Genomic DNA, 121,398 nt, shown 5'->3' with positions numbered 1-121,398 from the left:
CCCACCCACAAATCTGAATGTGACAAACGAATTAAAGACCCATTCCACAAAAGAAAGAAAAGAAGTGGACAAGCCTGTAGGGCCACACCCTAAACTTGATGAGCAAATAAGATACAGAAGTGTACCCTAATTTCATCCCTTTCTTCCCCTCATATGAGACTTGTATATGCAACTGTTCATTTGAAAGAGTCAATAGCCACAGGAGAAAGAAAGAGAGGACTAATTAATTAATTCTTTTTTTTTTCTTGTTTTAATTGTTGAGATGATGAAACTACAAATATTTGTTGAACATATACAAATTGGTAAGGTGGATATTAGATCACAAATTAAGCCCACTTGTGGTAGACTCTAACTGGTCCACCTCCCAGCTTTGTCTTGGTGCAACCTTGTCATGAAGTGGTGCATACTCCTGCAAATAATTACAATGAAAACAGCACCAAATCATTCCCTACCTTTTTCTGCAACTTTCTTTTGTCATCCAAGCCAATAATTCAACAACCTGCCCTACCATAGGTACATAGATGCGCTGCAATATATAGATTATATATAATAATACAATTTAAATTAAATATGTATTTTGTCTTTCTCACCTCCATTTTCTTGATCAGTTCTTCTGCTGTGTCTGCCGAGACTACAATATGTCTTGCAGAATCCTCTATGAAACCTTCTTCTACTCCTTTATCAAACAATGCAAGCAAGCAGTCATAATATCCATCAACATTCAATAACCCCACCTATTCCAGATTCAAAAAAAAAAAAAAAAGGCGAAGAATGAAATTAATGAAAACCCATTTTCCAAATTTAGTTAAGAAAAAGAGAAAGAATGGAAACAAAGAAGAAAAGAGATTGTTTGAACATCAACCATACTGGTTTTTCATGGATTCCTAGCTGAGACCATGTTATCATCTCCAGCAGTTCTTCCATGGTGCCATAACCACCTAAACAGGTTGGAATTGGATACTAGTATCAGGAGACATTAGTGCAAGAAAGAAAGACAAAATGGCTGTATTGGCATCTGAGCAAACCAGGAAGGGCAATGAAAGCGTCGGCATGTTTCGCCATTTCCGACTTCCTTTCGTGCATATCAGCCACAGTCTTTGCTTCTCCAACGGTTTCTCCTGATATCTGCAAGTGGGCTTTGAGTCATTTAGTTAGCTCATGAAGGCAAATTTTCATACATGAAAGATGTGCAGAAAGTGTAGATAAAGCATTACCTCATGTGGCAAGAGAACGGTTGGAATTACTCTACAAGAAAGAAAAAGAAAAAGTGTAATTGAACAGGCAAGTTGTTTACAGAAATCATAAACAAAGAAAAAGGCATAAGCAGGCAAAACGTTCACAGGAATCGTAAATTATATATACATCAGAAAAATGGACATGGGATCGATGTATAAGAGAATACCCAAGTACATGGCAACCACCATCAAAAACAGTCTGAGCGATCAAACCCATCAGACCTACACTTCCTCCACCATAAATCAAATTAATTTTTCTCTCAACCTGAGTAGAAGATCATCACAAGGTTATATAATTCAGAAGCGACTAGAAAGAAACTTCAAGTGTAATAGGAAAATAGAAGAGGGGGACACAGAAGTTTAATCATACTGAATAGCCAAAAATATGCAATTTTGTCATTACCAGTTGTTTACCAAGATCAAGAGCTGCATCACTGAATGTAGATTTGTATCCAGCTCTACTCCCACAGAAGACACAAATCCTCTTGAATCTCCTTTTCTTTTCACTCATTGCAGGCACCTGTTCATTTGCTTCCATTCTCCTGAGACAATTTAGAAAGAAGGTGAAGGAAGTGATACCCAGAACCAGAAAGAACAAAGAAGAAAGGATTCGAAGTAAAAAAGAAAAAAGAATTATATACAGAAAACTAGAGAGAGAGAAGGATTAGTAAAAGTGGAAGATACACAGGAAGATTTTGTGTCGAGAAGCATAACCCGACACCCTTTCTTTGAATATCCTCCCTTTTATCCCAAACACCTCTTTTTGTCTGCTTAAACCACAGTTGCTTGGTGTTGGAGAAGAGCCGAACAAATGTCCATCTCCATCCCCCCCACTCTCTCTCTCTCTCTCTGGCCTCTGCAGTAAATATATATGCGGAGGTCTGATTTCTTCAATTTATTCAGAGTAATCCTATACGCGTTGTCTCCTCCATTTTGGCCATCTAATCAATTCTTTGCAATTGCTTCTCTCATTTTCTTGTCTTTGTACCTTCTTTTTCTCCACTCTAAAGCCTAGTTCTTTTTTTTTGGTGGGGACGGTTTCGCTGGTCGAGTCACCCAGGAAAAGAAACCGAGAATCTTCCACGTGGCATCTAATTATAGGTCCAAACGGAAGCCTTATGTTAGCCGCGTGACTCGTAACCCAATCACCCTCTGCCATCTGGCGACAACGAACTCCTCTCTGGTTCGTCCTTATTTACTATTTCGAACTTTCAATGGTGTCAACGATTCAACGGGTAGAGTAACAACATAGACATAGTGGGACTATCTTTTATCTATTGGAAATTTTTTTTAGTGGCCTCTCGTCAAAGTCACGACCATGCCAAAATTTTAATCTATCTATTCCATCTCTCTCTCTCTCCATTTTTGTTCAACAAGTATTAAAGCTAATGAACAAAGGCCAATCTAGGGGCCCCTAATCTGATCCATGGTTCAATTTAGTTATATCATCCTCTCACGTGGCAAATGCGCTTTTGAATGGAAAATCTCAAACATGATGATATTGTACATTTTCCTTTTCCTGGGTCCCATCTAAATGACGAAGGGTCAGATTGATGACTCTGTGCGCAGCCAATGGTCCACGCCCATCAGGCCACACAATCCAGACCATTCAATTTTGATCACCTCCTAGATGGGGTAGGATCCAAAAAGTTACACAGAAAACATGGTGGAAAGAAGTTTCAGCAACCCTGGAAAGCTCAAAATTCATGTATGAATGAAATAGTTATACAATTAACCCTTCTCTTCATGCTGATTTTTAGGGCAACCATTTCCCGAGTTCACATCTGTGACCTTTGGAGAGCGCCCCACAAATGCTTCATAAGCACATCTCACTTAGCGTATGCATTGGTAACATCTCTCTTACTTTTTTTTCAATGGAAGATGTTCTCAATATATGATTGAGATATATTGTGAGATGCGCTATATGAGGTGCAGATACTCAAAAAAATAAGAGACATGTATGGTTTAGAGTCAGTCTCCCAACAGAACCTATAGCAGTATAGCTTTCTTGGTTCTTTTAGATATCCAAGCGAAAGGTGGCAATCTGTGGGCCGGCCAAATTAATTGAAAATGAACAACCGGCCGGCATCCCACCAGCCCACTCAAATTTTAAATTGGTCCGTAAACCCAGCTTACACAGAATTCAGAATTATTAGAAAAGGTCTGAAATGTGTAAATGGAATTACTCACTGTTTTCAAAATCGGATCGGACTGGAAAAAGTGGGAATCGGTTACCTGATTAGTTGTGTTTTCTTCTAAAATCGGTTTTTTTCCAAAACCATTGATTTTGTTCAGTAAACCGCTGAACTGGCAGTTAACCATTCGAATGGTTTTGACCTTTTTTCAAAATTTTCAAATTTTTTATTTTTTTTTGTCAGAATGAGCTGGCCATTCAGGTTGAACAATTGAACTGTTCAAACTCATAACCAAACCCCTGACCAGTTCAATCACTGGTTCGTTTTTAAAAACCATGGAATTACTTGCTCTCAACACTGCTAGTTTCCAGATTTCACTATTCGGGTAGCAGTCTGGAATTTCAAAACTGGTTATTTTAAGCTCAGTGTTCCTTTATGTCGGAATCCACTCTGGGAATTAAATTCTATTTCTGCCAATTATCCAATCACATAGAGCTGCCAGTATGAGCCTGTTTGGGAGAGCTTTTGAGGTGATTAGTGAGCTGTATTGTTAGAGCTACTTTTGAGCGATAATTTTCTCAGAAAGTCGATTTTTGGACTCATCTAACTCTATTTTTGGCTTTTCAGATTTTTATTAAACAGGACTTCATAACTTTCTGAATTTCTTGACTCATACAACATTATCCCTCCCAAACGGGCACTAGGTTTGGCTTAAAGGGCTCACCAATAGGTTCTTGAGGGTGAATGCAGACTCACCAAAACCAGAAGGCTATCTTCTTTAGCCATTCTGTATTTATATTTTCGTAGTGCTAACCAAAATGGCTTTGTTTAATTAGTTGTGACAAATGCATTTCCTCCACAAATTATTATTTTAATTACATAGATCATTCTAGAGATATGGATTATTCATATGAACACTAATATGCCTTCATCTGTTCACCCAATAACTAAAACAATAGAATAATATACATTCATTTCCCAACACAACTTAAGAAAATGACTCAATTTATTCATAAAAATAATATATTTGTTACTGATAAGTGAATTTAAAATAAGGGCCATTTATTTGGGCACACCTAGTAGATTACGTATCCTTTAGTTTGAGTATTATTAGAACACCCTCATTACTACTTTTCTTAGATGGAGTGTGAAATGGCACTTTGACCCTAACATAGTCAAATTAATCAAAATATAAAATAGAAAAAGCAAACGATTTTGTCAGGGTATTTTTGGAACAAAAAAACCCCAGGCCCGTGTACTTTTATTTATTTTTCATTAATTCATTTTAAAAGGTCTCGTGGCTATTTCCAAACAGAAATGCAAACGGTTCCTGACGGAATGAGGGGCGTTTTAATAATATCAAACTATGGGACGGGTTTTAATAACTATGTTATTCTATACGGTGTATGCCCAAATAAATGACCCTAATTAAAAATAATTGTGTTAGGAAGCACAAGTGCCCATAGTTAGACTATATCCCATTAATCCATTATTTGGTTTTTTAAGTTGGTCAAGAGTCTCCATTCATTGTAATAGCTACAATAATTACGCAGTTGAATTTCGCGATGATGATATGTACCAGAAAAAGAAAAAAAAAACGACACGATGATCACATTTTTCATGAATGGCCTTTTCTCCGAAAATGTTAATATTTTAATGTAAAAGGGGTGGAAAGGAAAAAAAATTACACCCTCCCGCGTGCCCCTTTTCATCAAAAACAACCGAAAGCCTTAACCATAACCCTATCTTTTTAATAACACATCATGACATATAATTATTCCTCTATGCAGGCATATATATATTATGTCAGATGCTCTCTTCCTTTTAACAATTTTCTTCCATGGCAACTGTTTCTGTTTTTCTTCTTCTTTTTCTTTTTGAAGTTTTCCTTCATGACTATAAGCTCCATCAATTGGGCTTTCCTTGGTGGTGGTTCTGGGTCAGCACTTTTCTTCTATAAATGGGTGTTTCTTCATGCCCATATGCAATGAAGAGGCCGGGGGCAGAATCTGCTCCTAGGGATGGTGTCTGCATATTCTAACCACTGATGGTAACTTTTTTTTATCTTGTATAATATTTATTGAAATGGTGGTTTATCACTTTGGATCTTTATATTATTCCACTGATGCATTGTTTGAAGCGTCACAGGAGATTTTATAGTGGCATTTTCAGAATGATATTGTTCCAAGACTATCAACCAAGGCCTGGGACAGTTCACAGAGTCGACTGGTTCACTATGTAAGAGCAGATGATTCTGTTTAGGTTAAGCCTGGTTGAAGTTGATCAACCCCAAATGTAAATGAAAGGGGGGAAGGGGGAGAAAATGTGATCAAGGCAACAGAGTCATTAGAGTCTCAATATAAATGCTTATTTCTGTTGATGAATGATGTAATATTTAAAGTCATGGCACTTCAGATCCAAATAGAACAGAAATGTATTTTGTGAACTTCTCAACCAAAGCAGTAGTTTCTTGATGCATTACTAATTGAAAAAAAAAAAAAAACAGCAGATAATAGGAACCAAGGAAATTGAGGGAATTTTTTCTCTATAGAGTATAGAACTTCATATTACATGAATTTTTATAGATGAATGATGGTGAGAATATATATGAGATGCTGAATAATTGAATTTTTAGTCAAATACATGATCATTATCACTTCACAACAATGAAAAAAAGGAGTACTAGAAATTCTTTTTCTTTTTTCTTTATTTTTTCCCCTTTATGATGGTTGTACACATTTAGGATTAAAGAGAACAATGACTTTTAATGCATTAAAGTACATCCACCTTGAAACTAGCTTACCCCATTTCATAGTGTATGGTAGGGTTTTGATGGAAACTTTAAGTGTGAGTTGATATTTGAAAAGTCCTCTTCAATCAAGAGGGCCCATATCTGTTAGTTAAAACATTTCTTTTATTGGCTGGCCAATCTTTTTGGCTTTCTTGTTTGCCAGTTCCTTTATTGGAATGTATCTTTGAATTCTCTCTGGGCATTCTATCAATATATTTCCACTTTCATGTATGTTTGATAAAGGGTAAGGCATCAACTCAGTCTAATCACACATACAGAACTCAGAAAGAAAGAATGCCTACTCAAGAAGTGATGATGATGATGAAATGGTACCTAACCACTCGTAGTTGGAGTAGGCAGATTTTTGCCTGTGAGAAAGTCAGAAAGCAGGCAAGTGCATATGAAAATGTGACACTGCAGGATGATTCCAAGCCATTAACTCAGTAATGCAGTCATTAATTCTTTACAAGTAATTTCCAAATAACTTGAGATTCATTCACTATTTCAGTGTATGCAGATATGTTTTACGCAAAACAATCTTAATTAGTCCTAGCATCAAGCATCTCTGAGACAGATCATATATGCTGTCAGTTAGATCTGGCAAAAAATTGACCCAATTTGCAAATTGATCTGACCCGAAAACAGGGTTAGGGTTACCTGAATGTGAGAATGGCCTGACCTGAAAAAAACTGGGTTGAGTTGGGTTGAGTCATGGGTCAACCCGCTGACCCGATTGTCAAGTCTAATTGGGACTATTTATGCATTATTAGAAGTTTTCACTCTTTAATTTTTTCTATTTAGTCTTTATTCTTTATTGTTTACTCTTTAAATTGTTAAATGTTCAAGTTTTTTATTTTATATTTAAAATTTTAAGATTAATTCTTTTAATTTTGACATTTTTTATATAGTTTTTCTTTATTGTTTTTTAATTTCAGTTATTTTTTGGAATGACCCGAATTGACCCATGAGTCAACCCTAACTCAAACATTTAAGATTAGGATTTAGCATTTGATAACCCAATCCGAAATTAAACCCGACCCAAAAACAACCCAAAATGTGTTGACGCAACCCGAACCCTACCCACCCAACTCAATTGCCAGGTCTATTGTCAGTTGCTCCATTAGATTGTCATCCGACCCATTTTCTGTGGAGTACTGCTGATCCATTTTAGCCCAGCTTTCTCATTTTGTAAACAATGCAAGTGTATCAGTCGTTGGCTCCAAAAACATATAGAAATTAAAGTCACTATTTCTTTTCACCTTTTTGGCTGTCTAAATTTTCAACTCAATGAATGACAACGCTCATTTGATCACTGCTCTTTTCTGTGGAAAGGAGTGACTCAGTGGATTTAGTCCTTTAGCAAAAGAGATTCAGTGGATATAGTCAAGGAAATGCTATTTTCTTGTCCTTGAAGGTCCTTTCAGGAAGATTTGTTTCACTCAGATTTCCGTAAAAAGCAAAAATGTTGATTGATTCTTTGAATGCAGCAGGTTGCATGTTTCTTTGTAACAAGGCTTATTTAATTTAATTGAGAGCGTAATCAAGGTTTGTTCTAGTTAGTATTTGCATGGAAAGGTGGCATATCTCTCTCATCCACCATGGACTATATTCATCTACCCAGCTAGGGTATGAATTATATTCCAGCCCAATCTAACCCAAACCAGCCAGCTTGAGTAATTTACTAATTTTAAATCTCTCTCTCTAAGTGACCAAAGACTAAAAATATTCTAGGGTGTGTATCGTAATCTATGCAGCTTCAGCTTGGAAGCTATAATAAGGAGCCTACAATCTTAAAAACTTATTCAGTAACAAAGATGGTTTTTTTTTTTTTTTTTTTTTAAGTTCAGCACCAAACGGCTCCTTAATTACCAACTTGATTTAAAGTTGATCCCATTGAATGATTTTTTTTTTTGTAAGTTTATAAAAAAGAAATAAAGAAGCGTGTTAAAGCCCCAAGAAACCCTTATCTGCTTAGGTTACTGCCATTTATGATATTCAAAACAAATGGCTTTTCTCAACTAGTCTCTTATGGTCTATTTGGACGTCATCGATCATGTTTTGGAACTATTCTTTTATGACCTTTTTGGACGTCACCGATCATGTGCAATAGAAACAGATGACGTACACCAATTAGAATGAGAGACGTGCAGCACAATTTTCCTCGCATATAGCTAGGCCCTATAAACTGTGGGCTAGGTTGAACCGGCTCTTTCAATTAGTTGAACCAGGGAATATGCCCACAACCACTAAGGCTTGGGTTGAAAGCTCTAAGAGACAAAGAAGAGGTCACAAAAAAGTTGATGAAAAGAGAAAAAAGGGAACCGAGGAGAGAATTGCATGAGAGATAAAGAGTGAAGGGACTTAAAAGATTTTAAAATTTTAATAGATCTAGATATGGCCTCAAATAGGATAAAGCTTGGGGATTAAGATTATCTACAACCAACTCCAACTAATTGGGATTATATTTGGATGGATAATGAGGATGATGATGACGATGATTAAGAAGATGATGAATGCCAGGACTCTTATCTTAACCAACTCATACATAAAAGATAACTCCTTTATAAATGTTAATTGCCAAACTTTTGTTTGAGCAGTAGGAGTTGTGTCCAAGTGTTGTGAATGGGTTTGTCAAACCCAAGTCCCAACCCTCATGCCCCAGCCCCCGGTTAATTACTTATTACAGACCCCAAATCTTAACCCATTTGGTTTATAAAGCGCCACCACCCTCCAATTGGTTATGGGTAATAATACATAAGGTCAGACCGGACAGGGTCTGGTTAGGAATTGGGTAATCCTCCTTGATATACATAGCTAATTAAATCACATTCCGGTCTGACCCGAGCTTCCAAGTTAGGCAGATATATTCATGGGCTGAATCATGACCCGACTCTCTATTCGCACTTCGGGGCTGAAAGTGCCATATGATGCTAGCTATATATTATTTAGAAATGGATCAGGTAGCTAGTGTTAGTGTACAGATCGACTTTGGAGGGCTTATGTACTCTTAATTAGCGCTTTCAGAGAAAAAGCCAAATATCATTTGGAATCTAGACTTCCCCAAGTTTAGGGATGCATAATTATGGTTGGGGTTACCAACAAATCTGGTTATTAAATAATTAATAATACCTACTCGGTTTGAAAATGATCGTTTAACAAATTAACCCATCTATTCACAATTGAGCATCAAGCAGATGAGATCGATGGAAAGAATATTTGTTTTCTCAAGTCTATCTCATATGATTGCGTAATTGAGACCATTGTACAGTGATTTTATTCACAGTAAATGTTTGTTAGTTGTATAGTGAGGAATTAAATATTGCCTTCAGGAGCAACTATGTCATGTTATTGCTATTGAGGATTAAGGCTCCCGGAAGGTGTGGTTAGTTGGGTATATTAGCTGGTCTGTTCTAGTGCTGACGTGGAATTGATTCCCACAACCATTAGTGGTAGGAGTGTTAATGGTATTCGAAAATTCGATTTTGAAATTGAGAATCGACATAATTAAATCGAATTCGGATAATTCGAATATCTAACTGATCAAATTCGGATATCCTATTTACACCGAATAGTTAATCAGATTCAAATTCGAATATGACTTGATTCGATTTGATAAATATCCGAATTCGATCAATTATTTGATTCTTATATATAATATATACAATTTTTAAATGTTTTATATAATTTATATATATATATATATAATAAATAATTTATATATTTATATACTATATAATAAAATATTTATTTTATATATTTATTAATTATCTAAAATAATTAATTAGTCGAATTCAAATCAAATCGAATTCAGATATTGCTTAATTGGATTCGAATTCGATCTGCCCCTAGTAATTAATTAGTTTTGTGTGGCACCAAATATTAAAAAAATAAAAGATGGCTGTAGCAGTGACATGGGATTGATTAAATGCTTTCACTCAGGTTAGAGGGATTATGGGTTTAATTGGCAGATGTACCCGCGTTGTGTAGGAGCCCCATGAAACTCAAAAATACAAGAACCAAGCACTCAAAAAAATTGCTTTTGGAGAGTAAAATTAAAGGAATATAAACTACCATCTTACTTTAAAAAAAAAACAGACAAATTTACCAAATCATCTATGATTCAAAACTCCCCTGAATTAAGCTACTTTTTGCTTTAATTCAAAACCCTTTACCACATGTTCAAATTTAGCCATTTTTTGGGTAAAAGCTTTTAAATTGAACTAAATATTGGGAAGGGTAAATTTGTCTGCTTCCAAAAGTCATGGATAGTAGTTTTTACTTACTCATATTTAGCCCCTTAAAGCAATTCTTTTAAATGCTTTAACCTTTAGAAGCAATATCGTGATAGTGTTGGCCCTAAAGGCAATAACTAATAAGCATCCACTTTTTTGATAATTTATCCTTTTATATTTTCGCAAACAAGGGTTCCGCGATCCCATCATTGTTGCTACTGTTGGTTAAAATCAATCTCTCACATGAAAAGAGAGTGGAAAATGAGCAACCTTCTCCCTTTATGGGTTTTAAGATTGGATGAAATCCAGGTCATATAATAGTTGTTTGGGCAAAAGGAGACAAGAACCTGATGAGGGATAGCCTTATGGCTTTGTCACAAAATATATCTAATCCTAGTGATAGTGAGAGTACTAGGGACAGAATCAGTCTATGAGCCAAACAATGACCCATGTTGGCGACTCAGGATCAATAGAGAGAGAGAGAGAAGGATTTTATTTTTTAGAGATGTCCACTTTTAGGCTTTGTTTGGTTTGAAAGAAAAGGTAGGGAAAAAAAGAGACCCTGTATAGGTTTTCCTACCTTTTCCCTTCCTTTCCCTATCATTTCTTTCAAACCAAACATAGCTTAAGAAAAAAAATAAATAAAAGTAGTAACTTACGTGTGTCCCTTATTTTAGCACATACCAATAGATTATAAATTAAAAGGGGGTTTGCACCGGAGGTACATAATTAAGTTTAGATTAATTGAAAAAATACTAATTAATGTTTTGGACTACAAAGAAAATGGACTATCAAAAACAGATTATTGGATCCCTAAGTTGATGCTTTCATCTTAAACTTTGGATTCTCAAGTTGATGTTTTCATATTGGCTAACCCTTCTCTTATTATTATGATAGGGTTATAGTTGGCCAACCAAAGAGCTACTCAAAGTTTTTATGAGATGGAGCCAAATTTCAAGTGTTAAAAAAATTATACTTAAATTGTTATAAAATTATATAGTATATGCTGCTTTACATTGACCAGTAAGTGCGACGATAGTAAAGTACATGGTAATTCTAGATGATATATAGTATATGCCACTTTACATTGTCATAAAATTATTTAGTAAAGTACATGGTACTTCTAGATGAAGATAATGATAATGATAGTGATATTGTATCCAAATTTTTTTATAAATTTTATGTAGTTTTTATTTTTTATTTATATATATATTTATTAATCGGATGGGGATTATAAATCCAAATCTAATTACTTAAGCACCTCATCCAAATATGTAATAGTCGGATCAAGTTGTAAAGTTTCAAGTATCATTGATAGCCTACTTGTTTGGTTATATTATTCTTTTTGTAATATATAATATTTTTTATGTATCTTTTTTTGTTCATTTATAAAAAAATGTAAATTTTAAATTAAGAGAATTGAATGGGGGGGGGGGGGAAATGGTAGTTTAATTTACAATTTAAACATTATAATTAAATAGAGTCTAAATTCAAAATTGAGTATTTTAGTCAAAAGAAAGTTTCACAATCTTATTCATATTTTTAATATTAGTATAATTATAGAATTATAGATGTGTTCACTTTTTTTTAACTCTTTTGTATTTTTGTGCGTAAAAATAATATTAATATGTTACACTTACTTTTCATTTTTTGTCTTTTTATATTTTATTAATTTTTATTGTTTGTTTATGACATTAAAGGTTAACATGTTTGACTCAAAATTTGAACTATTGATCTTTACCAAACAGTAAAATAATTTCATTTTTTGTCAATTCTAAATTATATATTTCATTTTCATTACCAATAAAAATAATTCTTGTTTATTACACTTATTTTTTTAATTTGATTAATAAAAACATCATAAGTATGCCTAATATTTCATACATTTTTTTGTAATTTTTTATATGTATTTCTATTTTAAAAATTTTATTACTTAACTATGACTTCATAGATTGATCATTTTGATTCTAATGGTTAAATTGCTTAGCCACCACTTGGATTAAAAATAATTTTGCTTTTGAGTCGGTTTTAAAATATATGAGTGTATATTGTTAAAAATATTGACATAGATCTAATTTAATAAGAGAAAATGAGAGTTGATAATTTAAGTATAAGACTTAATGAGAGGGGATTAAATGAGGCAGGGAGTAATAATTGAACTTACATTTTCAACCCTTACCATTAGAGATAGATTAAGTACACAATTATGGGCATTTTAGTAGCCATTAAAGCCAGCATCAAAGGTATAATAAAATGATTTTTATATCATTTTTCAAATAAAGAAGTAGAAGATAATTTTAGTCCAAAAAAAGCTTCACAATGTATTCACCTTGCATTGACACTAGTATATACTAACAACGAAAACACGTTCATTGTGTTTAAAAGGATATTTTTTGGGTTTTATGGCTGGATGAAAAAATGGTGGTTGCATTCAAATGAGGTCATTAATTTGCAAGTTTCAGCATTAGAATTCTGTGAGCTTAAATCTCTAGCTAGGGGTTACTGAATTGAGTTTGAGCATCATTTATCACTTCTCCTATTTAGCATTACCTAATTTATTTGAGGCATATACTCATTCAAAATATAATCTTGTTCTGACAAAGAACATGGTTTTGAGCCTGAGAACAGCCACCTTGTGCAAAAATTTACCCGTTCAACCTAAAAGCTTAAGGTGTTAGCTAGGTGAGGCTTTTGAATGAGTTTTTATTCTTTAACATGCCCTCTCACACAAAACCCATCAGACTTGAAGTGTGGACAAACACAAGACCATCCATACCTTTGCTGAAATTTAATGAAGGAGAGAATGATCAAGTACTAGACCACTTGATCATATAGGCTCTGATACCAAGATAGAACAGTAAATTAGAGAAAATGGGCTATAATATCATATTAAGGAACTATTCAACCTAAAACTTTAAAGCTGGTCCTAAAGAGCCTGGAGCAGAATAATGAGTTTCCTTTTCCTTGCTTTGTCTGGGGTTGATAGTTGTCTGTCTTACTGTGGCTAAACAAGTTTCAATACAAAGGGCTATTATGTTATGTTTTTCCACAGTCCCACCAATAGAATTTTCCAGAACTTTCTTGGAAATCATTTTCCAACAATATAAACATCAGAATATTTCTTTTAAGTATCATAACTAAGGTTTCATTCATGGTTCTCATGTGTGTCATTATTATGTTTTCCAGTATGATAGGGTTCCAACAATATAAGCTTCAGAAAATCTTAATCGAGCGCTTTTTCTTCTTTGTGTGTTATTATTATGTTTTTCTTGTGGATTTTACTATGATACCTAAAAGACATGGTACCGGAAAAATGTACAGCTGCTCAATTGATGGTATCAGAGGTAACCAATTAGGCGTTATTCATCAAATTCACAGGGGTTCTTTGATTGGTCAAATCTCTTTTCCGGTATAATATATAGATTTTCCCTTCTCTTGTATTTGGGTCAGATTGAGTTATTAAGAAAGAAAGAGTTTGTGATCTCGGGGGCAAGGTATGGTATGTTCTTCCCTATTATCATTTTCTTTTTGTTTGATAATTGTTAATTAAATTTTAAGGAGGCCCCTTGCATTCAAGGTCGTTGAGCTTGAAGCATGAACAAGCATATACTTTATGCTGAAATATAATTAATCGTGGGAACAATAACAGCTAGATCACTTGATTGTCCAACTCAAAAGCTTAAATTATTAGGTGATGTCCATAGGTGTCTATTTGGCAACTCTGGGCTGAAGATTCAGCAGCTGCTTTGAAGAGAGGCTACAGCAAACGGCCACCCTTCACTGACCAGTAGGCGCAGGGGCAGAGCCAGGGGATGGCAGAAGGGAGCCACGCCCCCCCCCCCCCCCCTATGCGTTCAAAACTCCCTTTAAATTTATTTAAGTTTTACTTGTATTTTAATCCCTTTATTCATGTTTTCTAACTCCCCCCCCCCCCTCCCCCTTTTCCATGTTTTCTAGGTTTTGACCCCTCTCAATAAAAAAACCTAGCTCTACCCCTGGGCAGGCGACAGCTGATTTGTGCTCTCCGAATTTTCACAGAACATAGCTTATAGGCTGTCCGTATGGAACCCACCTCATAAAGCCAAAAGCTGTGCAGAGACCTACTAAACGTGCAGTAGGTTTTTATTCTCTAACACCCATGATCAGAACCATGACCCGAATAACTAATGACCACCCTTCCATTATTAGCTAGAATGGCGTATCCCATATTTTGAAATTTGGGTTTCTAATCAAAGAGGTCGTCCATATGAATTCTTCCTTCTCTTTAGTGCATTTTTCCTAAGAATGCATTTGGCTGATGAAAAGTAGATAAATCATTCGACAACAACATCATAACCTCCTTGATTGTTGATACTTGATAACATTACAAACTAAATATCACACATCCAAACACACACGTTAATAGACAGCAAGCCACTCCTATGTGTATGTTACTTGCAAGTAAACAATCCTTACTACAATCAACACAAATCAACATATAACATATCAAGTAGTTTCTCCTGTTGCTCCTTATTGGCTCAGTAGTTTATCCTGTACAACATGTAAATTAACCAAAATTAGAGGAAATTTTCAAATATGCATGTTGTATTCTTTAAGAAACATGTCAAAATGTGTCTGTGAAAAGAAACACACATGAGACACAACTAAGGTTGGGGGCTCGAAAGCCCTTCTATATATGGGAACACTTCTTCATGGAAGAACTTAACAATCATGGTAAGTTATATATTTTTGTGAGAACATATTTAATTTATACTTCAATAAAGGTTTGAGGTATTAAAAGGACTAATTAATATTACATTCTCAGCAAGCCAGAAAGTAGAAACATAAATTTTATGGTTACAACTTTTGAAGCTCTAACATCCACAGGAGCACTTATGATCTGTAAATTCAATATCAAATACCACAGAATTACCGCCCAATGGAGTCTGGACTCTAGAAGGTCCTATGCCAATGACACTGATACTATCCATCTTTTCTCTCTCTAATTATTTTCTTCCTCTGAGTGAATGATGTTGGCCATGAGGGTGTGAACTCAGAAAATGATTTCTCCCCTCATGTCTTCTTCTGACAATCTCATTCTTGAGTGAACAGATGACCATATATAAGATGAGTTGGGCTTCTGTCCGTTTGAGCAGTCTTTACAGCCTTGCATTGGAAATATCTCCCTAATCATAAGATTTATTTCATGGGAAGATATTTGGATGCAAGGTTGCAAGAGGCTGTTGGGACGGTGTGAGTACGGACTTGCCCTGATTGAAGCAGATCTCATATAAGATAACCTTAAGAGCTAAAGCTATGTATCATATCATAATGTGTATAACGAGATCACATCTCCGCCCTACAAGGGGCCGCCCCATAACGCCCCACAGCACATCCCCGTCGTGTATTGAGAACATCTCTAGATGATGGCATCATCAGTTCTGGTATATCATTGGGAGATGTTCTTAATACATGGGGGGATGTGCTGTGGGGCGGCCCCTTGTGTATAACCTGCCAATTGCTAGCTTAACCTGATCAAAACGATACTAATTAATGTACCCCACCAAAAACAGTCTATGGATATGATCTTTTAGTGATTGACTCATTAACCATTAGGATCATCAAATATATATATATAAAACTAGTTTTATATATCTTTCATCTTTGGGCACTTACCTTGGGCGTCAAGTAATACTGGTATGAAGAAGTAGCTGGAGCCAAAAAGAAGAGGAACAAGGAGAAGCAAAGAACCCCATCACTAGCTATCATCTAATTTTCATCAATAATTAATGTATACATATATGGTCACACTGCACTAATATATATCACCCAGAGGCCAGTACATAACTTCTCTTCTTCAGTTGTCAAGAGCAAGAAGGGGACACCGTCCCTACTTTAGTCAATTTAACGTTGTTGCATAGAGCTTTAGCTGTTCCCCCTTCTCTCACTAGATTAATATCTTGCAGGAGAATCGCACTACATGGGTAGGTCTTGCTACAGTTAAAGTTTATAGCAATCGATGAAGCACTTGTTCCTTTGATGTTCTTGTACACCACATCTCTTACTTGCACCGCTGATTTCTGCCAAAACAGTCGAACCCAATCTGTCTTTGTTAGCCTATCATGCAGTAGGTATTGTTGGGCTTTATATATAGCTCTTTGCGTGCAGGATGGATCGATCTATCAGTAGTTAGAGTCATTACCTGTTCTTTACATGGCTCAGCTCTATCGCAGTAGTTCTGATCTATGATTATTGGATTGAAGACGTTGTTCATGGCAACGTTTTGGAACTTTATGTTGCTTGCACTTCCGGATCCTCCCTGCTCAGATTTGAATTAATGATACATGGTTAGAGAGGAAGTGCAAAGTAATTAATGACACTCAGTTCCGATCCGTTTCTAGTGTCTAGAAATAGTTGACTGTTCAAATTGAAAGTAGAGAAAGAAACATTTGTCACTTGTCACTCGGACAGGACCGGATGGTTGAACCAGTGGTCCAATGAGTTTTAGGTTTCCAGCTATTTGGGGGTTCTTATAGGCTGAATAATCTAACAGACCCATTAACCGGAACACCCTGATCCAGTGAGTTTTCCGGTTTCCTGTCCAGTCTGAGTCGCATTTGTTACAATTCTGGCTCATACCACCTCACTAAATAAAAACCTAACTGTATTTAAGTGTTTAGTCAACTTGACCTGGAAAATTTGAGAGAGAGAGAGAGAGAGAGAGAGATGGGTTTGACAAATAAAGATGAAGAGCGGAGAACGAGATGAGAGAGGGGGAGATATGGGTTTGACAAATAAAGATAAAGAGTGGAGAACGAGATGAGAGAGGGGGACACAAAAAAAGTAACACAATAAATCGCAAGGGTTTACGGTTGAAAAGGAATTAAAACATGTCAGACTTGACGAAAGGAGTGATCTTTATTTTATGAAACGTAATGGATATATTTGATAATTAATAATATTATAGGTCTTACCTGCCAAGTCTTGATTCTTACTCCATTTGTGGTTCCAGAGAGTTTTGCTCTATTTACTACTACATCCGAAACATGAGCTTCTGAATTGTCATCTCCCAAGCTTCCAATGCTGGACCCACCAAGAAAAATTAAGATAGATGAAGTATGATTTGGGAAACTATCTATTTAACGAACCTTGAAAGTAGGAATGTTTTAGTTGAAGCTGTATAATATAATGGTGATCTCCAGATTAAGCAAGTTAACAGGTTGGTGTCAAGTAAGAGACCTGATTCCATGTCCTGGTCCACAGGTTATGTCCGTGGCTTCAACAGTTCTAGACCCACTTTCAATTGACATACAATCATCGCCTGCAGCAGATTGTGATTTCAGGTTACATTTAGGAACTGATCAACCTTTTCATTTAATTTGCAAATCATGTAGGAAGCTTGGACGTTGCCATACCTGTTCCAATGACAGAGCTCTTTATTTGGATGTTTTGGGTGTTTGTGATATGAATTCCATCTGTGTTAGGACTTTTCTCTGGTGCAGTTATCATGAGATTGGAAGCTTGGACGTTGGAACATTTCTCAAAGGAAACATGTATCTGCTGTGCATCTTTGATCCTCATATTTTTCAACCCCAAGTTATTGCAATTATAGAAGGTTACAGCCTGTTCAGGACAATTAAGAGAATTGAAGAACCTTAAAAGAATTGTAGCAGAGGAAACGAATTAATGTTGGAGCACAAAAAGATTGATGAAAGTTTATTTTCAAAACTGAATTTCACCCATGCAGATCAGAAGCAGTTGAACATACCGTTGGTGCTTTCTTGCAAGGCTGCAAAAAATCCAGACAAGAAGTCAAGAAGAGTTAGTCCATTCACCAATATTAAGACAATTTGATTTAATAACTGAAATTGGAGAAGTTGTTTGATTAAGTGCTTACAAGAGTTTTGTTGATTTTGCAGGAAGACTGCCACCATGTCTTCCCATTTCCATTAATGGTTCCACCACCTTCAACCAGTAAATTTTTAATATTCTCAAAAATAAGCCAGTGCTTTCGGTCGTTTTTGTAGTCCAATTGATTGGCAGAAGCTTCAATTGTACCAGAAATCTGGTATACATGTATGTATAAATAAGTAAACAGATAGTCTTAAATAACTGTGTTTGTAGAAAACTTGGTTTCTGAAGAAAATTAAAGGGTTGGTTAGCTTTTCTTAATTATACCGTTACTGTAACATCTGATTTGCAAGGACCCCAGAAGGTGACAGGCTTTAGAAGATAACTTTTGTCTTGGGGCACTACAAGAGTAGATGCTGATGATGAAGAACAAGCTGCCTTCCAAGCCTTCTTGAATGCCTGAATGGATCGAGCAAATAAGGCAGATAAATTTCACACTAAAAAATAAAAATGAAGGAAAGCCTCAAACCGCATCCAATATATAGCTCATTAAAGAATAAAGATTAATATAATTAATGAGACTTCAAGTTTCAATTTCATCAACATTAATTTGTGATTGAATTATGACACCTACCTCTGAGTCATCTCCTCCATCAGCCTTGGCCCCATAATCATCGACGTTAAACACTTGAGCTGAAGTTGACGGACTACCCACTTTAGCCAAAATCTCGTAACTAAGATTTTCAGGGTCATACTCGTTAAATCTCGCAAACCTGTGCTCGAACTCTCCTTCTTGGTCATTGATGATGCCAAAGTATGTAGGATAGGCGCGGTGATCGTAACCAGAGGTTTCATAAATGAAACTAGAGAATGGGTCCTCTTGCAAACTTCTATAAAAGCAGGAAGAAAAGACCCACAGAATGAAAAGTGGGAGTAGGTGTCTCTGTAGAGCCATTATATCTCACTTTTTTAGCTTGTAAAAGATAGAAAAAACAAACTAGGAGATTTGGAAGATTGCTCGGATGTTAGAGGTATGGTGGTGATCCCATGTCATGATGAACTTATGTATTTATAGAAAAGTGAGCATGTTTGTACAGAAAAGTTGTGAGAGAGAGTGAGAGAGAGAGAGAGATTTTTTCTACACAAAATTTTCAGGCTTGGATCCTGTTATCCATGATTCAGAAGTGTGGATTGAGCTACAAGAGACTGAGACGGAAAGATTTCCACACCGGTGGTCACCAACTTTGTCCCACATTTTCTCCCTCTCTCTCTCTCTCCCCTCACAAAGGAAAAAAGAAGGGAAAAAAGAGTTAAAATAAATCAAACATGCATGCAAATTAACCAAATGACATGCATGGATAGATACTCTTTCATAGTTTATACTTTAACCCAATTATCAACATAGCCTGATGGCCATTCTTCATATATACATACTTGTACATGTACATGCATGTATACATACATATATCCATGCATGAAAACATTCATTATTTGTGTATATGAACATGGGTTTTCTAGACATTAACATATGTATGTCAAGAATACATGTTTCTCTATATCCACATGTGGGGTTTGAAAAGATATTATTTATTTTATCTTGTTTGGGATAAATTCTAGTCCATGTATAGGCTAATGGGTGACGTATTTATCTACACATACCCATGGCGTTACAAGGCACAAATGCTTATGGGCATGATGTCAACGGGTGTCTTTTGGTGGATTGAGTTAGGACTTAGGAATTCTCGCACTGTTTGGGTGATTATCTCATAGAGTAAGAAAGAAGAAGGTGAGTTTATGGTAAGATGGCATTTGCGTGTGCTTTTGGGATGAGAAAGTATTAGCATCACCAAACTTGCCGTGGTGTGTCTGGGAAATAGATGAAGAGAGATGGGTTTGGGACACATGGGACTGTCTGAGGGAATTGTGCCGTTGTTATCTCTGGTTTTCGAGGTTACACGTGGCATCTGCATGATCTGATTGTTCTTAATTATTTTTGTTGAATCTATGGGTGATCAAGGCGTATAGAACATATATTGATTAGATATTTGCCTTAGCTAGTGCTGAACTACCTGAATCAGATAACTAATAGTTGACTAAGAAAATCAATCTCAATTAGTGTTCTCAATTCCCTTTCATTGCTGTGATCTTCAGGTCAGAACAACGGATGAAGTAAGTGATGAGTGTGGCACACTAGTGTAAGGGCCCAGCCCCATCCATTAAGTCACGGGCTTCAATTTCTTCTCAGGTTTCTAAGGGCCCTATGGAGAACCAAGCTGGCCCAAATTGGATGGGCCTATAAAGCAAGGACAACCATTACTGTTGTTACAAAGATTTGTTCTCGAGTTGCCAAAAAAGGAAGCACATATATAGGGCTCTATGGACGACCAATATTGGCCCAAACTACATGGACCTAGGCAACCTCCACAACCCATTGCTTCAGCTTGGGTTTGAAGTGTTTTCTAACTCTTGGTCTCTATGTCGTTCCCCTGCACTATTTCAATTGTTCAGACAAGGTAATTATCAATGTTGCTTAGAGACATGGGATTCGAAAACATGCCATCACTTGCAAAACGCAGAGGAGATAACATCTTTTCATGGAAAAGTTTCTAAACTCCAATTAAGTGGAAATTTGACTAATCTTAATCACACTCTGAAGGGATTGAGTCTTCTATTGCCTTAGAAATGACATAGCCACACCAGAACCGTTTGATAGGTATCAGCTGTATCCATGGGTCCATGTCAGCACTAGGTAGAACTTCCTTGTTGAACACTTACTTTCAAGACTGCTTTGATTATTTATAACTGAATGGCCCAAGAAAATCTACCACCGAAACTAATCAAAAGATAAACCTAATATGGATATGGTTGTCTAATTAGAAGAGTCCAATTAACTGGTATTGTCTGTATCATGATAATTACAGAGGCAAAAGGTCACCCAGTTAATAATACATGGACCAGTTTCTGCTTCTGCCACCCTAGTTTTTCTTCAGTAAATGAGTTCGTTAGAAGGTCACTGGGGAAATCCCACTTTATCAAAAGCCATTAAGCATATTTGGTAAAAAGTTCGGGAAGCCAAAAAAAAGACTTACATGAGCTGAAAATTTGATTTTCCAGTAAAGATATCTTAGGTAACTTGTCTGAAGAGGCTCAATCAATGCAGAAGCACCGCCAAACACTCCCTTAGTTGGTTCATTAATGAAGTCTGAGGCTGTATTTCGTTTGGATCCCATATCAACTGCCAATTTTTTGGAACTTCTACTTTAGATGTTGTATCAATTGCCATTGTCAACCTTCCCCTCAACCCCCCTAAAACAATCAACACCAGCAATGTAACTTATGGTGATGATGACATGTGAAACTCAAATAAGAGCAGAGAGAGAGAGAGAGCGAGAGAAAGAGCATCTTGTTCACTGGTAATGGTAACAATGATGGATGGTTGAAATCAAGAAGATTACTTGTCAATTGTCACCAACTGGTTTCCATCAATAGTGAACGAGATGCTGATGGTTACTGATAACAAGACTGCCACTCGGCTCTCTCTCCTTTGAATTATAGAGAAGCTCAGCACCGAGGGGAATTTCTCATCTTTGTCATCTACAGCCACGTAAGGTCACAAGCAGTGTACATCTGATCAAGATAGATCCTTGTGGGGGAGGGGTGAAAGATCAAGTGGCCTTTGACCAGAGTAGGCTGTCGTTGGGCTTTGAGGCCCTGTTTGAAGAGATGGTCTGTTTAAGACCAAAAAGGTTAAGAAATCGCTTTTTTTTTTTACCTTATTTCAGCATCTTTCCATCAGTTTCACATACAAAGAAGGAGTCAAATTAAGGGTCATTTTGATAACTGAAATGGCTGAATTGAAAACCCATTGCTTTTAGTGAACTGAAGTTGGATTGATTATACAATACATTGGAAAATTATTTCCAAGAAGCCACTTGAGCCGTTATCAAACAAGTCTCCAAGGCACTGTTTGACTGCATGTACTAAGATAATGTATTAAGATGAAGGATTTCCTGAAATTAATTTGCTATTTTTCCAAGAAAAGCAAATTCAGCTTCCTGCAGAAAAGTGTGTATTAGCTTATTAGATGTAGGAAACCAAACAGAGGGTTGGTCGTGTTAATTCAAACATCACAACGCCCATAGATTTCCCAACCTTTTAGTATGTCGTTCAAGTTTAATCCAAGGCGTACCAGGAAAATAAGAAAAAGGGCAATTTTCTTATGTGTAATTAATTGGTAAACTGTATCCTTATGTCTTAAACCATGGCTATTGTTTTTTACAATAGACATCCTCAGTAAGCGTTAACAGAAAAATTAAAATATCAAATTTATCCTTCACTATTCTTCAAATTTTTAAAATAAAACTCTTCTTTCCATGTCTAAACCCGATAAGATGTTCACATGCATGTAAGGGGGTTAGGGGTGCTTTGCATTGATCCAGGATGGAGTGTGTGTACGTGTACGTTTACGTGTGTACGTATACACACCAGTGCACAGTCTTTTCTGTTTCTTCTCTAAACATCCATCTAAGCATCAATCTTTGTAGTTCACGGAGAAATGATAAGCGAGTGCATGCCTATCAGTGGCCTGTGGATTGTTTTATCTTGGCGATCGATTTGCAATCACCCGTTTCTACTATAAGACTAAATGGCACGATTCAACCATCCTCTCTGCAAATTCTCAGTTTCACAGTTCTGTAACGCTAAAGATTTATAAATTATCAGTTTGAAAAACGATTACTGATAAATTTTATTCTGCCTGCTTTACTATTTTTCAACAAGAGATATAGAGAGAAAAGAGACAGAGAGGGAAAAGATAAAAACAGAGGGAGGAGGTATTCGGTACCAACGCAGATATCACGAGGGTCCCTATTCATGACCAGCCCGAAGATACCACTGACGATTCTCAGCCCTATTCAATGTGATGAGTTATAGTCGAAGGTCAACATAGCCCTGTTCAATGGCACCAGCGCAAGTGTCTGGCACCAATGCCACCGCTAGCGTAGGAGAGTCGACAGAACGGCAAAAATCCCTCGCAACGGTCAAAATCCAAAACAACTTCTCTGTTCGGATAGAAAAAAGTCGACGCTGGAAGTCCCATATGCATCTTGTCCGTCGACGCCTGCAACGGTCAAAATCCCTTTATAGCTGCATTATATGTTGCTGTCTTTAATTTTATTTGGTTAAAGCATCGAAGGACATAGATGATTCATATTGGCTAGGATGGGTTCTTGGGAAGATGGAGAGAGAGAGAGGTCGGAGGAGGAAGGGGGTGTCATGTTCTCTATTGCCTTAAAATGAAGGGGATAGGGTCAGGGGGTAATATTGGATTTAAAAAAATTTGAGATAAATTGATTGCACTCCATCTCAAAATTTTAAATTCAACTGCACACACCTACAACAATTCAAAATTATAAACACCTCCACCTATAACATCCATACCCACCAATTGGCATCAATTCGAACTAGCACCTACTCCAACTGTAGAGTTGATGAGAATGAAAAATATCATATTTTTTCTCTCTTAATAATTAGTCTTTTATGTTTATTTTATGCCCAAATGCACTCATAATTCTTATATTTTGGTTTAAGGCACGAAAGGAAGCGTCATGTGAGAAACAAGGCTAATCGGGTCATTTTACACAGTTTCGGCATCATGTGGTAGATTGAGCATAACTCTGTCATCCGAAATCCGATTAAGATGATTCAAGATGCGTTGGAAAGATAAGGAAATTTTCTATAACTTTCATGTTTGGAGTTTGGATAGATTCGGACTGAATCGAGGTTAAAATCGGGCCCGAATTCTCTGCAACTGCATTAGTGACGTGTTGAAAACATTCCTTAGCCTTGAAGCTTTCATCCGCGATTTCACCACTCTCTCACTCAAACAAAAACTTTGTTTTATCTTATTTTTGAGTCTTTCCTAGATAAGTCAAACTTGTAGATTGACCTAGGGGAATTTTAGGAGATTTTGTAGGCTTCTCTTGGGGGAAGTAGATAAGAGGAGAAAACCCTAGAGGGAAGGCAAGCATATTGGGAGCAGCCGAACCTCTCTTCTCTTCTCTCCACCCCTCTCTTCTTGATTCTCTGATTTTCTTAGAGTTTTCACCATGACCATGCATGACTAAACTCTTGTACTTGGTCGAAGGAAGCAGAAGCCTCAGAATTCCACCAAATTGTGAGATCTAATTTGGTTTTTATTGTTTGATTCATGCTTTGGATGTCGAATATTCTTCTATGCTTATGTCTATGATTGTTTCGTTTGATTGTTAGGAAGGACTACTAGTTTATTATTCGTTACAATCTATTCCTAGATTAGATATCAAATCCGTAATTATTTGATCCCTCTAATCTACGAAGCAACTGGGGTTTAATGATTTGCTGCGTCAAAAATTGTTAGATCTTAGGAAGAACACTCGATTGAATTAAATGCAACCGCTTGTGCTTGTGTTGTTTAGCTTCATCGATCTCTAATGCTTAATGTTATTGTTGGATTAAATATTTAACACTTGTTTAGGGGTTGTTTAGTAGTAAGGGTTAAGATGATCACTTGTTTTCCGATTAACTGATATTAGGAAGATGCAAGAAAATAATTCCTATGATGAATATTCAAAGTCTTGATTGATTTATCTTTGCATCGATGAGCAGTAGTGAAATTCTGATGGTGGATGTTATCCTAGACCAAGATTCGTTCTTTTGGTTAATTACAACACTCTAAATTGTCTTGCTCCTCATTTAAATTTTGTTCTCTTTAATTCTGATTTTCTTTCTTTTAAATCTGGTTTTCGTTACATACCCCCCCTCCATCTTTGATTCACGTAGCACATAATTCAGGTTAGATACTCTCTGTGGGAACGATCCTTACTCGCACTACTACATATAACTTTTATGAGGTGAATTGACTAGTAAAAAACCCCAAAAACTTTTTAAAAGTCACGTGGTGTCATGTGTGTGAGTTTTGATGAAATTGATGAAAATGATTCAGGTGAATCCATATCCGACTCAATTATAAACAAATTGATTTCAGATCAAACTTGAATGGCGCGCTGGTACGTGCAAAATTCATTTAATGGGTGCATTGGTGAAACATGCAGAAAAAGGCATGGTATGATCATCTTTGTGTAAAACAACTTGAAAGAATTCTACTTTGACTATCTAAAATTTTAGCCACCTAGTATCATCAGGGGTGGACACGAGCCTAGTAGAGCCGAATAATTGAGTATTCGAGCTCAGTTCGGTGGAAAAATGCAAGGCTCAAGGCTCGAGCTTGATTCAAATTAGAAATAGAAGCTTAAGTTCGTCTCGATTATAAAATGGCTATGTTCGAGCTTGATTTGGGTCGAGCTCAATAATGAACCAAGCTTATTTGAACTCGAATTCGAGCTTTCTGAAACACATAGAATTCATGGTTTGCTCCAAATTCAAGAACATTGTGCTTTGTCTTATCTGAGCCAATTGATCAAGAACCTGATAGGTGAAGGGGCATTTGCACATCATCACATGTGTGCAAATGAAACGAAGATGACAAATTGACAATAAAAAGTCATTTAACTATAAAGACTAAAAAAAACCTCAAACCCAGAACAGAATGAGAAGAAGACGAAGAAGAAAAAGCAAACCTAGATCTGTCCCTCTTTCACGATTTGAATAAGTTCTTAGTTCTGATCCTCGTCTTTGTCTCGCCTCCGACATTCGTAGTGGCCGATTGACTATGAGTGTGCATTAGAAATTAGCACTCTGTGGCTATGTGAGGTTGTGGCCTGCGACCTATGGCTACGAGTTTGGACTGCGATCTGTGACTCTGCAATAGTGAGAAACTGAGAGCTGCAGTGAGAGGCTAACATTGAGAGATCGAGAGGACAGACTAACAAAGCCACAGAGGAGAGTTGGATTGCGAGAGTGAGAAACTGAGAGTTGTGGTGAGAAGCTTGAGAGGAGAGGACAGACGAGAGAGGACAAAGGAGACTAAGGTGAGGTCTGAGATGGAGTGGTCTAGGTAGGTTGAATAAGGTAAGGGTTTTTCATTTCTAAAATTGCCACCATGTATAAGGGACCACGATTATAAAATAGTATCACCAATAAAATTTATTAAAAAGGTATAAGCTTGTTAGGCTCGCGGAATTTCAGAATGCCCGGGCTCGACTCGATAATTAAACGAATATAATAAGAAGCTTGAATTTGGCTTAAAGCTCGATTTGAGCCGAGTTCAAATGGCTCGTGAAAAGATTGACTCGTGTCCACCCCTAATCATCACTCCAACAAGAAATTCAATGTCTAGAATGGTTGAGACCACTACGATATAGGGCTGCAAGTCGGGTCAGGTTAGGTTGGGCTGAGGCCAATCCTAAGTACTAACTCCCAACCCTAACCCTAACCCAACCCGATCTATCCAACCCTAAACCTAACTAAATTCCTTCAATCCTAACCCAACCCAATCCAATCCGAAGACAAAATTTGGGTTGGGCTGGACTCGAATTGGGTCCAACTCAACCTTCTTCACATCCCTTAAAATCTCATAGAATTTCTTAATCTCATATCTTAACTCAACTTTCATTACATATATTAATACTATGTTTTATTAGTATTTGCTTATTGGTGTTTTTATTGGTTCTTTAAGTACAAAATTCAGAAAACAAAAAAAAAGTATTCGAAATGACTATAATTTATTATGAGTTATGACTTATAATAGATCTATTATGGGCAACAATATATATATATATATATATATATATATATATATATATATATATATATATAAGTAAAGTTAGATTCATAAATTTGAACCCTAACCTTAACTCGAACATCAATCCAACCTTTGAACCAACCCTGCCCAAATTACAGCCTTACTGCGATACAACTTAAATGGGGATCGTCAAGAAGATGTTTTATGATCAAATGAATAAAGATCGTTTTTTGAGTTACTTCCACTTTCTGGGTTGTAAGTCTATGCGGAGGGTGACCTGCTTCTGTTTAACAGACAGCTCGAAACAGGTGTTCGTTTGGCTTTCACATAAGCAGCCGTTTGGCATTAAGCCAATAACCACGGTTGCTTATGATTCCTCCAATGGAGGTTTAAATTTTACTCGCCATCATCCATGCATGCACCCATTTTCACCCAGAAGTAGATCGTCGTCGAGGCTAAAGTGGGTCATAGAACTATACTGTGCAACCGCATACCTAACCATCCCCCCAACCGGCACCGCAAAAGCAAGACACGATAGTCGATGGTGAGGATCAGGATTCACCATTCAGGACCCAGATCCACCAGACATGGAATCCATCTAAGAGAGATTAACAGCATGGGGAAATGATTAGGAGTGCCAAATGGGTGGATTTGGTAAGGGTTGAATATCAATTCACCCTGACCCATTTGATCCATGCATATTGACCCCTTAACCTACACTCACCCATATTGATCCACCTACCCTTACTTATAAAAACAAAATTGGATCAGGATGGCCCGTATACCCGAAATAATAATTTTAAGAGGAACATCTCTCTCAAAGTTGTCACGTGGTAGGAACGGGTCAGGTTGACCCATATACTGAAAATAACAACTTTGTGAGAGGAACATCTCTCAATACTGTCATGTGGCAGAAATGGGTCGAGGCAACCCATATACTTGAAAATAACAATTTTTGAGAGAATAATCTCTCCCAAGGATTCCACGTGAAAGAATTGGGTCGAGTTGACACGTATACCCGAAAAAAATTGTTTTGGCAAATCATCTCTCTTAAGACCGCTACATGACAGAAATGGGTTGAGTTGACCCATATATCCGAAAAAACATTTTTGAGAGAATCATCTCTCTCAAGACTGTCACGTGACAAAAAATGGGTTAGGTCAACCCGTATACCTGAAAATGCAAAAATTTTAGATAAATGCAGAAAATACAAAAAATGCAAAAATACCAAAAAATTGTAGAAAATTTAGAAAATTACAAAAAATACCAGAATTTTACAAAAATTGCAAGAAATGCATGAAAAAACAAAAAAAATGCAGAGATTATGTAGAAAAGCACCAAAATTTGTAGAAAACGCAGAAAAATACCAGACATTTTCAAAAAAAAAAAGTAAAAAAATACCAAAGAATTGCAAAAAATACCAAAAATTACAGAAATTTAAAAAATGCATAACTTTTATAAAAATGCTTTCATAAAAGTACTTTTATACTTATAAAAGTACTTCCCTAAAGTACTTTCGTAAATGTGTTGTCGTAAAAGTACTTTTATGCTTTCATAAAAGTACTTTTACAAAAGTGCTTTTGTAAATGTACTTTTACAAAAGTGCTTTTGTAAAAGTACTTTCATAAAAGTACTTTTGTAAAAGTATTAAAAGTGTTTTTCATAAAATTACTTTATAAAATTACTTTTATAAAATTATTTTCATGTAAAATTGTATTTGAACATAAAAGTTAATAAAATCTATTTTCTTTCATTTATAATCACAAAATGAAAAGTGACATGATGGTTTCGATATATAATGAGATGTATGCGCTAAGAGACCTGAATTTGAGTCACTTCAAGTCAACTATTGTATTTTTGAAATTTGGTGAATATAAACCCAACCCATCTTGACTCCCACGACCAAACCCACCCTGACACCTCAACCCAACCCTATGACTAACCTTCTAATCAGGCATCATTTTTTCAAAGCTTGGCTCGCCTTGAATTATAACTTCCAGTCTTCTACCCACATGATAATAGGGATATGGAACATTTCAACAGGCGGACACCAATGGCGGCTCCAGAGATTCTGAACTAGGGGACACAAGCAAGCTCACGACGCCAAAATTTGAACTCAGTATTGCTTTTAAAACCCTTTCAAAGGCATTCGTATCAGGCATTTTCCTAGGCCATCTTAATTATCGATTTGAGCACCAAAAGATCAGAATCATCAGCTATAAAGAGATCTCTTGGGCAGATCAATTTGATAGATTATCGATCTTTCTACTTACGAAGATCACTGCCATTGCCTCTCCGGCCATCTAAAAATGATCAGAATGTTTTCCTTTTTTTTTTTTTTGCCCTTTTCCATATGGGAGTAGTGGTTGGGGTGGGTAAACTCCAAAAAAAATATATTAAGCTCCACTATCATCCCTCTGGCCATCACCACTGTCATTGTCTCTCCGTACATCAAAAAAGGATCACAATGGCTTTTATACTTTGGTGTATTTCACAAAAACAAGCTTTTGATTTTCAGAAAGTATGTTTTATTAAAAGAAATTCATTTTTGTGAAATTTCTTTCCAGATCTTGTGAGATAAGAGTTATTACTTGTCTACACAAATTATAAAGTAATGGAAGCGTAGCTTAGACTATTTATTTTCAACACAAAATGCAGTAAATTTTTTAGGTTGAAATTTATGAGCTATGTTTTCACCACTTTTACAATGAAAATAAGTTTTCGCTATAAAAGGGGTGGTAATAATAGCTGAAATATTCCAGTCTAAAGAATTTTATGTCCATTTCATGGAGGAACAAACAAAGCCTAATGAAAATAACACATGCAGGCGTGATTGCTAAGAATGAAGCTTAAGTTGATCATTATCACTTAAATATTACCATTTTTCTGTATCAGTTTTAAACTATTAATAACCCACAACAACAATATGCTTCCTGTTTTCCCCCACTGCACCACAATGTTTCCCATTCTTCATCATACCACTATGCACCAACTATGAACTACCTGTAACATCATAACCAGGAATAAGATAAGAAATCTTGTTAAGCAGCATAAAAGAAACATTCTGTAACAGAACCACAGAACCATTTCAAGTACAGCATCACATGACAAAGGAGATTCAGAAACAGAGATTTTTTTTTTATAAATAACATCAATTCCATTAAAATAATGAATAGATACAAGAAGATCCCCTTAGAGGCGCGAGGAGCAGCATCTCCAAACAGCAAATACACAAACTACAACAGAGAAAACATGAATGTTGAAATTAAAACAATAGTTACAATTGTGCCCAGAACAATGTTTCCCTATTTATCCCTTGTTTTGCCAAGACATCAGCAAAAGCATTAGCTGATCTCCCTACCCATTGTACTGTTATAGACATATTTCTTGTCAGCCATTTGAATTTCTTTAACTCATTTTTGTAGCCCCAAGTGACATCCTCCGGATTATTTAACCAGTCCACCACTGTCTTAGAGTCTCCTTCAATCAGAAGCTGCTCCACGCCCACTTCTTTTGCAAGAAGTATTCCTTGTATTGCAGATAGCAGTTCTGCCTGGATAGAGTTCCCAACTCCTAAAGGGCCAGAGTAGATTAAGACAACCTCTCCAGCCTCATTCCTCAGTACACCTCCCATCCCAGAGGGACCCGGGTTACCCTGGCTACTCCCATCAAAATTCAGCTTCAAAGAACCAAGAGGAGGGGGGACCCAGCTAGTCACTGCCCTTCCCTTGTAGGAGGAACAGCTTGCTACCAACTTCCAATCCTTCCAACAATCAGCAAAAGTAAAATGGTTAAATAATTCTAGAGTCTCTAACCAATGTAAAGATCTGAACAAAATGCAGTCCTTTAAGGTTTGACTGCTTCTTCCTTTTTCTTGGAAGATTCTGGCATTCTTTTCCTCTCATATTGTCCATAACAATGCTTCTTGTGAGCATCTCCACATTTTCCTTCCTCTTTTATGGGGCCAAGAGAAGAAAGAAGGGTTAAAGATTGTGCTTACTTCTGCTGGCATATCCCAACTAGACCCAAACAAAGATAGAAGTCAAGCCCAAAGCTCTACAGTGACACTACAAGATAAAAATAGATGATTTTTTTTATCAATAGATAAAAATAGATGATTACAATCCTCAACATGAGATCTGCAAAGAATGCACTGTTTGGTGAAATACAAAGGACGGGTCTTCTCTTTTGTAGGTTGTCCATCATGCTTACTTTACCATGCCACACTTCCCAACACAAAGCCATAACCTTGGGAGGACCAGCCTACACCAGACTTATTTGAAAGGGAAACTCTGATGAGAGGGAGATTGGCAGAGGAACTTGAAAAAGGAACCACAAGAAAAAGACCCTTTGGGGTGAATGGGCCCAAATCCTTTTATCAAGTTTCGAGGGATCCAACCAAACCTTATCAAGGAGACATAGAAGAGTAGACAAGCACTCAATTTCCTCATCCCTTAATCCTTTACGGAAACCAAAATCCCAAGACAAATTAGTAAGGATAAATTCAACGGAAGGAATTTTGAGATCACCTCATTTTTATACAAGGAAACAGAGTACAATGAAGGAAAAAGGTCTTTCAAAGGGAGAACTCCAACCCAAATGTCCTCCCAAAACCGAATAGAATTACCTGAACAAGCACCATACCTGACACAATTAAGGAACTGCGGAAGAACTTTGTGAATTGCTTTCCAAGGTGTGGCTAGGTTATCCCTCCTTGATGCACCAGCATCCCAACCACTCTCTGAACATCCATGAATACTCTTCACTACTTCGTGCTAGAGTCTATTCCGCTCTAAAGGCCATCTCCACAACCACTTCCCTAACAAAGCTGAGTTCTTTTTAAGCACATTCTCGAGCCCTAATCCTCCCTCCTCTTTGCTTCTACCCACAACCCCCCACTTAATTAAATGGTCTTTTTTACCTTCTCCCGGTTCCCACAGAAAATCTCTCATCAATTTTTCCAACTTCTTCACTTCCCTAGACGGTATCCTAAAGACAGAGAGATAATAGGTAGGTAGATTCATGAGGGTAGCTTTTATCAAAGTGATCCTCCCACCCAAAGAGAGATAATTTTTCTTCCAAACAGCTAGTCTCTTTTCTCACTTCTCCAAGACTGGGGTCCAGAACCTACTCTCCCTGGGGTTTGCTCCCAACAGAAGCCCTAAGTAAGACAAAGGCCAGGAGGAAATGGAGCACTCAAGACAGCCTGCAATCGCCTCAACCTCCTCAAAAACTAAATTTACTCCGGCTATGCAGCTTTTTCCTAGATTGATTTTCAAATTATAGATTCCTTCAAAAACTGTAATCAATTCTTTCAAATTTTCCACCTTCTCACCAAAACCTCCCTCATAGAAGATCATCAAGTCATCTGCAAACTGAAGGTGAGTGACTGGAATTCGGTTTGTGCCTACTCTCCAACCCCTTATCGCATTTTCCCTATGAGCCCTAGTGATAATTCGACTAAACACATCAGCTACCAAGGTAAAGAGGAAGGGTGAAAGTGGGTCCCCTTGTCTGGTTCCCCTACTAGCTGGAAAAAAAATCCCTCACCACCCCATTTACTAGGATGGAATAGTGACAAGAGCTAACACAACCAGCCATCCAACTACACCATCTTTCCCCAAACCCACACTTCCTCAAAACCTCTAGTAGGAACTGCCAGTCCACCAAATCATAGGCTTTCTCCAGATCAAGCTTACAAACAAAGCCTCTCTGCTTGGACCTCTTCATCTCTTCCACACATTCATTGGCAATCAGAATTTGATCAATTATCTGATGCCCTTGGATGAAAGCCCCTTGAGCCTGACTAAAAATGGAGGGGAGGATTTCTTTAATCCTTAAAGACAAGACCTTGGCTAGGATTTTATAAATACTAGTCACCAAACTAATTGGCCTAAAATCTTTAGGATGGAGAGCATCGGCTTTCTTTGGAACTAGGGCCAAGAATGTGGAATTAATGCCTCAACTGACTATATGCTTCTCTGCGAACTCATTAAAAACCTCACAAAGATCATCTTTTATCACCTCCCAACAATCCTGGTAAAAAGCCATTATAAAACCATATGGTCCTGGAGCTTTGGACCTGTCCATTCCATCAAAAACATCGCCTTCCTAATCTCTTCTTCCTCAAAGTTTCTTTCCAACCACCTAACCTAATCTTCCTCCAACCTTGACCAATCAATCCCTTCGATTTCCCTCCTCTCTTCCAAGGGTCTTTTGTAAATCGATTTGAAATATTCCACAAACTTCCTAGCAATATCATCCTGGTTAGTGAATTCCTCCCCCCTACCTCTAACTTAGACACAATTTTTTCTCCTCCTCCCATTTGCTACATCATGAAAAAACTTGGTATTCCCATCACCTTACTTAATCCATCTATGCCTCGATTTCTGCCTCCAGCTTATTTCTTCCCTCAGTAGGACCTCTTCTAGGTCCTTCTTCAACTGTCCCCTCAGAGCACTCTCCCGCTCCTCCATTCTAGATTGGGCCTCTCTTTCATCCAACTCTTCTATCCTAGAGATTAGATTCACTTTTTGCTCCTCAAGTCTTCCAAAATGTTCCTTATTCCAAACTTTTATTTTGGCTCTTATCCTCTGTAGTTTCTTGTGAAATCTTACCCCTTTCCATTTTGTCCCCCTCAATTCCTCATTCCACCAAAACTTTACTTTATTCACAAAATCCGGGTGGGTTAGCCACATGTTTTCAAACCTAAAGGGTCTAGGTCCACTGATAAAATCTTCCACACCTATTCTTATAGGACAATGATCTGAGGTCACCCTAGGCAAAGCTCTAGACACCAAGTTTCCCCAATAGTTCTCCCAGTCAACATTAAAGAAAAATCTTTCCAACTTCGACCACAAGGGCACTTCCTGTAAGTTAGACCAAGTAAATCGAGTTTGCACTAGTGGGATCTCCTTTAACTCACAATCAGCAATAAAGCTATTAAACTTTCTCATGCTAGTTGTGATGGTTTGTTGGGAGTTATTAGTTTCTTCAGAAAATCTTATCACATTAAAATTCCCTCCCAAACACCATGGACCTTCCCATAAACCTTGAATTGCATACAGTTCCTCCCACATGTCATTCCTTTCTCTATAATTATTGGGACCGTAGACATTAGTTAACAGCCAAGTGAAGTCATCCTCTACATTCTTAAATTTGATGGAAACTGAGAATCTCCCTATTAACTCCTCCACTACCTCTACTATATCATCTTTCTAAAGTGTGACAATTCCCCCTGAGGCTCCCCAAGATGGGGCTGAAATCCATCCTACTCCTCTAGACCTCCACACACTCCTCACCCATCTTCTATCCAGCTCTGACAACTTTGTTTCTTGCAACATAACAATATCAGGTCTTTCCCTTTTAAGTCCTTAACCACCCTCCTTTTCCTTGCACTCCCTAAACCCCTAACATTCCAACTAACTATCCTCATAGGCACAAACCAACAGAACACCCTCAACCTTAAACCACAACTCCTTACTTCAATCCCTTTCTCCTATCTCCTCTACCACTAAACTCTAAGTTCCCTTCTATGTCACAAATTAATCTTTCCACCTCTGACCTTTTTTTCTTTTCTTTTTTCTTTTTTTCCTCCCTCCTCTTATTGAATGTTTCCACTTGTTTACTCCTTTCAGCCTGATCCCCCTTACCAAAAACCTCCACTAATGAGGTTTGAAGTTTCTCCTCTAACAGGTCATCCCCTTCCTTTCCCCTACCCATGACCACTTCATTGAGTCCATCCATATATTCTTCATTTTGTTTGAGTAACTCAAACTCTGTGCAAATCAGTCTCCAAACCAGTCTCCAAGCTTCATCTAACTCTTTACTCTTTTCTTCAAGATTGCCTTCCCCAACTCTCCCTTCTTCCACCTTTAAGCATACTTTTGTCGTACATTCTGGATGGGATGCTGGTACATCTGTTTCAGGCATATCACACTGGTTAGTATCCACAAATAAACTGACAATCATACCTGATTGGTTAAGGAGAGCATTCGAGAAGCTAGGACTGGACTATTTGCCATAAACGACCGAGTCTGGTGTCATTTCCTTGCAAGGGAACTTTTGTAAAGTGTTCATGGTAAAGTTAACAACAACACCTAACTTACTCCCTTGAAGACCCGACTCTAGTACTCCCCTTTCTGGTTCATCCTTATCCAAGTTCAATAGAGAGGGTTGAGTTTTTCCATTTAAATCCCGAGAGCCCTGAGAGATTACGTTGACTTCCTCAGCTTGAGATAGAAGGAGCTGTCCAGTATTTGCAGCGTCTCCTGTACTTCTTTCTTCCTTGGAATAGTCTGCAACAGTCCCCTCTTCTTCTAAGAACAGAACCTATGTATTCAAGCTTCCTTTTTCTATCAAGTTTTGTCTTGTGCACGGATCAAGACTACCTAGACTCGAGGCTCCATCTAACTCAAAGTCCTCATCACTACTGCTTTCTTCTCCAGAACAAACACCAGATTCTAGCCTTTCTAACACAGACCGCTTGATGCTTCTTGGATTCCGCCTCTCAGGCGACAGCCGATTCAGGTTCTTTGCTGGGATCCATTGCAGGGAGCAACTTGAGTGTTGACGGTTAACATTGTCTATCAGAGGTTCCCTCCCACTGTTCACGTGCTGCATTAAGTGATCATGTGACCTCCCTGTCACATGTGGACTTAAGTAACTATATGTGACCTCCCTGTGGTCATGTGTGGACTTAAGTGACCATGTGACCTCCCTGTGGTCACGTGTAGACTTAAGTGGTCATGTGACCTTGGCTTCTTAGAAATGGGCTCAAAGCTGGGCCCAACTAAATAAGATTTTCTCTCCCTTGGCCCAGGAGAAATAAGAAAGTCCACAGGCTCAGCATTCTTGTCCGACTGAATATTAGGCCCACCATTTCGACCCACCCCCAGTTCACCCAGTTTCTTTGTTGGCCCAAAAGCTGGCTTCTTAAAACTTGCCTCTTCTTTATTCCCCTCCCCAACCTTGAAACTTTTTGTGGCATGTTCCCAACCACTTGTGAAAAGACCTGCTGCATGTCAGAGGGGTTACTTGTGTTTTAAGCCTTTGACTTTCCAAAAAAACCCTTGTTTTTATTGTTAGACAGTTTTGTATGCCCTTAGCTTCAATCCGATTTGATGTACTTTTGTTATTTAGTGTAAATAAATAAAGTGCATGTTTGATTCATGTTGTTTGGTATAATTCTGTGCAAGACCCTAAAATTGGACACTTATAGAGACTCGTGTTAGTTTTAAATGTTCACAGCCATTAAGGGAGAGGTCCTCTCTTGTCGGGCAGTGCTTGATCATTAAGGGCTGAGAGGTTAAGTGTAAAACCATTTAGGATATTACCTGATGGGCTAATCTTGCACCTGCCCATAGTCCCTGGGTTTTTATAAGATGGCTTGGCCAAGGGACCACTTAATGTAAGTGTTGGGCCTATAAGGTCCATGTGATGGGCTCAAGGGGGTCATTGAGTCTTTCAGTGAATTCGGCTGGGCTTTGTAATAAAGGCTGGGCCGAACCCGTGTGGCTGGTGTGTAGATCAATGCTTGGGTCCCACACCATACAAAGAAGCCCAACTGGGCAGCAGATTGGAAACTAGTTAAGCACTGAACACTTAATGGGCCAAAAGCCCATTTCGACCTGGGCTGATATAATCACCCATCAATGGGGCAGATCTGGGATTAAAGTTAGCAAAAGGATTGGGCCTCTAACCTTATCCACTCTGGGAGACCAAATTCAAATCAGATTTGAATCTGGTAACCTCCTGATAAGATCAGGAGTAAGCTAACTTAATCTGCAGATAGGATTAAGATCATCCCCTATCCAAATACTGATTTGGATTGGGATAACTCCTAATTAGGAGGTTTTCTTAATCAAGAAGAAAAGAGGAGAAACCCTAAGAGAGATAATCAAATTTCGAACCTAGGGTTGTGTGCAAGAAATCATCCTGCGAACTGAGATTGGATCTCATACAAACTCCAGAGAGAAGAGAAGCAATTCAACCATCTTCGTCCCAAGAGTTCTCCTCCAGCCGCCGCCATTCTTTCTGGCAAGATTCGATCTCTGAAGAAGAAAGAAATCAAGAAATCAATTCTTGACATCAGTCTTGCAAAAGGACTGAAAAAGATTTGGTGCTCAGAGTTTCCAAAGGATTCTTGAGAAGGATCCAGTGTGTAGGACGCACTCTGCTGGTTCCGTTCCACTACAGTTGTGTCATCTTCAGCAGGAGCGGATCTTGGTGTCCTCTTTGGGCATGAACACCAACTTTAGGAGATACTGCTTCTCTGGATCAGGTATAATTCCCCCCTTCCCCTTTTGGTTCATATCTGGTTCGATTATGGTTCAAGTAGGATCCTTGAATATTGTATTCTAAAATTAGGGAATACGATTCCCAGTTAGGAGAAGGTAGGAAAATTTGTGAAATTCGCCCACCTATTCCACAATATTTATGGCATCCATTAGATGGATCCTACCATTCTTTCATTTATGACTCCCCAAAAGCTGTTGGCACATTTTAGTGTAAAACCCAGATTTTTTTAAGACTTCCAATCTGCTTCCTCCACGTACAGCTGCTTCCTCCACCTGTTCTCCTCCCTCCATTCTTGCTTCCTTCCACAAGCTTGCTCCAATGGAGGAAGCCAACCAGACTGACACGGAAACTCCCTCCACTCTAATCTCCACCTTTCTTGGTATATCTTCAGGCCACACTCCATTGAGAAGGATAGCCGCAGAGTGGAGGTCCCCCCATTAAGCACCATCCAGTCTCCCTTCACAGATGGAATGGAAGCTCTATTATCCTTATCAGAACCCCATCTTCAATCGAGAAGTTCTTGGCATTAGAGAGGGGATTCCATTTGAATGCTGTGACAGTCCCCAGATCAGTCTGGAAGTTGATAGCCGAGAGGTCTACTCTGTTCTCCCCAAAATCAACTACAGCTTTACATTTATCAAAGGGAGTCACAATAAACTCGTACTTCGGTTTCAAGTTCAATATTAAATAATCTGCAACTCTCCTCCTCCATTCAACATTCTTTGTGTTCTCTCACTCTTCCTTCTTCGAGTAATCCAAAACCCTGCATTGACCATTGGCTTTTGCTAAGATTAAGTAGATGTTCAAGACTGCTATCAGTCTTGAACCCTAATAGATTTCAGGTTCAAAAAAGGAAAAAAAAGGTATAGAGGAGAGAGGAGAAAGAGTAGAGAGCGAGCAGTAGAACACAAGAATTGAAAGGAAGGACAGAATCTGAATGTTCTGCCGCCGCCACTTCTATTTAGTATTTATAGGTTATGCTAGTTACATGAAAGGACAAATCTGCCCTTGGTATTTACATAACACATAAAACAATATAAAACTGAAATATAAATAACTGGAATAACAGATTGACCATCAGCTAACCCTAGGATGACCAGGGCACATTCTACCCTACGGACAGAGTGGGACCACAGCTGTGGGGCCCACATCAGTGTTCTCTACAGATTACAGATCCCTGCTCCATGCTTCCAGTTAAGGTATCTCTCTCAACCACCCCATCTTCTTTTCCTGAACTCTCTTTTGTTCTTGTTATCCACGGAGCAAAAATTCCTGAAGCACCTTACGCACATCCCTCCACCCCTGGTTTTGTTTTCCTGCTGGGAAACAAACCAGCTGTTTCTTTCCTCCACCAAAGAACTCAGCCAGGCTATGTAGCACCCTTTCACATTCTTTATGCTTTCAACAGTATATTTCTTACCTTTATCAACTGCAAGCTCTTGACTGTTATTTTGCTTACCTTTCAAACTAGCCCCTTCCACAAACTTCTGCAACCATTCCACTACTTTTGTCCAAGACAACAGAACCATAGCCCTCCTTGCTTCCCTTATCTTCAGACTCAGCTTTCCTCTACCTTTCTCTTCCTCAAACAGGAAAACCTTAGCTTCAACCTTCAGATTTCTTCTCCATCTTCCTGCCTCCACGAACCTTTTCTCCATTCCCAAGTCAGGACTTTGTTTTTCCCCTTCTCCTTAGAAACAGAGAATATTAATAGGTCCCCACCTAAGAGATGGCAGGGCAAAATTTGTTTTCGAAGATGAATTCAACTGAGCTTTTTACATAAATAATTGGATGGTTGCGATAGGTTGGGGATGGGTACACATATCATGTTGCTTTCCATGTAGACACTCTCCTAGAGGGCGCATACACTACTAGATCCTGTTCCTCTAGATCTCTCACAAATTAGGTGCACTGAATAAAACCAAATAAACTGGTAAAGAATCTAACGATCTAACAACAGAGAAGAATTTCATTGACTAAATAGGAAATTAATTTTAGATTTCAACCAGTTGGACAAAAGTTGAGAAGATGTAGAAATCCCAATCTCTTTCAGTACAACAGATTTTTTGGGTAAGGACCTGCAGCAGATCTGATGAGGCTCTATATTTCAATCAGAAGCACCAGATGCACAATCTTACATGGTGAGTGATAAAAGAATAATAGACAGTAAAAATAAATAGGAAATAGTGAGTGATAAATAGGAAACCAGATGCACAATCTGATGAGGATCTATATTTTTCAGGAGTTGATGGGTAAATCTTTACAGAAGCAAGCATATGATGAGGTCAAAATTTTAATTAGATGGAACAACTCCCACTTGGAATAAACCGTTACCTTGCTGAAACAAAAACCAACTTACAGAACTTCCCTATATCTAGGAATAAACCGCAACCTTGCCTATCCAAGACAGTTTGATTCAGACAGCAAAACTTAAACAACACAGTAAAAAAGAAAAAATAATTCCAAAAACTATGATACCAGGTCTTAAGGCAGCTGGATTGAGGCAAGAAACCTGGGGAGCACCCAGAACTAATTAAAACACTTCAGACAATATGAAAACGGATAAGAATTACTAGGTCAAATGGCTAGATGGTTCATGTAATACCATAATCACAGTTACAATATCCACAACATCCCTCAGAATGCCTACTATCAATCTGGCTTGAAATCCCAGTTCCTCAACCTCTGCAACAAGGATGCAAAGGGAGCACAGTTCCTCAACTTCTGCAATAAGGTTGCAAAGGGAGCACCAATCTTTCAAGATTTCAAGCAAAGCTCAGATTACTAAATATTTCATCACTAAAATGTGGAGTTTTTTTTTTTTTTTTTGAAGAGTAAAATGTGTGGAAGTATGATAACATAGGGACTAAGGCAATCATAAACATATATGGCAGATTCAAACCATCTAATGTAGGGGACTCTCTGGATAGTCCACGTGTTTAATCCTCCAGTCTACATCAACCCTATACCCAAGCTCATGATTATGATTGCTCCAATTTTTCCCATAAAAGTCTTATTGTGTACAGATGGTAAGTGTTCTAGGCTGATATTTGCCCCATGAATAGAGGTTTGCCAGAGGAAATTGCATGTTGCTTTTGACCCCCCCCCCCAACTAATTGGCACATTGGGCATTCCTTAATGATTAGAATTCTTCATTAAATGATCTAACCATTTAGCGAGATTCCCTAAACAGCTCAGGAAAATAAAGTGTTTCCACCCAAAAGACCTTGTCATATCTGCAAAATAAGTCTTATTTTTATGGAGAACATTTTAATCTGGCACATACTCTAGACAACCTTTTATACATCCTCTTAATAGAAATAGAATTTTTCATGGATCTTAATAGAAAGAGATTTAAAAGCAAACATGCCCTCACAGACCTCACCTCATACCATTCCCTATAACATTAAAACCTATACAACTTAGTTACCAAAACAAAGCTTTAATACTAGATAGTTACTAAAACAACAGGGAACGAACTACCACTAATTAAAGTGGCACTTCGAAATCTGAAACATTGTGACTAATGTCTGAAACTAATCAGATTAGTAGCCATTCCCACATTCAGTACATTTAAATATACCCCTGAAAGGCTAACTTAAATCTAAGGTTTTGCTCTGATCAACAAGTGATTGTATCACCATGGCACCACCTATGACTTATTAGTGGTGCACGTATTTTTATAGTTGGGATAAGGCTTGATGATAAGTGTTTTTTATAGTAAAGAAAACTCATTAAAAGGAAAAACTCAAGAATAGATGATAAAAATCACCTAGGAAAGTAAAAGGAAAGGCACAGCCCCACCAAGGCACCAACAACTCCAACCCCAGAAGCAACACTCAACATAGTATAATACAACAATGACAAATTTTAGCGGACATTTCTGACATGTTTTGATTTTTGAAACCATGGAAAAAAACTCAGTGAATAACCCCATTTATTAAAGCATATGAAGTGGGCTTGGAAAAGACCCAATTGGCATGGCAAGTCAAGATCCACAGCACTAGTAGTTTACAGAAGAAAAGGTTGTATTTGGAGATAATTTATATCTTAAGATATCTAAAACTTGAAATGAGAAAGAAAACCACTATTATACATTCACCTTCGTTTAATATTCAGCATGCATTTGTATTTCGTCTTTACTAATTATTTATTAATCTTTAGAGGATGCACTAATATTGGAAATTTATACTAAGTTGTATTAAACCTTTGGTTTCTCAATTGCTAATTGCAAATTTATTTCCATTGGAATCTTACCGTAGCAGCATATTTACATTAAATCAGAAAGATTTTTTCCCTTGATTAGAAAAGGATGAGATTCAATCCCATACAAAATAGCTGTCAGTAATTAAACACAGCTTCTATTAAGAAGTGGCCAAGCCTTCTCACTTTCAATAAGTGGTAAAGTGGTCGCATCCTACCATGAGGCTTGGCTAATCCAATGACCTAGTAAACTGACTCAGGGAGATTCATAAGGTTTTCCTACCATGAATAATAAATACAACCAAAGTACCACCTTGGTAAAGTGGTTGCATCTTACCATGAAGCTTGGCCAATCCAATGACCTGGTAAACTGACTCAAGGAGATTCATGAGGTTTTCCCACCATGAATAAAACAACCAAAGTACCACCTTTAATAAGTGGTGAAGTGGTTGCATCTTACCATAAGACTTGGTCAATCCAATGACCCGGTATGCTGACTCAGGGAGATCCATAGATTCACAAGGTTTATTCTGTTTTCACTGTAATATCTAGGAATCCCTCTCCAAGGGATGCTTTTAACAGCTTATATTTCTCTGATTAATGAAATTATGATTCAATTATCAAAAAAAAAAAACAAGAGTTAATGAAAACAGATCATATAGCATAAGAAAATGATGACCAAGATAAAGAAAAATAATTGGAAAAGTAACATCACCAGAACACTTACCAAAAAAAAAGTAACATCAACAAAACAAGAAAGTTATGAGAAGGAAATTAAATCCAATAAGATAAGCTATGAATGAACTTCAAAAATAGAAGGAAATTGTTCACCACTTTGTCTTTTTATTGTTGTAGCCAACAGGGAAATAACTTTTAGCCACCAACTATAGAAAATAGTTCCAACAGCACAATAAAAAACATACATTATTAAGTTCTTAAAGAAGCTAAATGGACATACCCATTTAAGATGGTAAAAACTCCCATTTACATAAGCAGCACGCTATTTTCTGCCAAAATGTGCATGGAATAATTATATGAAGTATCAAAAATAAATTCCAACAACAAATTAACTAAGCAGTAATCTAAAAAACCATACTCACTTTGCTCTAACTTCTGTTCGTGTCTTTCTGACAGGATTTTCTGGCTGATGTACATACTGAGCGTTCACTTTCATTTCTTCCAAGGCATTCTTCTCCAAGATTTCAAGATTTTTCTCTTCAGTCAGGTTTTTGGTGCTTGGTGCTTCATTTGATGCTTCATCAGCCTTGTCTTCCACATTAATTTCTCCACTTACAACCTTTTCCCTGGCTTTGCCAGCAAGTACATCAACCTCCATATCTATAACTGTGGTTTTTGACTTCACATCATCATTGTTGTTTCCACCTGAAGATTTTGAGACACCGTCTTTTGCTTCCTTCACTGCCAGTTTTTTCTTTACATTAGCCAGCTTCTTCAATGGTTCAGTTCCACCCACCTTAAGCAGATCTGCTTTCACAATATTCCCACTTACCTTACCAACATTGGAATCTTTTTCATCAAAGTTGCTTTCTGGTTTGGATGCTTTCACTTCATCAGATATTCCGTGGGCTTTCTCAGATGGTACTTCTGAATTAAATACAACTTCATCAGGATTTTTCGGGCACTCGCCTTCCTCAGGTTTTTCCACATTCGTTTCACCATGCACTGATTTCTTCTCAACTTCTTGTGGTATATCCACATCCATACTGGTATCTGGTTTGTCCACGTCCTTCCCAGTATCTTTTGTAACCGTCGCTCTTGGATGTCTACTTTTTGCAGTTTTTGATGCAACTTTTCTCTTAGTGCCAGTGCACCTTTTCACTGGTTCAGCCCCATCATTATCTTTACTGTTACTAATACCCTTTTCTTTCTCTGGATTATTGATTTCACCAGGCAATCCAATGACCTGGTATCTGCTTTGTCCACTAATGCTTTTAGCATGTGCATCCAACTCCATATCTTTAATCGGGTCATCCATCTTCAAATCCTCAGTACCGTTTCCACTTGGCAACTTTGAACTCCTCTTTTCATATTTTGACTCCCATTTTTGCTTCTTCTGTGCATGCTTTATAGGTTCAGCAGTATCACTAACCTTAACCCCTCTTTTTTTTGTCTTTATTCTGACCCCATCACCATATGAACCCATTCCTTTCTTCTCATTGAGCTCAGTTTTGGACAATAGGGTGAAAGCCTCACTAGGTGAAACCTCAAGCTCAAACCTCTCTTTCTTCAAATCCAATTCCTCCTTATCACCATCATCATAGAAAATCTTGTGGAGCTTATTCTCATTATCAAACGATTTGATGCGCCCAACAAACCATCTTCTTGATCCAGACCAGAAAATCTTCACTCTCTTCCCAACTATCTTGTCAAAGTCACTCTCACACAACACAACTTTCCGAAAGGAAGGCACATCTTTTCTTGGCCGTAGCCTAGATGTGCCTTTCTCTAATGACAACAAGAATGATGATGCTATTTCAGCATCTGCACCTCGTTTACTTCTTCTTGTTGGAGTCTTTGCTACCTCCACGTTCTCCACCTTGGGAACATATTCCCTTACAGAACTTTCAGACTTACCAACCTTAGAATTATCAACTAAACTGCTTTTTCCTGTCATGGACTTATTTCTCTTGGCCTCTTTAACTACACCTTTACTTGTCATTTTGCCCCCATTATCTCCCCCTGGAGCATTTTTACCCTTCATATCATCACCTCCAACACCTGAATCATTCTCCTCCTTGGCATTTAAACTTGCATTTCTCCCCTTAGGCTTATCACTTTCACTATTAGCCTCTTTAACTACACCTTCACCTTTCATTTTGCACCCATTATCTCCCCCTGGAACATTTTTACCCTTCAAATTATCACCTCCAACACCTGAATCATTCTCTTCCTTGGTATTCACACTTGCATTGCTCCCCTTGGACCTATCACTTTCACTGTTGTTTCTATCTAAATCCTCAGCAACCTTGTCACCACTCATCTCATGCTCGATCAATATCTTTTCTTGTGCTTTAGCTTCTGCATCTTCTGTTGTGCTTTTACCACCAGCTCCCTTCTTAACTACCGATCTACCTTTTCTCTTCATCTCTAAAACTCTACACTAATCAAACTTCAAGCCTATCTATCAATAAGCTTCCATCTAACCCCAGCAAGGAAAACCAGATAAACCCCCAGTCCTGCAAAGCCCAAAAAAGAGGCAAAAGATACCGTAAGGTTACTCAACAAATTAACTTTTAGGAACATCAAAACCCCAATAGAATTCAAAAATATTCCAAATTCCAAACTCTAGAAAACCCTAAACCTTTAAAGTTTACAGGCCCTTCTTTTTGTTTTTTCTGGCCTGTTTGTACATTTCTTATGTACATCCCTCCCCTCTTTTTTTTGAATATAGGTTATCTTTCTCTTCAAAATAAATAAATAAAGTTTACAGAATTCACAAACTTATCGCTACAATAAAACCATGAAACTACAGGACTCAATTTTAAAACCATATGAAATAGCTTTCAGTGCTCTACCGAGCAAAGAAAAATGATATTGCCGAAAATCCCAAGTACAACAAAGTTTATAGTAATACTAACCGGGAAAAAAATGATCAGAAATATAGTTAAATACAACCCAAGAAATCCTAATAGAAGAACGCAATCCAAAACCAGAACAAAAACCAAGTTTCTGAATACAACAGACCCCAAACTGAAATGCACAAAAAATAAACCCTAACCTTCAGAAAAAGCTTTCATGCCCACTAGAAACCATTGATGCTACAATCCAAATCCAACTTTCCCTAACAAAAAGAAAATAATAAAAGACAAACAATACATTTGCAAGAAACCCTAGTTTCTAGCTAGTCTCAGCTTGATAAAACACAGAATGAACAAGAAACAAAACCAAAAAGAAAAAGATTTTTCTGAGTATACCTTCGGACAGCTGCAATTTCCTTTCAATACTTTGGGTTCTGGTATGCCAATCTGTTGTAAGGAACCCAAAGCAAACCATGTCAGCTACAAAAAGGAGCGGGAGCTCTCAGAATGACCGACACGTGGCTAGGGGGTGATTTGACTGTTATAGTAACGTTCTGGTCGTTTCCTTTTTTTGCCGAAATCTGGTAAAGGATGAGGATGAATTGATGAAGGCCTCAGCCAAAGCAGGAATGAATTTAATTTAGTGGAAGGAGTGTTGGCGGGCTTTCTAACCTTGGGACATCCTTGGTATTTCGAAATTTCCGTAGATTGGAACCCTTCTTTTTAAGGGAGTGAACTAGTGAATTCTGAACAAATAGATTAAAAGCTTCCTTTTAATCTAGTTTTCTATCCTGATCATTCACCAAAAATAGAAACTCGGCAATTAACATCAGGAAAATTGGAAAACGATATCAGAGCTTTTCAGAATGAAAGTCAAATAAAAAAAAAAAAAGGAATGGGAAAGTAGCAACAAACAACTAAGAATTATGGCCTTGGACACTTTCTGATTTTAATAGCTCTGAATATTAATGGTAAGATATGTTTTGTAGAAAGTAATAGTCGAATTAGTTAGTTCACATAACTGAAAGTAGATTAGTTGAAATAGTACTTCGCATGATAAAGAAATGGTAAAGTAAAACTTGTTTTTGATGAAAGGATTCAGGCTTTTTGAGGCAATGCATTAAAGGATTCAATGCTTGGTAACCTTTTACAATCTTCCTGTGATTAGAGTTGTGAATGATCTAACCCAATCCAATCAACGCAATACTATGAAACAAAGTTTGGGTCTACAATTTGAGCTCCAATTATCAATTGGTTGGTTTTCTGGATCCACATTTTGAGTTTAGATTTTGGTATAGTTGAGACAGGTTTAATCTATTCCAACCTGATTAAGAGGACTCCGGCTCCCCTACCCACGCCTACCCATAAAACACTACCTCCACATCTCCTGTGCATAATAAGCATATTAACATGTAAGAAAAAGATGCTCTCCACGTGGAGTCTATATTCAGTCTATCTGACGTAGGTCAAATCTGACGGTTGATAGTTTTATCAGAGTGCACAGCACATGTACATCTCAGCGTGCATTGGGAACATCTCCGTTGTCACATTCGAGAGAGATTTTCAATACATAGTTGGGATGTGCTATGGGGCTCTTGTGGGAGCACTCTGTGACAAACAGATGTGAATACAAAAGAAAATATATATGTCTAATTTACTTTTGAATGATCAACAGAATAATGACAAAATTAAATGACTCAATAGGAAGTTGTGGAAGTTGTAAAATTGAAAGAAATGCAGAAAGTAGATCAAAGAAGCATGGAAAAAGGTTGAATAATTATAATTTATAACATTGCTTGTTTATATGTTTAAACGAGAAAAGGAAACAATTATCCTCCAATACATAATTTTGTTTAAGTTGAATATGTCAGCCTGATGAAACACTTATTTACATGTTCTATTTCTAATAGCACCCATGCAGTGGTAAAAACTGTGCTTTGTACATAGTAGGCCAGAATGGTGCTTTGGATTTGGTACACAGATAAAGTAAGACAATTAAGGATTCTTTTCAAGTTAGCAGAAGTTTGTTCCCATGCAAGACTAAACATCTCCCCTCCTTTTATTGTGTATATGTTTGAACAAAATAATGACATTAATTTTCACACCCATACAAAACTAAAAGCAAATATATATATATATATATATATATATATATATGTATATACATAAACTGTGATAGTCATTCACATCCTCTTTTTTTCGCTTGAACATAAAAAATGCATGTTTTGCTTCAATTAGAAAATAAGAACTGTCTAGATTTTTTGTTTTATATGCTCTGTTTGGAATGACTACAAGTACAAATATGTACAGTACAAATACATATAAAATAATATAAAATACAAGGTTTTGCACTCTATAAATTTGTATATACAAAATTTGGAAAGAGTGCAAATACAAATATGTTTAATGCAAAAACATTGTGGATGGTATTTCCAAACCTTCTGTATTTGTACAACATTGATGTTTTTGTTTTCATTTGTTTTTGAAATTGCCACATCAGCCAGTAATGAAAAAAAGAAAAGAAAAGTACATGTTATTGAACCGTGTTTTTTTTTTTTTGTTGAAAAGCAAAAAAAAAAACATGTTGGTTTTTATTTCAAAAGACAATACTGATGTTTTTTTATAACCAAAAAAAATTGCAATATGCAAATTACATAATTTATGTAGCATTATATTAAGTAGCCAAATGAAAACATGTTCGTTGAACTAGAAATCTAATAACCTGTTTTAGGTCCCGATTTTGAAAATAAAAATAAAACATATATAACCAATTAAGAACATGCTTTTTGTGTTGTCGTTTTAAAAATTAATTTGTTTCCAGACCAGCTGATTTTGCTTTGTTTTTGCCTTTTTAGAACAACTTCTTAAGGAATAAATTTCTACCTACCCATTTATTTATAGTAACAAATTGAATAGTGCAAATATATCTCATACAAAATTTGAGCATTAAACTACAGTATATTCATTAATATTAATTAGATATTAAATATAAATCTCGACCAATCATATTAAAATCTACTTAATTTTCATTGGTTCACTTTTTACAAAGTGTACTTTCACCTTTAAGAATGAATGTTTATCAACCATTAAATCACAGTTTACATAATAAAGAACTTAAACTAAATATACGAAGCATAGATAAATTTTAGCATTAGAAGATGACGTCTATGTGCCCCCCACATAGATATAATAATCATTCGATTTAATATGATTATAGTATGTTAAATAACTTTCGGTAGGTGTGAAGGAAATATTTGAGTTTGGACTGAATAAATTTTGAACTCACAAAATTACTGAGACTTTCATGAAAGCTAATTACCCAACTAAACAGTCTCGCAGAATGATAAGTGGATTTGAGATTTGAAAATGGACATCCCTATATTTTAATAATGCCTTGTGATCTTCTCTTTATCAATGGCATTATTATTGAGAATTATGAGAATTTCAGTAGTTATATATTTCCATTTATGAAGGAGAAATTTTGATATTTAATATCTTACAACAGAAGCGAATTAAGATGATCAGTAGTCTTTGATGATGATGCACACATCTTGATTATCTATTTATTAAAAAATTATTGGGAAAAGGGGATGTGAAGTAGTGAATCTAACTCAAAATAAAACAGGGGACATTCACAAGTCGGCATCAGCAATTAATATACAACAATTAATTTTAAAGCCTCGTTAACTTTCTATACAAAGAAATTAAGCTTAGATTGCAGAAAGAGAGAAGAGAAGAATTGTAGAATTAATGAAAGGCTAATTAATAGATTGAAAACATGCATCACAACAACAAAAATACTGAGTGGGGCGAACCTGAAGATGATATTCTTAAATTTTATCATGCTCAAAAAGGCGAATACAGTGTTAAAGTATTTTCTTTTTCTTCTTTCTCTCCATTTGACACTGACAAGAAGCCTGAAGATGATATGAAAAAACAACACATCGTATATGGAATAAACAGATACAAATGACAAACTTAAGACTTAATATTTTGGTCAAGTTCAGTGGGCATATCAATGAACAATAAGTACAAACACCTGCGCGCATGTTGTTCTTCTCAAAAGCTAAAATTAGAGATTGTCGTACAAGGTACAACCTTATTGATCACTAGCATCAATTAAGTACTCATACTATGTCAAGATTATGATGATTTCAACAACACGGGTGTACTCCTCATACTCTGAATGAATTGGAGCAATTTGCATTCATGCTGATATGATGGTGGCATAGATTTGTGTATCTGAACATTAATTTCAAAGTCCTTTGCAGCATATACCACACAAATGCAGTTACTTTCCGACTGTTCATAAGGGCTGGGGAGGTGTGTTCATTTGCTGAAATCTTGAAACATTCTCAGAAAACCAGAATGGAATCATTTCGCCCCACATGATATCCAAATGCGCCAAATTGACAATAGTAGTAGTTCTCTAGTTATAAAAGTAAAAAAATGAAATATCAAAGATAACAAACACAACACCTTTTATTACAAAGAACCAAAGTAGTTCTCTAGTTATTCCATTCTCTCTCTCTCTCTCTCTCTCTCTCTCTCTCTATCTATCTATCTATCTATCTATCTATCTATCTATCTATCTATCTATCTATCTATCTATCTATCTATCTATCTATCTATCTATCTATCTCTACATACATATATAGTATCAATTAAACAAAAACAGATACATGCCATCATACATCCATTGCTGACTAACAGACCACCTACATGACCTCCACCTTTTTCTCTAACAGTGAACATTTTCCTTGATCATTATTTCCATATCTACTACTTAAACATGGATTCCTACAGGCCATCTATACATCTCTTTGTCTGGGACTGGAAGGTTAAATGTCAGTAGTCCGGTGTTGGAGTCATAATTGAACTCAGTCTCCTTATTTTCTACAATGCATTTCAGTGGACGCTGGGACGAGTAAGCACCAAATCTGCCGCATCCCCTGACTCTCAGAACTATTGTTGCAGTTGGTGACCGGCTTTCACTGAGGCAACTTGCAATCTCAGACTGAACTTCACCATCAAAGAGTTCTGGTTTCTTATCGTCAGTAGCCATCTGGACGTCGAATTGCTCCACAGCTCCACCGGTGTTGAACATATCAAGCAGGCCAATTGGTGCAAAGGAGATGTTGGATGTGATTTCCTACATTACAGAGCAAAGAATTAGCTTTTCCTGACACATACACCAAGTAAGATGAACGATAGAAGTCAGCTCAACCTAAGATGGGATTAGGGTGGGGCTCACCTTGAGGGGGCAGAAGTGGAAAAGTTCAAATTCCAGAACCTTGAGGGTCACTGGCAGTGAAGCACCTTTTGGTAGCCGAACCACCTCCCCTGCAATGCAGAAATGAAATAACTAATATTAATGATTTCTCAATATAGAAAATAAATGGTGGGAAAGCTACAGATAAACCTTGCTCACCTGATCTATGTGCATACGCGACAACATCACCATTCCAATTGGATCCTGCAACTTGAGAAAGAAGGTCAACATCTGTAGCACACAGAGACCCAGTGAGTGTACCAGGAGATGCATCGTGAATGCGTGTCTTCTTGGCGATCTTGCACCACCCAGCACCTTGGCAGTTGAAGACACCCACCACACCAGAACATTTGTTCATATTCCAAATTTTGAGCAAGCTGCACACACCTTTAGTTTGCTTTTGTTTTAACAAGTATTGGTTAACTGAAATGTTGAATAGCAGTGAATGGTGAAAATGGGATTATGAAAATGTAGAGCAGTAAACCTGGCTCCGTCTCTGGACGGATCAACAAAGAGGCAGTCGCAGGTAGGTCTTCCTGGAAGTCGAGCACGCAGCACTGATCCATCAGGAAGGACCAATTTCCTCAATAGCTCAAAGTTGTGGTTGCCAGGCTTGTCACTGTAAGGTAAATAGTCACAAGGCACCATAGACTTCAGGTTCAGTTGAAAAGTTGACAGACAATGAAGTTTTACGTTGCAGCCAAGTTTAGTCTCTTCTGTAGTGAATATACCTGACATAGATTGCGCATCCACCAATGGCTCGAGCTGCACCATGATACTCTGCAGCAGGGTGTAGACTCTGGCACAGTAAAGGGATTCACTTTGTCAGTACCATGGAGTTGAACCACCTCTAGAACTATTACTTATCAGTTGAGGACTACTAGGTTGACGTTAGTTTTGTTGATAATAGAAGAATTGGACTTATTTATACCTTTCAATTTGAAATTTGAAGCAAAAACAAATTAATGAACACTAATAGTAGTATACTTTCAGGACATGTTATGTGATCCATTAGAACTTACATGGAACATATCCCAGTCAGGCTGCATGAGTTCTCCCAGGAAAAGGGTGTTATACGCCACTGATGAGATATGGATGGTGTGAGAAGCAGGGTCCCTAGGGTAGAAGTCATCAGATGCTCTCACAACGGCAGTCTGCTTGGCACTGTATATACCATCGGTATTGTGGCACATGCAAGCAATGCATCCATTATCAGGGAAGTTGCGAGAGATGGAGGCTTCAAGGGCCTGATGATAGCTGCGAGTAAGACTGACACGGCCACCATGACCAGCACCAAGGGTCTCAATGATGTTCTGTACATCAACCTTAACACCATCTACCCCGCATGAAGCCAGGTAGGCATGAAGCTCATAGTAGAAGTTGAAGACCTTCTTTGGGTGTACGAGTCCAAGCCCATGCACAGCGAGGCTATCCATGACAATGTCTGGTTGGTTTCCCAATACTCCTGGTGACTGCACTGGGTATGCCAATGCACTGTCGTAGTGCTCCATGCCTGCAGCAGCTGGCTTCACACCACCCCAGTAACCAGCTAGAGCATGCCAAACATAAACAAATCTGCACAACAGCTCAAGCTCGTTAAGAAGAATATAAAAAATTAAACAAAGTTTTTATACATATATTTACATTATAAGTATGTAATGGCATATCTCCAAAGCCCAGCCGAGGCCCATATAAGCCTTCCCCCAGGTTATATATTTTATGTCTGGATATGGGCTGGACCAGGCCCAGGCCCAGGCTATAGCCCTTATTATAGGTGCTAAACCCGACCCCTACGATCTCACATTCTTGGTCCTTTCTTCCAATTCCAAACAGTGTAATGCTAGCAACCTTTGTCGGGCAATCTATATCAAATAATGGTATATCTTTTTTCTTAATAAGTAAGCTTTAAATTTATATTGAAGACTATCAAACACTAGTATATCTTTTTTTTTTTTTTTATAAGTAAACTTTTAAAGACGATAATCAAAAGATAAGTTCAACCAAGCGGGAGCATTCTCCCAAACACTAGTATTTCTCTATAACGCCCAAAGCGCAATTACACTATCCCATTTGTTTTTCATTTGGGCCCTTGTCTTTTACTTTTTCCAATTCAAATGGGCAACTATACCAGTAAGCCGTGAACCACCAAACCACCGGTTGCAGATGGGAAAATTTCTTTTTTTCTTTCTGGAATCGGGACAACTAGGAGATAACGTAATAATGCAAAACCCAAAGTCAAAGATAGCTATACGAGGACTCATTAGACATACTAGTGGCCAAACACCCCCTCTACGCACTCGGCCGGTCAGCCTGTGGACTAAAAAATGTGTAGCCAAACAGAAGAAAACAAAAGAAAAAAAAAAAATCATGGGGAACTTACTTCACGTTGTGATGTTCCTTAGCTTCCTCCACAACATGCTTTAGGCCGGAGACTTGCTCGCCATTCTTGTCATTCTTTTGGAATTTTGCATTCTCTTTTATTCCTGTTAATCTGCTAGCGAATCTGGCAAGAATCAATTTAGCAGTGAATCTCATATTCTCATAAAAAATTCACATTATTAGCTAGGAAACAAATTAATTAGTACGAGAATAAAAACAAGAGCCGTGATGTCTTGAATTTATTTCCATGGCTGGCATGACTATGTTGCATTTGGGGGTCGCAAGAGAGAAGAAAAAGCTTACTGTGCTCCTTCTTGGACGACGCAATTAACATCATTCTTTACTTCGCTGCCAATTTGTTGCCAACCATCGTCGATGATAAGAAAACGTGGAGGGGTCCCTCCTTCGGACAGGCTGCAATAATTAGGAATCAAGTTGGTCAACAATATCTTTGACACCTATTGTGTTATTTTCCCGCTATTAATTATTTTTCTGATTATACCTTGTGAGGCCTTCATCGACTCCCTCAGCTGTAACGTCTGTATAGAAAGCATCCCACGTGCACCAACCGAACCACTCAAGGAAAGATGGCAACTGAATTGCAATAAGGATATCAATTAGAAGCTCTCTAACCTTGCTCTGTTCCGAAGTAAGAGCCTTGACGGAGTGATCAAAGAAATAGAGAAAAGGAGCTCATACCTTTTTCTTTTCTCGGTGAAGGAAAGTTTGCATGTGTTTTTCCACGGCCCTGTGACATCAAAAGAAAGCTTCGTTAAGAATGAGTACCATATATACAAGGCTTATAACATTATAACAATTACAAAGGCATACACAACAAAACTCAGAAGAGACCATTCTTTATACTGATGGATCCTAGCTACATGCCTAGTCCACATAGATCAGTGTCTTAATAAAACGTTCATGCAAAGTAATAGCAGCACAGAGCTCAAGAACCTCATCCCAAACTCCTACTGAAGCAGAATGGCTGGCTTTTATCTGGGGAATAAAAGCAGCAAAAGAAATGCATATCAAGTGCCTCCAAATTCGACTTTTAAATCATCCCTCTAAGCATTGCTTGGAGAGATAAGCGGTACAGGGATGAATTTCTGAACTTGATATGCTATGTCATACATGTAAATAGAAATCAGAATGATCTAACTCACACACTAGCTTATAAAGTCTGCAAGGAGGGAATCAATCTGCAATATCAACTACCGCCTCAAGGATGTAAATATATTCAGAAATATCCTTCAATGAAGTTTTATTTGTTGTATTTGCCGACAAAAAAAAAACATTATAACAATTGCATTTGAAAGGGCAAAAAAAAAAATAATGAAATTCCCCTTCTAAGTGAAAAAGCTAGTGATTTGGAAGAACAATGAAACGGACTTACTTTACAGCTTGGTTGATGACTTCGAAGGGGTTGGTCCCAGCATGCATGTAAACAAGGTGAAGGCCTTGATTGGTCAGAACAGCATTGTCTCCTGCAAAACAATCACAGCTCAGACACAGAAAATACAGTCGTTTCGGTTCATTAAAACGTCACTCTCTAATTTGTTCCCCAACAGTCCAACTAACTAAATCCTATGGTCTCCATAAATTTGATTCTTATTTGATTGATTGAATTCTTCAACTTCGAATAGTTGTTGTTGTTGTAGGCATGTTATAATGAGTAAGAAGTGTTACGACAGCTCCAACCCTCCCCAATGTCGTGACGGTTTGTCTTGAATGGATCATGAATTGGATGGGTTCTTGATAGGGCTGTTCACGGGTCGATTCGGTTTGATTTTACTTGATATTATCAACCGAACCGAAAAAGTCGGGTTATCATTAAGACAATCCAAACCGACCAACAACTAAAGAAAACCGATTTCTTTTTTCATTTTACCTGAAATCAGTTTAATCGGTTTTAATTAAACGGAATCGTAATTAATGCTTATTTAAAAAGGTCAATTGTTGATTGGCCCAACCTCTAACGGCTATGCCTACAATTATTGTTAGCCTATAACATTGCAAACTATACCTATAATTGCATGTCAGTCGACAGTCTGTCATCACAAAAATCTGTCAGAATAGGTTTATGAAAGTTTTCTTTGTAAAACATGTTGTCAAAATGTATTGGACATGAAATGCAGTGGCTGTAAAACTAAGAAAATACTAAAATCATGAAAAGTTTTCACATATACATGAAAAGTTTTCCATCGGTTCGGATAGGTTTGAAGTCGGATTTCAAGGTCAAAAACCGCATCTGAACCAAATTGTCGGATTCTACCATTTTTTAAACTAAGACCAACCGACTGCTTTTTGAAAATGACAATATTAGGTCGGGTTGATTCGGTTTGATCGGTTTAATCGGTTTACAATATATTATGAACAGCCCTAGTTCTTGAATACTCACCACTCTCGAGGCAAATTTCGATCTCATTCTTCTCGTTGCCTTGGAGAACGGCACGGAACTGGCCTTCCAGGAGAGGGAGGAGGACGGTGTAGATGACTAGGGATTCCTCCTGGTTTCCCCCTTCGACGGTATCTTTGCTTTCTATGAGCATGAACTGGGTCTCCAAAGGAACATCCTTCCCGCAGGTTCCCATTCTGTGAGTCATCCACCATAGCTTGAATCGGAAACAGCACATGAATCGAAGACCCCTATTAAGAATTTGTTAATTAACCATTAAGAGCACAAGCGTAAATCATATTTTTCGAAGTACAACATAAAAGAAAGAGACAAGTTATGGGAAGTACAACATAAAAGTACATGTATTGATGCGTGAAAAAGAGATCCATTTATAGAGGTATCATAGAGTTTGGGAAATTTTTTACATTCCATTGTTTGGTTGGGAAAATGATCTCTAATAAAAATTACTAATTAATTAATTAACAATATTTATTCCTATTTAATATGTTTTTAATGGTTATTATTTAGATATTAATTAATATTTTAATTTTCTTAGTTTATTTTGTAATTAATTAACAACTTTACTATTTTATTATTTATTAGTGATAATTATTAATTTATTAATTAATCAATTAATTCAGTTATTCCATTATTTTATTAAATAATTAATAATTTATTAACTGGTTACAAGTCTAATATTAACTCTTAAAAGTACTTTAAGGAATGTACTTTTTTTATTATGTTAATTAAAAAAGTTTCTTCCTCCTTTCCCACTTGTTTCACAACAAAATGGTGTGATTCCACTTCTCAAAAATTGAGAATTGAAATCCCAACCTTTTCCCATCCCATAGCTCATAACATCTCACAAACCAGACATGGGAAGGATATTTAAGAATATTCCTTTTTTCTTCCCATAGCACAAACCAAACTGAACCTAATAGAAAGTATAAAAATAAACAATGATTCAAATCATAATCTTCTTTTGAAATGTTAGGTGACGCAATGACCAAAATAGCCTTCATGAAGAAAATTTGTACCTATTAAGACTTTAGCATGGGATAATGTGCAGTTCTATATCAAAGATTGAAAATGTGGACTTACTCTAAGATACCAATGGGGAAAACATGAAGGCTTTTGCTAGAGGAGGCTGTGGCACCAATGAAAGCACCAGCGAGAAGTCCAGCACCAGTTCCGGGAATTAGGATGATGTTGTCCGACACTCCGGTCAATATGGTTTTCCCATGAACAACCAAGTTCCCATCATTGATGGAGATATTCGGTGTCACCGTCATCTTTGTTTGTTAATATAGGCTTCCAATAAAAACAAATAGCATTAGCATCATACGAACCATCAAAAAGAAAATAGAGAATAAAATTTTCACTATGGAAATCAAAAAAGACCATGTTATTTTCTTTTATTGAAAAACAAACTGCAGCTATCATGGCCCTTTAATGATCTTATTCTTTCATTATCTATACTATATAAAAAGATATACATGCTTTAGATTTTGTGTAAGTTATAAAAATTAAATTCAAATATCGTATATCATATAAAATTAATACTTACTTAAAAAAGTTAAACTTAAAATTCAAACTAAAAGTGATCATTTACGGGTTGGCCAGACCTACATTATGTTATAAAATATGTATTGAAAATCATAAGCCTCCAATGACCCAAATGACCCAGTAGCCGACATGGTCACCAAGCATCTCTTCAAATGTGACGTCTTAATAATGTGACATGTTAGAGTCAAACCCATGTAACTATAGGCTCTCCGTGGCAAGGTCAGCACAACTAATGTGCATCTTGCTCAGCAACATGATCACCCTTAATCCAAACTCAGCACAAACCTATTTTGATTAGGATTAAGAATTCAACCACATAGGTTTGGTTAGGGTAATGTGAAAAGATATGGTCTAGGGGTTTTATTCCAAAATTAACATAGCTCTCATATCACATAGACCCCATACCTTCTTCCAACCAAATTAAGAGCAGGGTTTTGTTTCTTTGATAACCCATGCCCTTTCAAAACTTCCATTCATTTTGCAGGATGAAAATAGTTCCATTCATTTTAATGGTTACGAAGCCTTTGTTTTCTTTTGCTATTCTTTTATTTTTATGTAAAAATTGTTTACTAAGGTCTCATTTGTTTATTAAAACAAGAGAGGGAAGTTGATAGGTATCTATTTTCTATTAACCAATTTTACAGTATTCTTTTAACATTATGTGAATTTCATTTATTCGATAAAACCCATCCAACTATAGCAGGTGGATATATAACTTTCTCACTTATCATAAAAATTTATAAAGCATTTTATTTGAACATTTTATAAACGAACGGGGCAAAGAGTGGGATACCGGGACTATGGAGTGTATTATACTAGCTTTTCAGAATGAAGAGGGAAAAGTGAGCAAAAGCGACTTCAAAAGAAAAGAAAAGGCAAGGCGAACAGAAGGAAAAAAACATGAATATCCTAACCTTGGGTTATTTTCGTTATTGCTGACCAGGCAATGATGAAAAGCGAGCAAAATATAAAAGGGCAAGGCAACCAGAAAAATAAAAAGTGAACCATATTACTAACAGAAACCCGTTTTTAGATTCGGTAAAGTCGAGCGGAAAGATTGGGAATCTAGTGGGGTGCAAGTCGAAAAGGATTACATCCAGTTGAGACAACACTAACTGGAACCGTTTTTCAAACCCTAATCCTAACCGAACCCGCCTGTGCACGGGCTAACCCAATTTCTTCACTTCCTTTCACTTCTTTTCATTCTTAAAGAGAGAAAATGTTCTCCCATTTAGAAATAGGCTGATAGGATCAAGATCAACCCGCTAAGGTTAATTACAATGGGGTCGAATAGAAGTTAAATTGAATTTAATTTAAACCACCAAAACCTGAACCCAACTTTCTAACCCAACCCACTTCAACCTTTTCGGGTTTCAGGCCAACCCGGCACGAATAGCCGGGTTTCAGGCCAACCCGGCACGAATAGCCGGGTTTCTTCCCAACAGAGAACTGACTTCATCAAGGGTAAGAAAATTCCAGCTAGTGTACCAGAGGCGGGAGAAGAGAAACAATGATTAGATGGACATGTTCACGAAAGGAATGATTAAGATCAAAAGTCCACATTCGAGTACGATAGCTTAAAATTACGAACTTTTTATGTTAAAGATCAGATTTTCGAGATATTATTGTTCAATAAAAATGTTTCCGTTAACAGAGTGATTTTTATTTCAATGTTCAGAGAGGACATTATTTTTCAGTGCAAGACCAGTGTAATCCGTAAGAAGTCCAGATTCCAGAACCCCTGTGTCTGATCTATGAAGAATTAGAGATGGAATTCAAACTTTTCAACCGAAATCTTCGAACTCGCTCGAGACAGAGAGCCAAAGAGAGTACTAGAGCTCTTCATTAACACAGCAAGTTCACAATCATCGATTTCTATTTCAGTCATCAGATTTACCAATTGATGACATAAAACTCTCCAGAACTACACAGAATTCTCAAGTCGTTCATTCGATCATAACATTCGCAACGGCAAAATAATCACCAAGAGTTTACAGAACAATCTAATTTAACTCCAAAAGCAACCAGTCAAAATCTCCAAACCGAACATCAAAGGCACACATCAAATCATTTCAAGCGAAATCACAATCGCCTTGCATTTCTCCACGTAAAGCCTAAAAAATAAACGGAAAGAACACACCTCAGATGTCGATCTTCCAGTTCTCCGTAGCCGATGACTTATTAAACAAGACTCATAAATCCTCCAAGAAATTCACTCAAATCCAAGCCAAAACAATAAATCACAAGCATGGAGGTCTATACTTCAAATATAAACTCACCTTATAACCCTTAAGCCGGAGGTGCAAAGCCTTGTGACTGAGCTTAGATCGACGAACAGAGACAGAGAAGGAGAGAGAATTATTCGAAAAAAAAACAAAGAACACAAGAAAAACAAAGCCAATAAAACACTCAACAGAAGTGCATTCCAAAGAAATGCCTCTTCGTTTGAAGCACAGTGACGACTGACCATACGAAGGCAGCGAAGTTGGAAGCCGAGCAACCCCCCTTATATATTGTCCCAAGCGTTAAACGTCGAGCATCTTCCTTTTCTAAATTATCACAATATGACACGTGGCAAGTAATGAAATTACAATAAAAAGACAGATTTAGGCAGCAAGAGACAAACGTGTAAGCGACACCATCAACGACAATGTATTGGCGAATACCTATTTCGGTCTAGAAGCAATGTTCCCTGATGCAGGACACGGACTAGTGGTCGTGGCTAACGATGTGCAGTGTAGATGACTTGGCGTATGCAAGTTCGTGTGATGAGCTGTACCGAATAATTTTTATCGCATGGGAAGTCGAGCCTCGCAGAATCCCAGTAAATTTCAAAAGTTTAGCGCCAGCTAAAGTCTTTTTCAGTATTCACAAGCTGCTCAGACTCAGAAGTCGACTCCGAATCGGGTACCGACAATATTAATTGCATCAGAAGTTTAAGGCGATTTGCATCTCACCATATTATAAGTAACACACTTCTGGATTGTTCTTAACCGTCCGATGTACAGATTGTGAATCTATTAAGTAGCAAGATTCCAGGTTAAGAGGAAACAGACTTGACGATGCCGATATATCGGATAAGTTTTTAATTGGCTTTTGGTCATGTCGGTTTCCAAAATATTGTGGAACCGCCAAGGCGCCAACGCTTTGTGCCTTTGTGAGTGTCCCTCGTGGGGCCCAGGATGACTGTACGTAGGCCATTCTTTGAAGGACACGTAATAAGTTCAGGGTTCACATGTTTGAGTTGAGACGAAGTAGTCTGCCTTGGCCTTTGAAGTGTATGGAGTAGTCTGCTTTGAGACGTGGCTATGAAATTAGATATTTGCTAAGTCAGCATGGCCCTGTGTTGTCCGTAGGTAGACGGAGATCGTAGATTCGTGGAGAGTGGGTAGGTGAACTTGGAGCTAACACGATAGCTCGCAGCTACAGAACAAAATATCTCTGGTATATTCCCACTTAACTTCACATGCTATGTTGCAAATGTGACAATTTCTCTTCACACTTCTTGTCGCAAGGAAACTCAAATCCTGAACCAGTTATACAGTTCCACCGTCAGAAGCAAAGTGGATTCTCATCTGACGTTTCAGAGCATTCGTTTTACGCGGGACCCGCATTGATCAAATTAGTACGAATTTCTATGTAAAGTAGGATGTGGAGAGCAAGTCCACCTTAGAATAGGTCGAATTTTTTTTTATTTATATCTCCTCTTATAATTATAAACACCATCCCCCTGTAAACACCATGATATTAATACGATCCTATTGTCATTGTATTATAAATTCTGACGTGGAGTGATCAACTGAACAATAAAAAACCCTAAAAAAATTAATTAAAGCAATCAATTCTTACAAAAAATGATTGGTTTAAATTGGTTTGTGATCACTACGTTAGGAAAAGAATAATGATTGATGGTTGGCAAATGGGCGGTTGTGATTCAACCAAGGGATCCATGATTTTGACAGCTTTGATTGAATTCTCGGTGTATATTAAATAAAACTTGAGAAAGACGACACCGAGACACATGGATCAAAGAAGGGTGGTGGGAGGGTGGCCCACGTAACTTGTCATCCAAGTCAGATTCTGACATGGCTACCCTGTACAGAACAGACACGTGGGCTTCTAATCGTACGAGTGTGGATAGCTTGATTATTTTATGCAGAAGAAGGGACTATTTGGGAACGAAAGTCCGAAGGTGGGAGGACACGTGTATGGATAAAAGTGGGGGCGGTCTCATCCATCTACCCTTTTGCTTGTTTTTACGGAAAAGTACGAATTAATCCAATGCAGATTTCTGATTTACATCGGGGTTATCGCTCATTCTCCCCTTATTCTTACGGAGAAGGAAACACCCGATGCACAATTCTGAATTCCAGCCCCCTACTATTACCCTTCTCCCCCTATAAACCACATCCAGTCCGTGAATTATTGTCGTAGCCTATTGGGTTCCGACTAATTCTTGTCGGTAATTAAATGACTGATGTGATAGATAAAGATTAGACCCTTCGACTGTGGGACTGACAAGTATGAAGTGTGGGCCCATTGTATGAAAACCGTAGATATTTCGTATCAGTTTGGGAAATACTAGTTATTTACGTACGTGTTATTATTTAAGGTAAATTACAAAGTCCCTCTGTATTATAGGGTCCGTGTCAAAGACTTCCTGTACTTTGTTTTGCGACAAATACTCTTTGTGCTAACCGTGAGATAAAAAATCTCGTTAATCTTAAGATAGATGACAGAATACGTTAAATTATCAAAATACATTAATAAATTTTTTCTATTTTTTTTTCTTGCCCTTTTTCTCTTAAAATTTATTCAATTTATTATTTTCCCTTTCTTCTCTTCTTTTCCCCTCCCTCACCGTCCTCTCTCATTCTTTCTCTCTTCCAACTCTCATTAACGCCATGAGAAGGGATTCTCTTTTCTTCTCTCCCCTCCAAACCCAAGCCGCTCTTCTGCCTACAGAGACGCTCTAACCTCGGAAAGTGAGAGGTAGCATCATCATAGCCTACAAGAAACGGTGAGTTAGGGGGAACCCAAATCAGAAACTACAAATTCAGTGAAGATTGCAGAGACAATCTTGTTTGGGACTGGTTCTTTTTAACTTATCAGCTGGGCAGCGGGTCTACCCAAACCCAGACCCATTAAAAAGCGAAAAATATTATATTCGTCCATTAGACAATGGGTAATATTCTACGGGAAGGGGAAAGATGGGAAGCGGATTGAGCAGTTCAAGCATTCTGAACATTGAATATGAAGATCAGCACCTGGTCCTAGCAATTGGATTCCATTGGTATGCTTCCGTAATCCTGATAGCTTACACCTGACCCATTTTCTCCGAAGAACAGATCGAGCGTTGGCCCCTCTAAGTAACAACACTCCCGGCTGGGTTCTTATAACATAATCCAATTCCAGTCTAATCTTGCCTTGTAGTAAGCTTCCGTAATCCTGATAGCTAACGCCTGACCCAATTTCTCTAAAGAACAAAGCGAGCGTTGGCCCCTCTGAGTAACAAAACTCCCGGCTGGGTTCTTATAACATGATCCAATTCCAGTCTAATCTTGCCTTGCAGTAAGCTTCCGTAATCCTGATAGCTAACGCCTGACCCAATTTCTCTGAAGAACAGAGCGAGCATTGGCCCCTCTGAGTAACAACACTCCCGGCTAGGTTCTTATAACATGACTCAATTCCAGTCTAATCTTGCATTGCCGTCGCTCTCTCTAAACAAATTAAGCGTCGAAATTTACTTTAAACCATAAACCAATGGTGGCTGATGGTAGCCAATAAGATTCGCTTAGGGTAGAGAGAGAGGAGAGAGAGTGTGTGTGAGGTTGGGGAAGATGAGCATTATCATCGTCCAAGGATAGTATAGAGATTAAAAAATATTACAATGGCCTTTGGATGAAAGGCTAACAAGGGGATCTTTGTCTCACAATCATAGTACAGGGGGTCTTTGTGGCAAAACAAAGTACAAGGGGTCTTTGTCACAGACCCCATAATACAGGGGTCTTTGTACTTTAGCCTATTATTTACGATGCATTGTTGATGTTCTAATCCAACCGTTGTGGTTAAGGGGATGTTCTAAAATCTGAAATATTTTTTTTTTGAACTGGTCTGTGTTTTTTTGTATGTTTTTAGCGAAAATTTCTGATACGTATCCTATACTTTAGGTTGAGCGTCCATTTACTACCTAACGTTAACTCACGATCAGTTAAAAGACAAAAATATCTAAATACCCCTATGCTATTTCAAGTGAAGCATTTACTTCCCATACATGTATGTGCTCGTCTTGTGGCAGTGGTGGTCTGGGCGACCTCAAACTATATGTGCTTTGTACATTTATGTGCTCCGTACATGTATGATCACATCCGATTACTAAGGATGATATTCATGGACGATCTCCGACTTGTAGTTTGGAACTTTCATTTTGAATTTGGCTTGGTCGCTAAACGATCTCGAAGGATGATGATGAATGATGATTTGATTTGATCTATGAAATGGTGACATGTGGACACTGATCCGACATAAGCGATAGTTCAGCATTGTGGCCCGGTACAGTTAAGTAATGGGCTCATAAAGCAGTTCGCCACAACACAAGCTTTGGATTCCCCGAGCTAACCCCAAAGGGATATTCTGAGACAACTTCAACTCGCAAGTTAAGAAAACCAGCTCGCCCGAACTCCCAAACAGACAAGTCATCCCGAGGATTAATTCTACTAAGGGTACTCCCGAAGTATTCCGAGCTCGCTGCAAAGTAGCTCGGGAGTGGTCACACGAGCATCCCACAGGAAGCTTCTATCTGACAGGCCGTACCAATCAGACTGCACCATATCCCTTACTAACGGTGCAGTCCCTGTCCTTTCGACAGTCTGCGCCCACGTCTCTCAGTAGGCGGAGGCGTGCTTATCACTTTGGAGACGTGTCACTCGCCTAGGTAAGGAGTACGTCACAACAGCCACCTGCGCAGCCCTGGCAGGTAACGGCTGTGGCAGGGGGCCTAGTGGCGGTTATGTCCGATCTCCCAAGGAGCGCCCCTATAAAAGCCCTTAGGGCAAAGGATAAACTTCTTCTTGAAACCTAAAATCTCCCGAGTATAGGAAAACTGCGCGACCTTCACTCTTAGCCTTCGTTTTTCCCTTTACTTCCCATACACAGTACTAACTTAAGCATTGGAGTATTCCCACCGGGTAAATCCTCGGGAAACCTTCCTTTCATCTTCTCAGGTCCCGTTCGTTGCCAGCAAGGAGCCAGTCAGTGGTCAGCTAGGAGTGCCTGGATCACGCTACATCATTTGGTGCTGTCTGTGTGAATCGCTTCAAAAGGCCTTTCCCTCTAAACTCTTACAGATCCTTCTTCTTCCTTGAAACAATCCAACATTCATGGCTTCCCCTAGCAAGGTCAGTCAAAGCACGAAAATGGATAACTCCAAGGAAAAACCCCAACTTCCTACTGTCTGTATCGGACAGTTCACTGTCCCCCTCTCAGCGAACGGAATCCCCAGCTTGAACGTGCCTCTCACAATGGCACATATCATGGCCTCACTCCCTACTACAGTGGGAACGACGTTCACCAAACGTTCAGTTGTGCCCCCGGTGGCCAGCCTGAACCAGTTAGAGGACCTGATGCAGTGCATGAAAGCCATGCAAGCCCAAATGCAACAGTTCCAACAACTTCAGCTCTATCAACAGCACGTGTTGCACCAGGTCTCCCAGTACCAGTATCAGCAGCAGTTCCCCCAGCTGCCCCAACCTCAGCTTCAACAGTCTCACCTCCAGCCTCAGCACCGGGCCTCACAGCAAGCCAAGTCTCGCCGCCAGAGCGAACACTCTAGCCGAGGAGAGGCCCCCCAAAGTCTCCCAAAAAACCAAGCCTCCCTCTGCAGCAAACGGGAGAGACCGGCTACCCCGATCTCGCCGCAGGCGGACAGGTCGGGACGACCTCGGCCCGGCCGGTCAACGTCACCTTGATAGTCGAAGTTTGGAAACCCAGTCCTTGAGAACCGGCTCGAAATCCTAGCAACAGACTCCAAGTAGGCCCCTTCTGTCCGTAGCCATCACCAGCAGTCCGGGCTACCCCCGACGCAAACTGTTCTGGATAGCGCAGAAGTGAACAGCACAAACGTCAAGCCCGTCAGGAAGCAGAGGCGCCGACGCCGAGCTCGCCGATCTATCACCCGCGATTTGCCTGAGCTCATGGGCAAAGAAGAGGTAGGCTCGACCGAAGCCAAACTCCCCTTCTCTCAGTTCCATCCCCAATCTTCCGAACTCCTGGCGGTCCCGATGCCCAAGGATTTCAAGCTCCCCCCTCTTGACAAGTATGACGGGTCATTCGACTTGAGTGATCATGTAGATGCCTTTCAGTCACAGATGCACCTGGCGCGAGCCAGTGAGTCGTGCATGTGCGTGGCCTTCTCCACTACGTTCAAGGGAGCAGCCCGCACGTGGTACCGGAACTTGGCGCCTAGGTCAATAAGAAGTTGAGCGCAGTTCACACAAACCTTCACGTCCCACTTTGTCACCAGCAAGTGATGCCCGCGAACTGAAGAAAGCATCTTCAACATAGCACAAAGGGAGGGAAAATCCATCAGGAATTATATCAAGCGGTTCAACGATGCTTGTATGCAGATACCGCGTCTGGATCCCCCCGTATGCCTTGTAGCGGCCAAGAAGGGCGTGAAGCACAAAGAGTTCAAGTGGCACATGGTCATTAACCAACCCACGACCATAACCGAGTTTTTGAAACTTGCGGATATGTTCATAGCCACTGAAGAGGAAATCAACCAGAAGGGTGAGGGCGCACCCGAAAAAAGAAAGAGAGAAGAACCTCCTAGTCAAGAGGACACTCGAAGAAAAAGGAAACAGCTCGGGGTGCAAAGTCGGGTCAGCTGTTCCGAGCTTCTGCTCCTCCTCGTACGCAAAGTGTCCACCTCGTCTGAGGGGGAATCCCAATGATAGAAACAAGAATATGCATTGTAGCCTTCATAAAGACCTCGGTCACAGTACCGAGAGTTGTAAAATCCTCCGCGACGAGATAGAGGAGCTCATCCGTCGCAGATATTTGAGGAACTTTGTACAAAATAATAATAATAAAAATAATAATATTAATAGAATAGGTCGGCAAGGGGAGCACGGTAAAGACGCTCCCGAGTCCAGCAGCAGGCCGGCCGAACAATCGCAGAGACAGCCTCCGGAGGAGAGGCCAGTTCAGGGGACTATCCACATGATAGTGGGAGGTTCAATCGTTGCGGGTTGCACTTCAGCGGCGGTTCGGACGTCGGTACGTGAGGTCACCCGAGAGGAGTAGAACCCCCCAAAGCGGCCAAGAACAGAAGAGCCAATTTTCTTCACAGAAGACGACGTGCAAGGGGTCCATTACCCCCACGATGACGCACTCATGATAAAGCCGAGAATCAACGACTTCAAGGTCAGGCGCGTACTCGTCGACTCAAGCAGCTCGGCCGACATACTTTTCAAAGCTGCGTTTGACCAGCTTCAGTTACAGAGAAGCGACCTGAAGCCCGCAGACACTCCGTTGGTAGGCTTCAGCGGAGAAGAAGTTCGGCCCCTTGGGAAAATAACAGTCCCTGTAGAGGTCGGCACGTAGCCTTGTGTGGCTAGATTCGATCACAACTTCTTGGTGGTAGCGACCCCCTCGCCCTACAATGCCATAGTAGGTTGACCTATCACCCATGTCCTGCGGGCGGTGGTCTCCACTTACCATTTAGCTATGAAGTTCCCAACTGACTTCGGGGTGGGAGTAGCGTGGGGCGACCAACTTAAGTCCCGCAAGTGCTACGTTGCCGCTCTAAAGGGGAAGACCAAGGTAGCCGATGACCTTGAACTGGAGCGACCCACGAAGCAAGGCAGAGCGGGCCGCACCCATGGAAGAAAAGGTCGCGGTCTCGACCTCGACAGCAGACCCGACTCAGATGCTCCAGATCGGCGCTTCCGTCCAGAAGCCCCTACGATCCAAACTGGTAAGTTTTTTACTTCAAAATTTAGATGTTTTTGCATGGTCCGCAAACAGAAATGCCAGGTATAGACCCCAGACTCATAACTCACAAGCTGAACACTGATCCTGTAGTTATGCCTGTTAGACAGAAGAAACGCAACCTAGCCCTGGAACGGTGGAAAGCGGTTGACGAGGAACTCGAGAAGCTCCTCGCAGCGGACTTCATAAGAGAAGTCCAATACCGGAGCTGGGTAGCCAACCCCGTCCTAGTAAAGAAGGCCAACGGCAAGTGGCGCATGTGCGTCGACTACACCGACCTAAACCGGGCTTGCCCGAAAGACTGCTTTCCGCTCCCCCGAATCGACAGCCTGGTGGACGTGACCTCAGGGCATGAGTTGCTCAGTTTCTTGGATGCATATTCGGGCTATAACTAGATCAAGATGGACCTGACAGACGAAGAAAAGACTGCCTTCATCACAGAGTTCAGCCTCTACTGTTACAAGGTTATGCCCTTCGGGTTGAAAAACGTAGGTGCAACCTTTCAGAGGCTTGTAAATAAATTGTTTGCACCGTTAATCGGCGGAAAAGTAGAATGCCATGTGGATGACATGGTCATCAAAACTCAATTTTCACATGAATTAATACAAGACTTGCATTCTGTTTTTGAAATTTGCGTAAGTTTAATATGAGATTGAATCCAAACAAGTGTGTGTTCGGTGTAACCTCGGGTAAGTTCCTAGGATACATTGTTAACTGGCGCGGCACTGAAGCCAACCCGGATAAGGTTAAGGCCATCTTGGACATGAAACCACCCTGAAAACTGAAAGAAGTTCAGAGGTTGAATGGCCTTATAGCCTCCCTAAGCCGTTTCATGTCTAAATTGACAGACCGCTTTAAGGCAATAAAGAGCAAAGGGTTTGAATGGACCCAAGATTGCTAGCTTGCGTTCGACGAGCTCAAAGAATACCTCACTTGTGTGCCGACCTTAACCCAGCCCGATGAGGGTGATGTTTTAGAACTCTACCTCTCGGCGAGCGACGAGGTGGTTAGTTCGGTACAAATAAAAGAAGGAGATCGGGTCCAACGAACCATCTATTATGTTAGTAAAGTATTGCAGGGAGCAGAAACGAGATACTCGGAGATGGAAAGGCTAGCATGCGCACTGATAATTGCAGCTCGGAAGCTCCGTCCGTACTTCCAATCTCATACTATTATCGTCCTTACCGACAAACCTCAGAGGCAAGTATTGCTTAAGCCCGAGGTCTCCAGTCGGTTAACGAAGTGGGCCATCGAGCTCTGGGAGTACAACCTCCAGTACAAGCCGCGAACTGCCATTAAGGTCCAAGCCTTAGCATATTTCATAGCCGAATGCACATTCAGCTCCGAAGTTCCCAGTCCGGTTGAGCGCGAGGCTCCCACCTCGGGTGAGCCCGAAGCTCCCGAATCGATCGAGTCCAAACCCCGTGAAGTAGTAGCCAGTGTGGCACCTCTCCTAGATCGGCCAACCGCGAGCTAGGATGAGGAGCCCTGGATCCTTCACGTAGATGTCTCCTCGAACCAACAGGGCAGCGGTGCCGGAATAGTTCTACACGGCCCAAGCGGCATGAAACTGGAGTATGCGCTACGCTTCGGGTTTAAGGCATCCAACAATGAAGCAGAATACGAGGCGTTGATAGCCGGACTAACCTTAGCCAGAGAAGTAAAAGCCAAGCACATCATTATCTGCAGTGACTCCCAGCTTGTAATCAACCAGGTCACGGGGGAATATGAAGCTCGCGAGCCGACCATGGTCACCTACTTAGCCAAAGTAGAGAGGCCCTGCTCGACTTCCAGTCTCACTTCATCAGACGGATCCCTATGACGGAGAATGCCGAGGCCGATGCCCTGTCCAAGTTAGTCAGCACTAGCGATATCACCATGAGAACCGTGTACATAGAGGACCTGTCTTGGCCTAGCATTCTGAAGAGGAGGTCGCTCCCATCGTTCGAGTAGAGCCAAGCTGGAATGATCCACTCATGAGCTTCTTGTCACACGGGACCTTCCCTACAGATCGCAATGCAGCCAGAAGGGTGCAACGCCAGGCAGCTAAATACGTTATGATTGATGAGCGGCTATACAGGAGATCCTACACGCTCCCATACCTGCGTTGCTTGCGACCTACCGAAACCGAGCTCGTACTCCGTGACACTCATGAGGGTCTGAGCCGCGGACACTTGGGGGCAGGGCCCTTGCCCAGAAAGCGCTTCGGCAAGGGTATAATTGGCCGATAATGAAGGCAGATGTCATTGAACTCATTAGAAGATGTGACAAATGTCAGAGAAATGCCAATATTTACCACCAACCCGCTGCCGACCTCAAGTATCTCACCAGTCCATGGCCCTTTACGCAATGGGGCATCGATCTACTCGGGTCATTCCCGCCAACAACAGGTGGAATACGTTATGATCGATGAGCGGCTATACAGGAGATCCTACACGCTCCCATACCTGCGTTGCTTGCGACCTACCGAAACCGAGCTCGTACTCCGTGACACTCATGAGGGTTTGAGCCGTGGACACTTGGGGGCAGGGCCCTTGCCCAGAAAGCGCTTCGGCAAGGGTATAATTGGCCGATAATGAAGGCAGATGTCATTGAACTCGTTAGAAGATGTGACAAATATCAGAGAAATGCCAATATTTACCACCAACCCGCTGCCGACCTCAAGTATTTCACCAGTCCATGGCCCTTTACGCAATGGGGCATCGATCTACTCGGGTCATTTCCGCCAACAACAAGTGGAAGAAAGTTCTTAGTAGTGGCGGTGGACTATTTTACCAAGTGGGTAGAAGCTGAGCCCCTCATGACGATCACAACCCAAAATGTCCAAAACTTCTTTTGGAACAGCATCGTATGCCGCTTCGGACTACCTCGGGTATTGATTTCCGACAATGGCAAACAGTTCATGGACATCAAATTTCAAGATTGGTGCCGATACATGGGGATCCAACATAACTTTACTTCAGTTGTGCACCCTCAAGCAAACGGTCAGGCAGAAGTCACAAACAGAGCCATTCTTCGCGATTAAAGGCACGGCTAGACCGAAAAAAAGGATTGTGGGCAGATGAATTACCTAGTGTCCTATGGGCCTACTGAACCATGGAGAAGACTGCCACGGGAGAAACACCCTTCAATCTCATCTACAGCACTGAAGCAGTGATTTCCGTAGAGATCGAAGTACCTACGTTGCGCCTAGAAGCATACAATTATCAAACAAACGAAGATGAACTACGTACCAACCTCGACGAAGTAAGGGACCTCGCGTGCATTAGGATCACAACCTACCAGTAGAGGGTAGCTCAGCACTATAGCACCAGGGTCAAGAGGCAAAACCTCCGTGTTGGCGACCTGGCCCTTCGTAAAGTTATGGTGCCTGAGCCTGGTGCTGGCAAGCTCAGGTCCAACTGGGAAGGTCCTTACTGAGTGAAACGAGTGCTCGGGGAAGGAACATATGAGCTCGAGACCCTCGAAGGGAAACAATTACCTCGAGCATGGAATATTGTCAACCTGAGCCAATATTACCTGTAAAATTCAAGTGGATCACGCATCCCTTCCAAAGCTTAAGGGCCAGAATACCGAGCTAACATGACCTCGGCACGAGAAGACCCCAGTTGCCACTTTGGTTTGGGAGAAATCCAAGAGTGGACTACGGGTCCCTCCCAAAGCCTAAGGGCCAGAATACCGAGCTAACATGACCTCGGCACAAGAAGACCCTAGTTGTCACTTTGACCTGGGAGAAATCCAGGAGCGGACTATGGGTCCCTCCCAAAGCCTAAGGGCCAAAACACCGAGCTAACAAAGACCTCGGCGTGAAGAAAAGACACTTTAGTGGCGAAGGCAAGGTATGAAATATTAAAATCATAAGTAGCTCGGGTTTAAACCACGCGAAGCATAGTTCGTCCCAATACGTTGGTCGAACTGAGAAATAGCCTACCAATGCTTAGCTTAGACATACGTTGTAATCACTCCGTGATATAACACAAAGGCCTTAAACGTGACAAATCGGGATAACACCTACCAAAGAGCCCTACTTCAAGTATGTAACTTTAACAGCTCAAATGATGAGACTGCTTTAGTAAAAATAAAGGGACTCCATCATACTCAGAAGAAGGAAGAAACTTTCATTGAAAAAAAGAAGAAGAGAAAAATGACAAGTGCAGCAACCGAGCTAAACAACTCGGGAAAGGTTCCATCATCATAGAGCACAACCGCCCAACTGAAAACTTGTGAAAGACCGGGTTTACGACACCCGAAAGTCATAGAAGCCTAGAGAAACGCCACCTCAAGAATCCGCCTCCTCATCATCTGGAGAATCAGGCTCCTCTTCATCCGCCTGGTCCGCTGTCTCAGGAGACAGACCCTTCATAGTAATGCCGTCGAGGTTGAGCCTAGAGAACTTCTTCTGAACCAGCCACTGGTAGAGCTTAAACCCTGAGCGGTACGAACCCGAACCATACTCCGCCTGGAGGTCATGAAATTCCTGGGAGTCTTTAAAATCCCAGACCGCTTTCTCTCACTCAGCCTCCACCATCTGATCAAAGTTTCGGGTCCAGTTCAGAAGAGTGCACTCCAAGTCCCGCACCTGCTGCCTGAGAAGCTCCCTCTCCCCGCTATCCTCGACGATTCCTCCCTATAGCGTGCGCTCTCTTCAGTAAGCCGAGCGATTTGAGCTTCCTGATCATGGACGAGCAGCTCCTGAGACTCGCTCCCCATGTTGGTAGAGCGCTGGTCGAGGGCGTCGACGAGGTGGATGTGCGTCTGGAGAGCCATGGCATGAATGGAAAAATTTACCTGTCGGCAAGAAAGAAAGATCAGAAGACAGCGGAAAAGGGCAGAACAAGAGAAGAAGAGGGAAAAATGTCACTTACCACCATGCAATGAGTAGAGGCAAACACGAATAGATCCCCGGGCTCCATGTTTCCCCACTGAGCGGTTTCATCATTGGTAACTACCTTCCGGCTCCTCCGGCGGGCTACCAGATAATCATTTACCCCTTCCCAGTTTCCCACTGGGAATCGGGGGTAAGGTTGGGGCTGAAGGGGGTTGAAGGATACCTCCCCTGGCAGGGGGAGCTCGCTTCCCCCAGGGTTAGTCCCACTAGTCCCCTTAGGAGGGGGCATTGGAACCTCGGGCGAAGGAGAGGGCAGGACCGACTCGACAGACCTAAACTCAATGCTTCCCGAAGGCAGGGTTCGGTCGGGGTGCGTCCTCTTCACTTGGCGTCTCTGGCTGCTCGAGAGAAGGCGGCGTGAATCGGCACTAGACATGATGACTGCCACAAGACCACAAGGTATTAGTCCAACAATAAACAAAATGCATGTGTACACAAATCACAAGGCACTACGTGACCTAAAAGACCAACCTACCCTGGCTCAAGCCTGCATGCACGAGCTTCTCCTCGGCCAAGTAGTCTGAGCAATGGAAGCCTACCGACGCTCAGGACAGCATCATTTTCTGAGTATCAGGGTCCAGCTCGGCCCTAGGGTCCTGGATAATGCCCCTCCAAGAAGTGGGAAAGGGCCACCCCTCAGGGTTACGGACCACAAAGTAGTCTTGCTTCCAGGTGGGAATCTTATTCGGCAGCTCGTATAAGAGCTTATAGCCGCGATGGGGGGAGAGGTAATAAAAGCGCCTCTCCGGAGGAACCCCAGGAGCAGCATTCTTTATACAAATGATAGAAGCAAAAATATCAAGATCTAAAGGAAGGCAGTACTCGTGACACAGTAATATAGTCCCAACCATGTTCTGAACAACGTTGGGATGAAGCTGGTCAATAGTGACATTGAAATGATTCAGCACCTCCACTATCAAGGGGTGTAGGGGGAGACGCAAGGCAGCCTTGAACTGTTCTTGAAAGATCACTATATCATTGGGACCATGCTCCCAGGGGAAGTTGCCAGTAAGGAGGCTGCAAACCAGGTCCCTAGGGAGATGAAAGTAGTGGATCGGAGATCTGAGTCTCTCCGTTGCCATTAAGGAAGGGCCAAAGGTATCAGGCTCCCTTCCTCTAGAAGTAGATGCCATATCTCCAGAGGCTTCCCGAGCCTCCGGGATATGCTCCCAGACTCTTCCCGAGCTTGAGGGAGCATCATCATCCTTGCTATCGCCCCTGTGATAGGTATGGCGTGTGTACCCAGACATGGCTGCTAGCGATTGGGACTCACCAGATTAAGATGGAACGAAGCAGACTGAGAAACTCGAGTAGGCTAGTCAAAGTATGCGACCTCAGAATCCAAAGGATGGCGTGGAGGAAGATAGGGCCTGAGGGAGGCCCCTATTTATAGCCCCCGCCCTTTCAAACTAACGGCCCGAATCAAAGCAGATCCAACGTTTCGTAGATATCCTGACCGCACGCCTTCTGAAAACCGAAGGCGATTGGCGGCACATCTTCCACGATTGAGGTAGTCGCAGCCGCACGACGTTCGGAATTAAAGGCCACCTTGGCACGTTTTCGGAATCTGAAAATTCAGGGAAGACAGAAGATCTCTTGATTCCCGCGATTGCATTTAATGAGGGTAGTCAATCAAGTTTGAATTTCGGTCAAATCAGTCCATTGCGCTTCATAAACTCCCCGCGCTAAGGCGATACTCTTAGCTCGAGGAGTGGGGGGCAATTGATGAAGGATGATTTGACCTGATCTATGAAATGACGACACGTGGACACTGACCCGATATAAGCGACAACACAGCATTGTGGCCCGGTACAGCTAAGTAACAGGCCCATAAAGCAGCTCGCCACGATGCAAGCTCCGGGTTCCCCGAGCTACCCCCAAAGGGATATTCCGAGGCAACTTCAGCTCGCAAGCTAAGAAAACCAGCTCGCCCGAACTCTCAAGCAGATAAGTCATCCCAATGACTAATTCTACTTAGGGTACTCCCAAAGTATTCCGAGCTCGTTGCAAAGTAGCTCGGGAGTGGGTCACACAAGCATTCCATAGGAAGCTTCTATCTGACAAGCCGTACCAATCAGACTGCGCCATATCCCTTATTGACGACGCAGTCCCTGTCTTTTCGACAGTCTGCGCCCACGTCTCTCATTAGACGGAGGCGTGCTTGTCACTTTGGAGACGTGTCACTCGCCCAGGTAAGGAGTACGTCACAACGGCCACCTGTGCAGCCCTGGCAGGTAACGACTGTGGCAGGGGGCCCAGTGGCGGTTATGTCCGATCTCCCAAGGGGCGCCCCTATAAAAGCCCTCAGGGCAGAGGATAAAGTCTTTCTTGAAACCTAAAATCTCTCGAGTATAGGAAAACTGCGCGACCTCCACTCTTAGCCTTCGTTTTTCCCTTTACTTCCCATACACAATACTAACTTAAGCATCGGAGTATTCCCACCGGGTAAATCCCCGGGAATCCTTCCTTTCATCTTTTTAGGTCGCGTTCATTGCCAGCAAGGAGGAGAGGATGACTTGTAGTGAGGTGCTTTAGAGGAAGAGTTGGTAGAAGCCATCCGGGTTTGAACAAATGAACTCGAAGAACCGGGCTTGAAGTCCAACGAGCTACAAGCTCGCTTATCTGCGGGTAATTGATCTACCGGCTCTACTCACTTCTACCCCTGACTTTCCATTGAATTTAATTCCTTGCTTCAAGAAGAAACGTTTCAATAGAATTCAAATCCTGCACGACTCAAGTTGCAATCAGGAGTTGGAGAATAACCTCGTAAACAAGGATTGCTAATCTGAATAGAACTTTTATATGGTCCAACGATTAAAACCTCAACACAGAACCACCACACCAATGCGAAAAAGCAAATGTAGAAGGAATATATGGAAACTGAAATAGAAATTCATACTTTTCCCATTATTTAAAGGGCAATCAGATTGATCAAATTGAATCACCTAATCAGGAAACAAGGAGAAGGAAGAAGGACATCAAAAAACAGAGGAGAAAAAAGACACCGATAGAAAATTTGCACCATAGGGGCAACATTAAACAATCATCGAGCCATCGAGAGAGAGAGAGACACTAAACCATTAGAATCGGCAATCGTCGAAGTAAGAAGAAAAGGAGATAATCGAACAAATAAAGACAATCGGCTCCGAGAACATTTTGCAGAACAATCAAACTAAGGCTCCTCCGATCATATTAAGAGAAAGGAAACACTTAAAAAGAAAGTAATTGGGTTCTCAATACCCCAAATTCTTAATCCTTCATTGCCGGGTCTTTTAGGTAGATTTGGTTATTGGGTTCTGGTTTATTTTTTCAGATTATCCTTTGAAACGAAGAAAAAGAAACAAAAAGGAGAGGGCTTTTTGTCGTTGGTTATTTCAGCTCCTTTGTTTTATCTCTGTAGTAGTGGTTTGATCTTTGATGGAGGTTAATAGTATGGTGGGATGAATGATCTCCGATTTGTCTCCTAGGATGGTTGGGCTGGAGATGCCTTTGCACCAAGCGCAGCAACAGCACCATCCTCACCACTGCCACCAGCAGTAGCAGCACCCCCAAATGGTGTCATTTGCAGGTAAAGACGCCAATCATCACTCGTAGTCTCAGTCTGTGAAGCAGCATGGATACCCTCCTTATGCCACCAAAGCGAAGCCGCAACAACCAACATTGAGCGACAAGGAGGAGCAAGGACTCGCGGGGGAAGACGGTGGAGCAGACGGGAGAAAGAGGATGTCTAGAAGCTTCTCAATTCTAAGCATCTCTTCTTCAGGGAGATGTGCGCCTACCACAACAGCTGTGGCAGTGGTGGTCTGGGAGGTGGAGCTGGCGGTGGCCACCATCCGTCGGAGGTGGCAGCGGAATTGGCAAATCATCAGCAACAACAAATTGCTTCCATTCGTCCGAGGGTCCTTTTGTTATTAGCAGCCCGAAAGGCTTAAGAAGGGGGGAGACCGAGGGGTTAATGATGAGGACTGAAGCGGCCATGAAGAGGAGGAGGATTTCGACGGCGAAGATGACGATGACGATAATGATGATGACGACGACGATGAGTAATCTATGGAAAATGGTGGAAGGGGCCATAGTAGTGAGCATGGAGGAGTAGGAGGGAGTGGATGTGAGGAAGAGGAAGACAACGAGAAGTTGGGTTCGAGGAAGAGGAAGAGGAGAGGAATGTCGACACCACCGCCATTGATACAACAGTTGAATAGTGAGATGATGAGCGTGCTTCAGATTAGGTAAAATGGTTTGTATATTTTCATAAAGGTTTGTTTGATATTTCGAAAATATTTAACCCGCACCTGATATTACGGATTCTTCCAAATAAGGGGGACTTAACGCCTGATACTAAATTGTCGCAAAATGAAAGTTTGGGTATTAGATTGTCGTGTTTTAAAGTTTGAGTATTAAATTGGCTCTAGGTCTAAGTATTGATACCTATAAGGAATTTTCCCTTTTTAGTAAACCAAAGATTGGTTATAACACCAATTAACACAACAACATTAGAGGAGAAAAGAAAAACAAAGAATTCATATTACTGTTCAATGGGTTGTGGAACCAATTATGAGATTCCACATCAGCAGTAAATTAATGGGTTTATTCTAAAGCGTATGTTTTTTTTATCAAAAGCCCACTTGAAACATTTATATAGTATGTAAAATATTGTTATTACATAATATTGTTATTTTAACTATTTAAAATTTAATCATGTTATATTTTGTTATTTATATAGTATGTAAAATATCTAAAAATTTTCATTATTTGAATTTTATTTATTTTAATTTTATTACACAATATTAAATATTTTGTTACATAATTATTTAGCTATTTTTAATGTTTTGTTATTTAAGATATTTAGCTATTAAAATATTTATATAATGTTTTATTTTTAATGTTAAAATTTTATTATTTGAATAACATTTAAATTGAATAATTCATAAAATTATAATTTATATTGTCACTACATAGTTTCATGATGAATTTTGTAAAAATATAGAATTATTAATAATTGAATATTATTAAATCAATTATAATTAATTTTTTATTTTGAATAAATATTTCAAAATTAGTATATAATTTCCTTATAATATTTAAATAATTCTGAAATTTGGATATAGATAAAAAGTGGGAGAGAGAATAAATAGGAATTAGAGATAGTTTAAGAGATAAATAGAAGTCAGATAAATTAGGTGATAACTCATTTTTTATCGTTGAAAAAAGTTTGGTCAACAACGCACAGCCTCATATAAGATAAAAAAAGGAAAGTAAAATCAGGCTTTTCGACCAAAAATTAGCATACGGCATCATGAATCGTAATAATTAAATAAATTATTGAAAAAACAAATATCATATGAGGACAGCCGGGTCCAACTTGAAACTCCAAATTTTTTTTTTTCTTTTTCTTTTTCCTAATAATAGGTGATCCCAGGTCATCACCATACACAATGTGCGTCTGAAACGTGGGACCCATGCATATGTAGCTGATGTGGCCTATCATGATTGGCCCAAATCAACAGGGGGTCGGGAGTTCCCATGAAGTATAGAATTATGCTATTCCCAAGTCAAAATTGTCCTCTACATCTCAGGTCATTCAATTCAGCCCATCAGCTTAAGTTCAGTGCTGGTGTCGTTCACATGGGTTAGACTTCTTGTACCAGTCAAGTGGTAGGTAGAGAACAAATCGCCCGTAACATGATGTTGTGACTTGACAAATAGTTTGGAGTCGCACATTAGAAGCAGAAACATTCAAACAAAATACACACACACTGTTTTAAGCTGCGTTTGTGAGATTATTGTCTTCCCTTCTTTGATAAATACCTTGGGAAATTCTTATTAGTTTATTAATGAAGTGAATTTAAGAGGTGATCGAAGTCTGAAGGGTGATTATACAAAGAATTGATGTTTAAGGGCTCATCCATATGGCTATGCTAGGTGCAACTTTCTGATTAGTGGATTAATTTGTATAAGAAGTAGCTAGGATGGGTCATGTGACAAGGTAAGGTGGGGTATGGGTGTTACAGTAAATCCCAATATGATGCTTAAAAAGTTCTCCCTCAACTCAATCTAAGGATTAAAGAATTAATCTACTTAAGAAGCATCTTGCCCTATGGGCTGTGGCTGGCCACCTCCTTTCCCTGATATATCTTGTTTGGCGATAAGCTTTTTCAACAGATTTGCTGCAACCATATTATGTCACTATGCCATGCATAGACCGAATGAATCAATTTAATTTGAATAATAATGTTTGACAGAGATATTTGTGGTGGGTAGCTAAAGTTTATAACCATGCTGAGGATTCATATCTCCTCGAACTAAAAGACAAACACAGGCACCAAAGCAGCTAGGAGCATAGAAAGTAGCTGCTGGAGCTGCCAATATATGTGATGGTATCTGTTTCTCACAAATGGGCGCCTCACAGGCACATCCATCGGGCATTGGGAACATCTCTCATGAATTATAACTAATAAATATGGAAGATGCTTCCAATGCATGATATGATGTGCATGTGAGGTGTCAGGTGTGAGAAACAGATCTGGTCTCCCTATTATATATATATATATATTGATTGATTGAAACTGAGGTGGCCAAGGAATCATGGTCTTGTATTTGGTTAATAACATATGGAGCTTGTTGTGACAAAATGTTTGGTGGGTTGTCCATTGCTGACGCTTTCTTACCAAAAGGTTCATTCCATATTTAACAAAAGTATAAAACACCTCTTATATATAGTTTGTAATTGCTTTAAGAGTGGTAATGGAACCTCTTAAAGCAACCACTCTCAAAGCAAGTGGAAAATGCGAAAGATTATGGGTTTAGGGTTTTTATTTTGAAAACACCCCTTCTAGTTTTCAGATAACAGGCATTCTACGCCTTCTCTAGACCAAGTTCTAATGTGGGGATGGTTTTGTTTCGTAAAAGATTGATAAGAGAACTATTAATTAGAAGCATTTATGATTCAGAAGTTTACAGTTACAAAATATAGGAGATGTTTTAGTAACATACAAACTAGATATGGTAGATTTTAGTAAATACATAAAACTATAGGGAGGTGTCTAAGTAAAATGGCGCCTTAATTTGACACATGAGTTGCACCAATCACCATTACTATTTCAACCTACTTCAATTGGTGTTGGTAGTTTGAATGTCTCTATTATCCACAGTGAATTTGTATAATACCATGGAGTATCATTATGTATCAATTTGTGACATGCTAAATTTTGATTTGTAATATACAAATTATAGGAGATGTTTTATGTATTTATACTGTACTATTTCCGAACTGGGCCTAATGATCTTTTCAATGAAATCCATTCGATGGTGATCTCACACTCCTCCATCTGATGAGACATGTGAATGGTTCTAACTTCTAAGCAGGAGACAGACGATGCAACTTTTAATTAAAGAGTCCCATGGAAATAATTGGTCCATATTCATGCTTAATTAGTATTTAGTAATAGTTTGTCTTTTTACGCCAGACCCCAATTACAGAAGATGGATGAAATAGACATTTCACTGAATAAATCATGCCAACAAGGACGACAATTGATGCAACTTTTGTTTGAAAAATATTGAGACTAACGAGTGTGGAATAATTGATGAATGATCCAACCTAAGCCACATTAATGTCTTCATCATTAAGTTTTTTTGGAATTTTATCTTTGTGGTATCATAGTCTAACCCTTATACAAAATCTCAAATTCAATTTATTTTATTTGGATCCGAATCTCCGTTTATTCATTCTTATCCAAAGTTCAAAGTATTGGAACTATCAAATGTATTTAATATCTCCATATAAATCATATAATTTCTACATTGCAAATTTGTTTTTATTTTAAAATCCAATACTTTGATGATTTAAAAAACATGTATTCTTTTCTGAAACAAAACCAATTCGTTTTTCTCTTTGAAAACAAAATTAAAGTTTAATAACATTTTTTTTTGCTAATGTGTTGATTTCAAAAACAAAAACATTATGTTATAATATTATAGAACACCCCCTAAATCCTTACCCTTTTATGCTTGTTTTCATGTAAATTAACAAAAAAAAAAAAATTGAGCCCATTTTATATTTTTTATATATTTCATTTTTTTTATTTAAATCATCATCATCCCACCGCTAACTTATCACAGAGAACCTATAGTTATACAGGTTTGATCCTGTGCGCCCAATTACCCATCTTGGCTGCTGGGTCATCCACAAACTAAAAACAGCCTTAGATTAACTTGACCATACCTATCTATTAAAAGAAATATATAGAAAAAGGTTAACTTGACAACACATTAGATACAAAAGTAATGAGTTATCAAAAAAATATAAAAAATAAATGAATGTAATGAAAATCTAATGATACCTCTACTACCCTCCTACAACCACTAATAAGTGGTTGGAGAAGCTTTTATTATGATATTAAGGATATGTTTGGGAGTGCTTATGTTAAAAATATGTGCTTAAAAACAAGTATTTATTCTAATAAGCACTTATTTGCATTTGGCATCCAATTTTTTAAGTGTTTATTTTAAAAAATAAGTACTTATTTCATCTTGAGCGTTTGGTAACCTTTTTCTCCAATAAGCAATTGTGACTATTTTTTTTTCTTTCAATTTTTATGAAAGCACTTTTATAAAAGTATTTTTTATGAAAATATTTTTATGAAAGTAGTTTTATGAAAACACTTTTATAAAAGTACTTCAATGGAAGTACTTTTATAAAAGTATAAAATTCAACTAAGGATAATTTTGAAAAAAAATTGAATAAATGCTTGAAAAAAATATGAAATTTGAACTTAAAAAATAAGTCCTTGTTTTTAAAATAAGCATTTATTTCGCGCTTATTACCCAAACACCAATAAGGGCTTAATGGTGTGGTTCAGGCCCAAATTAGCACTTATTTTGAATAGATACTTATTTTTAAGCACTCCCAAACATGGCCTAACACTAATCAAACTCACAAAACATTATATCACTTTTATTATGATATGCCCTCTTTTATTAGTTTATTTTATTAATATATAATGTTTTAGTCATTTTCTGTTTAACTTATTTGGGTCTACTTATACTATAAAATTTTGAATCTATTTGTAGCTTAATGCCAAATAATAATAGTCTTCGATGTTTCCATCACTACCCCATGCATTACCACATACAAAATGTGGTATGGGCATATCAAATTAGATCAACAATCGTGTGATGTGCCCAAATCAATTTTTGAGTCAAATCATATGACATTTTGCATGTAGTCATAAACATCATAATGAAGTCAAATGGGCAAGAGAATACCCTCTAAGGAACAAAACTTTCTATCATGATAATCAAATTTTTGAGATAAAAAAATGTATTTAATAAATTATAAATAAGAATAATTTTGCCAATTTCAGAACATATATTTTGAAAGGTAAAGCTAATACTTTTTTTATACAAAAAAGTTAATACTTTTATTAAGATTGTGTTTAGTTGCAGTACAAACTTTGTTACTTTTGCTTCAGATTTGACCCTGTATTGTTTGTTTGCGAAAAGCAAAATAATAAATAAAATGGTATGGTCCCACCATATATGCAAGAGAATGGAAGCAGGGTTATTTGTTTGAGAGTGAGGTAGGATTAGGAAGGATGATGGTGTGGCCCCAAAACCTTCCAAGGAGTATCAATACAAATATATAGAATGCAAAACCTTGTATTCTGTATTATTTTGTATGCATTTGTACTCTTTCCAAACTATGGCTCAGTTTAGAAAGAATACAAAACAAATATATATACGTTGCAAATACATACGAAATACAATGTTTTGCACTGTGCGTTTTTGTATGTACAGTGCAAATACATAAAAAATAATACAAAATATAAGGCTGAGTTTGAAAGGAGTACAAATGCAAAAATGTAGAGTGCAAAATCTTATATTTTGTATTATTTTGTATGTATTCATGCTGTACATATTTGCATTTGTACTTCTTCCAAACTAAGCCTAAAGTTTTGCACTCTGCATATTTGTATCTGTGCTCCTTCATACTAAGCCATAGTTACAAAAAAGAAAGAGATGCAAAATTGAACCGGGTGTGAAATTTGTATTGGTTCAGGTTTACACTACCATCAAACACAAAAATGAGGACATAATTTGGTTGATTAGTTTGAACTGAGTTATCAAAGATATAGGGTTGGGTTGGGACAAGGTATCACAGTCACAGATAGGAATGCAAATGGATCGGATCGGATTCGAATCTGATCCAACACTGTTCATGTCAGACTAATCTAATCCGAAGATTCAATTGGATTTGATAGGACTCCATTTGAATTCAAATCCTATTGAATCTTTAGATCTGATTTGATCCAACTTGTTTTCTTTAAAATTTAATAAATTATTAAAAAAATAAAATATATCAATTTAAATAAAGAAAAAACAAAAATACAAGTATTTTTAATTATTTTCATCATATATATATATGTTTTTTATAAAAAAAGTAAATAATATAATAAATTTATAAAAATACAATATAAATAATATATTTATAAATATATAAATAACATATATATATGTATTATATATATTCATAAATATATAACAAATCAGATCATATATTCTTCGATCGGATAGGGGTGATCCAAATTCGACCAAATAGAATCAGATCTCGAATCATGATCCCATCCATTTACACCCTTAATCCCAGACCGATTATTAATCATGACAAAATTATATACCCAGAGGCTAGAACCTCCTAGTAAATAATCAAGTCTGCCTGAGTCTATCCTTCGCCCAACCCGGGCCCAGTCCCAGCCTAAAATTTTGCAAAGGCTTGGCCCAACATTTCACACCTTTCTGGATGGGTCTGGGCCCGAAATTCAGTCCAACCTTTGCCCAATTTTACACACACATACACAAGTAGTCAAGTAGATACATAGACGCATGCACGCATTTGCAAATTTGTTGGCTTATGCAATTTTGCCAGACCCTATTGACCAATCCAAACCTGGCCCAACCCAAGTATGTGAAATTCCAATTCAGATTCAGTCCAGGTTGAACGGATCGTGCTTGGTCTTGACCTAAAGCATAGTCCATGCTTGGACCTTAAACCCAATTGATGGGAAGCCTAGAATGGCACTAAACCGGGCCCACCCTGCTCATTAGCACCCCTACCGAAGATGAAAGATGATTTCCCCAAAGGCAAGAAATTCGTTGACTCCTTTCGTCCACTGCGTATTCGTGAGGATTCTACTCTTTCGCCATCTAAATGAGCTAGGCCGCCTCTGTTCTGCTGATCGACAGAACAATGCATATATTCATGTTTTAAACCAAGTTAACAAGTTAAAAAGGAACGAGTGAGACAACGAGCCAGGCCATTACAACCATTTCTGCATCCATTCTTGAGTTGTTCAGAGGAAGCTCATGGTTTCTGGGTTCACCGTCCGTAAATCTTTTTTGTGAATAAGACAATAAGTAATAGATTTCTCCGCTTACCTCTTCCGACAAAAAACCTTAAAAGCCATTTTTTCTGGGAAAAATGTGTCGTTCTTAGTCTCTTCTCTTGCCTGTCATCTGTGACATTTCTCCATTTTTTGTTTGCCGGACATGTTTACCAGTACGTGTCCCACTCGTGAGGGTCGAGAGTCACTTTTCACCAGTAACGTCTCTAAAAACTTTAATACACCTTTTCCTTTTTGGATAAGATGTTCTTATCTCCATGAATGAATTGTCTCCGTAATTATTTCTCCCCATTTGCCTTTTCGCTTTTCTTCTACTCTTCTAATCTTCTTTCATGAAAAAAAAAAAAAATTAAGTTTTCGAATTAAGACTGACCCACAAACTCACGTCCGAATCATTCTAAACCACTAAAGTTGGGGTGAGGCAGGTTTTATTTATTTATAAGTTTTGCATTCAAATGTTGTTACTCGTTACCAATACGAACAAGAATTTCAAGAATGGAATCTAGCTTTCTACATCAACCAAACCAGTTTTGAATGCAAAACGCAAATATATCAGAAGAAGAAAAAACAAATTTACTGTGATTATCAATGAAGAAATGTGTTCACCAAATACCTGCAAAACTGAACTGTTCGGAATGCAAATTGTTTTTTTTTTGGGTAAGAAGAAAGAAACAAACACAGACCAGTAAAAGAACAACCCAAAAAATCAGAACTCCCATGGAGTAGTCTTCAATCTCAAAAGCTGGTGGAATGACCTTCGATCTGTCTTCCTCACAGAATATGGGCATATGAAACCTGACGATGATATTCTCGATCAATTTGCTTGCAATCTTCTCCGCGTGGTATTGCCTTGATCTTGAAGAGCTTTAAAAGTTGTTTTTTGAAAGGATAAATAGACTGTATTCCACCTCAGAATTCTGAATTCTACCCCCGACCTATAACAATTCAAAATTTTAAACACCTTCACCCAAATACTAATATCTGCCCGTATAGTGGCATTAATTTCGATCCGGCACCTACCCTAATTGTACGGTAAAATTAAGATTTATGGGGTTGGACTAAACAGTAAAAACCCTTAAAATAAATTTTGATGGCTTAAGAAAAAGATGAAATCGTGCAATTCGATGGATAGCTAGGGTTCATAAGGGGCATTTGATTAAGACTCACATGGGTCCAGATGGCATCACCTCAATAACAAATAGCTGAAACGAGGGCAGGCTTGGAACCCTATAAACTTGCAAGTCAACTCCAGGCTTATTCCTTCATTATAGAAGGAGATTCAAAATGGGGTTTTACTGTTCAGTCCACCCCCACAAATCTTAACTCCACCGTACAGTTGGATTAGATGCCAACTCGAAATTAATGCCACAAATATTATCTCCACCGTACACTTAGAGTGTTTTAACCTCTGTTTTCGTTTGATGACACCCCTCTGATCCATTTGACAGTTTGTGCTCACTTTGGTTTCAATTCAGTGTTTATTATGTTAAATAAACAAATTTATATAGTGGCCTGTGAAGTAGGCAGGATTAAGCTAAATTCTTTCTTTTTTTTTTTCCTTGGTAGATCAGCAATGGATTAAGGCTAAGCTAAATTCTGATGTGAAAGGGGGTGCGTATGATCAATTGATTACATGACGCCAAACTTTTTTAATGAGAGGAACATAAAATGGAGGAACTCGAAAGGGGAACATCTCTCCCAATCCAAACGGACTCCGGATCTCCTGCCACAAGAATCCTATCCAGTACAGTACCCACTTGAGATGTTCCTAATGTACAGAGCTCGTCCAAACATACTGAATCCAGCTTAAATTGCGACCGTTGAAACTTGAAACCGAAAGTATTACTTGCCATTTGTGACCGTTGTAACAGAAATTAACTAACTGGATCCCATCCACCCCCCCCCCCCCCCATTACGTTACGTACCCGGACAAGTCACACATCCTACTTTACCCTTTTTCCTTCTCTTCGCCATATTCTAACTTCTAAGCATTAAGCATTTGGTTTAGATTGGTTAAAATGAAAAATAAAAAACAGTATGTACAAATATATAGATGAATCTTCAATGGAAGAGCCGAGAAGGTTGAACATGAACAGATGAAGGACGACCAGGACAAGTCTACAGCTAAACTTTAAGAAGAAGCTTAACTGATTCTGAAGCCAACAAACCAAAGTCCAAGTTGAGACCACATAAAACTCAAAACACGCCAAAAGAAAAGTAATAGAACTTCAAGTAAAGCGACTAACCAAACAATTCCATGTGCTGTTTCTTTGGCCAACAGTTCATATGAGCTGCAGCTATAAGCAGCACACACACAATGATTCTTCATTAAAGGGGAGTCTACCAGCCAAATTGATATATTTACAACCACCATAACAAACATTGGGCCTTCTACTCTCTTTTCTCCAGCAGCTCTGCAATTCTCTTAGAAACAAAGAGCTATTCGCTATGTGACGCACAAACACACCAATCCCCCAATCCTACTCATCCTCTAGACGAAAAAAGAAATAGGAGAAAAATCACAATCAAAGAAATGAACAAAAAATAGAAAAAGAAAAAAAAAGAAAGAATTTTGTAGACTCACCAAAAAAAAAAGAAATTTCTTTCCTAGAAAATTTTCACAATTACTTTTGTTTTCCTGTCTTATCTACTCTCAGTTGTACGCAAAGACCCATCCTTCAGCAACTTCAAACTCAAACTATTGAACCGTTCTCGTGAATATTGCCTTGATGCTTTCCTCCAATCTGTACCTGCCTTCATCATAGCAGTAAACTCCTCGTAACTAATACGCCCATCCTGCAAGACAATGCAACAGGTATGAATTTGTATTTCTGCATATTATGGATAATAAGAACTAAGAACTGGGCATATAAATATAATTCATGACTTCAAACACCAAGAATTAGAATATGGCTCAAATGGAAAGAATGATGATGATGATACAACACAAACCTTGTCTGTGTCTACATCATTAATTATGGCATTAATGACTTCCTCATTGTTGGCACCTTCTTCATCAGCTAAGGCTTCCCGTAGCTCTTCAATCTCTATATATCCGCTCTGATTTTGATCAAAGAAATCAAAGGCTTTCCGCAAGTGCTCATCATTGGCCATCTTTCGTAGGTGAACTGAAACTGCAACAAACTCCCCATAGTCCAAATATCCATCCCTATCTACATCAGCCTGCAGAAAAACAACCAGCTCCATGAAATATGTCAATTTTGGAAGCAAAGTGATCAATAAAAATACAAATACTCAAATGTGATGATAGAATTTGAAGGGAAGCTTGTTGGTTTGTACACATTAAACCTATAAGAATGACAGCTCATAAGAGGGAAAATTTTTGGGGCTATGACATATTACTTACAGCTTCCATTAGAATCTGAAGATCAGGATCAGGGATCTGCTGGCCAAGTTTTTGCAGACCAACTTTCAGTTGATCAAGGTTTATCTTGCCACAGTTACCAGTGTCCATCATTTGAAATGCTTCCTTTATACCAGCCACTTCTTCTACAGACAAAAACTCAGCCATCACCTGTGTGGGTAAAATGCCAAAGAAGTGTCAGTAATCAATCAAGTTTGTAATATTCTTGGACAACAACCATTAAAGGGTGCCTCACAAATGTTATTTAATACACAAATAGCCATCAATAAGTAATCTAGCCAAAGTTGGAATCCTCACCCTCAAAGCTCTTTTCTTAAGTTTGTTCATTACAGAGAATTGCTTAAGCCTTGCTTTCACAGTCTCACCCAAAGACACATTTGGAGCTTTCTTTGCATTTTGTAACCAAGGATGATCTGCATTCAGAGAGAAGAAAGTTTAATTTGTACATGTTTCTGTCTAGTCCTTACTGGAAAAAGTTCCTAATTTTGCATTCAAACATTAAACTCCATGAGCATAAAATAGTACAAGTTTAAAAGAACTGAACATTACCAAGCACCTCTTGAGCCGTCATCCGCCGCTTTGGATCAGGATCAAGCATCCTTTTCACAAGGTCTTTTGCATTATCAGAAACTTTGGGCCAAGGATCTCTCTTAAAATCTATCACAGAGCGAATAATTGCCTGTGCAACTCCTTGTTCAGTTTCTGCATTAGATACCAGAAGAATCTTCAGAAAGGATAACATCCAAAAATAAGATGTGATGAATGAAAAGAAATCCATAACTTTATAAGTGTGTGGTTGTGTAAATAATTTGGGAACAGATAGAATAGCTTTTAGCCCCATGGAAAAAAAAAGATGCAACTGCTCATTTTTCATTTTCTTTCAAGTTTGTATATTCTAACTCAGGAAATTTCCAAAATGGACTTCATTTACAAACTGATGAATGGATAGACACCTTTGTTGTTTCCAACCTGTATTCCTTCATACAAGCTAGAACAACCTGGCCCCTTAGAAATGGAGAAACCCACCTGCCCAGAAAGGTGGAACCCCACAAAGTAGGATGTATAGGATCACTCCTGCACTCCAGACATCTACTTCAGGGCCATAATTCCGTTTTAGCACCTCTGGAGCCATGTAATAAGGACTTCCTACTATCTCAGTAAACCGTTCACCTGTAGAAAATGACAAAAATTCAACCACAATCCAGGGAAAGAAAAAAAAAAATCTCAAGAACAAAATTGTAGCACCTAAAGCAACCAAGTAAATTACACAAAACAGAATAAGAAATGTATTAGTATTTAAAAGGCATTACCAGGTTTAAAGAACACTGACAATCCAAAATCAATTGCCTTCAGGGGTGCTGTTTCCTTTTTGTTTCCAAACAAAAAGTTTTCAGGCTTGAGATCCCTATGCATCACTCCATGCTTATGGCACATCTGGGATGCAATAACGACAAAAACAATTAATTTAGCTCCATTTTACCAAACATGCCAAATACAATTTTCTTAATATTAAGCCGAATGCAGAATTCAGTCTCAAGTTTAAGAAAACAAGAAAATAGTTAGAAGAACCATAAAGATGGTAAAGAGCACTACTTAAACAGGTGAAAAATTAAGAGAGGGTAACAAAGAACAGAACTAGCAACTCAGTTACATTTTTAGCCCATTGAATATTTGGTGATAACACCCAACATGGAATATTGGAGACTCAAGATGAAGATTCAGATACTGTTTCGAGTATCACATCTATTATTTCTGTGAAGGACTGAAAAAGAAATCATAATAAGCAGCCTTGGGAGTCGCTAATAAACAATTGGCATTGCAAAAATAAATGAGAAGGTTCCAACTAACATGATAGTTTGTTAAAGGTTGTTAGGGGAACAAATAAAACAAAACCAGAGAATAAGGAATAAAGAACATAACTTAGTGGGAACTTTCTGACATGGAATTGTGAATAGCCTGAAGATAACCAGAATTGACTACAGAAGACGTAACAGAAAGACAAAATAAGTCTAAGGTTTCACTTTTTCGCGATGGTATGTGAAGAAAGCAGGAAGAGGTAACTCTTAGAGTAGTTCTAAGTGATGCGATACTAAAGAATGTAGGAAGGATCATTGGAGGACCACAATCAGTTCGGGAAACTACTCAATATAGGCTAAAAGCAGAAAGCATAAAGAGAAAATTACCCAAATGGATTCTATGGAAGGATAGAATATATGAAACCAGTAAAGAGGACCAAAGGATTTTATTTCCTACAAATTAAAAAGTTATTCCTCAAAATAAAACTCATCATTAGCAAGATTAATATCAATAAACAAACAAAGATTCTATAATAATTAGAAACTCAAGATTCTCCTAAACTAAAATAATCAACAAGAACCTCCTCGGTATTAAAACCGAACACAATTAAATCGACCCATGAAGTCCAGGAAAGAAATTGAAAGTCAGACGTGAGATCTAATGCATCTGATACCAATTCATCTAAAAGAGGGTGGTTGAGATCTAACCTGAACAACTTCGACAATAGTTCGAGTAACGACAGCAGCAGCCCGTTCGGTGTAATGTCCCCTGGCGACGATCCGATCAAACAGCTCCCCACCCTCACACAACTCCATCACCAGATGAACGGCATTGTCATCCTCGTATGTGTCCTTCAAGCTCACGATATTTGGGTGCTTAGGCAAATGTTTCATGATTTCTACCTCTCTTCTCACATCTTCGATATCCACTGCTGTTCTCAGCTTCTTTTTTGAAATCGATTTGCAGGCGAATTGTTGCCCTGAAGATTTATCAGTGCAAAGATACGTTATCCCAAATTCTCCCCTCCCAAGCTCGCGACCCAGCTCGTATGTGTTCCCAATGTCGCGACCGGTTGGATCTTTCAAGACCGATAGTTTATTCCCACCTCCGGATGAATAACTCCCTGCATAATCAGCGGAAAACGGGTTCTGTTTTTTCTTCCCCCTTTTCTTGCCCGAAATTGATCCCGTCGTCATACAACAATTTCCCATCTTTCAAATCCTCAAATTTCCAACTTTTTTGTGATCTTTGAACAGACTTGTTGAAAGTTTGGGACGGATCGATCAAAATCTTCCGAAAATTGTTTCTCTTTCTGCTCCTAGACGAAAAAAATCCAGAACCAAGAAAACCTAACTTGTATTCAACTTGCAAAATTTGATTTTTCCTTTCCAATGTCGAAACATCCAAATCAGGTCAGGACAACGTAGATTCCAACAGGAAAAAAAAAAAAAAAAAAAAAAAAAACTCAAGAAACTAATCTTCAAATCTCACTTTTTTTTTTCTCTTTTTCTTGCAGATGGTTTGAAGATCCAGCTATACCGACAAGAACCCAAAATCTTCGCTGAGCTTTGGACGGTTTTGAAGGAAGGAAATGCTAAAGAGAACGAGCAACGGAATGATCTTCCTTTCGCAAGAATTGTTAAAACCTCTTGAATCAACAAAGCAGGACTTGGATTTCGAATTTCAGAGCGAAAACCCACAAGATTTATCAATTAACATTCAGAGGAAGAGAAACCTGAAGAAAAACCGAGGTGGGTCAGAAGATAAAATAGCGTCTTGATGGAATGAACGAAGAGTTCAGGAAGAAGAAGAGGATGAAAGGAGGAATACTGGGTGTGAACCCGCCATGGACGAGAGAGGGTCAAAGCTCTTCCGCAGAGTCTTCTCTCTCTCTCTATCCTCACCCCCGTCTCTTCTCTCTAATCTCTCTTTTGCATACCCAACAATCGAGCTAGAGAGAGAAAAAAAAAATCGTTATTTCTCTCTCTCTCTCTCTCTTTCTTTCTCCTCTCTGCCTAAATGTCCAACCAAAGCCCGGGATTTTTCGCCTTCTTCCAAAACCGAGGCTTCCTTAATTTCCATAAGAATAAGAAAACCCCTTGTTTCTCACAAAATTTCTTCATGCCACACAACCTTTTATTATTTCATTTACCTTAATACCCTCCTTTTAAATAACAAAAATACCCTCTTCAGTATTGAGTGCAACTCGGTCCAAGTTGGGGAAGGCTGACATTAATTCAGGGGCAAGGAAGGGTAAAGAAAACCAACCCCAAGAACCAATCTGACCCTCAATTTGATAATCCAATTCTACCTCAACCCAATATTACAATATGTCAATCTAATCTTCAGCTTAATAATTCATGACAAAAATTGCAACATTGGTTTTAATGAAACGGTTTTTTAAAATAAATCTTACATACACAAATACACAAACACATGTGTATTTTGGTCAATCCGGTTCAATGCAATGCGAGTCCATTTATAATGGACTTGATACAATACAGTCCAATGAATATTTTTGATCATTTTGGATTAATTCAGTTTAATGTTTAGATCGTTCAATCTGTTCAAATTCATGTTATTTTAGGGAATGCTTAGAATTATGGGTGCTTTTCAAAAAAAAAGTGATGCCTATTGGATCCATATAGACATTTCAACAAATACCCATGTATCTCATTGTTTGATTCAGCTGATTATTAAAAAATCGGGCATGTCTCAAAATAGGCATTGACCCAAATGATATTATGGCATTGTTTTGGGTCAGGTGGGATGGTCCATTGACTTGGTTTAAAGCCAACTGACCCAGATGATTGAACCACTGACCCATTTGATCTATGGATTCAACTAAAACCTAAATATTTAGGGCTAAGATCTAGTCTTTGTCAACCTAACCCAAAATCGACTCAACCAACCCAAACCCAACCTAAAATGGAAGGATGGAAACTTGGTTTCGATTGCAATGAGAAAGTTACTATGTCTTGTTTGATTATAATGACTGCAAACATGAATCATAAGGCTAAAGGCAACTTATTTTACATTTGATCATACAAACTTTGCCTCCATTTTGAATGCTAAAACGGTTGAAAAGGCACGTTTACTTTCAATTTTAATACAAAAAACACATTCTAATAAAAAAAATAACTTGCAAAACTGTGCCAAGGGTACAAATTCGCATTGGTTGTGCATTGGCACTTGCCAAATGCTAGGAATTATTACATTCCAAAGGGTAGGTACTTAGCATATATTAAATCTTTATTTTCTTGGCAAAAGCATATATAAGTCTAAGGACCATTCTTGTAATCAATCATTTATCATCTACACGGATACTTGAATTGGTTTCCATGCACAAAAAAATAAATGAATAAAATATCTATAGTTTCATTTTTACTCTTTTATCTTTAGTATGTGCATTTACACCAACGGATATTAAGTTTTTATTTTATGGGCAAATGCAAGTCTAAGCTCCTTTCTTGTCAAGAAATAAGTTGCAACCTTTTTTTTCATGGGCTAGAAATAGAGGTAGCCCATTCCTTGCCCATAATGACCCCGCAACCTTGGTAAGGGTGAAATTTGATCTTAAGGCTGCATTGAAAATGATGCAAATAAGTGTGAATGTAAATATGTAGAGTGTAAAACGGTTCATATAAATTGTAAAATTGAGTTAGTTTTACATTGACAAATTTATCTTCTTACCAAACAGACTTTTAGTTCTAATGGATGCAAACATGAATTTCAATAAAGCATATGTTTTTTTTTATATCAAAAGCCCACTTGAATGCAAATTTACATTTTTTTAATAATGTACTTTTACATCTTATTATCAGTGTAAATATGCATTTGTCAATACATAAATATAATGTTGTCAAACACGAGAAAAGCACTACAAGTTTTGGACATATTTTTATAATATTATTTGGGCCAATTAGGCACCATTAGGCATCAGAAAGGTAAAAAGGGAAAAAAAAAAGCTCCCTCCATTGCAAGAAATGTGAAGATAAAGTTTTACCAAAAGTTATTTTCATATAACCCAAGTAGACCTGTTCATGGGCCGGGCCGGGCTTTCACTTGTCATTAAGGGAAATATGCTAGGCCCGAGCCCGGCCTGACCAACGGGCCTATAACTTGGGTCCGAGCTTGGCCCTGATAAAAAGCCTGAAGCCCGACCTAATAAAAAAAATAAATTTTCCTATTCAAATTAGAATTAGAAATTCATATAGTTTTTTTTCCTATTTAAATGAACAATGGGCCTACAAGATGGTCTTTTCCCCCTTTCTTTTATATTTTAAAATACAGTTTTACATTCTTAAATCAAAAAATTTATTCAAATGGACATAATCACATTACTCACTTTAAGTCTAATATTAGGTCGGGTCGGGCTGGACTCGGACATGGCTATTTTGACAAAATCTGAGCCCGGCTAGAATTTATTGCAGGCCAGACTTTTTAGCCAAAATTTAAGCCCGTGGACCTATAACCACGTTCAAGCCCATTCGGGGCCGGGCCAGCCCATCGGGCCACCCAGCCCATGAACAGGTCTAAACCCAAGGTATAAGTGTTGCTTGAAATGATTTGAAAATGCTTAAAAATGCTTAATGGAGGAAACACCTTGAGAAATAGCAATACTAAACACACAGAAAGTGTGATTAAAATAGTGTACATTAAACATCATTTAATGCATGAATAGGAGTTCAAATTGCTTATTGTTCTTATAGAAAATAATACTTTAAAAGGGGTGTTTTTGTTTTTGAAAACGAATATATTGTTTTTAAAGACATGACGTTTTTATTTTTAAAAGCAAAACCAACTATGATGTTGTGGAACGCCCTCTAAATCTTTCCTCCAAAGAACAACAAATACAACAAGCTGGTGTGACATGTGATGATTGACTCAAAATCCTCTTGCTCCTTAACACTGTCTTTGGCTTGAAAGAAAAGGTAGGGAACCCATACAAACCCTTCATTTTTCTAGAGGTGTTAATGGACTGGATTGAGTTGGACTCCATCAGAATCAAAATCAATTTGAATGGATTTGATGAATAAATAAAGCATATTAGATTGGACGGACCAGACTTAATAGTCCAAAATATTCATTGGATTGGACTGGACGTCATCCATTTATAATGGATTTATATTAGATTGGGTTGGATTAAACCAATATCCAGTTCATTAACATTTAAGATAAATAGTAGAGTAATGATGGATCAGATTTGGGTTGTCAAAATCAATTTGAACAGTTTCAAGTTTCAACAGTCCAGACATTGAACTGGACTAACCCAAAATATTTAATAGATTAAATTGGATCTGATCCATCTGTAATGGATTCGATAATTCATACTGGGTGGGATTAGATTAAACCAATATCCAATCCATTAACAACTCTACCCTTCCTTACCTTTTTCTTTGTAAAGGATTCCGTGTTTAGTGCGAGAGAGTTTGTTTGGCCATATTTTTTTAATGTGTGGCCGAACAACATAGCGAATTTATCATTCCATGTAACGATATTCAGAGTTGAGCTTCATGAAGGCTGACATCAGTTGAATGGGAATTGTCTATGTGTTTTATTGGGCATTAAATGTAATAATTTGTATGACAATATAGCCACAGAAAGGTCTTGTAACTCGGGAAAACAATTCCCAATGCAACTCCAATATACATCACATATGAAGTCATTCACTTCACTTCGTGTACAACTTGACATTGACGATGATTGCTAGTAACCAACAAAAGTCCTAAATATACAATTTTGTGTATTCGCATTTATATTTTTTTCAAATGAATCATCGATTCAGACAATGATTTTGACTTTTTTTATTTATTTTTAAATTAGAATGGAGCGTTCATTTGAACTAAACGATTAAATCATTTGACCTGAGAACCGGTCCCCATAATGGTTTCCTGTCTGATTTAATTTTAAAAACCTTACTAAAATGTACTCCAAACATCCAATTTGATTGGAACAAAATAAAATTCTAACCAGCTAAATGAACTTGTAAGAGAAAAGAATAAACCATTTGACCTTAAGAGGATTTTTTGGTACTGAGCATATGTGGTTTAAATAATTTTGTGTAGGTCTAAAGAGGACCAATATAAATTATTTAATTGATGTATTTCTGTTAATGTTTTCAATCCGGCCTGATCCGCATGGTCAAATAGTCCACATTCTTACTTGGTCCCTTTTCTGTGTCTGAATTTTACAAAATCCATTAATTTTTAAGAAACTGTGGATTTAGTCAAAAACTTAGGGGTTCAGGTAATTGAATCGTTCACCCATTTGATCTTGGTCATCGAGTCATGGTTTTACATTAAACAAAATGTATTCTCAAACTGCGTACCTTTCTTTCCCAATAAACAAATCCACATTAATTAGGGGAATTGTCTCTAAACAAAGGATCGATATTAATTATCTGGATTCACAAGTGTATGAAAACCACAAGATCTAGGCCAAGAGTGGTTTATTCTAATATGCATCAATATACATGTTTCAAGAGTTTAATCCAACATTCACACTTGTGAACTTGGACAGATAAATCTTCGTGAAAGAATCACCCTTTTTAATATTTTTCCTCTATTTTTCATGATTTTTTAACTACTATTAAATATGTGTATGCATTTGCACGTGGCAATATCTCTAAGATAAAACTAGTTATAATTTATAGACAATTTTTAAATAGTTATAAATGAGCAGTTTGTTTCTAAACGGTTATAAATGAGTAATTTTTAAAGTGAGAATAAATGACATATATACCCTCTTAATGCCCATTGTATACTAAGACAAAGGTGATAGAAAGCGTCCAATAAAAATTAGAAAAATGAGGGGCATTGGCTCTTTTATAAGTAATATAGATATAGATATAGATATGAATTCTCTCATTCTTTATTGAACTACAAGTATATATGATATACTTCCGTATCTTTTATTTGGTCAAAAACAGTATGTCGAGAATTAGCCACTTCATGCAACATATTTATATACAGGTGAAAGGTTTAGGTACCCATTGTATTTAGGGATAGTTAGCCAATCCACTTGGTGTTGAATTGGTCCTAAGGCATCCTTCATATTGAGGAGGTGCAGATTCAAACCACGGAATGCAGGCAATGGGCCCATGTGCACTGTGTCACTAACCCACTAAGCTGCACCACTATTGTCTTAGAGAGTATCTCTAATCAAAATCTACAGGTGATCAGGTGATCAAAAGACATTATTGTCTTAGGCTATGTTTGGTTTGAAGGAAAAAGTAAGGAAATGAAGGGAAAAACGGGGAAGCCAATACAAGGGTTGTAAAGGTTTTCTTACCTTTACATTTTCCTTTAAACCAAACGTAGCCTTAGAGACACTATTTGTCATACTTTGTGGGAGCTCTTATTATTGTAACTATGGCTCAATTTGAAAGAAATACAAATATAAATATGTATAGTATAAATACATAAAAAAAAATATACAAAGTTTTCAACTATACATATTGTATTTGTACTCCTTTTCCAAATGGAGCCTATGGTCTGGTCATAGCGAACTTTGCTGCTGCCCAATAAAACACTGATATGGGTGGCTTGTTTATTTTCAATTCAAAACACCCTTCGTTCATTCCAGAAAAGGATATGGACTATATGCATGACCATCTTAGAGACCTTTTCCTGATTTGCTGTTGTTAATGTTGTTGTTGTTGTTGCTGCTGTTACATGCATTCAATGGTCCTATGTACTATTATGAAGACTTTGTTATTACTTACAACATGCATGCTCTCTTTATTTCCTGTCTATTTTCACCTCTTAAGGCTGTTCTACCCATTTCAACATTTTGGCTCTCCTACGTTATTATTATGTGTCCCAGAACATTGTTGTGTTCAATTGTGATTGGTTACGTAGCTCATTGTACATATATAGTGTCTGTTGAGCAGTAGAACCTAATGCAATTTGGAAGGACTGAGTCCAACAGTTTTCTTGCTTTCCGAATTAAGCCCAACATGGATAACCTTGATCTATGTTTGGTAAAAAATCCAAAGAACCCAAATCCAATGTCCATCGGTCAGAAGAACTTTTCCTTCAACCTTTTCGAATAAATTATCTTGATTGCTTCAAAACAGCTGAGCCAGCTTAGCTGTATTTCAAAACAAACTCTATGGACATTTAGGCCATGTTTGGTTTAACTCTCATTATTTCTCATTGTTATCCAAGATGAAATTCTGAAGTGAACAACAATGGTTGAAAATGGGCAAAATGAGAAAATATTGTTATGAATCAAACATTTTTTTTCTAAAAAATGATTTTTTGGACTGACAAGTGCCTTATGTTGTTGCTCATTTTTGTTCTTCAAAAAATCCTATGCAGTCATAAACTACTGACCTAGGTCTCCAAAACTAACTGCGTAGGTGTTCGGTCAATGTCTATTGGCATAAGTTTCCATGGCAGGCTGCCAAAAAACATTCATAGCGGCAGTTTTATAGACCTAGGCCGGCAGTTTTACAACTGCTAGCATAAAGTTTCTTAAAAGAATGAAAATGAACAAGAAGAAACATAATTATTTTTCATGCTGCAAATTATCTAAATTTTTATACTAGAGGTTGATTTTTTATTCTCAAAAGAATGAAAACCATAACAAGAATTTTATAACTGAACGCTCTAATACAAGAATTAAAACAATAAGACCCAAAGCAGCAAATCAAACATGGCCTTAAGTAATTACACCAATGAAACCAATAAGCACATGGTGTTGCTCAATGTCTAATTTCTTATATTTTGAGTTTGTGAGTAGCAAAGATGGGTTCAAAAATAATACCATATGCAAAAATTGTGTATAAGGCAAATTAAAGCAGTCATACTCTTGCATTAGACATATTTCAAGAAATGAACCACGGCATACTTGGGAAGGATATTGACCTTAAAAATTGGTCAAAACCGATGCATTGCAATACTTTGAACCTATGACAACAAGTTGAAAGGAGAGAGGGTAAGGATTTCAACCGAACCTAACTTGTCATCTACCATAAATAATACAGATAAGTGGTCACATTAACAAATGTTCCACCATCATCATCGTCCTCTAAGCCTTATTATCTCCAATATATGAATCCTATTGTACCACTTTGTTTAGTGCCATATCTAAAATCCGTGGTTATATTATAAGCACTTAATAAACCATTTATTACTATCTCAGCCTATGCTTTTTTTTTTTTTTAATCTTAATCCTTCTACAACCTTCTAGGTGCGATGGATCGCTTTCTCTTGATGTTTATCTTCACTTTTTATATTTAGGACACAAATGTGATTCAAAGCATTCAATTGACCGACATGTAATTAAATTGAACGTCAGCCCAGAGAAAAAAAATTCAAGCATTTAATACAATACTGGTTTGTTTAATGCTCTTGAATTTCAGGATTTTCTTCGGGATCTAATCTCTTGATCTTCGTGAAGGAAGACTATATGCGGTTCCCAGTCTTTAGGTTGGATTGGTGTTTTTTTTCTGATTTGTGCTTTTTTTTACAGGGTTGAGTATGAAAGGAAATGTTTTCCTTTCTAATTCATTTTCCTTTTGATAATGACTCGGAGGGGGAGGGTTAAGTTGGTCAACCAGTAAATTGATCATGATCCCTTGCCGCTATATTGGGTCTTAGGTATTGATATCGAAAGGTGGGTAAACAACTTACCCTCCCATTGATAACACTCTCTTCCTCTTGCCTTTCTCTTTACCTGGCTAATTTGTATCATATATAGACTTGTTAAAGTTGGGCGCGGGTTCGGGTTTGGGCTTAAAACATCGGGCTCAATCTTTTTTTGAGTCAGGCTCAGGCTTTTTCAAAAAAGCCTAGTTTGAGTTCGAGCCCGGTTTGGTAATGTATTTATTCACTAAAAATATATTTTATTTTTTTATTATTCTTATTTTTTTCAAGTAATAGTAAGATCCTTCATTATTTTTATGTTTTGAGGTCTTTTAATATAAATAAAATTATTTTTTATTGAATAAAAAATAAAAAAAAAATTCTTCTTCCAAATTCTAATCAGACTCGGGGCTGGGCTTCAAACTTTATACAAGGGGACCTAGGCCTGCTGGTCAAACCAGACTCGAACTCGATCCTAAATATATTCTATTAATATAGAGACAAAACTCATCTCGGCTCGGCCATGAATAAGTGTAATCGCACAAGAATGTTGAGCCTCACTTATCTAAACAAGTTTTACCCAAGTAAATATACCTACCTATGCAAGTAAAAACGAATGGGGCCTATATTGCAGAAAGATAGTGGGCCTTTCCACATTATGCTAGTGGTGGTGGGCCTCATATGCATCCTGTTATTAGTCCCACTTACCAGTTACCCCTAGCGTCTTAACTAGTTCCGGTGATATTGTTTGGTAATGTTAAACTCTGAAATCTAAACATAATTCCAATTAAGGCTGATCAAACCCTGCCCGATCCACATATTGTTAAAAAACACATTAACTTTCATGTATTATGTGTTTAATTTATTAATATTTTGAATTTTATATAAAGGATGATTATTGGGAAAAATCTATGATGATGTGGAAAATATATGGTATGGAAACAGTTTTGATCAATCAAAATTCACCCATGAATTTTGATAAATGACACCTTATTCGTTACAATGTTTATGGTTCCAATTTATTGGTCAGTTGTTTTTCGGATATCATATCTTTTCTATATGATAGTTGAACCCATTTTTTATATATCTTAATCAAATAATTGAAATTTTTTATGTTTGTTCATGCTATTTTACTTATTTATGTATAATAGAAAATAATAAAAACTTAGATGTGAATTCTAAACCTAATCCATCTTACCCATAAATGTGGAGAGGGTAGGACTATATAAGGTTTGTATTTTCATGTGCAAGAGGGTTTAGATTCAATAAATCCAACCTGCTATGGATTTTGGGATAGGTAGAGGTTGGAAAGTTTAGGGAGACAGGTTAATTTTAAAATTTACAAAACTCATCCCATTGCCATCCCTAATCAGGATTCTAATTTTGTTTCAACCCAGGACCATTATTTTCCAAAATAAAAACTGTTGAATTGATAAAAAAAAAAAAAAAAATATTGATCAGAATCAAACCATCAATCCATTACAGCTGACCCAGAAATCCGTGACCAAAGAGGTTTCAGTTTCGGATCGATTTTTGATACATTGCACGACACAAAGAGTTCCAAATTTGTCTTCAAGTAATCGAGGGCTCGGTTGTCCAAACGCCAAACAAATAAATACTCTCTTTGGAATGGGTAGTTTTGTCAATTTAATGACAGGGCGTTTCTACAAAATGTAAAGCTTTTCGCGTGAAGCTTTTGATGAAGAGGGGTAGTTCCGTAACTGAACCACAAGCATTGAAGCGGACCGCGGGCATCATTCCTTGTTCATTGGTCAACATTTTTGCCAACCACGTTGATGTCCAACCGTGGCCCTTTGGTATTTTATGATTACTATTTTTACACGTGGTTAGCCCTTATTGGAAGGTCATCAGTACGTGGCAGTTCTTCTAGAAAGCCCATCCTAGATTTCGCATCGCTTGCGTTACTCACGGAAGAAGAGTTCCTTTGTTCACGATTGAAAAGTCAAACTTACCCTTTTTAAAAGGATCCATTAGTCGTCATTAGCTTACATGCGTGTCATTTGACGCTTAAGATGTCACAAGCTGACCGGTAACCGTTACATTTAAAATTTAAAATTAATTTATTTTATTGTTTTCTCGACTAAACCGTCGAATTCGGGTCCACCGGACACGTCGATTTTCTTCCGGGCTTTTTATGTCATTCCCTGATTTCAATTCGGTAACGTGTTCGATATTTTAGTCACAGTTAGGTGCTTTTAAGTCAATAAAAAATGATTTAAAAAAAGATCAATTCTGTTTACAAAGGAAGTGGTCTCAGGGGTACTTTCGTCTTTTGAAAATTTCGTGCATGGAAAGAACAGATTTCCTTTTAGAAGCGTGCCAGTCAAGCTCGAAGATTTTGACTTTTCAATATAACGTTTGAAAATTTTTCATTTTTCTTTAGTCTGCATTACGTTATAAATAAGGGCCTTCATTCAGTGCAAGTAGTAGTCCCATGTGAGGATTCATCCACTGGCCATTGAATCGGGATTGGAATAATTGCATCAAATAATCTAAAAGGGTTTAGTCAAAGGTCTTTGAAATCAAAGCGCTCAGGCATTTGATGGGTTTTGGCTATTGCTTCAAAGTTCAATCAATCTAAGCCGATCAGCTGCCTTCGTTCAGTTGTATAAATAGCATACACTACTGGTTTAGAGCCCATTTGGAAGAGCTTCAGCATTGATTGACCCATTTTACTTGTGAAGCTACCCAAACTAGTGCCCGTTTGGGAGGGCTTTCTTGTATCAGCTTTTGGTGTTGCAACTTGCAAGGTAGGCTTGACATGGGAAACTAGGAAGTTGTGCTTGGTGAAAACCTTGAAAAGCTGAAAAGCACTGCCATAGAACTGAGAAATCAACTTTCAGGTGAAACTAGTTCAAGTAGCTTCTTTGATGCTGTTCAGTCAACGCAGCCAAATCAACATAGTAGCTAGCCCTCCCAAACGGGCTCCTAATTTCACTGGAAAGATTAAATAACTACAAGTTCAACGCAAGAAGTATTTCTGGGCTTTTTGGGCTTTTCTTTGTATGTAGCACCTATCTTGCAACACCAAAAGCAGTTGTGTGAAAACCCTCCCACAGTCCCACCACACAGGTAGGTAGTCAAAAAGGCTGAACTAAAGCGGATAGTGCTTCAACTGACGGATCGACAGTCATTTTGCCTCTCTAGATTGATTTTTCATTTTTCACTAACATAGGTTGTATAGGCCCCACAACAGACAGCCAGAAGGGCGCTGCACCTCAAGCCCTGCCCCTGCCAAGTCCCAAACACGCACTCAATCTCAATTGGACTTTAAATTCTACTCTAAGCCCAGCTGCATTGGACTAGGCTGGGGTTGAACCAACCCAACAGTCTATTTCTATTTTCGACGGGCTGACATTTTCAGATCCTAGGTGAGGGGAGGCATGGAGACTTAACGCCTTTTACGCATCTACAACTACAAAGAGGATATAGTTAACTAATTCCAAGATTAATCTGATTGGGTCAATGGGCCTGGTTTTGACCCAACAAGCAACAACTAGTATTAGTTTAAGTTAAATAAGTTGGCTCTAAGTTAGACTTGGGTTGAATTTAACAAATCAAGCAAAGATCAAGCCAATGGTTTGTGTTCATATAGCTGGGTTTTGGTTCATCAGCTCCAACCAATCCGGACCAGTTTCTTGTGATAGTGGAGAATACTTAGTTCAAAAATGAATTGCATTCATTGGCATTGGCTGTAGTTGTTAAATCTTGTATTTTGTATTGTACAATTGTTTTATTGGCATTGGCTGTAGTTGTTAAATCTTGTATTTTGTATTGTACAATTGTTTTACTCTTCCAAACTGAGCCATAGGCTTTAACTTGGAAAGTAGACAAAATCATTTAATTTAAGGCCTACAGTTTACCAAGTCTGTAGACTGTAGAAGAATATTCATATTTATTAAAATGAAAAAGAAAAAGAAAAAAAAGAAAGAAAGAAAATAGTCGAGAAAAAGAGTCTGAACTGGACATAATTGGTCAAAAATTTTACTTTCTATTTGCTGGGGGTGGGTTCAGAATTTTAATCATCAGTGGTGGGTCAGCATTCTTGTATCCGCATGCAGTCTTTTGCAACACTAAGCAAGGAGGATCGACTCTCCCTTCCACATATCATTGAGTATGGTCAAAGTCAACGTGACAAAACTTGTCATTTGATTTTAAGACTAATGGAAGTGGTCCACCACACACAAAATCAGTCAAACTGATTTCAGATCTGAACCTAGGTGGCTCCTTAATTTGCACTTGCTTCGTTGTCTAGCTCTAGACTGGCCAAGATTCATCCAGGTTTCATTAACCAGTCAAACTGGTTTAGCCCAGAATAGACCCTTTATGGGGGTGTCTCATCTCATCTGGGATTCTGGGTTGCTTATGGTTTCTCTTTTTTAACTCCTTTTTAGTTTAGAAACTTGTGGCTTATAAGTTGGGATACCCAATATGGGAAACTGGTCAGATGAGCGAAATTTCAGTATTGGTGGTGATGACGACTCCTGCATATACCTGTTCATGGGCCGGGCCGAGCCGGGCTCGGGTCGGACTTTTATTGTATATTAATAAATTTTTTTAAGGCCTGAGCCCGGCCTGACCATTGGGCCTACAACTTGGGACCGAGCTCAGCCCTCATAAAAAGCCCGAAGCCCAAGCCTGGGCCCGGGCCTGAAATTTAGCCTATACTATTATTATTATTAATGTTGAAGCAGCTGAATAGAGAGAGAGAGAGATTGAAATTATAAAGAAAATAATAAAGTTTATATATATTAAATTGTAAATATATATTTTAAAAAATATTATATTATTTATATATTTTATATAATATATAAAATACATATTATATATTTTATAAAATATATAATACTGAGTCGGGTCGGGCCAGGCTCAGGCCGGGTTTTTTGACAAATCCCGAGCCTGGCCCGAAATACAGTCGGGCTTACTGTGTTAAGCCCGAGGTCAGGCCCGCGAGCCTAATTATATGGCCAAGCCCGGGCGGGGTGCGGGCCGGGCCGTCGGGCTACCCAGCCCATGAACAGGTCCACTCCTGCACCATCATTACTGCAATTCTTGTTTTTCTTATAACAGTAGGAGCTGGAGCTGATTCACTTCGATCCACAAAGTCGCACTCCTACCAAACTGTAAAGAAACAAAATGATGAAGGGTGATTTGGCCCGACCTAGCGAGAAGGAAACATGTGGACACGACCTAATTAAGGGATAATAGTTCAGCCTGCCAAGCCTAGTTCGCAACATTTGAGCTCGGGTATTCAGCCACCTCGGCCCAAAATTCACCTTGGCGTCGAGGCACCTCGGTATTCAATCCAGTTCGAAACTAAAGAATCGAAGTATCAGCTCGGGGCTAACAACCCGAATCGCCACGTAGCCGACTCCATAGGTCTCTCCAATGGATCCCAAGGTACTCGAGATCACGATGAGGACTCATCCTGGCCTTGCCAGAGTCAGAAGTGAAACGATAAGCCTTATCTATGTACTGCTTCTTTGGAAGCAGAACGGACCCTATCCCCACACCTCGGAGATCCCTGGGCTCTTTCGTGAGACCCACGACTACTCTAGTATATAAAGACAGGAACCTCAAGGCAAAGGTACGCGTGATTACTCTACTCTCTAGCTCTCAAGCTCTTAAGCTCTCAAACATTCAACTCGCATTTATAGCATACTAACTTAAGCATCGGAGCGACCTCGCCGGGTTAGCCACCCCGGGTTCTCTGATAGATTGTTTTGTAGACCGATCCTGCTCGCCATCCACCTGGTGTCCGGATCGTCCTCCAGCTAGGAGTAGTTAAATCGTGCACCATCAATTGGCGTTGTTTGTGGAAAATGACCGAAAAGTCATTCCTACCTCTTTGCAACTTCAACTTCAATGGCATCCTCTAGCCACACCAGGAAAAGCGTCGAGGTGAACACCACCGGGGGGCAAGCTCAGCAGCCAACCTTTCCCCAAGCTCCTACAGTGTGCATCGGACAGTTCACCATTCTGCTCACAGCGTCTGGAGTTCCATCATTAACTGCACTACCGAGCACTGTATAGGTAACCACCCCGCTTCCTTCGGTGGTAGGCACAACTTTCTCTGAGCCCTCCATGGTTCCTCCCGGAGTGGGGAGTTCTCAGTTTCATGACCTTGTTCAGTGCATCTAGGCAATTCAGATCCAGATGCAGTAGGTTCAGCAGTTTTAGCAGTACCAACATTATTACCTCTATCAACAATATCAACACCAGTTCCCTCCACTGCAGCCAAATCAGCAGTCGGTTCCACCTCGGCACCCAGGGCCCCATCACGGTAAGAACCTGAATCGCCTCAGAGTTAACCAGAAGATCAACCGATCCCCCCATCAGGGTGAAGACACCTCACAAGCATTGATTCCTCTCAAGAGTCAAGTCTCACCCCGAGGGAGGAGAGACGGTCAACACACCACCGACCTCACAAGGAAACCTCAGGAATAGGTCCAAGGATAGTCAACTGAATCCACCTCGGCACTTACAGCAAGAGAGCGATGGTTCGCGAGCAGATAACCAGTTCGGAGTTCGAGGTGTGAACTCAAGACATGACCTCTCAGTCCCCCATGATAGTCAACCCCAGAATCCCTTGAGAAACCAGGATATGCCTCGCGATAGAGCCGTAGTACTAGATCGAATTGAAGTTAGTAGCACCAATGCCGAGCTAGTGAAGAAACAACAGTGGAGACGCCGCAAGACATGCCGTACCTCGGCTCATAACAGCCTGCTAGCAAAGCCAAGCCAACGAGAAGGGCAAACCAAAGGGAAGGAAGAAGCGAGCTCGGTGGCTACAAAGGCCACTCCTCCACTACTTTGTAGGTCGTCTCCCCTATCTCTCGAGCTCTTGGCGACCCTGACGCCAAAAGACTTCAAGATGCCCCCATTAGACAAGTACGACGGGTCCTTCGATCCTAACGACCATGTGGACTCTTTCTAGTCCCAGATGTACCTAGCTGGGGCTGATGAGTCTTGCATGTGTGTAGCCTTCTCTACTATCTTCAAAGGGGTAGTTCAAACCTGGTATCGGAACCTCGTGCGAGATCGATCAAAAGCTAGTCGTAGTTCGCTGACTTGTTCACTGCACATTTCATCACTAGGAAAAAGTGTCCAAAGCCCCAGGAAAGCCTTCTCAATGTGGTTAAGAGGGAAGGGGAATTGATCAGAAGCTACATCAAATGCTTCAATGGCACTTGGCTATAGATACCGAATCTCGACCCAACAGTGAGACTCACTACAGCTAAGAAAGGAATTACCCACAAGGAGTTCAAATGGCATGTTGTAGTAAACAAACCGAAGGACATTACCGAGTTCCTAAAGCTCGTAGACCAGTTCATTAGCACCAGGGAGGAGATCAATTAGAAGGTCGATAACCCACCCTCAGAGAAGAGGAAGAGAGAAAGTGAAGGAATGAGCAATGCGGACAGAAGAGAAAGAAAAGTAAATCACCAACTAGGGGAAGAAACAACTCCAGAAGTTGGTCCCCTTCGCGATCTCGTAAATCAGGTCAGCGCTCCAAGACCCCTCCTGTGGAGAGAACGAACTACGCACCCTTGAATGCTAAAAGAGGAGAGATCCTAATGGCCATTAAGGATTTCTCCTTCGTCAAATGGCCTCCCAGGTTAAGAGGAGACCCATCAAAAAGAAACCCGAACATTTATTGCCACTTTCATTGAGATCACGGGCACAGTACAGAGAACTGTAGGAACCTTCTTGATGAGATCGAGGAACTCATCCGACAATGATACCTGAAGAATTTCATCTTGTGCGAAGAAAGAAGACAAACAGATCGGTAGGCCGACCGATAGGGAGATAAGAGGAATGCCCCAAAGGCTAGCATGCAAAACGAGCAACCACCACGACAGTTGCCAGAAAACGACAGACACCCCTTTAGAAGGGTTCAGCGGCGAGGAGGTCAGACCTCTCGGAAGAGTCATAATACCTGTAGAAGCCGGCACGTGGCCAAACATCGTGCGGTTCAAGCACACCTTCCTGGTAGTCGCGACTCCCTCCCCCTACAACACCATAGTAGGTCGGCCCATCACGCATGTTCTACGTGTGGTAGTACCCACTTACTATCTGGCAATGAAGTTCCCGATTGATTACGGGGTGGGAGTCGTGCGAGGTGACTAGCTCGAATCGCGCAAATGCTATGTAGCTTCTCTTAAAGGGAAGGCGAAGCTAGTAGAAGACGTCGAGCTCAAGTGACCTGTGGAGTACACCAATGAGCGAGTTGCCCCAATAGAGGAGATGGTCCACATACCGGTCTCTGTTGACAAACCGACCAAGACGCTCCAGATCGGTGCCTTAATCAACGAAGCACTCCCCTCAACAAGCAGGGACCCGTGCGATGCACGGGATTTGTTAAGGGCCATTTACTAAAACACCTCTTATAGTTTCATGGATTTACTAAAATTTACCCTATAGTTTGTACTTTACTAAAACACCACTTATAATTTACTATGGATTTAATCAATCTTCCATTAGATGACAGTGGAAAATGATAGTGTCAACCCTAATGTTCATTTAAATAAATTTTGTCAAAAGAAAATAAAAATAAAAATACCATTTTTACCCCTAATATGACATGGGCAACCGCTCTATTGGCTATATTTGGTCAATTTTGTTTTCTATACAAAAAGTGATAAGGGTATTTTTGGAATAAAAACTATGGCTCTAATGGAAAAACAAACATTCCTTAATAAAATGTTGATTAAGTAAATAAGTTGTAAAATATATGAGATATTTTATTAAAATGAAACTATAAGGTATGTTTAAGTAAATATGTAAAACTCTAAGGTGTATTCTACTAAACGGACCTAATAGAAACACAAAAGAGTATACAACTATTTTGTATTTTCAAAATTTTAAATAATTAATAATTATTCATATTTTATATACTACTTTTAATAAAATTTTTATAATACACAAATAACAATAATTAATTTCAGTTAGGTTTATTCATTAAATTGATGAAACCAACCAACCCGATCAACTTGACCTAACCATATTGGATTAGTTTCGCTTTAGCTATTTGTAAATCGACCAAAATCGGATGACATGACCATTGATATATATTAATATTTTATATCTTAAATATAATTTTTAATATTGAAAAGTGGGAAATTTCCCATATTTCTTAGTCTAAAATGTTTTATATCATAAATTTCATTTTTAAATTTATTTTTTAACAATGTCACTATAATTTTTAAAATCTAAATTTAATTTTCAAGTTTAAATCTTTTGAACCAACTAGCCAAACCAAAAAATCGACCCAAACGGATACAACTTGAGTGGGTCAGTTTTCACAAATTGTCAGTCAATTTCAAATGACCAGGTCAATTTGGTTGGCAAAACAACCTACAACCGAACCGAACCAACTCATGAACACTCTTAATTTCAGATAAATTAATAGTCTCATCTTTGATAAATAACAATATTTTAATCTCCAATAATTGTTGAAAATTTATAGCGAAAATACATAATTTTTGAAATATATATTGATAATGAAAAAAATACAATAATTGCAAAAATAAAATAAGTACTAAAAATATATTAAATTAGTAAATAAATAGTATAATCTCAAGAAATAGTATAATCTCTAATAAATATTAATCAATAAGTTAAATAAAAAATACAATAAATACAATAAGTACAATAAACAAAATTTAAAAATTTCAATAATAGTAGTTTAATCTCCAATAATTATTGAAAGTTTTTTGATAAATAACAAAACAAAAATAAATTTATACATAATTATATTGAAAATACATTTATCACAAAAAACAATAAATAATTACTAAATACTAAATATTATTATTAGAATATATTATTATATAATAAATATATATTATGAGTTTAAAATTATTATTAATAAATATTAATTTTTATGAAAGTTACTTTCTCAAATTATTAACAGATATATGTGAAATTAGTTACTTTAAATATTATGTAAAAATATTAAATTATTATTAAAGTTATTTTATTATTAATTTGTAAAAATATTAAATTATTATTAATTTAAATATTATGTTATACTTATTTTTCTACAATTCATATTTTTTAAATTTATTACATAACGTCTTTATTTTAACAAATTTAAAGTCTAGTTATGTTAAATATTTTATTATTAAAATATTTAGTTCTTTAACTACTTAAATAATATGTAAAATATTAATTATTTATTGAATTTAATAATCCATAAAATTATAATTTATACTATTATTACATAATTTTCTTATTAATTTTGTAAGATATTGAATTATTAGTAATTTCAATATTATGCTATAATTATTATTAATTTATACTATTATTACATAATTTTGTTATTTTAAATATTTAAAATCTAGTTATGTTAAATATTTAGTTGTTTAAATATTTAAATAATATGTAAAATATTTATTTTTTGTAATTTAGTGAATTTAATAATCCATGAAATTATAATTTATATTATTAATACAATATTTCATTGTTAATTTTGTAAGATATTAAATTATTATTAATTTCAATATTATGTTATAATTACTTTGCTAGTTTTATGAATTGTTTTTAATTTATTACATATTTTCGTTATTTTAACTATTTAAAATATAGTTGTATTAAATATTTATTTAAATATTAAAATAATATGTAAAATATTTAATTTTTTTATTTGAATTTTATTTATTTAAAGCTACAAAATACTCCTAATTATTTTGTTATATAGTTATTTATATTTTTATAATATTTTTTATTTACGATATTTATTTTTTGAAATATCTAAATAAGATTTTATTTTTTAATGTTAAACTTTTATTATTTGAATAACATTTGAATTGATAATCCATAAAAACAGAATTTAAATTGTTACTATATACTTTCATGATATATTTTGTAAAAATGTAAAATTATTTTTGTGTTTTTAATAAATATTTTAAAGTTATTATATAATTTTGTTAGAATATTTGAGTAATTCTTAAATTTTTTTAATCCAAACTTTCTTTGGATAGATATAGATAAAACATTGGGGAGAGGATAAATAGGAATTAGAGATAATTTTGGAGAAAGTGGGGGAGGTAGTTTAGGAGATGGGATTATTTAGGTTATTGGGAAAGTGCATATCATTGGTTGTTTAAAAAATAACATGGAATAAAAAAGATAAAAAAGGAGAAAAAAGGAGAAAATTTCTTGACCGCTTTGTTTTAATATATATATATATATTTATATATAATTATTCATATTTTGTATATTACTTTTAATAATTTTTTATAATACAAAATAACAATAATTAATTTCAATTAGGTTTATTCATCAAATTGATGAAACCAACCAACCCGATCAACTTGACTTGAGTTGCTTGGTTTTCTAGTATTTTAGGTTGGCTTTGGTTCAAAATTTTCTCAATTCAACCAAGTTGGATTAGTTTCACTTTGGCCATTTGTAAATTGACCAAAATCGAATGACCTAACCATGGATATATATATATTGATATTTTATATTTTAAATATAATTTTTAATATGGAAAAGTGAGAAATTTCCCATATTTCTTAGTCTAAAATGTTTTATATTATAAATCTAATTTTTAAATTTAATTTTTAAAAATTGCACTATAATTTTTAAAATTTAATTTAATTTCTAAGTTTTAATCTTTTGAACCGACTGGCCAAAGCAAAAATCGACCAAAACCAATACAACTTGAGTGGGTTAGATTCACAAAAGGTAAATCGGTTTTACCTGACCAACTCCCTAACCTAATCGAGTCAATTTAGTTTGCCAAATAGCCTACGACTAACTGAACCAAGTCACGAATATTCATATTTTCAGCTAAATTAATAGTCTCATCTTTGATAAATAATTAAGAATAGTTTAATCTCCAATAATTATTGAAAATTTATAGCGAAAATACATAATTATTAAAAATATATTGATAATTAAAAAAACAATAATTATAATAATTACAAAAATATAAGTACTAAAAATATATTAACTTAGTCAATAAATAGATAATCTCAAATAATAATTTAATATCTAAGTTATAACAAAAATATAATTAATACAATAAGTATAATAAATTAAATTTAAAATTTTCAATAATAGTAGTTTAATCTCAAATAATTATTAAATGTTTTCTGTTAAATAGCAAAACAAAATAAATTTATACATAATCACTGAAAATACATTTATCACAAATAAATAAATAATTACTAAAATATAATAAATATTAATTTTAGTATATATAATTATATAATAAATACAAATTAAGAGCTTAAAATTATTATAAATAAATATTATTTTTTGAAAGTTATTTTCTCGAATTATTACTTGATATAATTGAAATTAATTATTTATAATATTATATAAAAATATTAAATTATTATTAATTTCAATATATGTTATAAATATTTTTCTACTTTGAAGAAATTTTTTAAATTTATTACATAATTTCATTATTTTAACTATTTAAAATCTAGTTATGATAAATATTTAGTTATTTAAATATGGGTAAATTACAAAGACCCCCTTGTACTATGGGGTTAGTGATAAAGTCCCCCCTATACTTTAACCGTTAGATAAAGATCCCCTTGGCCGTTAAATAAGATGACGAAAAGCATTAAATTACCAAAATATCCCACTAAACTTTTTCAATTTTCTTTTTCTTTCTTACCCTTTTTCTTTTAAAATCTATTTAACCTATTGTTTCCTTATTTTTGAGTTTCACTTAAGGTACCTTGATGTTGTCTCTGGTTAAGTCTTCTAATTCATCATTTTTCCCATTTTCCCCTTTATTCCGTCATAAAAGGCGCTAAGAGAGAAACGGAGATATAAGGATACAAACGGCGATGGCTCCTCATTGAGGGAGTAAATTCCCTGACCTACCCTTCATCAGACATCAACCCCACAGGTTGGGTTGCCAATTTGGACGAAGAGGGAAGAAGAAGAAAAAACAAAAAGGAGAGAGAAATAACGATAGAGATTGTGTGTACCGGTGGCACAACCATCCCCGGTGAACGATGTAACAAGGAGAGTTTAGAGTAGAGGAGGCGTGACGAGCCAAAGAAAGAAAGAGGGGAATCTAATAATGATAAAAAGGTTTGGCGGGTATTCGAATTTTAACAAAATAATAAATTATTCACTTAAAAGTCAAAACGACTGTTAAATATTCCTTTCCACTACTCCATCACTTTAATCTGCAACCACGATTCAGACGATGTGAGTTCCCACAGGGTTGCACTAGTTGATACTTAAAGGGTGGTTCCGACCTGAATACCGGTGTTCCGGCTACCAAACGTGAAATACACCGGACAATTGATGTAGATATGGTAGTGGCCTGAGATCCAAGTATCCACCTTCCATCTGACCCGTCCATCGACCTTGATTTTGATCAAGACCATCCCGATGTTCTGATCTTGAGACAGCGAGGCCACCAGATAAGGTGCAATCGGCACGTTTGATCCGTAGACGAACGACGACCAGATGTTGATGTCTTTGTGACCCTCGTACTAGTAGGGAGATTGATCTGCTGGTTGCTGTACTCCACGAACACATTGAGCCTGTCGTAATATATGCTGATCTTGTCGTTGGAGTTCCTCGACGAGAGGATTATCTGCATTAGTTGAGCAAGTTCGAACTGTTGAGATTAAATCCAATGGGTTTGATTGGTCAATTACATGAGAAATTGCACCTGTACACTTGTTTGAAAAAATCAGTTTTTCTCTTACAAAACCCAGTTTTGAACTTGTCCCACCTTGGAAAATTATAAGTTTTGTTTTCAATATTTCAATAGGAGCTGATTTACACTCCTTAGAATTAGTAGAGGAGAGTATGGGGATTCGATACCGCGCAACGCGCGTGCAAGCGTGTGTGCGCGTGTGTGCGGCGCAATGAGGCGCTTTAGAGGCGCACTTTGCTCGCACTTCGCGTGGCTTGCGATGGACGGCTCTGGTTTTGGTACGTTGATGACCGTTGACTCTCCTGAATGTTCTCCATGTTCCTGACATTAAAAAGAACTTGGTCTCAGTAAATCTTGTTTGTAAGAGAGGATTCAAAGTTGTCTTTGAATCCGACAAACTAATCATATCCAAGAATGTGATGTTTTTTGGAAAGGGATATGGTTGTAATGGTATGTTCAAATTAAGTATTAATGAAAGAAAAGTTTCTGCTTATATTGTTGATTCTTTCTCTTTATGGTATGATAGATTAGCACACTTGAATTTTAAATCCATAAAGAACATGAGCAAACTAGGTATAATTGCTTACAGTAATGAATCAATTGGAAAATATGAAATATGTGTAAAATCTAAAATGGTTAAGAAACCTTTCCCTAGTGTTGACTAGAGGAGGCAAGAGATACTTCATAACATTTATAGATGAATTTTCTAGGTACACCTATGTCTATCTTATGAGAACTAAGGATGAAGCCTTTGACATGTTTAAACTATATAAGACTGAAGTTGAAAATCAACTAGAAAAGAAAATTAAAATCCTTAGAAGTGATAGGGGTGTTGAATACTTTAAAAATGAGTTTAATTCTTTCTGTGAAGAATTTGGAATAATACGTTAGTGTTCTGCTCATATACCCCTCAGTAGAATGGCCTGGTTGAAAGGAAAAATAGAACACTTACAGAAATGATAAATTGCATGCTGTTAAAAGCTAATACACCCTTAAACCTGTGGGGGGAAGCACACTTACATAACTGAATTGTTTCTAGAGTTAATAACAAATGCCCATATGAATTATAGACAGGAAGAAAACCTAATTTAGCATATCTAAAAGTGTGGGGGTGCTTAGCATATTATAGAGTTTCAGATTCTAAAAGAACAAAATTAGGACTCAGAGCTAAGAAAAATATGTTTGTTGGATATGCAGAACATAGCAAGGCCTATAGGCTTCTAGACTTAGAGTCCAACATAATAATTGAAACTAGAGATGTTGAATTATTTGAAAATAAACTGTGTTCTGAACCTGTAGAAAATGAATACACAGAAAATGACAGAGAAACTCAAATCTCAATACTTGTTGATAATAATGAGACTGAAAGAAGAAATTACACAACTATAACACCTACAATGGGACTTAGAAGAAGTCAAAGACAAAGAACAGAGAAACACTTAGGTTCAGATTTTATCTCTACTCAGTCAATTGTATTTTTGGTTGAGGCTGATAGAGATAAGATTTTAAATAAAATACCCATTGTCCTAAACATTGAAAATGATCCAAAACCTATAGTGAGGCCATGACCTCTAGAGATGCTGCATTTTGGAAGGAAGCTATAAATGATGAAATTGATTCAATAATGTCAAATAACACATGGGTACTAGTTGATCTGCCTCTATGATCAAAACCAATAAAATGTAAATGGGTGTTTAGAAGAAAATACAACATTGATGGAACTATACAAACTTTTAAGGCTAGATTGGTAGCCAAAGGATTTAGTCAAAAGGAAGGGATTGATTACTTTGACGCCTATGCACCAGTAGGTAGAACAACTTCTATTAGAACACTTATAGCATTAGCATCCATTTATCACTTATCTGTTCACCAAATGGATGTTAAAACTTCTTTCTTAAATGGTGATTTAGATGAAGAGGTTTACATGGAACAACCAGAAGGATTTGTTCTTCTTGGAAACGAGAAGAAAGTCTGTAAACTGGTTAAATCATTATATGGATTAAAACAAGCACCTAAACAGTGGCATGAGAAATTTGATTCTTGCATTCTAGCTTTTGATTTTAAACATAATAGTGCTGATAGATGCATCTACTCAAAATTCACTGAAAATTATGGAGTAATTGTGTGTCTTTATGTGATGATATGCTTATTGTGGGTACAAATATGGTTGGCATAAATGAAACTAAAAACTACTTATCATCTGTTTTCAAGATGAAAGATTTAGGAGAAGTAGATACCATCTTGGGAATAAAAGTTAAAAAACATAGTAGGGGTTATGCATTTAAGCCAATCACGTTATATTGAGAAAGTACTTGAGAAATTTAAGCATTTAGGGTTTAAAGAATATAGCATGCCATATGATTCTAGTATAAAACTAGTAGAAAATACTGGTAAAGCAATTGCACAACTTGAGTATGCTAGTGCAGTAGGGAGCTTGATGTATGCTATGCTTTGTACCAGACTTGATATTGCATTTGCAGTAAGTAAACTCAATCGGTTTACAAGTAATCCCGGTGCAGAGCACTGGAAGGCAATTGGGAGAGTTCTTGAGTATTTCAAGAGAACCTTGGAACTTGACTTGTTTTATTGTGATTATCCAGCTGTATTAGAAGGGTACACTGATGCAAGTTGGATTATCGGTAATGGAGATAACAAGTCCACATCTGGATGGATTTTTGTCCTTGGTGGGGGTGCGATCTATTGGGCATCCAAGAGACAAACTTGTATATCTCACTCGACCATGGAATCCGAATTCATAGCCTTAGCAGCTGCTGGAAAAGAGGCTGAATGGATTAGGAATTTATTATTGGATATAAAACTTTGGCCTAGTCCTATGCCTCCAATTTCCATTTACTGTGATAGTGAGGCAACTCTGTCAAGGGCCTATAGTGGTACCTACAATGGTAAGTCCAGACATATAAGTCCGAGACATGAATTTGTTAGGCAACTGATTCAAGATGGAGTCATCACTATAACCTATGTGAGGTCAAGTAAAAACTTGGCTGATCCTCTTACCAAGGGTTTAGCCAGAGAATTGGTAAGAATGACAACCAAAGAGATGGGATTAAAACTATTTACTTAGTCACCTGTAATGGTAACCCAACCTGAACTGAAAATCCATCAGTATTGGGTTTAATGGGTAACAACAAGTTACAACAATGTGACTGTTAGCACTGACATTGAGAAATTTCTCATCACAACATAAACAATGTTGTCCGTTATGATGAAAGGTTGAGATAAACTATTAATGAAGTTCTGAAATGTGTCAAATAATGGAGCACATAGTGGAACTTCACCTATGTGAACATAGAAGTGTGCACGCGTGTGTGTGTTGCAATGAGGCGCTTTAGAGGCGCACTTTGCTCGCACTTCGCTCGCACCCGCATGGCTTGCGATGGGCAGCTCTGGTTTTGGTACGTTGATGACCGTTGATCACCATTGATGAGACCAGCGGTCACAATTCAATTGGGTGTGATCAAGAGGCACAATTCAAAGTTAACAGTCACCAACTGTTAACAACTATTTAAACAGACACGGTGGTTGAAATTGTGACTATTCAAGGTGCCTTCTCTAAACCAGCACCTACCTTTTCCTCATACCTCTTCACAAGCTATTTAAGGAGCATGAATCAGACTCCTAAAACACAATTTCGAAATTCACTATCTCTCTCTCTCAGTCCAGTTTGCTACAGTCTCACAGAAGGTTTATTTGGAGACTCTTCAACTTTGTTAGTTGCAGATTCTCGCCCAAGGCTCTGTTGTATCCTGGGAACGATTTTGCCTGTAACCCAACAGCAAACTCAGTAAAACTGAGTGGGGGCAAATAACGTTCTAAAGACAGTGTCTTCAAACGCGCCTCAGAGCTTCTCCTCCTAAGTTATAGTGACCCCATCTTCACCAACACGAACCGGTGATGTTGAACTGGAAAACCGTCACGTCTTGGAGCGTGAACTTAGGCTTGGTTGGCCGAAGGACCGCCTATACGAGGAAGACGACGAACAAGATTCATAAGATGAAGAAGAGATTTCCGGCACATATTCGCCGGATGAGCTTCTTCCTCTTATGGCCTTGTTTGCCATAGTCCCCCTTCTCCGACATCGCTTCTCACTAAATTCCGACCCACTTCGCTTCCTAAAAGCACCGTCTTTGGTTACTTAAGCTCATATTTATTTTCTTTGATTTGAAGGTTTATATCTATGAGCTTCCTATAAGATACAACACGGATTGGATATTGAATGAGAGATGCAGCAACCATTTCTTTGTAGCGGAGGTGGCGATACACAAAGGATTATTGGATAGTGATGTATGGACACGCAATCCATGGGTAGTCCGGACTCATAACACTTGAATGGAGAAGACAATGAACAATATAAAAAGGGTAATAAACAATTGAATGAAAACATAACATTAACGGAAAGGGGTCTTTGTCTAACGGTTAAAGTTCAGAGGGGGTCTTTGTCGCAAAAAAAGTACAAGGGGGTCTTTGTAATTTACCCTTTAAATATTTGAATAATTTATAAAATATTTTCTTATTTGAATTTTATTTATTTGAAACTATTACATATAATTAAATATTTAAAAACATTTCAATTGATATTCTAGAAAAACATAATTTAAATTGTTAGCACATAAATTTGTGATATATTTTGTAAAAATATAAAATTATTTTTTGTGTTTTTAATAAATATCTTAAAGTTATTATATAATTTTGTTAGACAATTTAAATAATTTTTTACTTTTTTAATCTTAACTTTCTTTAGATAGATATAGATAAAAAGTAGGGGAGAGGATAAATAGGAATTAGAGATGATTTAGGAGAGAAACTCTCTACTAAATTATAACTTTGGAGATAAATAGGAATTAGAGATAATTTTGAAGAAAGTAGGGGATAGTGGGGGAGGTAGTTTAGGAGAAATTTTAGGAGAAGAGATTATTTAGGTTATTGGAAAAGATTGAGAAAATTTCTTGACCGCTTTGTGTATACACATAGATAGATAGAGAGAGAGAGAGAGATGGATGTGATGTCACATACAGGCACGAATTGGGTATCAAATTGAAGATTTTACACTAATTTTAAGCCAAGCCGGATCCATTGCAACTTTAATAAAACCCTAATCTGCCCAAGTTGCATCCCTAATCCTAACCTAACTAGAATTAAAAAGTCTAATCCCTAACCCAACTCTCGATCCAATTAATCCCTATCCTCTTATAACATGAAATTGGCTTTCCTGTACAGCGCTTTACCTCAACAGGACTCTTAAATCAAAGGCTTAAAAATTGACTAGCAGAATTAAACTCAGTGATAATTTCTCTTGATGTGTAGTAGAATAGCAGTGTGTGGAAACAATATTAAAGATGAGTTGTTACGCATTGATATGTAGCATTGAATGGTGCAAGGACTGTCATTGTCTTTCATTCAGATTTTTGTTGACACAGTCTGTAACATAAGCATTCATTCCTTCAACTCTTGAGATCTGCCACCATTAATGGATGGCTCAGAAATGTAGTTCATTCTTTTTTTAGCTCAGAACCACAATTTAATAATTTAATTTAGGGCCCAGTATTTTTTATTCTTGTTTAAATCAAACAGACTATGACAATAGATCATTCCAATTTCAATTCAAGAGATCTTGATTCCAACTATGAACAAAGTTTTACTGAATTGAGTAGGATAATCATAAAAAACCGAATCCGAAGAAACTGAACTGAAAGACAAAAAAAAAAAACTCATTAACCAGCTTCTTAGAATGGTTCAACTTCAAACCGTGAAAACTAAAACCCAAAAGGTCTACCAGATCATCGGTTCACCAGTTCGATACTTACAAAAAAAGAAAAATCACCAGTTGGACCGTCCACTCTAGGCCGAGCCTAACAAGGCTGAGTTGGGGTATAGCATAAGTCAAGAGTCTACTTGGATAAAAAGGCGGTCTCCTTGGCATTTCCCGTTTATTATCAAGTATAAAAACCTAAACCAATAAACAACAGACACGTGTATCTAACTTTGTAGTAAGGATGGACAAGTGGCACCAACCACAAACATCAGTTCACTTCCAAACAAAAATGGAAGTGTAGTGATGGTCATTAAGATTAGATAATCATATTCTCTGATGTTTCCCAGAAGCTAATACATGATACATCCATTAATCAAAGCAACTGGTCTGGATAACATGGATCACACGTATGACGTGGACTTGCCAGCCAAACGCGTCCTCCCAGATGTTCTCAGCTTACATGCATTACCTCATAAATTGATAATTGATGTTGGACTCACCACTCTGCCAAGATCCACTACGTGTCATCCACATATCCGTGTATTCAGCAATTCACATACGCGTATCATAGTGGTGATTGGGCCCAGCCCACTACGTTATACTGGTGGATTCCTCATTCCTCCCCCGATCTCCTGTGGCCGACAGTCCATGAAAAAAAAAAACAAATCTAAAAACAGTTTTATTTAATGATTATTTGCAATTTATTTGACCAATTTAATTAGGGTTATCGATCAGGTCACGTCATCTCATCATCTACTCATCTTTGTTCTTTCTTTATAAAAGACAAAGGTTTTGATTGGATGAGGGAGGTGGTAACCCATACAGATTATAATTATTCCCTGCACGGGCCAACCCCTTGCAAGAGTCGGTGGAAGAATGATGTGGACAGCTTGGCCCATGGCCCATTTCGGAGTACTAATTAGGGGAGGGGACCCATTTTAAGAACCTAACGTGTAACCAGTTGACAATAGCCGCGCGTCATCTCACCATGAGATAATGAGATAGGTCTCATTTGGATTTGGGTACCTACCTCTGACTCTGAGCCTCCATGAAGCTTCAGAAATTTTCTTTCCCTTCATGGAAAGACAGCCTCTAGTAGGAAGTCTGCCACGTACGTGATGTAGGAACTAGGAAATAGAGTGAAGCTTTCTTCTGAGCTGCCACATGTAGGATTTACAGTCGTGAATAGCCCTGGACGGTCGATCTAGTCTCTGTTCAACGTGTGACGAGAGCTCATGTGTGGCCAAAATTCCTGAGATGCTTCACTGGAAGAATGTGAGAGTAATCCTTTTGTCCATAAAAAGTAGACTAGATTCTGCTTCGTCCTACTTTCCTCCTTGTTAATTTTTTTTCGAGCAACAGTTGCACGCTTCTACTACTAGCTAGCCACGATCTTTGAGTTCTTCACATGTCGAATGATCAGAGTCAGAGAGATACGAGCAATGGAAGAGAAGATCAAGGTGACCATCAGGTTAGGGACATCCACGCTCTAACGCCTCCGAGTAGCGGGAGTCGAGTTCGGCAGAGAGAGTCCTGGGATACGAGTAGCGAAGGAGCTTCCAGCGAGAATTTTACAACCATGAGTCGTGAATTCAATGCTCTCGTGCTCGCGGGCTCTGTAATCGGCGGGAACGGTGCCAACGAAAACGACGGTGGTATCACCGGAAATAACCTTGCGAGGATTGGGGAGGAAGAGCAATTGCCGGAGGAGACGAACCCATTGGCCATTGTCCCAGATAACAACCCACGGCCGGACCCCGTCCCTTCTCCGAGACGCGCCACCGCCGGTGGTGGTGGGTCTTCGACGAGTCTCATAACCGAGGAAGTGACCATGCAGAGGGTAAGGCGGGAGGAGACTGAATCGAAGATATCGGCGTGGCAGACGGCCAAGATTGCGAAGATCAATAACAGGTTCAAGAGGGAGGACGCCATCATTAATGGGTGGGAGGGAGGGCAGGTCCAGAAGGCAACATCTTGGATGAAGAAAGTTGAGGTACGTACGTAAGAATTAAATTAAACCCTGACCTTTTTCTTCTCCTTCGATCTTGATCGTTCATCTTATAATAGTAATTCTTCTCTGTAAATCCTGGATGGTTTAATCGAATATTGATCTCATCAGGATGCTGTTCAAATGTTGTAACAGAGAAAGCTAGAAGAGAAAAGAGCGAAAGCACTGGAGAAAATGCAGAACGAGGTGGCGAAGGCACATAGAAAAGCAGAGGAGAGGAGAGCATCGGCGGAGGCCAAGAGGGGAACTAAAGTGGCTAGGGTTTTAGAGCTGGCCAACTTGATGAGGGCAGTTGGTAGAGTTCCTACTAAACGATCCTTCTTCAAGGCTTAATAGATACCAACAGTGTTTACAATAAGCAGCTAGCTAGCTTGCTAGCCCAGTAGACAGTACAGTAGTGGCGCCCTTCATCTTTTGAATATTGAATGGTGCCCTGGTTATTGAGAAGTTTAATTTATATTAATTAAACACTTTATCCCATCAAATAGAACACAAATTAAGAACTGTAAATGCTTGCTTAGGGTTTAAGTTGATTTTTCGGGTGTGGTTTGTTAATGTTACATTGTTGGTTATGTGGGTGATGATCGAAAAAGATTTTCTTTCTTTCATCTGTCATGTACAGTTAAATTATATAGTCAGTATACCAGTTTGCCTGCTTATGGCGGTGCATGCTTGGTTTGATATAAGGGAAATAGAAGGCTGAAGAAAAGTTGTTAATATTTTGTTTGTCTCTGCGTTAATTGCAAATGAAGTAAAAGATTAGTATGAAGCAATGTAATTAAACTCTAAAATAAAAACCAACCAGAATGTAAATTCTTTTCATTAATTTGTACTTTCATGCATTTGTACCAGTACAAATGAAATTTGCATTGCAAATAAATAGAGCGTTAATTCGAAATTTGTAAATTGTAATATTTATTTGTACATCTACAATTCTACTCATAAGAATTGTGATACTTGGCCAGTCTTGATATATACAGTGCAATTATGTATCATGTAGGCACTCCTAAATACGAATTGGATTTAGTCCTTGCAACACCGAGCTAATACCATACTTACAATCCCTTATAATTGTGTATTGGAAATATCTTCATAATTGTATACATTTATTCCTAATGGTTATAAGGACAGAGTGAGTACAGTCTCGTGAGGATTGAATCCGAATTCCTGTGTCATTTCAGTTGGTAGGATCTCTAACTCTTTATAGCAGAAATCATCCCGCTGTTTTGATATATACAATCTCATATGTGTTTGGTTTTTAGGCTTACCAATGTAATATAGGTGGGGTGTTCTCATTTCGTGGGGCACGGATTAAAATATTGATATACCCTATACACTCTGCTTATTGATGCTTAATTGCTTATGGATATGACTGATACTTTTGATTTTTAATTTTCACGTACTCTTATTTTGATGTATTCAAATATTTCTAGATACACCAATATAGATATATATAATATGCCCTGATATGTTATAATTTGCTACAAGCCAATGCATATATAAATGCAATTGCTAAGAATCGGACACAAATGATTATCCAAATGAAAAGAGAAAGGTTTTTAGATTTTTTTACCACTAAGGTGATATTTGGTAGTGTGTAAATATCGTGGACGAGATCGTTTTGGTCCTGTTTGTGGTAAGATATCATGTTTTGCCATGTGTAGATGGTCCCCATCCACAAAATAGCGTGGACATAGACAGGTAACACCCCAATTTATCATCCATAGTATTTTTTCTCGTGTATGGTCCACACTATGGTGTGAATAGCTTGTGAGAATATTTCAGTGTAATATACCCGTGTTACATTGGTTCAATTACTCACATTTTATTTATTTTTTTAATAATTTTTAAATTTTAATATCTTATCAATAAATAATAATTTTTAATATTAATTTTAGCACAAGTTTCATGGTTCTCTTTCTCAACTCTTTTTTCATTATTTAAATATTATTTTTTATATTTTTATCAATAAAATCATATTTAAAATATTAATTTTTTATTTTTAATATTTAAAATAATATTTTTTTAATTATTTAAAAAATGCAATTGTTGTCTACATATTGATGCATATTTTCAATTTATTTACCATATAAAATGCAAAAGTTAAACATTTATGATCAACTGTGTAGATCTCTCATAAAATGTATATAAGATATATGGAATCAAAAAGTGTGGTGTGAACCAATCCACAGTCCACACCACACCTATAGAATGCCATCGTGGGTGTGGACTGGTCCAGTCCACACAATCTATTTATAGTTCAGAACAGCTGTGAACTATTCAACTATGGCATGGTATGGAACAGTACACACCCACCAATTTCTCATTTACACTACAGAACAC

The 121,398-nt window shown here is 37.9% G+C and overlaps 7 protein-coding genes and 1 pseudogene across 18 annotated transcripts; 1 reads left to right on the top strand and 7 right to left on the bottom strand.

Annotated features, from left to right (window-relative positions):
• Nucleotides 1–223: 223 nt before the first annotated feature.
• LOC148844844 (cytokinin riboside 5'-monophosphate phosphoribohydrolase LOG1-like) lies at nucleotides 224–2,233 on the bottom strand. Of its 2 annotated transcripts, none has more exons than XM_088954499.1 (8): nucleotides 1,920–2,233; nucleotides 1,639–1,777; nucleotides 1,403–1,500; nucleotides 1,215–1,245; nucleotides 1,026–1,125; nucleotides 868–938; nucleotides 591–734; nucleotides 224–409 (listed from the first exon to the last, which is right to left on the bottom strand). In XM_088954499.1, the coding sequence occupies exons 2-8, from the start codon at nucleotides 1,771–1,773 to the stop codon at nucleotides 320–322; spliced, it is 669 nt and encodes a 222-aa protein (XP_088810625.1). In that variant the 5' UTR covers nucleotides 1,774–1,777; nucleotides 1,920–2,233; the 3' UTR covers nucleotides 224–319. The 2 variants fall into 2 exon arrangements, with proteins under 2 accessions (XP_088810625.1, XP_088810627.1); XM_088954501.1 differs by having other exon boundaries at nucleotides 1,993–2,213.
• Nucleotides 2,234–14,709: 12,476 nt separating this feature from the next.
• QRT2 (Pectin lyase-like superfamily protein) lies at nucleotides 14,710–19,507 on the bottom strand. Its single transcript, XM_088956333.1, has 10 exons — nucleotides 18,858–19,507; nucleotides 18,551–18,682; nucleotides 18,270–18,437; nucleotides 18,141–18,161; nucleotides 17,788–17,995; nucleotides 17,612–17,693; nucleotides 17,347–17,455; nucleotides 16,575–16,691; nucleotides 16,049–16,452; nucleotides 14,710–14,923 (listed from the first exon to the last, which is right to left on the bottom strand). The coding sequence occupies exons 1-9, from the start codon at nucleotides 19,176–19,178 to the stop codon at nucleotides 16,237–16,239; spliced, it is 1,374 nt and encodes a 457-aa protein (XP_088812459.1). The 5' UTR covers nucleotides 19,179–19,507; the 3' UTR covers nucleotides 14,710–14,923; nucleotides 16,049–16,236.
• A 10,229-nt stretch (nucleotides 19,508–29,736) lies between these two features.
• On the bottom strand, nucleotides 29,737–45,884 carry LOC148844841 (uncharacterized). Of its 2 annotated transcripts, XM_088956335.1 has the most exons (5): nucleotides 45,341–45,558; nucleotides 45,145–45,207; nucleotides 42,506–44,602; nucleotides 42,364–42,412; nucleotides 29,737–29,906 (listed from the first exon to the last, which is right to left on the bottom strand). In XM_088956335.1, exons 3-4 carry the CDS (start codon nucleotides 44,509–44,511, stop codon nucleotides 42,406–42,408), a joined length of 2,013 nt encoding a protein of 670 aa, XP_088812461.1. In that variant the 5' UTR covers nucleotides 44,512–44,602; nucleotides 45,145–45,207; nucleotides 45,341–45,558; the 3' UTR covers nucleotides 29,737–29,906; nucleotides 42,364–42,405. The 2 variants fall into 2 exon arrangements, with proteins under 2 accessions (XP_088812461.1, XP_088812460.1); XM_088956334.1 differs by lacking the exon at nucleotides 45,145–45,207 and having other exon boundaries at nucleotides 45,341–45,884.
• On the bottom strand, nucleotides 33,266–33,982 carry LOC148844842 (uncharacterized). The gene has a single exon (XM_088954241.1). The coding sequence runs from the start codon at nucleotides 33,980–33,982 to the stop codon at nucleotides 33,266–33,268; it is 717 nt and encodes a 238-aa protein (XP_088810367.1).
• Nucleotides 45,885–49,401: 3,517 nt separating the features above from the next.
• On the bottom strand, nucleotides 49,402–59,041 carry LOC148844840 (putative galactinol--sucrose galactosyltransferase 2). 6 transcript variants are annotated; one of them, XM_088954494.1, is made up of 15 exons: nucleotides 58,836–59,038; nucleotides 58,454–58,670; nucleotides 56,092–56,301; nucleotides 54,994–55,241; nucleotides 53,989–54,079; nucleotides 53,295–53,343; nucleotides 53,098–53,189; nucleotides 52,899–53,009; nucleotides 52,597–52,719; nucleotides 51,239–51,791; nucleotides 50,948–51,015; nucleotides 50,701–50,835; nucleotides 50,376–50,593; nucleotides 50,199–50,287; nucleotides 49,402–50,096 (listed from the first exon to the last, which is right to left on the bottom strand). In XM_088954494.1, the coding sequence occupies exons 3-15, from the start codon at nucleotides 56,280–56,282 to the stop codon at nucleotides 49,731–49,733; spliced, it is 2,334 nt and encodes a 777-aa protein (XP_088810620.1). In that variant the 5' UTR covers nucleotides 56,283–56,301; nucleotides 58,454–58,670; nucleotides 58,836–59,038; the 3' UTR covers nucleotides 49,402–49,730. The 6 variants fall into 6 exon arrangements, with proteins under 6 accessions (XP_088810620.1, XP_088810622.1, XP_088810621.1 ...); XM_088954496.1 differs by having other exon boundaries at nucleotides 58,541–58,670; XM_088954495.1 differs by having other exon boundaries at nucleotides 58,600–58,670.
• Nucleotides 59,042–85,028: 25,987 nt separating this feature from the next.
• LOC148844839 (calcium-dependent protein kinase 8-like) lies at nucleotides 85,029–90,126 on the bottom strand. 4 transcript variants are annotated; one of them, XR_016101986.1, is made up of 11 exons: nucleotides 89,849–90,106; nucleotides 89,510–89,753; nucleotides 88,726–89,402; nucleotides 87,532–87,655; nucleotides 87,248–87,391; nucleotides 86,771–86,923; nucleotides 86,519–86,634; nucleotides 86,204–86,371; nucleotides 85,789–86,019; nucleotides 85,421–85,632; nucleotides 85,029–85,327 (listed from the first exon to the last, which is right to left on the bottom strand). XR_016101986.1 is itself a non-coding variant. In XM_088953654.1 (10 exons), exons 3-10 carry the CDS (start codon nucleotides 89,227–89,229, stop codon nucleotides 85,480–85,482), a joined length of 1,593 nt encoding a protein of 530 aa, XP_088809780.1. In that variant the 5' UTR covers nucleotides 89,230–89,402; nucleotides 89,510–89,753; nucleotides 89,849–90,106; the 3' UTR covers nucleotides 85,029–85,479. The 4 variants fall into 4 exon arrangements, 1 of the variants encoding a protein (XP_088809780.1); XR_016101985.1 differs by having other exon boundaries at nucleotides 88,726–89,753; nucleotides 89,849–90,126; XM_088953654.1 differs by having other exon boundaries at nucleotides 85,029–85,632.
• A 13,489-nt stretch (nucleotides 90,127–103,615) lies between these two features.
• On the bottom strand, nucleotides 103,616–115,374 carry LOC148844838 (NDR1/HIN1-like protein 1; annotated as a pseudogene).
• A 2,693-nt stretch (nucleotides 115,375–118,067) lies between these two features.
• On the top strand, nucleotides 118,068–119,774 carry LOC148844837 (remorin 4.1-like). 2 transcript variants are annotated; one of them, XM_088952904.1, is made up of 2 exons: nucleotides 118,068–119,040; nucleotides 119,191–119,774. In XM_088952904.1, exons 1-2 carry the CDS (start codon nucleotides 118,456–118,458, stop codon nucleotides 119,386–119,388), a joined length of 783 nt encoding a protein of 260 aa, XP_088809030.1. In that variant the 5' UTR covers nucleotides 118,068–118,455; the 3' UTR covers nucleotides 119,389–119,774. The 2 variants fall into 2 exon arrangements, with proteins under 2 accessions (XP_088809030.1, XP_088809031.1); XM_088952905.1 differs by having other exon boundaries at nucleotides 118,351–119,040; nucleotides 119,167–119,774.
• Nucleotides 119,775–121,398: the final 1,624 nt, after the last annotated feature.

Source organism: Nelumbo lutea, chromosome 7 (assembly GCF_056320005.1).
Source record: "Nelumbo lutea isolate HS-2025 chromosome 7, American lotus-T2T, whole genome shotgun sequence".
Lineage (NCBI taxonomy): Eukaryota > Viridiplantae > Streptophyta > Magnoliopsida > Proteales > Nelumbonaceae > Nelumbo > Nelumbo lutea.
This window is presented reverse-complemented; position numbering and strand designations above follow the sequence as displayed.

Excerpts from the sequence above, each read along its gene's own strand:
- LOC148844844 (XM_088954499.1), bottom strand. The coding sequence starts at position 1,773 with ATGGAAGCAAATGAACAGGTGCCTGCAATGAGTGAAAAGAAAAGGAGA. Across the intron at positions 939-1,025 it reads CGCTTTCATTGCCCTTCCTG|GTGGTTATGGCACCATGGAA; the intron begins GTTTGCTCAGAT and ends CAACCTGTTTAG. Across the intron at positions 410-590 it reads AACTGATCAAGAAAATGGAG|GAGTATGCACCACTTCATGA; the intron begins GTGAGAAAGACA and ends AATTATTTGCAG.
- QRT2 (XM_088956333.1), bottom strand. The coding sequence starts at position 19,178 with ATGGCTCTACAGAGACACCTACTCCCACTTTTCATTCTGTGGGTCTTT. Across the intron at positions 16,692-17,346 it reads TAAGAATCAAGACTTGGCAG|GGAGGATCCGGAAGTGCAAG; the intron begins GTAAGACCTATA and ends AAATCTGAGCAG. Across the intron at positions 16,453-16,574 it reads CTGAGCCATGTAAAGAACAG|AAATCAGCGGTGCAAGTAAG; the intron begins GTAATGACTCTA and ends CTGTTTTGGCAG.
- LOC148844842 (XM_088954241.1), bottom strand. The coding sequence starts at position 33,982 with ATGTGGGAGGAACTGTATGCAATTCAAGGTTTATGGGAAGGTCCATGG.
- LOC148844841 (XM_088956334.1), bottom strand. The coding sequence starts at position 44,511 with ATGAAGAGAAAAGGTAGATCGGTAGTTAAGAAGGGAGCTGGTGGTAAA.
- LOC148844840 (XM_088954493.1), bottom strand. The coding sequence starts at position 56,282 with ATGACGGTGACACCGAATATCTCCATCAATGATGGGAACTTGGTTGTT. Across the intron at positions 53,344-53,988 it reads GTCATCAACCAAGCTGTAAA|GGCCGTGGAAAAACACATGC; the intron begins GTAAGTCCGTTT and ends TTGATGTCACAG. Across the intron at positions 50,097-50,198 it reads TCCACTTCTGCCCCCTCAAG|GAAATCACATCCAACATCTC; the intron begins GTGAGCCCCACC and ends TCTGTAATGTAG.
- LOC148844839 (XM_088953654.1), bottom strand. The coding sequence starts at position 89,229 with ATGGGAAATTGTTGTATGACGACGGGATCAATTTCGGGCAAGAAAAGG. Across the intron at positions 87,392-87,531 it reads GTCAGTGTTCTTTAAACCTG|GTGAACGGTTTACTGAGATA; the intron begins GTAATGCCTTTT and ends CATTTTCTACAG. Across the intron at positions 86,020-86,203 it reads TTCAGATTCTAATGGAAGCT|GCTGATGTAGATAGGGATGG; the intron begins GTAAGTAATATG and ends GTTTTTCTGCAG.
- LOC148844837 (XM_088952904.1), top strand. The coding sequence starts at position 118,456 with ATGTCGAATGATCAGAGTCAGAGAGATACGAGCAATGGAAGAGAAGAT. Across the intron at positions 119,041-119,190 it reads CTTGGATGAAGAAAGTTGAG|AGAAAGCTAGAAGAGAAAAG; the intron begins GTACGTACGTAA and ends ATGTTGTAACAG.